The sequence below is a fragment of the Desmodus rotundus genome, chromosome 7 (assembly GCF_022682495.2).
Source record: "Desmodus rotundus isolate HL8 chromosome 7, HLdesRot8A.1, whole genome shotgun sequence".
Lineage (NCBI taxonomy): Eukaryota > Metazoa > Chordata > Mammalia > Chiroptera > Phyllostomidae > Desmodus > Desmodus rotundus.
In genome coordinates, this window is record NC_071393.1 from 77,856,174 (window position 1) to 77,974,728 (window position 118,555).

The 118,555-nt window shown below is 39.5% G+C and overlaps 4 protein-coding genes, 1 non-coding gene and 1 pseudogene across 6 annotated transcripts; 4 read left to right on the forward strand and 2 right to left on the reverse strand.

Annotated features, from left to right (window-relative positions):
• Positions 1–799: 799 nt before the first annotated feature.
• PATL2 (PAT1 homolog 2) lies at positions 800–17,775 on the reverse strand. Its single transcript, XM_045201710.3, has 18 exons — positions 17,669–17,775; positions 15,584–15,680; positions 11,344–11,573; positions 10,594–10,684; positions 9,760–9,974; positions 9,091–9,171; positions 8,165–8,307; positions 7,584–7,661; positions 7,227–7,368; positions 6,289–6,409; positions 6,093–6,190; positions 5,825–5,878; positions 5,589–5,722; positions 5,306–5,465; positions 4,672–4,812; positions 3,190–3,287; positions 2,383–2,532; positions 800–1,204 (listed from the first exon to the last, which is right to left on the reverse strand). Exons 4-18 carry the CDS (start codon positions 10,634–10,636, stop codon positions 1,186–1,188), a joined length of 1,677 nt encoding a protein of 558 aa, XP_045057645.2. The 5' UTR covers positions 10,637–10,684; positions 11,344–11,573; positions 15,584–15,680; positions 17,669–17,775; the 3' UTR covers positions 800–1,185.
• Positions 17,736–23,609, forward strand: B2M (beta-2-microglobulin). The gene is made up of 4 exons (XM_024568155.3): positions 17,736–17,892; positions 21,413–21,688; positions 22,249–22,276; positions 23,293–23,609. The coding sequence occupies exons 1-3, from the start codon at positions 17,826–17,828 to the stop codon at positions 22,260–22,262; spliced, it is 357 nt and encodes a 118-aa protein (XP_024423923.1). The 5' UTR covers positions 17,736–17,825; the 3' UTR covers positions 22,263–22,276; positions 23,293–23,609.
• An 8,146-nt stretch (positions 23,610–31,755) lies between these two features.
• LOC112311053 (uncharacterized) lies at positions 31,756–35,260 on the forward strand. The gene is made up of 2 exons (XR_011651440.1): positions 31,756–31,830; positions 33,977–35,260. It is a non-coding gene; the product is annotated as an uncharacterized protein (transcript).
• Positions 35,261–53,127: 17,867 nt separating this feature from the next.
• Positions 53,128–53,910, reverse strand: LOC112311494 (DNA damage-regulated autophagy modulator protein 2 pseudogene; annotated as a pseudogene).
• A 1,685-nt stretch (positions 53,911–55,595) lies between these two features.
• LOC128781426 (E3 ubiquitin-protein ligase TRIM69-like) lies at positions 55,596–58,174 on the forward strand. The gene is made up of 3 exons (XM_053928967.1): positions 55,596–55,601; positions 56,712–57,188; positions 58,007–58,174. The coding sequence occupies exons 1-3, from the start codon at positions 55,596–55,598 to the stop codon at positions 58,169–58,171; spliced, it is 648 nt and encodes a 215-aa protein (XP_053784942.1). The 3' UTR covers positions 58,172–58,174.
• A 2,257-nt stretch (positions 58,175–60,431) lies between these two features.
• TERB2 (telomere repeat binding bouquet formation protein 2) lies at positions 60,432–99,705 on the forward strand. 2 transcript variants are annotated; one of them, XM_053929158.1, is made up of 9 exons: positions 61,819–61,926; positions 81,664–81,843; positions 81,936–82,017; positions 82,748–82,887; positions 84,933–84,994; positions 89,959–90,087; positions 90,169–90,254; positions 96,532–96,620; positions 99,322–99,705. In XM_053929158.1, the coding sequence occupies exons 2-9, from the start codon at positions 81,780–81,782 to the stop codon at positions 99,462–99,464; spliced, it is 795 nt and encodes a 264-aa protein (XP_053785133.1). In that variant the 5' UTR covers positions 61,819–61,926; positions 81,664–81,779; the 3' UTR covers positions 99,465–99,705. The 2 variants fall into 2 exon arrangements, with proteins under 2 accessions (XP_024423638.2, XP_053785133.1); XM_024567870.3 differs by lacking the exons at positions 81,664–81,843; positions 81,936–82,017; positions 82,748–82,887; ... (3 more) ...; positions 96,532–96,620; positions 99,322–99,705 and adding exons at positions 60,432–60,927; positions 61,695–61,717; positions 73,106–73,699 and having other exon boundaries at positions 61,802–61,926.
• Positions 99,706–118,555: the final 18,850 nt, after the last annotated feature.

Genomic DNA, 118,555 nt, shown 5'->3' on the forward strand with positions numbered 1-118,555 from the left:
CCCCAAGTCAGGATGGAGTACTCTCCATTCACTCTACCTGGGAGTTATCTTTGATTCTTACTTAATGACCATTCTTATCCAGACCATCAGCAATGGCTATCAACTCTTACTTACTTCCAAGACTTATTCCAACCCTCTGCTCTTCTTTGTCACCACTGCTCAATTCTTGCCTGAGCTGTTGAAAAAAAAAAAAGCCTCTGAACATTTCCCTGCCTTCTATTATTCCCTAATAATTTATTAGTCAGAATAATCTAAAAATAAAATCATGTCACATTACTTTACTGTTTAAAATTCTGACTTCATTGCAATTAAAAATTTAAATTAAAAAAAATCACAGTTTACTGATCTATAGCCTCCCCACTTATCTGTGTACTTGAGCTACATTTTCTTTCCCTGAAACACACCAAGTTCATTCTCACTTTGGGGGCTTTGTGTTCAATAGGGCCTCTACGTGAAATACTTTTCATTTCAGCTTCAATGTAACCTCTATTGAAGTTACAGGCCTTCCTGGGCCATTCCACTCCAGTCACTCATCACCCAGTTTCATTTTCACCATGGTATTGATCCCCGCTTGACATTTTAGGTCAGCCCCTGTCCAAACAGAACATAAGTTTCAGAAGAGCAGGGACTTTTCCTTGCTCTACACTGTTACCCTAACACCTAAGATGGTTCCTGGTTCATAAAAGGCACTCCAGAATTTGCTGACAAATGAATAACCTTGTCTGTGAAATTAAACCAAACATTTCATATCCCAAAAGAGATATTTAAATTCAATTCTCTTTGCTCAGCTAGGGCTACTTTCTCTTTATTAAAAAAAAAAAAAAAAAGGCAACATTGAAGCAATACAAGGTCATAGTTTTGTTAGACATAACAAGGCCTTGTCCCTTATATTAACAATGTTCTTAGAGCATTCACATATAAGCAAATGGCTTTCATTATACATCCTAACTTACAAATAAGTTTCAACACATTATTATAATATCTCTAATTATACCTTACTATGTCATGCATTTTTAGGCATCAGGTTTTTGAAGAAAGCATAAGAAAATGTTTTGGGTGGGGTTCTCCAACATATCAAGGCATAAGAAATGTCTTCAGACTCTTGGGTCCCTGTAGACATAGCACATACAGCTGGTGTCTGATGATCAAACTGTTCCCACATGTCCACATTCCAAAACAGTGAGATCAGTAGATCCAGGCAAGCCTACAAAGAGAACAGGTGTTAAGTGCAAGCGATTCCATTTGCTTAAGTATTATTGTGATTTAATCAATATCTGGCCTTGAATGGTATGGTTCAGTGGGTTGTGTGACATCCCGCAAACTGAAAGTTCGCTGGTTCAATTCCCAGTCAGGTCACATGACTGGGTTACAGGCCAGGGCCCTGTTTGGGGGTGTGTGAGAGGCAACCAATCAATGTTTCTCTCCCTTTCTTTCTCCCTCCTTTCCCTTCTCTTTAACAATAAATAAAATCTTTAAAAAAATTAATATCTGATGCTTTCTAGCAGATGGTCAATTCTGAGGATAGAGATGACCTCCATATTGTTTATGTTTATATTTTGGAATAGTTGACCCCTTTTATATATATTTTGTTGTTGATGATTGCTTCTTGGCTACTCCACTGTAGGCTAGATGGCAGGAGGCACATGTGGTAGTCTTGGATGGAGGGGCTGTGCTTGATCCAGGCAGGACTTGTGATTCATCTCAGCATTGAATTTGGTGTTCACTGGCATTGCCTACTGATGTTATAGCTTTGTTTGCTGGAAAGAGGGATGTAGTAATGTTTCACCTCTCTTATACTAGGGCTGTTGTGTTCCTTAGTATCAGCTGTTTTCTGCATTGTCTTTGCTGCTCTCAGGGTCAATTCCCCTGTGGAAGTTTCTTCCACTGTTGCTTCTGCTCTTGGGACAATTAGGGATGATGCTTGGTTCATTGATTCCTGTACTTGTTTCAGTAGCAGTGCTGGAGGCCTGTTGGACACTGGAGCTGTCAGTGTGCCTGTGTGCCGTGGGTGTGCTGGTCAAGGGGACCTGTTTGACGACTAATGTTCGGGTTGCTCTGCATTAATTCATCTTGTGCTGCATTTGTTAATCTCAAATATTTCTTGAATGAACAATTCAGTTTCTCAAATTAAGTTTTGCCCTCAAATAGCTTAGCATGATAAATGACCAAAGTACCTGGGAATCAAATGGTTTAGCTATAAAGAAACAGGCCATAGGGCCCTAATTTGAGGTAGACGCGTTACTCAGTAAATGCCAGAGTGTTTGCAACTACTTCTAAAAGAAAGCTATCCTCTGTGCTCTTGGTTGAAAAGAAATAGAGAAGTGCCAGAACCTAGACTGGGCTTGAACAAGGGATTATGACCTTGTCTCTGCCACAACTTACTGCATTGTAGCCTCTAGCTGCTGTACCAATTGTTTGTCCACATGGCGACAGAACAGGGGAAGAAGGTTGCTGGGGAAGGATAAGGGTTCTGCCAGAGAGGCTGTAGGCATCTGAGCTATCTCCCACGCGATTAGAATCACTATGTCTGTCCTGGAGAGCAGAGAAGAAGAAATATATCAAAATATTTTGTATTTATACAGGAAAGAGGCTCAAGGCCAAGATCCTTATTATACTTTATCACCAATATCACTTTCTATGCATGTAGCAATTAAGAGAACACTTGCACTTTTGATATATGCCAGGGCACTGATTTAGTGCTTCATGCATCTTCTCTCTTAATGTTCAGAACTCTATGTGGTCAGTACTGCCATCCCTAGATTCCTCTTTTATAAATGAGGAAACAGGCTAAAGAGAACATACTAGAACAGGCTAAGTAACATACCCCAAAGTTACAGTACTAATAAGTGACAGAGGCAAAATTCAAACCTAGATCTGTTTGACTCCAAAGCTTGTCCCCTTCTCATTGTAATGGGAAAAAATACAATAATGTAAAAAAATTAAAAATATAAAAATAAAAATAAAGCTTGTCCCCTTAATCACTATGTTATACTGCCTCCCATGGAAAACAACACTCTAGGGGACGATAGGGGGAAAATAAAAGGCAGAGCAGCTACAACTCTGCTAGTATTCCCTTTGACCAACTTCTTGCCTGATGCTTGAGTACACCACTCAGGAAATAACTCATCTGGTCCAGCCTACACATCCCAGAGGTACTGAAATAATATTTACAGGCCATTATGATCTTACCAAGCTATATGGTCACTGTTGGATTCCACTAGGGATGGATCCAGGGATACCAGCTGCTCTCCATGACTCAGTAGGGCATAGAGCAAAGATATTCCAAACTGCAAGTGATAAAGCATCCGGGGAAAATGAGTTCACCCTAAGCATTTGGTGCTTCCCTGGCTCTGTCTTCCTAACTACAACAGCAAGTTTACATGTACAAATTGAGTGCAACACCCATAAAACTGTTAAATTTTACACTGGCTGGCCAAAGAACTCTCAGATCTTTCCAAGGGAATCACTGCTCTGAACTTTCCAAAAGATTCTTCTAGGGCAGGGGTCCCAAACCCTTGGGCCACAGACTGGTCTGTGGCCTTTTAGGAACCAGGCTGCACAGCAACAGGTGAGTGGCAGGCAAGCAAGGCTTCATCTGTATTTACAGCTGCTCCCCATCACTGGCATTACCACCTGAGCTCTGCCTCCTGTCAGATCAGCAGCAGCATTAGATTCTCATAGAAGTGCGAACCCTACTGTGAACTGAGCATGTGAGGGATCTAGGTTTGCGCTCCTTATGAGAATGTAATGCCTGATGATCTGAGGTGGGGTGGAGGCAGTGATGCTCGCACTGGGGAGCGGCTGCACATGCAGATTATCATTAGCATAGACATATGACTGCACAGAGACCGTAATAAACCAATTGCCTGCAGACTCATATCAAAACCCTATCAGTGAGTGGCAAGTGACAATTAAGCTGCATCTGGTAGCAGACTATAAAGCCACCCCCCTAACCTGGTCCATGGAAAAACTGTCTTTCATGAAAGTTGTCCCTGGTGCCAAAAAGGCTGGGAACCACTCTTCTAGGGAACTGACTAAATGCACACTCACGGGTCCTGCCCCCCGGAGTCAGGAGTCAGAGGATTAGGTCAGACATGGACCCAGGAATCTGATGCAGGAAGTCTGTGGACCGCACAGTAAGAAGCACTGTTGTAGGCAAAGGTCTTTGGAGAGGGGTTCATAAGACAATCCACTGGCATATTAGAAGATATCAGAACTTCGCCTCTAGAGTCTCATCCTTTAAAATGTTCTATTTTGTATTTATTTCATACCTAATATTAGTATCGTATTACATATAAATGACTTATAAACACACACGGGTGATGGGTGATATGTCAGGGTTTTTTTTACCGAAAGGGAAACAAAAATAAAAAAACTTCGGTGACCTCTGCTCTCCAGGGCACATGAGCACCATCATCAGAGAGCTTGTTAGAAAAGCAGGTGCTTGGGCCGCACCCTGGGTCCACTAAATGAGGCTCTCTGGCAGTGGGCCCAAGGAACGGGTGTTCGATAAGCTCTCCAGGTGATCCTAATTCTCACTAGAAGCTGATAAGCACTGCAGAGGATAAGCAGGGAAGATGAGGAGAGGAGAACATTCCCTCATTTATTCCATGTCAGTGATACCATCTGGAGGCCATCTATGGCAAGAGAAAAACCTCCCAGACATGTTACCTGATTCTGAAGCACCACAGTGACTGGCCGCTCTGAGGAGCCAGGTGGAAGCAGCATTAGTCCCTGAAGTCCTTGGAGGAGTTCATGGAAGGTCAAGTGACTGATATAATTGCCCAGAGGTTTGAATAACATTTGTAGGACCTGCAAGAAGGTCAGTGAGTGCCTCTCTCAGACTCCTCTGCAACTTCACCTCCTCCTATCTTGCACCCTCCCAACCCCGATCCCTTTTCTCGCTGACCTGCCTTTGTTACCTACCTGGTCGGGTTATTTACCACACCTATTACCACTAGTATCTCTCCATCCCTAATCCTGGCCCTTCAATTCCTACTAGTTCTAGGGTGCTTTCCCTAAGAAAAGTAGATATAGGGCTCAGCTCTTATCAGGAAGTTCTTATTTTCACACCCTCCACAGCACACTCACAACGGTGCAACCAAGGCCTGTGTGTTTTCTTTTGTTCATTACACCCACAGATGATCAACTGTTCCTACAGTTCATTCTATAACCCCTCACCTGAGGGTGGCAGGCTCTACACCCCTCACTGCCCAGTACCTTCTCTGGGTAGTGGGGACTGGAAGAGAAAATCTCCCTAACCCATCCATGAAACCATCGTCTTCTCCACTTAATGCCACAGTACCTGATCAGCTGCGTCCCTCTTGACGAGGAGAGGCAGATGGTGGGTGATAACCAGAAGAAGGCTAACAGCCTGATCCTGGGGCAGGAAGGGGAGCAGCCGGGCCACTAGGGCTTTCCCCTTACGCACAGAGAGCACCTGCAGGAAGCCATCTGCTGCCTCCCTGTGAGTGAGATAGGAGAATATTTTCAGGCTGTGCATAGAGGAGAGGACAACATGCCAGAAAGGAGAGGCTGAAGCAAAGCCCATGTCTTTGCTGGGCGGAGTGTGACCCTCCCATGCTCACTCCAGGTTGTTCTGCTCCTGGGTCTTTAAAGCCTGGAAGAGCTTCTCAACGTGGTTTCTCTGCTGCTCAGAGTAGCAGGGCTGTGGAGGCCCATTATTCTGGCCCTCCTCTATCTCTAGTAGCTGAAGAAACATCTGGGAATTTGAGGGTGGGAAAAGAAGAACAGGAAGTCAATTTGAGCAATATCCCATTTTCAAGGATAAGTTAGGAAATCATTCCTAAGGAGCTGATCTCACCTTCTCAATCCATGACAACACCCGAAGCCTCTGACTGCCGGCAGCCCCCATCTCCTACAAGAAAGAGTCCCCAGCCATCAGCTGCACTTCCACAACAGCAGCCCAGGTCTTTGGAGAGCTAGAAATTGAGCTGGAAAAGCTAACACAAAGTCTGATTGCACTTATTCCTTCCTTTTAGGTCACAAACTGAACTCAAGCATGAGGGTGCTCAAGACCTTGCTCCAAAACAGGGAGCAGAAAAAAGGTTCTGGGAAGACATCACTCCTACCGGCTCTGGAGTTCCATGGGGTACAGCATCAATAGCTCTTCGAGGGCTAAAACACGTCGACATGGCTACCTGGCCTAGGGAACCCTCAATTCGAACCACTGCACGAAAGAAGTCAGAATGGACATATTTCCCTCCACTTTCCACCCTCTGTCCACCCAGATGGCTAGCCCAACCCAGCAGGTCAGCCTGGTCCTACCTGACTCGTAAGTCTCTGCCTTCTGAATATAAGGTGTTACCAGCTTGAGGGACTCAACCTTGTTCCTCCGTCCAAGAAGCTCTTCATCTGCTTCCTTCTTTTCTAGTTTCTGATAATATTTCTGAGAGTCCATGGAATGGAAAAACATATACACATCTTCTGAACTTAGAATTAAGGTTCTCCAGTGAAACTTAATACACCCTGTCCTATAGCACGCATTCCAGAAACATTCCTGGCACCTTAGGCCCTATTGGCAATCATTCTAAAGTATTTTAAACACCTTGGGCCTTGTGCTATCTGTCCTGGGATTCCCATTCTAAGGCCTTCAAGAGCTAGGTACTATTACCAGGTCTGATAAAAAAAGGCAGAGAGAAAAATGGAGAGCCAAGAAGCAAACCTGATCCAGCATCTGCACCTTCCTGTATTCCTTGTTCCCAAGTATCATTGCACACCCCATATACTCTACCTCCCCATTTTGATTATGTGATTCTATCTGTGCTTCCCAAAGTCAGAGTTAGCTGGTGGCATGAAGACAGGAAGCAGGAGGAAATGAGTCAAAATGTCTGCCATAATTTGTTCAATTGAACAAATCGATTCCCACTATTTCTAAGATCCCTGTGGTTTTGATGTAAAAAAGTAAAGGTAAGTAGATGAATGTTTATAACAAGACATTTCTAAAGACTCACAAATGTGTACAAAGGTGGAAAAGTCCATATTCTCAGGCTGAATAGGGGAAATTCTTGGCAAAGAATGGAGACAAAACCTCAGAGTGTGTTTGGGGAATGAACCCCAGTGGGCTGAAGTGTAGGAGAACAGAGGGGTGAATGAGGTCAGAACGTCAACTTTAGCAATAAGGCCCCTATGAGCTAAAGAGAGGACCTGGAATCCAGGCTTTTTTGACCCAAGGTCAGAGGCTGGGAAGAGTATATGGGGCTCACCTGGTAGTAATAGTCTTCCAGGTAGGGGTTCTCACTCTGCAGCTGAACCATTTGCACTTTTATCACCCAGTCCTTCTCTTTTCGGGTCATGAGTTTAGCGTAGGGGTCTGGCTGCTGAGACCAAGGCTTCTTGGCTGGGGGACTTTAAGCCAGGAGGAGCATCCCTTTAGACCCACCCACCCCTGCCACAGTGAACTTCTCAAGGAGTGGTGAGCAGGGAATTGAGCTGTCTGGGAAGCATGGGAGAGAGTGCAGAGATGGGCAGCACTATAGGGCTCCAAATTGTGCAGGGACTTTGGGGAAATACCCAGCATGCAGATGAGCTGCCCTCAACCCTGCTCCAGGTTTAGTTTTTACCTTGGTGTTCGACAATGCTGTTGCAGCTGAAGGATCCGTTGGTGCTGGGGGTGGAGCTGGGTCAGATGACTTGGGAGACTTAGAAAGAAACTTAGCTGAAAGCAAGGTCTCAGCTCCTTACCTCCTCCACTCATTTAGCCTCTGGTAACCTCAGCTGGACATCTAAGGGAATTCTGTTTAGGTGCCTCTCCAAAGTCAGCCACGTGAAACATCACAATGTTAGCTCAACAGGGCTCACAGGCCCCTCCGAGATACACTTTTATGCAATTTGGCTGCAGGAAATCTTGACATAGTAGAAAATCATTTAGTTTGGTTGTCAGGAGTTCTGAGTCCTAATCTCAGTTCTGCATGCCAGCTAACCTTCAAGTAAGTTCTTTTAGTCTCCCTGGGCCTCCATTTCCTCATTTGTGAGGGAAAGTGGTTTGGACTCTACCTCAGACTTTCCTTATTAAGTTTCCATATTTTTCTATGGCAGCTGGTAGAGTGGCTCCCACCCCTCTGCAACCACTACCTCCTGAGACCTCCAAAGAAGAGCTCAGACTGTTGTGGATGCTGGGGTGCCTGGCACCCTGAACCAGTACCTGAACCTAGTGGGCCATGAGGTTGGTGAGCTGCAGAAGAGTGATGGGTCTGGTGAGAGCAGCCGAGGTCCAAAGTGCCGCACTGGAGAGCTGGTGCTGGGAAGGGTAGGTCGCAAATGAACTGGCGACAAGTAGTCCAGGGTCTAAGAGGAATAAGAGGTCTGCAAGGAGGGCATATCCACCAATTCAATGCTGCCCTTGCTGCTAAGTCTCTTTTCTGTCTCTATATCCTCACCTGCCTTTACCCTCAAGAATCTCACCGGATATTTTGCTGTCTTGGGGGAACTTCAAGCCAACTGTGAGGTCACCAGACTGTGGATCCTATCCTTGTTCCCAGCAGGGTTTCTCACCTCCTAGGGAGCAGCTCTTCAGTCCATGACAATGTAGAGACATGTGTTTTTCCTACTGTCTGGTGAGCCAACATCTCTTGCTCTCCTCTCTATGATAGTCTTCTCTCAGGCTCTTATGCCTTCAGACACTGGGACAATGCTTAGCTGTCTCTTCTCTGACTCACCTGAAGGCCTCCTGAGACCTGCAGTTTCCTACTCTTCTCCCTGCAGTATTTCCTGCAGTTCCTCTGTCCCAGACCATGTTCTCATTATGCAGTTAGTTGAAGGGCAAGTGCTCTTTCTATCCCTAAGCTCGGTGTTGCTTATTTGCTGAAAGGCAGGAAAGTAGAAGTAGGGATCTAGTTTGTCCTTTTTCATATGAATGGCCAGTTGTCCCAGTACCACCTCTGTCATTTACCAAGCTTCCCTACATGAAAGGGCATCTCCCACTTTTCATACCTACACCTTACTTTGGGTGCTTCATCTCCAAGAGCAAGGTTAAGAGCAGAATGAACATAGTGGAAATAAGGAACACTTGGCATGCTTCTTCTCAGCAACCAGTCACTTTCTCTCACTCTGGAGCCTGGAGCAACTCACCTGCCATAGAAACTGCAAGGAGGTAGGTGACATCCCCAGCATACCAGAAGCCTTGATTCCAGGAAAGCTGAGAAGACCTCTCTGGAATGGGAGGGAAGAAAACCCAGGCTCACATGAGCTTCTGTAGTGTCTTCTAAATTTATCTGTGTCCACGGGGGTGGGGGGCAGTAAGGCCAACCATTTCCAATACCCAGGACAGTGGCAGCCTGGTTCTACCTCATAATCAAAGTCAACTGGGCCAGGCCCCTCTCCTTCCCCAAGGGGAAGCAAGACTGGTATCTTAGGAGCAGGTTGATCTGAGGCACTTCATTCCACATGGGAATCCTTGTCTCTCTCCATTGGTTGTGAAAATCCAAGGGAATACATACCAGGAATGGACTGCTGAGACACAGGGGCCCAGGGTCAAAGCACCAGGAGCAGGGCTAGCCCCTATGGGTGATGCACAGCCCTGATAGGACCTGCTTTTCAAGGTGAAGACAGCATCAGAAACTAAGTGGGTGACAGGAGGAAAGAGGTAACGAAGAGTCCCTACTCATGTTCGAGCCTGAAAAGTGTTAACCCAGAACCCATTTTAGAAAGGGGTGGAGAAGAGGAGAGGGCTGTCTAGCCACACTGTGAACAGCAGACAATTCAGGACAACAGTCCCTCCAGCCCCTCCTGCCATGGTACCTGGGTGTTATGGACCACACTGAGGACAGCTGGATCCCCAAGATCTTCCTCCTCTTCATCTACTTCCTCCTCCAGGTTTGGGGCTAGATCTGGATCCAGGTCCTCTTCCTGTTCATTTTCTTCCTCCTCCTCCTCCAGCTGGGAGGCAGGCACCAGCTCCTCTTCAGGAGCCAAGCAGCCACAGGACTTGCCTGGGCCTTGGTTCGAGTGGGGGCCTGAAAAAGAAGAAGAAGGGGGCTCAGGTGTGAGGAGTCTCATCTAGAGAGGCAGCTTCTCAGTAGTACTTTTGTTCATGAGCTGTCTCCGTTACCACCTTCTAACAAGTCCTCCTTTTCTAAGGGTTTAATAGCCTCCCTACCCCAGAGAGCCCCTACCTGTCCTCCACTAGAGCAAACAGAACCTGGCTCGTGCCAGACACCTTTACTTTCTACATCCCCTCTTCAGTTACCTCATTAGATACCACCACAGGCTTCTCCATCTGCTCTCCTCCACCTAAAAGCCACTTCTGGGCCTCTTTAATCAACCAAGTTCCAGCTGTCCTTATTCACTGCAATTTAACCCTACTGTGTGCCAGATATTTCACGTGCATATGTTCATTTAACTCTCACAAAAATCATATAAGCCTGTTATTGATCATTTCACTATGAAGGTGAGAAATTGGGACCCAGAAAAGTGATTTCAGCCACCCAGCATAATATAGCTAGCAAGTAGAAGAGGTTAGAGTTATTCCCAGTGACTCTGGACATACAAGCCCATATCCATCACTGAACCAGAACAGCAAGTCTCCGCATCCCCAGACTTTTTATCCAGATTCTGTGGCCTTCATAGTGATACCTTCAAGACATTTCATCTTTGCAGGCTGGTGGACTTTCTCCATGGCTGTTTCTTCTGATGAAAGAGCACTGTCAACCTCTGGAAGGTAAACCTGGGACAGGGGAGAGACCCAGAGGCACCCTCCTCCTCAGTAAGGATGGCATGGCACCCTGAACCATGGTCATCCCCCAGCAAGGTTGTTGGGGGAGCACTGCCCTTGGCTCTCAGACTGCCCAAACCTCTGCCCTATGACCTCACCAGCCCAGCTCTAGACAGCTGTTCTGCAAAGGGACAGGAGTGAGGGACAGGGCTAGGAGTTGGAGAAACACTCCCACAAAAACACCACCAGCCTCCATCTGTGCACAGCGAGGGGCCTCACAGCTACCTCCTTGCTCCCCTTTCTGCTTACTTTTGCCATGGTAGCCTGAACCAGCGCCTGCTTGCTGCCCTGGCTTTAAGAGTCCCAGCCACTCCCCTACTCTCCTGTTAAAGGGCCAGCATCCCCCAAACATGGCTTCTTGATAGACATATGAGAACATAATCCTATGATAAAGAAAATCCTTGAAAGGGCAAGAGAAATAAACTGCATTTTTAACCATTCAAGTTTTGAGTACAGTTTATCGGAATCGATATTTGGGAGCAGATATTTTAAAAGGGTATCCCTGCGTTCTACACCCATCATAGGAACTTTGTAAGGTTATATTCCTTTCAATCCCTACTTTTGCTCCATGAGAATTGGATAGGAAAATTGGTGGATCCTGAGGAGATTACCTAGCAATCAAGATCTCAGCGCCTCAGGGCAGTGCATTTGTGGATCCCTGCAGTCCACCTGGTGATGCTTGCCCTTCATCGCGTCCTGTGAACTTAAGTCTGCTACCCAGTTCTAACTGATAAGGGAATCCTGTGAATTTAGAAGCCGGATCTTCAAGGTAAAAACACTTTTGCATGATTACACAATCTTGCATCTTCTTGGCTGCTGTAATGGAAAACCGGTTCAGAAGCTGAGGCACAAAAAGAAAATAAAGAATAACAATAAAAACAAGCATATAACTACTACTGGTAGGCAAAATCCAAGACCCCACCTGAGGTTCATCTAAGCCCCAAATGATCCTGGCTGGGTTCTGTGCCCACATCTGTGCTCAGCTGAACCTCACATGACTTTGTAGAACTTCTGACTAAAAATAAAAGCAAAGCAAATTTTTCTGCATCAGAAAGGCAAGTTAGGGCCCTATCATCCTGGTTATAGAACTATGACTCTTGATGCCTCTAAATAAAAATATTTGTTTCAAAAGTTTTGCTGTAGGTCAAAATTATATGGATGGGCAAAATTTTAAATGGCTTGAAAGTTACTGAAAAACTTTTCAAATAACTTAATTGGGTTCAGGCCTTTTGGTATCGTTTTTCAGCTGTTTCTCTCATGAACTTCCTAATAGTTCACTCTGGTACTATTAACAAAAGGGCCAAGTGGTGAATTTTAGTGTTCCAGAAATGAATTATTAGGTTGTTATAGAGACCATGTCTGAGGGACAGCCACCTGCTGCATACAGATTTTCATTCTGAAGGAACTGCTTGTACCAAATGGTACCAAGCAGGTGAAAACAGGGCTTAGTTTTCAAGATTATAGTCCTGCCTTGGATATTTGAAATTTTACTTGGGACCTAGTAGCTTTTGTGAAAGTCCCCTACCTTTTCCTGAAGTCTTAGGAAGTCTTAGATTGTCTAAACTTCTGCCATAGTTTAGCTGTTCTAAGTTTAAGCTAAACCTGTGCTAGGCTTGGTGTACAGCAATTGAATAAAGCAGGCGCCACCCAGGGCCTCTTACAGCTTCGGGACAAGTACAGACAAGTAAACAGAATTGTTAGATCAAAGACGTATTAGAATGTTTATGTTGGTGGGGGGGGGCATAAGGTGTCTAAATGGTAATGGAAAAAAATACAGTAAGGATAACATTTTTTAAAAAAGAAAGTTTACATTTGTTAAATAAAACACCCAAGGACTGTTCTTCTTGTATGGGAGATTTTTAATCCATAGTTTCAGTTTCTTTTAAGGGCTGTAGATCTATTCCAGTTTCAGTTTTTTTCTTGAGGTTGTGTTACTAAGTTATATAATCTCTAGGAATGTGTCCATTTCTTGTAAATTCAAATTTATTGGCATAAAGTTATTTATAGTACAAGTGTATTTTTTAAATTCATGCTTAAATCTGTACTTTGTCTCTCTTGTTATTTCTAACATTATTTATGTGTTATCCCTTCTTTTCTTCTTTCTCCCAGTTTGTCTATTTAATTGGTCTTTTTTAAAAAAGCCCAGGGATTCTGCAGGAAGTAGATAGTTCACTCAAATTGGATAATTTAAGTAGAATTTTATAAAGGCATATTTATAAAGGTATAGAAAGAATGTAGAGCCATCATAAAGAATAGTACAGTCTCCTAGGACTGGTAATGGTTGACGGTTACCATTTTAGGTCAAGGGCCAGAGGATGGAGCCATTACCAAAACCTGGAGATAGACAAGGCTGCCTGGTAGGCAGACAACGTCAACATCTATGTCATATGGGCTCCAATGTGGCAGCCCTCTCCTACACTATATCCATTCTCTCTGAGATCTGTATCTGCTCTCTTCTTGCTTTTTGAGGCCTAGGCATGGCAAAGGCTCACCACCCTTTCTAGAGCCAGGGGTGCTTCACTTTCCTTTATCAATTTCCCTTAATCCTGCTCACACTTTGGTAAACATGCCCATGACAAAACTCTCCTTGGTTACCAGACTCGAATGTGCTATTTGTTTCCTATCAGGACCCTGACTGATACCAGCCTCCTGAGCCATTCTTTGTCTTTCTTCAGCTTTCTGTCCCAACCCTCAATTATCAGCATCTAAAACATAATCATTGTCCTCAAGTCCTCTGCATGACTCTACTCTCTTTATTCTCAGCAGTCACCTCACCTCTTATGTTATAGAGAAATAGAGGCCTTTTGGGCCAATCTACTTCACTTTATAATTGGAGGAAACTGACATGCAGGCACAGGCCTCCTCTCTCATTCTTCCAGGTTGACCTCTGCTAGTCGAACCTCTTTCTCTGGATCCTATGCCCTCTGGCCACTTCAGTCATGCCTCTCTCCTCTGTGTCTTCAGCCTCTCTATCTTTCCTCCTTTCTTTTTCTTATGGTATAACATAGATCTATCAGGATGTGTTCATCATTACAGACAAAATCCCTGTCTTCTCTTTGTTTCTTATTTTAACTGCCCCCTATTTGTCTCCTGCCCAACAAACCAAGCTTCTCCATTTCCTCAACTCATATCAGTTCTTCAACTGCTGTTCCCTGGCTTTTGAATCCATCTTAATGGGACACCGGGGGACAGACTGACATCATCCCACAAGCCCCTCAATTCTTCCTATGGACACTGATAACTTTTCACCTTATGTTAGTACTCTGCAAATACACCACCATGACAAATCCCCTACTCTCATTTCTACTCAGATGTCACTACTGAACACTTCTTGGATTAAAAAAAAATCGAAACTACCATTACCCATCATTCCTCAGAAACTATTCTCAATTACCAGTAATTTTCTAACTGTAAGTGCAAAAGACATGTTTCAGTCCTTACCTTAAGGCTGTTGAAGTCTCTACAACCTTTGACAGTGCTGATCATACCCTCTGTACGTCTCTATTTCCTGTAGCTTCCTGACAGTTCAGTCTCCTGCTTCTTTCTGTACCTCTTGTGTCATCTTTCTCTGGCCCCTTTCCCGCTTTCCTCTTCCACTTGCCATGCTTCAAATATCCTATTGCTCATGCCTCTTCTCTTGCCCCTCCATACTGAATATTCTTAATCTAAGGGTCTCTTGAAATTGATATATGTTTGTGTGATTTTTAACAGGCACATTTTTCTGGAAAGACAGAATTTTCATCACATTCTCAAAGAGAACAAGAATCCCTCAAAAGGTTAAATCTGCAACTTGTTATTCCTAGGCAATCTCATCCACTCATACTTCCCTACCACCTACATGCTGATGACGTGCTTTTGTCAGGACGGACTCTTCCAGACTAAAAGCCTTTCAATGGTTTTCATTTCCTGTTCTTTACAAAAGGCACTGGACTTTTAAGGTCTAACCCTGACTGCCTCTCTACCTTCCTGTCTTAAAGTTCCCCTGCCTTCGAGTTTGGGTTTCAGAACTAGTGAACTGCTTTGAGCTGAATGGGGAGAGTAGGATTCCAATGGATCCCTCTCTCTGCCCTGGGGACCTCTTATCCTCGTCTGGGAGTTTTATTCAATTGTTGGTTAAAGTTGCTTCCTGTCCCAGTTCTTTTCTGTCTTTCATTTCAATGACATTAAACATATGTATCTTAGCAGAAAAATATGCTATTCGTTGTGTTACTCAAGCAAAATGAGTTTGCGAAGGAAGAGTTTATCTAATTGGAAGGTGGTTTCAGATGCCTTAATAAATTGCCTTATTCTATGCAGCAGAGAGAAAGAAGGAGCTTATACCCTTTGAACAGCATGGATGGAACTGGAGAGCATTATGCTAAGTGAAATAAGCCAGGTGGTGAGGGACAAATACCATATGATCTCACCTTTAACTGGAACATAATAAACAAAAGAAAAAAGCAAACAAAATATAACCAGAGACATTGAAGTTAAGAACAATCTAACAATAGCCAGAGGGGAGTGGGGAGGGGACAGTGGGGAAAACAGTTTTCAGGAACTACTCTAAAGGACACTTGGACAAAACCAAGGGGGAGGGTGGAAGCAAGGGAGGGAGGTGGGTTTGGCTGGGGTGGGGGGGAGGGGTGGGGAGAAAATGCAGACAATTGTAATTGAACAACAATCAAGTAATTAAAAAATAAATAAATTGCCTTACTCTAACAATCTAAACATTCAATTGGGAGGAAAACTCAGCTCAGGCTTTACCTTCTTCAGGAAGCCTTCTTAGACACATTTCTCCCTTCCAGGCTCCATGAGGTGCCCTTCTAATGTGCATTCGTTGATCCTTACATCTTTTTCTCATTATATACTTACCACATTGAGTTGCAATTCTGCTTCTGTATTTGTCACCCCCACTTGAGAACAGAGATGTTCTTATTCATCTTTGTGCCTCCAGCGGTTAACACAGTATCTGCATCAGAGTACAGTCTCGGTGAATATTAATTGAGCTGAACTGAAGTGAAAAATAATGATCTTTCCCCTCAGAGACTTCAGATGGGGCTTCTTGCCTGCCACCTGGCTGTGTCCTACTTCAGTGAACTCTCCACATTGCCCCCAATAAATGTCATTCTAAGAAACAAACCTATGATGCCTAAGTCAGAAATCATAAAAGATACATAGATTTGACTAAAAAAGTAAAACTTCTATACTGAAAACATTTATGCCAAACTAAATTCCTATGGAGCAAAGATTTAAATATTAAAAAAATTAAACCTACAAAATATTGAAAGAAAACGTGTGAGGCTTTTTTAAAAAAAAAATATGTGAAGTAGATGAGGCCCTTCCAATCATGAAGGGTGACCACCAAATTTACCTAATAAAAATGTAAGGCTTCTATATGGCAAATAAATAAATAAAGTCAGAAGAACTTAATTTTGATCTGGTAATCCTTTTCTTTTTTTAAATACTAAGTACTTTATTTGCACATTGTTGCCAATGTATATAAAATAATCCTTGTGAAATAGAAATTCATAAAAATGCAGACCGGAAGGTGTTCAGGACTGACAAAAGCAGAAGTCTGTATGGTGTGGCACACGTTACAGGGGTAAGCTTTTTGTACGGGCTTCAAATTTAGCTCTCTGAATATTCGCTAGTTCATGAACAGTAATTACAAGGTGTTTGTTAAATATCATACATGCTCACTATATGTTAGGACCTATGTGAGGCTCTCTGTGCTTGATCTCATTTCATCAGGTCTGTAGAGAATATTCTACTTCTTCTACAGCCATGGCCCCCACAATGGGGATTATTAACAGGTCTAAAAATCTGTGAAAGAAATCCTGAAGATATTTGTTGCACAATTCAACTCCCTTCAATTAAAAACAACGGGGATTTCCAAGATCTGTCCCTTTTTCGCCACACGGTTCACTTCCTCTTCTCACTGTTGCACTCAGAAAGCCCAAGGCCTGGACAGCATTGTCAGGGAAGCATCTTTTTTTAGGCGGCTGGGTGCAATTTAAATTCTCACTAAAATTGCCCTGCCCTTTATCTTCTACCAGTCACAAGCCTGAATAACAATGGAGTCAGGCCAGAATTTGAATCCCAGTCTCTTATCTTGTGTTTTCCCTGTCCATAAAAATTAATGAGGTAACCCCTACCTCCTAGAATTTATTAAGGTATTCTTCCCTTGTTTGCTAGTCGGTTCATTCATCCACCCCATCCATTTATTCATTCAGTTTACCGAATACCTATTTCTGCCAAGCACCATTCTAGTATGGTAGCTCTCAGGGAATGGAGCACTGACAGGGGTCTGTAATCTGTAAAGCTCAAAGCAGTTACTGCTTTTACTATCAGTGGTAGTTTTCCCCACAGGTCAACAAAACAAAGAAAATCACCTACACAACAACGGGAAGATACAAAGAAGAATTTCTTGGCACGGAGCTTTACAAAAAGAAACTTTCCCCTGAAGGAATTCCAGAAGCAAGAAGGTGCTCCTTCACTTCACTTAGTTCTCTGAGCTGTTCTCAGGAATCCTCGAGGTTCCTGGACTATTTTTCTTGCCCCGCAAATCCAGGAACCTACAGTGTATTCGGGTTGTAATTATTTATATTAGTTCTTGTTCTGCTCGACACCCTTCATCCTTTGTATACGCACTTAATTTTTCTGGGCTTCCATTTTTTCAAATGAAAACCACAGGTTCCAGGTTCCTGACTAGTTAAGGCACGGTAAACAAATGACTCAGCCATCTCTGGGGGCTGATTCGGAAATTGAGGGCACTGGACAAAAGTGCGTCCAGACTGAAGTTCTAGGATGGGCGGTCTGCGCCCCAAGCTTGGGGACGCACCCAAGATCAGAGGGCGCCCATTTACAAACAGCGAACCCACCCCGTCCAACCCATGCCTTAAGCATCACGAGGCCTTATACGAAAATGAAACTGAAATGGAAATGTCCTTTTCTAACCTGGTTCAGCACAGCCAGCTAGGAGACTGGTGACGGCCGGGGTTCTGATTGGTGATGCACGCGTGTAATATAAGCCCAGGCGCAGGCTCGGGAGACCGCAGTTGGAGGTGCAGCCTGGAGATCCGTTCCTCGCTCGTCGGGCGCTGCTCTAGTGGCGATGGCTCTCCCTGTGGCCTTGGTCCTGCTCGGAATGCTCTCTCTGTCTGGCCTGGACGCCCTCCAACGTGAGTGCCCCCTCCTCCCCGTTTCTCCACACACCCTTCCTCTCCCGCCCCCCCCCCCCCGCCCACCCTCTTTGGCACTCAGCTCTGTAAGACCCCGAGTTCCCCAAGTTCTCTTTCCCTGGCCAGGGGACTAGCAACGGGCTGGGTCGGAGAATGGGGGAGCGGTGTGGGTGCGAGCCCAGGACGAAAGCTTTTTTCTTCTTTCCCCGAGAGCCGGGCAAGGGGAAGACCGCTGGCGCGCCCTGGCTGAGTGGGTGCGGACAAAGTTTCGGGGTGTTGATAAGTTCCAGAGACACCCGGGAAGGTTTCTCTTCCACTCTTTCGTGGGACCTGTCACTCCGTGGACGCAGCTGAAGGGGGAAAAGGGTAGGCGGGTTCCAAAGGCGAGTGGCTGGGGACTGTGACTGGGTGGAGACAGACAGACACTTGGGCTTTGGGGAAGGCACCGCCGAGGTAAGTCACTCCACTGCAACTCTGCTGGGAACCGTAGGGCTTCGGGCTTCCTCCTAGCGCCCACCAGGTTCACCTGCCCTTTCGTATTTTCACATAAATACGGGATCAAACTTTGGCGGGGGATCAGCACGCAACGTGTGTAAATGCTTTGAGGTGTTACAGAGCGCTTTCACATCATTAATTCATTTGTTCCCATTACACGTCGCTTTTAATAATCAATAAAGCTGCCTGTTTTGACAACTCACAGTATGCCAGGGGCGCTGTGTACTTTGTTATTTTTTTTTATTTTTTAATTTTTATTGTTATTCAATTAAAAGCTGTGTACTTTAAAAAACAAAACAAAACACGTCCTTTTTGTGTCCAACCTTTTGGCGACTCTGGGCCACACTGGAAGAGGAAGAGTTGTCTTGGGCCACATATTAAATACACAAACAGTGACGAAAACAAAAAAATCTCATAGTGTTTTATGTAAATTTATGATTTCCTGTTGGGCCACATTCACAGCCATCCTGGGCCAAGGGTTGGACACCCCTGAATGTGACTACGATGCAAACATGAAGGTCATCATCAGTATCTCTCACAGATGAGGAAACTGGGGCACCAAGATTTTAAGTAATTGAATCACACAGGGAATATATGGCAGATGATGGCTCCTGACCAGAGCATTGTGCTGGGGTGTTAGCCTTTGGGCTGTGTGTAATCTGCACGTTTTTTTAGAACTGCCTCCTTTGGGTGTGAGATTGTCTGGAACAAACTGGGCAGCCATGGGCCCCTGTTGCCTTTTCTTTATAGAGGGCTTCCTCTTTGGCTCCTTGCCTGGTACTTTCCAAGATGAGTGGAGCCTCTTCTACTCTCAGTTTTGAGAAAGCCTGTGATATATCGGACTCTTTCATTTTTCCCCTCATAAAAGCTTCTGTGAAGCATGGTCTTCTGATCATGACAAAAAGGTATTTAATTTATAATTTATTTACAAAAATAAAGCATAATGTCTGTCATCACTATTGTTATTTGCTTCTGACTGTAGAAGCCTTTTGAAAAATAACAAGCTGACATTTAAAAAAAAAATCTTAATTTGAAAATTTCCAGAGTGATACATGCCCTACATAGATCATTTCTGGAAGAACCACAAGAAATAGGTTATGGTGGTTGCCCCTGGAGGTCAATTTTCTGCCCTATCCCATGTATGGATTTTGTTTGATTCATTGTGGGCGTAAATTAATTTTTCAGGTAAACTTTGGAAGCTAAAATAACTCTCCCAAAGTCACAGAGCCAATAAGTGGATGAGTCCAGATTCAAATCCAGGCCTAGCTGATATTGGTCCTCTTCTTAGAAGAGATTTTCATGATGTTTTCACAAAACCCCACCTGGTTCCCTCAGAGTAAGAATTCCAGGCCAGATGAACCTTGCTCTGACTCCTGTGGCATTTATTATATTCTAATTATCAGAAGCTCAAATACAAAGCACATTCTGATTTATCTTCACTTTTAACTTTATGAAAAAAATAAAATCAGGGCTTCATTGGGATCCCCAGTCCAGTTCTTGTGGACTTCTACTATTTCCTTTCCTGGTGACCTTTCCTTTGATGATGGAGTGTTTCTAGGCAGATGTGTATGGTCAGAGTGGCCTGGTACTCTTCCTCTTCCCCACTGCCTTCAGGAACTGGGGAGCAGCTGCCCTGTAGTAATCTTGTACCTTGAATGTGCATGTATTTTAAAATGAATTATATGTGTATATTAGTGTTAGCCTGTATATTTAGTAGCAATAAAACTTCTCTTTGTTTTGGGTGAAAAATACAGAAATAAAGTTTATATTTTCTTTCTGAAGCCCCTGGGATGCATGAAGTCTAGTCATGCACCCCCTTTTGGAAACCAGTGTTCTGTAGCATTATGCAATGTATTCCGAACATGGCTAGTTATAGGAATCATTTTAGGGTGCTGATTAAAATGCAAATCCCATTTTCATGCACTATTCTACTTGGTCATAAAGGAGAGTATGTTCTCTCGCATTTGCCTGAGTCCTCACCCTTGCCTTTTGTTCTGATCCAGCTCAACTCACTCATTTAAGATATTTGCCATTTAAATCTTGTAGCTCATGAAATCAGGTACAAAATCAGATAGGGTCCTGGTATATAAACTCTGAGCAAGATGAAGAGTTTGTGTTTTGTAGGAACATACTTTGGGGTGACTCTCAGGAACCTGACCAAGTAGGTAATAATAACATCTGCCAATTACAGAGCAACTGCTGTGTGCCAGACATTTTACCAGACACTTGATACTAAGAAGTCAGATGGGTGTCGATCTAGGCAGGAGCAGGAACCAAAAAGGAAAGATGTAAAAATAAGAAAAAAAATCGAAGGGGCTGAAACAGGGCGTGAAAACATGAGTTGTTTGATGTGGCTACAATGGGAGGATGTGTGAAGTGAAAAATGAAGTTTGAAAAGTAGGTTAGGGCCACATTATGTAGACTTTTAAAAAAATCGAATTTATTGGGTTGACATTGGTTTACAAAGCCAGACAGGTTTCAAGTGTACAGCTCTATAGGTGCTGTACACTTGAAAGCCATCAAAAATTCTTGAAAGCCTCCAAAGAGAGGTTCTTGAAGATTTGGCACAATCTCCAGTGACAGAAGGTACTACTAGAGGTCTGGTAGAAAAAGCCAAAAATGCATGTGTAGGGGAATTATGAGGTAGCCTTTTGGAAAAGTGGAAGCTTACTTGGAAAAGTGGAAGTGGAATTGGGAGAAATGGAAGATCAATTTTAAATACTGTATTTTTCAGACCACAAGATGCACCTAGGTTTTAGAGGAGGAAAATAGGAAAAAAAATTTTGAAGCAAAAAATGTGGTAAAATATTTAATAACATAAATCACATAATATTTCACCAAAGTAAAAATGTAAGCTACATTCAGACTATAAGATGCACCCCCATTTTCCTCCCAAAGTTGGGGGGAACAGTGTGTCTTATAGTCAGAAAAATACTGTAGTTGTTGCCTGGTCTAGCTTTAGACCAAAGTAGTCCCAAGTGAAATACTCTGTAATTTTCATTTGTCTTTCCCTGATGTTCCTCAGGTGCTCCGAAGATTCAAGTTTACTCGAGGCATCCAGCAGAGAATGGAAAGCCGAATTTCCTGAACTGCTATGTATCTGGGTTCCATCCACCCCAGATTGAAATTGATCTGCTCAGGAATGGAGAGAAGATGAAAACAGAGAGGACAGACCTGTCTTTCAGCAAGGACTGGTCTTTCTATCTTCTGGTGCATGCAAATTTCACTCCCAGTGCAAAAGATACGTACACCTGTGTTGTGAAGCACGTTGCCATGACTGAGCCCAAGACAGTTAAGTGGGGTAAGTTTTCAAGTTCTTTTCTTAGTAGCTGGCAGTTGTATCTGACATTAGCCACAGCACAAAGCTGCTTTGATATATTTTTTAAAAAGTATGCATACTGGGATTGTCAGAAAATGTTATTAAAGCTCTGATAAGTGGCACCTTCTGAGAGACCTCTGCACAGCATGGCCCTGGAAATGGTAGTTTTCCTGTGGCAAAAGCAAGGAGCAGCAATAGCACTTGCACAAATACACACTCATTACCAATAGTTCTTACCTACTGGCTTCCATAGGCTTTCCTGACAGCCTCACAGATACTTAGGACCGACATGCTTCTCAGGGAGGCACAGGCCTTTCCAAGTCTTGCTCTCCTAGCACCCTGCAATTCTGGACTCCTCCAGCACTCTCTGCTTGGGTTGAGGTCTGAGGCTGGTAGGCAGGTTTGGGTCCTACTAGTAGTTCTAAACAAGGTATTCATGGTTAAGGACAGCAGGCTATTCTGCTAGACATTTGTTAATATATAGTATTTTAAAATTAAAACTTACTGTTTTCTTTTTTCTTTTCCCATTTTCTTTTTCATAGATCCATATAACTAACCAGCATCATGGAGGTAATTTTCTAACTTTAAGAAAATGCTTTTTTGTTGTTGTTTCATTATCCTGGGAACTATTTCTAGGCAGCTCTAATATGATAACCCTCAGTATATGGAGGACATTAATCAGGGTAGCATTTCAGCAGGCAGAGAAAATTCCTACGAGGTCACATTCCCTTTCCTGTGGGGTGGCATGAGGAAGGTGTGTGGGCCCAGCTGTGGCTCTGCCAGCATCCCTGGCCCTCTAAAGGAAGTCAGAGGAGCTGCTGGTGTGGTGTGATAGGACAGAGGCAGCTGGTTACCCATTCCACCTGCAAGGGCTTGCTCTTTCTTCTGCCATTTCCACATGGGGCATCTCTGGGCCTTCAAAAATGAACCATTGTCTTCTGTTGCATAGCAGTTGCTGTATTATTCAGTCAGAAGACAGGAGTGACATGGTTCTGAAGATGTCCAATTCCTTCAATATCTCATGAAGCCTTAGCGTATGGGCACTGTGTTTGCCCTCTAGAGGCTCCCCGTCCAATAGAGGAAATAGAAACAGATTGTTGTAATGCAATATAAAGATACTAAAATAGATGTATCTGTAAGGAGCTCTAGCAGCATGAAAGAGGGAGGAATTGGACTTCTCTGCATCTTTGGATGGAATCTAGAGGTAGAAAATCCAGCTTTTCAATGCAATTCTCCACAGGGTGCCTTAGGTACTGAAAACGTATTCAGATCTCCTATTTTATTTTAGGGCATGGAAATTAATTCAAAAGAGCATCAGAGAAGCTGGGTGACCTGCCCAGAGTCACATAGAAACTAAAATGGTAGAGCCAGAATCTGAACTCTAATACCAGCATTCTTTTCTCTTAGGTTGTGGGAGAATCAGTGGGATAAACTAATGGGAAATGCTCTTTGTAACGGGTCTGGAAAATTGCCTGCAGCTACTTCTTTTACAAATGGTGATGTACACAGCAAAAGTTAGGCAAGTTAGGTGGTGTGACCTGTAATTCAAATAATATATTTACTAACAAGACTTTTTTTTTTTTCAGGTTTGAAGATGCTTCATTTGGACTGAACTAATTCCATATGGCGTTTTCTTTCCTTTTAATGCTTTTATGTTATTATGCTTTATGCAGACAAGTTAAGAAGCAATACTGATGTTAATACAAACACCATCTTTACAATTTTACTTGAGGGTCTCTGTCTCCTGGGTTGACCTATCTGGGCAGAGAGTTCTTGACAGCGTCAAGATAGAGAGGAGAGCAGGGAATTCAACATTAACCTTATGAAAAAAATTCCCCCCAATCTGTGTTGCACGTATTTTGATATTTTTTCCTTCAACAATTAAAACAATGGTAAAACTTGATGTGTTCAGTTTCTTATATATCTCTCCCTCTCTTACCCTTTTGTTTTCAAACAGGGAAATAGTCTTCAAGTGTCCCCTGAAGAAGAGTATAAACCCCTGGTATATATACCAGGTATATTCACAGTGGAAGGGGCCTCAGTGATCTGCATTTTGCAGATGAAGAACAGGATCAGAAAGAAGTTAAAAGAGTTAGTCAGGGTGACACAGCAGTCTGCTGGGAGACCAGGCTTCCATCTTTTAGCCAGAGTTCTGTTCCCTGGGTCAAGACATGAGGAATGTGCAGACTCAAAGAGGGAGCAGAAGTGTCTGGAAAATTTTATATTTTAGCAAGCAGTAAACTGTGAATGAAAAATACTAGATTTTCAAATTTTAAGGCATAGTTTGTACATGATGACCCACTTTGTGCATTTGTTTATTTGACCAAGAGATTCAGCGAGGTAGTGTTAGATACTGATGAGTAAAACATAACATTGCTCTCAAATTGCTCAGTTTAGTGGAGTGGCAGACATACTCAAATGATTAAAATTATCGTGATAAAGAGTATAGCACAGGTAAGCTCCAAGAACTAGGTGATAGGAAAATGTGTTCAGGGAACAACAAAAAACCTTTAGGTAGGTGTTAGGGAAGCCATTTGCTTGAGCTGAGACTTGGTGGATAGTAGTTCTCCCTATTGGTGAGTGGGGCCTGGAGTTTTCAGGCAGGGGGGCAAATTATGACAAGTATAGAGGTATGACAGGTGTGGGTAATTCCGAACAACAGAACCAAGGTACTTGGCGGGAAAGATTCATAGTAACTTAGCTGAGAAGATTGAAGGGTGACTTAGATCAGTAGTGTTACAGAACAGTACTTGGGGTTCTGCTGCCCACCACTGCCCTCAATAAGCAAAAATTCCAGAGGCAAAGGTTTGGTGATAAAGAACAGGAGTCTATTCAAAAGCAGTTACTTAAGCCTATCAAGTCACAGCTTTAATCACTTGAGCCTATCAATTAAACCTAAACTCAACCACCTGAGTTCTCCTAGCCTTCCCCCTATTTTTAGTTATTTTGTTTCTATAGGGTTAGTTTACAAACTAAAAACATAATATACAAAAACTACAAAATTTTGGAAGAATGGCAGGCTTCTGCCTCAGAGCTTGTTCCCTCTAGATCACCAAAAGGATAAACCTGCCTCCCTCTGCCAGGCCAGCCTGATCCTAGGCTGTGCCTGGAGTTCCTTCCCATCCAAAATACGGTCCGTGGGGAAATTCAGGGAGCTGCAGCACGATTATCCAGGCATCCTTGAGGAAGAAAAGCCTGAGAGAACCAGCTCAGAAGCCAGAGAGCCAGCTCTTTATTTCCATTGGCTCTAGAGGCATTCAGCTTCTCAGCCAATCCAGTCCTAGACTGCCCACAGTTGCCCCGGCAAACTCCCCCTATGGCCCCTCCCTACTTCTCCCCTCTGATCTGAATTCTTAATCAGATCTCTTTGTATCAATACCTCTTTATCCTGGATTCACATTAGAATCACCTGTGGAACTTATTAACAAATAGTAGCTCTAAAAGTTAAAGTCTATTTAAAAACTCCAGCTCTCAGCTCCAATCCAGAGTGCTAAATCAGTCTCTAAGTAGGGAACGCAGCCAGACAACAGTATTATTATTTTTTAAAATTAAGACCTTATGTTTTTAGAGATGTTTTAGGTTCACAGCAAAATTTAGAGGAAGATGCAGAGATTTCCCATATATTCCGTACCCCTACCTATCACAGCCTCCCCCATTATCAACATCCCCAACCAGAGTGGCACATTGTTACAACTGATGACATCATTATCACTGAAGTCATAGTTTATATTGTTTCACTCTTGGTGTGTTGTATGTTCTATGGGTTTGGACAAATGTATAATTACATGTATCCACCATTATGGTACTATACAGAGTATTTCACTGCCCTAAACAACCTTGGTGCTCCCAATGTTCATTCCTCCTACCTGCTCCCCACCCCCAACAACTTGTGGCAACCACCGATCTTGTTACCATCCTCATAGTTTTGCCTTATCCAGAATGTCATAATTGGACTCATATAGTATGTAGCCTTTTCAGATTGGCGTCTTTTACTTAGTAATATGTATTCATGGTTCATTCATGTCTTTTCATGACTTAATGGCACATTTCGTTTTAGCATTAAATAACATCCCATTGTCTGGATGTACCATAGTCTCTTTATCCATTCACTTAATGAAGAACATACTGGCTCCAAACTTTGGCAATTATGAATAAAGCTGATACAAATATCATGTGCATGTTTTTGTATGGACATAAGTTTTCACAGTATTTTTAAAGTATATTTTATTGATTATGCTATTACAGTTACCCATTTTTTTCTCCTTTTTATACCCCTTCACCATGACCCTCTCCCACGAGCATTCCCCCCACTTAGTTCATGTCCTTGGGTCAAACATGTTATACCAATTATGCTTCTTATCCCCTGTACCTTTTCCCTCATTCTCTCCACTACCCCACCCCACTGATAACTCCCCATGTGATCTCCATTTCTGTGATTCTGTTCCTGTTCTAGTTGCTTGCTTAGTTTTTGTTTAGGTTCAGTTGTTGGCAGTTGTGAGTTTGTTGTCATTTTACTGTTCATAGTTTTTATCTTCTTCTTTTTCTTAGGTAAGTCCCTTTAACATTTCATATAATAAGGGCTTCGTATGACGAACTCTTTTAACTTGACCTTATTTGGGAAGCATTTTATCTACCCTTCCATTCTAAATGATAGCTTTGCTGGATAGAGTAATCTTGGATATAGGTCCTTGCCTATATGACTTTGAATACTTCTTTCCAGCCCCTTCTTGCTTATAAGGTTTCTTTTGAGAAATTAGCTGATAGTCTCATGGGAACTCCTTTGTAGGTAACTGTCTCCTTATTTTTAATCTTGGGTAATTTAATTATGATGTGTCTTGGTGTGTTCCTCCTTGGGTCCAACTTCTTAAGGACTCTCTGAGCTTCCTGGACTTCCTGGAAGTCTATTTCCTTCACCAGATTGGAGAAGTTTTCCTTCATTATTTTTTCAAATAACTTTCAATTTCTTGCTCTTCCTCTCCTGCTTCTGGCACCCCTATGATTCAGATGTTTGAACATTTAAAGTTGTCCCAGATGTTCCTAAACTTCTCCATTCTTGTTACTTCATTCTGTTCTCATTGAATGTTTCTTTCTTCTGCTCCAAATCATTGATGTGAGTCCCAGTATCCTTCTCTTCACTGTTGGCTCCCTGTATATTTTCCTTTGGGATATATATATATATATATATATATATATATATATATATATATATATAGTCTCCTCCGCCTATTATGTAGTAAGGGGTGGAGCCTTAGGTATTCACCAGGATAGGGCAACCCACTCTGCTGCGTAGTGGCACTGTATGTGGGCGAGGAGTCTGAGAGGGAACAATGCTGCTTGCTTGGCTTTTGCCCTGCTTTCAGTCACTTCCTCTGTTACCCACAAGAAAGTTGGGCCCTCCTGGTGCTGATTCCCAGCATATTGACAGCATATGTTTTGATGCAGGTTCTAGACCTTTAAGGATAGCCTGAGAGGACCCCATATTTAAATGACCAAAGGAAGTGACAGTGAAAAAAAGCTGTAAGGTGGGAGTGATGGCTTAAGCCAGTTCACCAAGGTAAAGGGGAAAAAATTCATCAGGAAGAGAGAGTCAAAAAACAACAACAACAACCCAGAAATGTGAGTTAGAATTCAGCAGTTTTAACTTGAAACTGCTTCATTGTCCCAAGGACCTCCAAGGAAAACATGAAGAGATGAGACTGTGATTATAACTTAGTGGTCTGTGTATAATATTCCTCAAGAATGGTGCTCAACTCTTGGCAGCAGTGGCAGACTCCCGCTCATCCCCCCTTCAGAGCACTAGCACTTTCCTATCTCTGGCACTCCAAACTGAGGTGCTACTTCTGAACAAACTGTATTAGCCTTTTTAGTCCCTGCCCCCCAATCTCTCAGGAAAAGTTTCAGAAATACATACAACCTCTTAATAATGTTTACCTCGGCACAGGGGTTACGGTGGCAGGAGAAAGATAAAAGCAGACATTTAACAACATTATTCTGCATACTTCTATGATTTGAAGTATTATAACTTTTATGTTCATTATTTTTTAAAATAGGAAGTTTAGGCAGAAAGGAAAGCTTGGTGATCCCGCCACCCAGAGATGATCACTTATCATGTTCATTTGGGTGTGTTTAGCTCCTCAGATTTTTATTTATTCTGTGTAAAAATGGTTATCATGTTTATCTAAAATACTTTAAAATAATTTTTATATATCATTTTTTCACCATCTCTAATGAAAGCATGGCATAAATAGAAACAACACGAAGTACCAGCAAGTGTTTTTTCTAGCTTTTGTCAACAACCACTCTCCCAATCTTGTGGGCTGTTGCTTTTTACTTGCCTTTTATATATTGTAAATACTTGAGGTAAAACTCGTCTTTCTTTAATAAAATAAACATTTCATTTTTGATGCAGCCTTTAAGATTTTAGGGGCAAAAATTAACAATATCTCTCCATGGACTCTGGGCTTTTAAGGGAAAAAATGAAGACTAACATTTGGATCCTAGATATCTTAAAATAAATAAAGTATCTGTGACTACCTTGACTGGAAACTTTATGGATTAAAAATTATTCTGATACTTTGGAGAGCTACAACATTAGTATCAAGCACTTACTATGCACTAAATTCTATACATCTTCTCTCATTAGTTGGATGCAGTTATTTGTCTTCTTTGGTCTTCCACAACATAGATAATTACAAAGTCTATGAAACTGAAGAAATATTTATAGCTCTATAGCACACAAGCTCAACTGTAGGCTACAGTGATGTGGCAGGCTTCCCCTCCCCCATGGGCCACTTCCCCTTTACTGTTTTCACTTAGAAAAACACAGAGAGGACTCTTGCTGGTACACAAAACCATAGTGTTATTTGAAGTGGTTTTCTATGTACCGGTAGCTGCAGCTGACTTCAAGTGTGCATTTTCATTATTGGAAGAGTCAGTGAGTGTCGTAGGTCTACTTCTTACAAAAGCAGACCCTGAGCAAAGGGTTTGGATGCAAGTCACTTATCGAGAAAGGGCTTTCAGGAGAAACCAATGAGGAAGTAGGGGGTAAAGAGTAGGAAATGGGTAGAAGCTTAGTGAGGGTGTGATTTCAGAAGTAGTCCCACACTCAGCCTGTTCCCATGGGGAACTCTAGAACAAAGAACAAACTTCAGGTTTGTTCTGCCCCAAAGCAAAAGAGCTGGGTTTTCCTGTCTGAGGCTACAGGCTGCCCAGCAGTGTGAAGTGGTGTGAACCATAAAACTCCCGGATACTTCCAGTTTACTTCAGTGTCCAAAAGTAATCTGCAGGACTAGGGATAATGTGCAGGTGCTAGTTGTTGGAAGCAAAATATGAAAAAGCTGGGGATGGGCTCATAGAGTCAGGGTAGGGCATTGGTCTGCTACTGTGAGATTCCTGTTAACATCCTCTGCTAAGACTGCAACACATGCCATCCCAAACTTCCATTAAAAGTTCAGTTTCTAAGGAGCTAGCATTGAAGTGTAAATGCCATTGAACTCAGACCTGAATTTGAATTCTAATTTCCAAAAAGGAATAGGAAAAGTCATATATTCCTGGCTTGACTCTTCATCACTATATCCATAAAATGGTATGATTATTCCTACATCATAAAGTTCATTTATTTATTCACTTAATCATTTGTTCAATAAATATGGAATGTCTGTTCTGTGCCAGGCACAGTTCCAGTATGTTCTGACAAGGGCAAAGTGTTAAGAAGGGCACTGTAAAATGTAAAGCTGTAGGTAACTGCTTTCACTTCCAGTGGTTCTTCATTTTCACAGCTCTCTAGAACATAAAATTATCTAAAACCACAGCAAAGAGATATAAGGGGAAACTTCTTGACATTTAGCTGGTGAAAAAACAAATAAACAAAACCAACCAAACAAACAAAAAAAACTGTGGTGGATTTCCTTTCCCTAAGGGCTTTAGGTTGAAGATGGTCCTCACTCTGCACAGTTCTTCCAAAGTAAGTCTATAAGCAGAGCTCTCTAGCAGTCACAGGATTTCTGGAAATGTTTTTTTTTTTTCAAAGAATTCACCAAGTCTAATTGCATTTTCAGGAGCTTCTAGTGTTGCCTCAGTCACAGTTCATCCTTTTTCAAATCTTTTGACCTTTCCTGGACTCAGTTTCTTTATCTATAGAATGAAGAGTTCTTAACTACTAACTGCACAGTAAGCAAGTCACCTGTGTATTAGGGACTTACCTGTTATATGTCTAAAGATAGGGAGTCAGTACTCAAGGTCAGGCTTGGTAGAATGAGTTGGGCACACTCCCCAAGACTCCAGTGTAGATCAGAGGTTTCAGCTCCAATGAGATCCAACACCTATGCCTCCTTTCCCCCCCAACACCTCCTTTTTATAAAAACTGTCTCATGATGCCCCCTCTACTAATTTGATTATGAAGGCCAAGCAATTAAGTACCTGAGTGTTCTAGCCTGGCTGCACTGGCTGGTATAAAGAAGTGCCCAGATGCTTACACTGGCTCTGGATCTCTGTGAACTGATACTGGAAAAAATAAAATGGAATAAATAAATAAATAAATAAATAAAGCAACATTGTGTCCCAAAAAACTGTTTGCATGGATAACAAGGATAACAAGAAAGTAGATATTTATGACTATAGGACTGATGACTATAGGACTGAAAATTAAAAACATTTAAAACTAACATCACTGCATTAGCTACACCAATAGAAATGCCTTCCTTCTATTGATGTAATTGTTCCCCTTCCCTTTCTCATCAATAATCATTGCTGTTGTCTCTTAATCGGAACACTGTTTGGACTTCTGCCTGAATCAGTGGCTACTGATTATTCTCTTATTCTATTTATTTATTTTATCTGAAATAAATGCTTGTTGCCCCTCACTATGAAAAGCCTTTTATTTTTTAGGTTAGCAAGCCATAAATATACGGGAACAACTGCTACACAGACATACAGGGACTTTACCTCCTTTCTTGTAGTTTCTGCCTCTGTCATTTTCGTACTGGAACTAACCGATCATTGTTAAACTAGCCAGCAAGCCTCCATCTGCATTTTGTGTTTTTGCCTTTAGGGATCCTGCCTTTCTTTGTTCTCTTCAGAGTGCAGTTTGAGTTGCTACCTGAATCTGTGTCTCTTGTATTGCAATCCTTTGCTCAAATAAATGCTTTTTGTTTTTTGTTACAGCCTAAACCATGAAATTGAAGACTGGTTGTGGTGTGATTCTCTGAAATGGTGAAAATCTGTAAAATTTGAAAAACAAAAAAACTCAAAAATACATCTTCCTTTGAGTTGCCTTGTACTTGTATCCCTGGAAAATTCAGTGTGTATGGGCCTGGCATAGTAGATGGTCAATAAATATTCAAGAAATAAATTTAAATAATTGAATAATAAAACATGTTTTTGCAGGTGATTATAAAGCCCAGATTATAAGCAGGTTTTTCCACACATTTTGTGTGTGTGTGTGTGTGTGTGTAGGTTGGGATTCCTGTTCCTCAGCCCCTAAGTACCTGTAGTGACCCCATTATTGGGACAACCCAAAATAGCCCTATTAATTTACAAAACTTCTTTGACAGACATATGCCTTCATTGAGAACCACTTTGCTAGCGTGGGGAGTGGCCGATCTAATCACTAGAGCACATGGCTGGGTGGTTCTGTTGGTTGGAGGGAGCATCCTCCTGTGCACCAAAAGGTTGCAAGGTTCCATCCTGTAACTCATCTGTTTCTCTCTCCCTGCCCCACCTCCTACCCCCAGCTTTTTCTCTCTCTAAAAATCAATAAGCGTATCTTTGGGTGAGGATTAAAATAATAATAATGAATTTAATGACTAGGGTAAAAGAGGAAAAAAGAAAAAAAACCCAAACATAACAACCCCGCCCTTCCTGTTTCTCAGAAAGCATGCCACCTTGGACAAACAGGAAACAAAGGACAGGAAAATCCCCTTTTCTAGCCTAGAACAGAACTTTTTGCCCAGAGACCAGTGACGAACCACGCCGGCTAGGGCTTTGATTGGGCTGTTGAAAAACAAAACAGCGGTTAAAAAGGGGGAAAACCCCAGTGCCTTCTGCAACCCAGTTGGTGCGACTCCTCAGCTTGTCACTTGGACTGTTTTTCCCTGGGCACCACCACCAGCCTGGGTGCATTAGAGGTGTGTACCGCCCGCCGGGCTGCCCTCTCCCTCTGCTTCCTTCTATTTACAGGCTCTCCCTGGCTCTGTGACTCGGTGAGCCTTCCCTGCCTAGTGAAGCCAGGCACCCAGGTTCAGATGTCAGGCTGTTGGGACTGCACCGGGAAGCTGCGGAGATCCCTGAACACCCCTGAACACCGTGCAGTGCTTCCTGCTCCGTTATCTCCGGATAACTGGGCGTGGTGAAGCGCAGCAGGACAATGACAAGTAACTGGATGCGTGAGTCCGGTTCCGGGTGGGGGCACTGCTTTTCAGGCTGCCCAGCCTCATCCTGGAAGGTGCGCTTTCACTGGGCGCATCGGGAAGGGGGAGAGGCAGGCAGGTCGTGAAAGGCAAATTCACAGTTAAGGGTGGTGTGAGGATCCGATGCGAGGCAAGTGTATGTGGAATCTAAGAAAAGTATTGATTCCGTAAGTAGGTCAGCACATCTGGCGGAGGGCTGAGCAGTGAGCCCTCTTCTGGGCTCACCCCATTTTCCTCTCGAGTGCCAACCAGGTTCTAAGGCTCGTGTGTAAATCCAGATCCTGCCAGCCGTTTTATGTAACATTTCTATGACAGCTTATTTGTTTGTTTTGGCAAAAGCCTGATTGACATATAGTTCACAAACCATATAACTCACCTATTTAAAGTATATAATTCAGTGGGTTTTAATATATTCACAGTGTTGTATAATCATCACCTCAATTTTAGAACATTTACATCTCCCCCCAAAGAAACCCTGTACCCTTTAGCAGTCACTCCCATTTCTCCCCATGGGTTTGCCTATTATTGACATTTCATATAAATGTCACACAGTATGTGATCTTTGTGACTGGCTTGTCACAGTATGAAGTTTTCAAAAGTCATCCATACTATAGCAAGTATCAGCACTTTGTTCCTTTTTATTGCTAATTCTCCATTGCATGAATGTGCCACATTTTGTTTATCCATTCATTAGATAATGGGCATTTGGGTTGTTTCCACTTTTCATTATTATGAATAATTTGAATGCTGTTATCAATATTTATGTACAAGTTTTCCATGTGAACCTAAGTTTTCAATTCTGAGTATAAACATAGGAGTGGAATTTCTGGGTCATCTGGTAACTCTATGTTTAACCTTTTGAGGAACTGCCAAACAGTTTTCCAAAGCTGCCACATCATTTTACATTCCCACCAGTAGTGTATGAGAGTCCCAATTTTTCTATATCCTCCCTAACACTTACTATCATTTTTTAAAAGATTTTATTTATTTATTTTTAGAGAGAGGGAAAGGGAGGGAGAAAGAAAGGAGAGAAACACCAATATGTGATTGCCTTTCACATACACCCAACTGGGGACTTAGCCACAACCCAGGCATGTGCCCTGACTAGGAATCGAACCTGCAACCCTTTTGTTTTCAGGCTAGCACTCTATCCACTGAGCCACACCAGCCAGGGATATTACCTTTTTTATTATTGCTATCCTAGTAGTTGTGAAATGGTATCTCATTACAGCCTTGATTTGCATTTTCTTAATGACTAATGATACATTATTTTAAAATCACAAAATAATTTATAGAAGTTTTATAAAATTTTGAGAACTTTAACCATCTAGGTCACATACCCAAAAGTCACAGAGAGTTGACGCAAACTAAGTCTCTCTATGATTAATCCATCCCCTCTTTCCTAGAACAGAATCTGCGCTAAAACTCTTCAAAACTCCACTTGCTGTCTCTGTTAGAAAGCGAAGCCTGGGCAACATGAACCTTTACATGAACTAAATAATTCACTTCTTATTTGCTATTAGAAACTCAAACACACATAGAGCATTTTGGCCTCTCCATTTTTACTTGGTAAAAAAGTGTTTCCTGGAATCCCTCATAATGGATCTTGAATGAAGTTGTGAACCTTTCTTGGTGTTTAGGATTGTGTGCTTCTCTTCATGTAAGTGCCCCCCCTCCTTGGGCTCTCCTTCTCCCCCTACCATCAGGACATAGAATGAGGATGGACCCAAAGCTTAAGCTTTGTTTAAACGCATAACTATAAAAAAAATGACTATGCATTTTTCTTTATGTATCTAAATATTTTATACCACTGCCAATCTTATTTTAGATATTACTAAAGTTTAATTTTTCTCTTATTTTTCAGTTAAAAATTCAGATTGAGCTGTCTTGTAAGTGGTTCCAGAAGATTCACTCCCCTCACCCCTAAGGGAACACAGCAATTGTGGAGGTGGAAACAGGACTGGAACCAAAATCAGTGTTCAGATATACCCCAAAATCTGGATTCTAAATTCTTACATAAGTCAGAGAGTGACTGACCAACAGCTGTGAGACACTGAGGGCTTTAACAGTCACTGTGAACCTTGGCACAGGTCACTTATTGCTCTGAAGACTGGATCCAAAAAGCACAATGAATACAAGTACACGTGATAGTAGCACGGTGAATTCCAGAGAAGCTGGAGAATTTCGTATAGTTGGGGAAGAAGGCCCAACTCCTGAGATAATCTTGGGAGCAGAACTGATAGAACTTGGAGAAAGTGATGAAGTAGTCGACCTCACCTCTGAATCTGTAGAACCTGTGGTGATTGACTTAACTCACCATGACTCTGTTGTGATTACTGAGGAAAGGTGGAGGCCACGTAGAAACAGAAGGTTACTCCAAGGCCAAACTGGCATCTGTGTGGAGAGCAGTGAAAAGAAGGGGTTGATGAGGGACAGAGATGTAAATGTGACCAACAGTGCTCACCATAGTGCCCTGGAAAAAGAAGCTTTAAGTTGCACACTGCCTGGTCATATTCAGTGCCGCATTTGTATGGATGGGTACTTGGAGATTGAAATGAGTAGACAACACATTTACTCTACAGAATGTGGCCACATCTTCTGTAGTCGGTGCCTCTGCACTTTTCTTCAATATACTAAAAATTGCCCGGTTTGCTTGAAAAAAATTGACTGCCATCAGTACCATCGCATTTACATATGATGTGTGTTGTGCTGCTCAGGACAGACAAACCCCCTGACTGGATTTTTCCATGTCCTTGTGCAGAAACTATGGAGTTTTGGCATCCAATGTTCTGAGCTCAAAAAGCGTGATTTTAAAAATTGCTCTCTGTAAGAAAAACTTTTATTTTTCACAAACTATGAGGCTGCTTTTTGATTCCTTTGGTTTCATGCTGCAGGGCTGGACTTTTGTTGTTATAGTGAATCAGAGAATGGTAGGTGTCCTCAAAGCAATTTTTCCTTTTTTTCTCATAGTAATCAATTTTTAACTGGCCACATGTGGACATTCTGGATCATGTAAATAAGAGCAACATCCTAGTGATGGTGGAGCAAGTAGACAGAAGGCAGCCAGGAAACTGACAACTCTGCAAACCAGAGCCACAATACAAGTTTGGACTTTTATGTAAGATAAATAAACTTCATTCTTGTTTAAGCATCCGTTATACTGGGTCTTGTTTAGAGCAATGTAGCCTTTACTTTAATTAATGGACTAGGCAGGGTGCTATCTCTGGGTTTCTCTAGATTTTCTGATTCCATTGGAGTAAAAGTCAGTCCTTTCTGACCACCTGTCCAACCAACAGGATGGAGTGGGGCATTACCAAGGTAGGTACCATGTCCTGCTGGGACTAGAGGCTTTCAAGGCCAGTGTGGGGAGTTGCCTAGGCACATTGGAACCTAGAGTTGTGGTTCTGTGCTCTCTGACCTGCCAAGCCAGAGAGGAGTTGCCTTCACTCTGGTTTTACAGGTGTGCCTGCCTTCTACCACACTGGTCAGCTGATCAACAAATTGGCACGCTTCTCTGAACAAACACATCACTGTATCACTATTCCAGTTGCTCTGGTAGCCTGGCTGGATCACAGACCTTGAGAAGACCTCCTCCTCACCCCACCCCAAACACACATACTAGCTCTTTTTTCTTCTGCAGAGAATCACTTAGCACTGAATTCAGCTTGCACTTTAGAATTGGAGAGGGTATGATTTCCATGGTGCTCGCTCCTTTTCCTTCAGAGTGAAATGTGCAGTGCAGCTTGCTCCTTACTTACAATGGTTGTAGCAGTGTTGCTTTCTTCCATGGAGGCTGAGTCTTGCCAGTGGAGGAGTGCCCACCCCTGTGTCATGTCTGTCTACTCACTGCAGTCTCCGGAAAGTGCTATACTTCAAACCTCAGTTGCTTGACTAGGCACAGAATATGCAAGATAAATGTAGTATATTCCATACTGTGGGTTCTTTTGTATGTTCTAAAATGAAATGAGGAAGAAAAAAAACATGAATGTGAAAAATAATAGAAGAAAGTTCTAAGTATTATCTTCTTACATTTCAATAGATCATCTTGTGTATCCCACTTTGGAGAGTATTAATAGCTCTGTGACAGCACAGTGTATCACAAACTTGACTAATAATCAAAACACCTGAGGTGCCTACTAAATACAGATTCTGCTTGTGCATGTATTGTCCATGTGATCTGGAAAAACACCATACTCTCCAGTGTGCTAGCGTTCCTCAACTCTCCCTAGTGTGTTCTACCCAGCCCACTACATACTTACCTTACCTGATAAGCTCATGTATTCATTTGAGATTTTGATATCTGATTTAGGGGAATAAAATAGGATTCTGACTTTAAAAAATTAAGATAAATTTTACAGATAGCAAAATGCACTGATGTTAAGTGTATAACTAGATGAACTTGAACAAATATAAACATTCATATGACCAACACCCCAATCAAAATGGAGAACAATTCCATCATTCCAGAAGTTCCCTGATGCCGCCTTCATGTTAATTCCCATCCCCCAGAGGCAACCACTGTACTGATTACTATCACCATAGATATATTTGGGGACATTGACTTTTATTACTTCATGGTTTAGCTCAGCTTACCAGGGATGAAAATTTGATAGGGATTTGGAGTATAAGCATGAGGATCAAGGGTTTGTTTTAGTGGGAACATGACATATTCTCTTTTTTAAGAATTGGAGCAAGGAGATATTAATAATGATTCCTGCTATTTTTTTTTTAAGCAATAGCTATGTTCCAGGCACAGTACTAGGCACTTCACACATCATGGGTAGTCAAGGTATACACCTAGGCAAGAGAAGGAACCCAAGAAAATGTAAGAAAGGAGGGTCAAGGGAGCTGCCACAGGGCGCTTAACGTAAATAAATTGGCAACTAGTGTACATGGTTGTGGGAAGAAGTGAGAACTAAAGCTAGAAGAGAAGATTAAAGCACATCATGAGTACAGCACTGTGTGTTGTGTTATGGAATTTAGATTTTATTCTCTAAGTGCTAAGAAGTCATTAAAGGCTTGAGAGGAGAGCCCCCAGAGAAAGATAAGTGAAGGCTGAGATACTATTTGAAAGTTGGGGAAAAAATACAGAGATGGAATCAGGAAGGAAAGATTCTGGTGTTGATTTTCTTCTAAAAATAGAAGTGTATTTTATGAAGTGTATTGGAGTATGCTGGTATTCTCCTGCCTTGGGGTGTCTAACAGTTACATGTTAGCACAGCCAAGCTGTGCAAGCCTTCGAGCTGTGGTAACTCTTGAGAGACGGTCACTGGTCTGAGGTGGCAATGATAAGAGTCCTGGAGGACAGCTGTGGCAGTTTGGATTTAGCTTTCAAGTACCTTTTTAGAAAAGTGGAAGCTTCTTTGGTGACAGTAGAAATGAGATTAATAGAGATTAATAGAATGAAGTTAAAGACAACTAAGTGCTATTAGAGTCAGCTTATGGAAAAAACCAAATGAACTTTTTGGCCAACCCAATAGCTCTTACCGGTTATTGGGTTCTCACTATGTGCAAGGTACTGTTAAGTACTTCCTTAGGGCCTAGGTTTTTCTGGGCATTGGCTACTTTCTCAGATGTAAGAGTAAGGGCTGTTTTAATGGAATGTGAGCTCTGAGAAGTGGAATATCTCTCTATTAAAGCCACTTAACTGCGGCCTCAATGCTGTGATGGGATCATGAGGGATGAGGTGGTTATTTCTCATGTGATAGGCTTATGGACAAATGATGATGATTTCCTCTTTCATAGAGCCCCCTAGTTCAGAAATGGGGATATGTAAACCTTAAGATTAGACTGTCAAAAAAAAAAAAAGATTAGATTGCCACCTCAAATCTAAATAAGTTGCTTTCCCCTTCCCCTGTAAAAAAAAAAGGGTGGGCAGGTAGGCCATGCCACTCAGGGTTTCTCTTTCTCTTAAGCTAATGATGATCAAAGCAACTGACAAACTGTCACGGAATCTGCCAGACCTCACTCTGGCTTTGCCCATTCTTCCCAGCTCCTGAACTTTTCCTCCTTCTGTCATGCTCTGAGCCCATCCTTAGCAAGCTACCATGTCCTGGACTTCTGGTCTGCAGCCATCCCGAGCCTGTTGAGCTCTGGTTCAAGTGCCTGCTTCTGCCCTTGGTGGCCTGATGATAGAATTTAATGGAGGTGAGTTACTCTTTTTTTAACTCAGCTGGTTTTCTAGGTATAATTTGGAAAACCCAATCAGAAGGGGGGCATGCATTTTAGAGCATGAAAGGAAATTCAGGGAACTATTTAACTGTGACAGCTTATAGCTTCTATACTGTATCCAAGTCTTGGAAAAACCAAGAATTTAGAAGGAAATTGTAGAAAAGTAATGAAACCCACCATAACTTAGAAAAAATAAATTAAATGTTATAGAAATTTACTTTCCTTTTAATGTATCATTTTATTTTAGATTGAAAAAGATTATTGTGTCTAACTTGGTTTGTTCATAATACTATCACATTTGATATTTTATATTTAAATAAGAGTAGATTCTCAGAGTTTAAACATTTTTAATTGAGTTTCTTTAAGATTCATTCAGAGCTAAAATAAAGGAATATTCTGAACTAATAGTTCTCTTGATAGACAAGAGAAAATGTTTACTTAGTTCTCTTGATAGACAAGAGAAAATGTAAGAAAGCTAGAAAACTCACTAAAATTCATTAACAAGAAATTTTGACACAAGTCCTTATGTAATGAGGTATTTCCATCAGTTTCCACTTATTATAAAGTTTGATTTAAGTGTATATTAATCATTCAGATCAGGTTCTAATTTCCTTGTTTACAGGACCTTTAGATTTTTTCTTCTCTGTCCTTAACCATTGAAACACAGTTATAGGTATTTTAAAAATAATTTCTAGGAAAAGAGTAATCACTGTTGCCTATTCCTACTACACTTTTATTAAAGCAAAGTCAGTAAAAGTACACACATTTCCATAATAAAAAAAATGTTTGTGTAATGGTGAGCTTCCAATTATCTCACATCTTCAGGTAGAGTTTGGAAAGGAGTAAATTAAATGACATAAGATCTCTTTCAACTCTGAGAAGCTCCAATAAGTCAACAGACCATAATATTTCCTTCTCATGTGAAAATGGCAGGGCACGTGCAACATAGCTCTTGTATTTGAGCTGACTGTACCATGTGGCTTGTCCTCTATAAATGAATTGCATTTCTCTGCTCTTAAGATTAATTTTTCAGAAAATCTGGCCATCAGAGTTTTCAAAATATTACTTTGAAGGAATAAAAACTGAAAAGCAAAAAATGCCCTCAAATATGCAACAAATGTCCTTAAAAAGCAACAGATTCCCTTAAATATGTTAGTATCCATGATTTCAAAAGTTCACAATCTAAAACTTCTCAGAAAAAGAAAAACTCTGGGAAAAATTGTTTCTTTTGCAAGTTTCCATAGACTTAATTGCTCTCCTCCTTGCATTTGCTATGCCCTATGAGAATGCACTAGGTTGGTGGAAAGAAGTGGATATGCTTTTTTAGAAGGTAATTCCTGCCAGCCAGAGGCTTTATAAGGATGAGTATCAATCCTTGATTTGATATTCCCTCCCTATGCCATAAGGTCAAGCTTTCACCAAGGGGCTAGCAGTGGGTGTGATTTCCTAGGATTTCTAGGTAAAGAAATTTCAGAATCTCCTTTGGTTTCTGATTCTATTCTACCATCTAGAGCAGTGCAAGTTGTTCCAGCTATTTTGCCACACAAACGTAACCTATTTAATAAATTCAATTGCACAAAACATTGATTGGTTCTCTGATGACTCAATGATTAGGATAATGGGGTTTTGGGCCAGATAAATAGTTCAAATCCAGGCTCCACCACTTAATTACTGAGTGACCCTGGCAAGTTACTTAACGTCTTTAAGCTTTAATTTCCTTAAAAATGGCATACTACCCATCTCATAAGGGTGTTATTAAGGATTTCGGGGTAGTCCTTTGGATTTATTTCCTGTGATAAAAAAAGTATAGGCATAAATGTTTTTACATGGTCCTCTCAAAAATATCCTTTAAAATAACTTACAAAATGGCCTAATTCATGTCTCTTGATATCAGTATACATCAATGTCACTGTCACCCTTGATTAATGGGTTGAAAATTTCAGAGCAGAAAAAGTAACTTATGAATATTTCCCCAAACCCTGAGAATCATAATGCTCATAGAAATATTTTATCCCTTCATCATAAATCTCTGGAAAGTAGATATGTTCCTTCATTATTAATATGGCAAGGAACAGTGTCATAGAGGATTATCTATGTAAACTGACTTCCACCCCTAAAGAAATTTTCTGAAAATCACAGACATAAGTTAGGAATAAAACAAGAAGGAATATGACAGGCTTCTGGTCAAGATGGCAGCATAGGTAAATGCATAAGTACTTGCATCCTCCCACAACCACATCAAAATTGCAACTAAACTGCAGAACAACCATCATTTAGAAGTGTCTGAAATCTAACTAAAGTCCTACAACTAAGAATATAAAAAACAAGCCACATCAAGACTTGTAGGTGGGGAATAGATGTTGAATGGATTGGTCCCATACCCATGTGTGGTATATAAAAATCAGGAGGGACATCTTCGCTGCAAAGGTCCCCCAAACCTGCCCCAAGGAGTAAGGGATACCAGTCCCACACCAGGCAGCCCAGACCAGGGCTTTGGGGCCAGGAAGAGAAGTCCCCACAACTTCTGGCTGTAAAAACCAGCAGAGATTGTGATTGAGACAAAGAGCTTCGGGAGTCCCAGGTGTTCTTCTTAAAGGACCCACATACAGACTTATGGAACTCACTCCCTCTGAGCTCCAATGCTAGGGCAGAAGCTCAAAGGGCACCAGAGACATATGAGGAGGACCTGAATTGTCTGGCATCAGGGTGATACCTAAAGGGGTGGCTTCCTCCCAGACAGAAATGCTGGCAGAAGCTATTATTCCTTTTCTGAGCCCTTTCTTCACAAAGCTGGATGGTGGCTGCCATATGTGAGACTCCATCAACCTGGCTCACACTGTTAGCCCCACCTTGGTGATTCCCTGAGACACAGCCTCACCCAACCATCAGGTCCACCCAAGCTGTTTCCAGTGGCTTTTCCATAGAAATAGCCTGTCTCAGCTCATGCTTCAGACTTTCCTAAAAGCTCTTAAACAAGCAGTATTGGCCAGAAAAAGTAGAAATCATCTGCAGATTACTTTGTAGCTCAGGCTGGGAGGCTCCAGGCAGAACAAAGGTAGCAGCTGACTTTGGCCTGCACCTCTTGGGAGGCTCCAGAGCCTGTGCACTTGATTGAGAGCTTCAGACCATGTCAAAGCACCACCCAGTCACCTCCACAAGTGACATACTCAAGGGTCAGACTCATCAGGTACCAGAGCCCTGCTGAAGTAAGTCCTGCTCCATGGGGTGGGCCCTGGCACAGCTGATCCTCAGTCATGTCCACAGCCAGTCTTTGCAACTGAATGGCCTGGGGGTAAATTACTCCCACTGATCTGCCTGTTGTAATCAAGCAATCAAGGCTCGACTACAACAGGAGGTTATACACAGCCCACACTGGGTAGTGAAGAGGAATGTACCTGGAGTTCTCTGTTCAGGTGAACAGAGAAGCTATGTACTGGACCCTACAGGACACCTACTACATTAGGCCATTTGACCAAGCTGGGGAGATTTAGAAGCTCTACCTAATACATAGAGACAAATAATGGGGGGCTGCCAAAATGAGGAGACAAAGAAGTATGTCCCAAATGAAAGAAAAGAACAAACTCCAGAAAAAGAACTAAATAAAATGGAGATAAGTAATCTAGTAGATGCAGAGTTCAAAAACAGTGGCAATAAGGATGCTCAATGAAATTAGTGAGACCATTAATGGCATAAAAAAGGACATGGAAACCATAAAAAAGAACCAGTCAGAAATGAAAGAAACACTGAAATGGAAAATAATTTATGGGGAATCAACAGTAGAGTAGATGAAGCTAAGAATCAAATCAGCGATTTAGAGTATAAGGAATGAAGGATACACTAATTGAAATAAAGAACAATTTATAGGAAACCATCAGAAAAGTGAATGAAACTGATCATCAAATCAGTGATTTGGAATATAAGGAAGCAAAAAACATCCAGTCAGAAGAGCAAGAAGATAAAAGAATCCCCCAAATAAGTATAGTTTAAAGAGACTCTGGTACAACTTCAAACATACCAACATTCACATCATGGAGGTGCTGAAGAAGAGAGAGAACAAGAAATTGGAAACCTATTTGAAAAAATAATGACACATATGAACTTCTGATTAAGATGGAGGCATAACTAAACACACTTTGCCTCCTTGTACAACTACAGAAAAAATTATAACTAGACCACAAAACAAATTACCACCCAGAACTTTCAGAAAATCGAGCTGTATGGAAGTCTGACAACCAAGGATTTACAGAAACCACATTCACCCAGATGGATAGGAGGGGCAGAGACATGGAGGCAGGTGGAGAGGCACAGAGATATGGTATGGTATGGAGAGGCAGTGGAATGGGAGGCCCCACAGTCACGTGTGGTGGATAAAAATCAGGAAGGATACCTTGGGAGCAAGCGATCTGAGCCCCAGGCCGGATCACATAGCCCAGGTTTCCAGCACCAGAAAGATAAATCCCCATAACTTCCGGCTGTAAAAACCAGTAGGGGTTGGGGTGGCAGAAGAACCTGCCAGATTTTCAAAAGACTCCTCTTAATGGGCCCACACAGACTTAGGACTTATACAGACCCACCCCCTCTGGGATTCAGCACTGGAGCAACAGCTGGAAGGGCACTGGTGGCATACCGGGAGAAAGTGAAGTGACTGGAAACAGGGCGAGTGTTGGGAGACAACTTTCCCCAGGGCAAACCTCCAGAAGCCAGGCAGCAGCATTATCCCCTGTCTTAGTCATCCCCTCACACAGAGCCACAAAGTGGTGAAAAGGATTGCCCCACCCTGTCTATTACCTAAGGCTCCACCCTACAAAATTTATAGGTGCCTTTTCTACAGTAGGCCATGCTACTAAGACAGGAAGTCAAAGCAGCTCTACCTAATACACAGAAACAAACACAGGGAGGCTGCCAAATTGAGGAGACTAAAAAATATGGCCCAAATGAAAGAAAAGAACAAAACTCCAGAAAAAGAACTAAACAAAATGGAGATAACCAACCTATCAGATGCAGAGTTCAAAACACTGGTGATCATGATGCTCAAAGAACTCAGTAAGTATGGCAACAGCATAAAAAAGACCCAGGCAGAAAGAAAGGTTACATTAAGTGAAAAAAAGAAAAATCTACAGGGAACCAACAGTGGAAGGGATTAAGCCAAGAATCAAATCAATGATTTGGAACAAAAGGAAGAAAAAGCATTCAATCAGAACAGCAAGAAGAAAAAAGAATTAAAAAAAAAAGGATAGCCTATGGAGCCTCTGGGACATCTCCAAATGTACCAACATCCAAATCATAGGGATACCAGAAGGAGAATAGGAAGAGCTAGAAACCAAAAACTTATTTGAAAAAATAATGAAAGAAAACTTCCCTAACATGGTGAAGGAAACAAATACAAGTACAGGAAGCACAGAGAGTCCCGAACAAGTTGGACCCAAAGAGGACCACACCAAGGCACATCATAATTAAAATGCCTAAGTTAAAGATAAAAAATCTTAAAAGCAGCAAGAGAAAGCAGAGTTATCTACAAAGGAGTTCCCATAAGCCTGTCAGCTGATTTCTCAAAAGAAACTTTGCAGGCTAGAAGGGATTGGCAAGAAAAATTCAAAGTCATGAAAAGCAGGGACTTACAGCCAAGATTGCTCTACCCAGCAAAGCTATCATTTATAATAGAAGAGCATATATAAAGTGCTTCCCAGACAAGGTAAAGCTAAAGGAGTTGATCATCACCAAGCTATTATTATATGAAATGTTAAAGGGACTTATTTAAGAAAAAGAAAAAAATCAAAACTATGAACATTTAAATGGCAACAAATCCACAACTATCAACAGCTGAATCTAAAAAACAAAGTAAGCAAACAACCAGAACAGGAACAGAATCATAGATATGGAGATCATTTGGAGGGTTATCAGCTAGGAGAGGGAAGGGGAAGAATGGGGGAAAAGGTGCAGGGATTAAGAAGCATAAATTGGAGAACCAAGATGGCGGCGTAGGTAGACACTGCGCCTCCTCGCACAACCAGAACTGACAGAAAATCGAACGGCAACGAAGTCCGACACCAAGTAGATAAAAAAGAAACATTAATCCAGACCTGTAGAAGCGGCAGAGATGGGCAGCCGGGGCGGAGAGGACTCGCATTGCTGTGGCAGGACGGCAGGATCGAGACTGGCAGAGTGTGGGACGAACGGGGTGGGCAGTCTGACCACTAGCAGACCCTGCGGCCCTACATTTGCGCACAGATAAACCGAGAGGGCCGGACTCAGAGCAGCGGAGAATGGGGCAAGCAGAGCGGCGGGTAGCACCCCGCAGCCCCACATTCGCGCACAGATAAACCGGGGTGAACGACGGGGAGCGAAGCAGACCTCGTAACCCAGGGCTCCAGCGTGGGGAAATAAAGCCTCAAACCTCTGATTGAAAACACCCGTGGGGGTGGAGGCGGCTGCAGGAGAGACTCCCAGCCTCACAGGAGAGGTCGTTGGAGAGACCCACAGGGGCCTAGAGTGTGCACAAGCCCACCCACTCAGGAACCAGGACCTCAGGGGCCCAATTTGATTGTGGGTAGCAGAGGGAGTGACTGAAATCCAGCGGAGAGTAGAGCAAGCGCCATTCCTCCCTCTCGGCCCCTCCCCGACGTACAGCGTCACAGCACAGCGACCAGCGTTACCCCGCCCCGGGAACACCTAAAGCTCTGCCCCTTTAAGTAACAGACTCGCCAAGACAAAAAAAAATTTAAAAAATGGCCCAAATGACAGAACACTTCAAAGCTCCAGAAAAAATAAAACTAAGAGAGGAAGAGATAGCCAACCTATCAGATGCACAGTTCAAAACACTGGTAATCAAGAAGCTCACAGAATTGGTTGAATTTGGTCGAAAACCAGATGAAAAAGTGAAGCCTATGCTAAGAGAAACAAAGGAAAATGTACAGGGAACCAATAGTGATGCGAAGGAAACTGGGACTCAAATCAATGGTGTGGACCAGAAGGAAGAACGAAACATCCAACCAGAAAAGAATGAAGAAACAAGAATTCAGAAAAATGAGGAGAGGCTTAGGAACCTCCAGGACAGCTTGAAACGTTCCAACATCTGAATTATAGGGGTGCCAGAAGGAGAAGAGGACGAATAAACAATTGAAAACTTATTTGAACAAATAATGAAGGAGAACTTCCCCAGTCTGGCAGAGGAAATAGACTTCCAGGAAGTCCAGGAAGCTCAGAGAGTCCCAAAGAAGCTGGATCCAAGGAGGAACACACCAAGGCACATCATAATTACATTACCCAAGATTAAGCAGAAGGAGAGAATCTTAGAAGCAGCAAGAGAAAAGGACACAGTTACCTACAAAGGAGTTCCCATTTATAATGTCAACTGATTTCTCCAAAGAGACCTTACAGGCAAGAAGGGGCTAGAAAGAAGTACTCCAAGTCATGAAAGGCAAGGGCCTACATCCAAGATTACTGTATCCAGCAAAGCTATCATTTAGAATGGAAGGGAAGATAAAGTGCTTCTCAGATAAGGTCAAGTTAAAGGAGTTCACCATCACCAAGCCCTTATTATATGAAATGTTAAAGGGACTTACCTAAGAAAAAGAAGATAAAAAATATGAACGGTAAAAATGACAGCAAACTCACAATTAACAACCACACTTAAAACCAAAACAAAAGCAAACTAAGCAAACAACTAGAACAGAAACAGAACCACAGAAATGGAGATCACATGGAGGGTTGTCAATAGGGGATTGGGAGGGGGAGAGAGGGGGGAAAGGTACAGAGAATAAATAGCATAAATGATAGGTGGAAAATAAGACAGGGGGAGGATAAGAATAGTATAGGAAATGTAGAAGCCAAAGAACTTATAAGTATGACCCATGGACATGAACTATAGGGGGGGAATGTGGGCAGGATGGAGTTGAGTGAAGGGGGGAAATGGGACAACTGTAATAGTATAATCAATAAATATATTTTTTAAAAAAGAAGCATAAATTGGTAGGGACAAAATAGACAGGGGGCTGTGGCAGGTGTGGTTCAGTGGATTGAGTGCTGGCCTGAGAACTAAAAGGTTGCTGGTTTGATTTCCAGTCAGTTCACATGCCTGGGTTGCAGGCCAGGCCTTCAGTTAGGGGTGTGTGAGAGGCAACCAATCAGTGTATCTCTCACACATTGATGTTTTTTTCCCTTCCTTTCCCCCTCTCTAAAAATAAATAAATAAAATATTTTTAAAAAAAGACAAAATAGACAGGGGGATGTTAAGAATAGTATTAGAAAATGGAGAAGCCAAAGAACTATTATTCAGTACCCATGGACATGAACTAAGGGTGTGGGGGGGAAGGATTGCTGGAAAGAATGGGGGTACCAGGAGGAGGGTGGCAAATGGGGGAAAACTGGGACAACTGTAACAGCATAATCAATAAAATATATTTAAAAATAATTACAGAACACTTCCTTAACTTGGTGAAGAAGTAGATATACAAGTCCGGAAAGCACAAAAAGTCTCAAATAAAATGGGCCCAAAGAGGCCTACACTAAGACACATCATAATTAAAATGCCAAAGGTTAAAGACAAAGAGAGAATCTTTTTTTATTCTTGTTTATTCTATTATTCTATTATTCTTGTTTATTCTATCAGTTGTCCCAATTTACCCCCTTTTCCCTCCTCCACCTAGACCAACCCTGGTTACCACAGTCAAATCCCACACTGTGTCCATGTCCATGTGTCATTCACACATGTTCTTTGACTAGTCCCTTCCCCTTCTTTCCACCATTTCCCCACTCCCCTCTTTCTTACGGCAGCTGTCAGGCTGTTCCCCATTCCTATATCTCTGGTTCTGTTTTGCTTGTTAGTTTATTTCATTCATGAGATTCCTCCTATAAGTGAGAACATATGGTGTTTGTCTTTCATTGACTGGTTTATTTGCATAATAGTCTCCAGTTACATCCATACTGCCACAAAGGATAGGAATTTCTTCTTTTCGCTGCATAGTATTCCATTGTGTAAATGTACTGGTTTTTTAATCTACTCATCTACTGATGGGCACTTAGGCTTTTCGGGCCCTTGGCTATTGTTTATAGCACTGTTATGAACATAGGGGTGCGTAGGTTCTTTTGAACTAGTGTTTCATGATTCTTGGGGTATATTCCCAGCAATGTACTTGCTGAGTCAAAAGGCAGTTATGTTTTTATTTTGAGGAAATTCCATATTGTTTTGCACAGTGGCTGTACCAGTCAGTCTGCATTCCCACCAACAGTGCACTAGGGTTCCCTTTTCTCCACATCCTTGCCAGCACTTGTTTGTTGATTTATTAATGATAGACATTCTGACAGGTGTGAGGCGGTATCTTATTGTGGTTTTAATTTGCAGCTCTCTGATGGTTAGTGATGTTGACCATTTTTTCATATGTCTATGGGCCATCTGTATGTCCTCCTTGGAGAAGTGTCTATTTAGGTCCTTTGGCCATTTTTTTAATTGGATTGTTTGTCTTCCTGGTGTTGAGCCATATGAGTTCTTTATATACCTTGTAGATTAAACCCTTGTCCAACATATCATAGGCAAATACCTTCTCTCATACAGCTGGTTCCCTTTTCATTTTTATGATGGTTTCTATAGCCATGCAGAAGCTTTGTAATTTGATGAAGTCGCATTTGTTTATATTTTCCTTTATTTCCCTTGTCCTGGGAGATATATCAGCAAATATGTTGCTATGTGGGATATCTGAAATTTTACTGCTTGTGTTTTCTGCTATGACTTTTATGATATCACAACTTGTATTTAAGTCTTTCATCCACTTTGAGTTTATTCTGGTGCATGGTGTAAGTTGGTGGTCTAGTTTCATTTTTTTTGCATGTACTAGTCCAGTTCTCTCAACATCATTTATTGAAGAGGCTATTTTTATTCCATTGTATGCTATTGCCCCCTTTGTCAAATATTAATTGACCATAGAGACATGAGTTTATTTCTGGGCTCTCTATTCTGTCCATTGATCTATGGGTCTGTTCTTATGCCAGTACCAGACCGTTTTGATTACAGTGGCCTTGTAGTATAATTTGATATCAAGTATTGTGATCCCTCCAACTTTGTTCTTCTTTCTTAAGATTGCAGTGGCTATTCGGGGTACTTTTTTGTTCCATATAAATTTTTGTAGTATTTGTTCTAGCTCTGTGAAATACATCATTGGTATTTTAATAGGAATTGCATTGAATCTATAGATCATTTTGGGCAATATGGCCATTTTAATGATCTTAATTCTTGCAATACATGAACAAAATATTATGATAATATATGCTTCCATTTATTTGTATCTTCCTCAATTTCTGTCTTCAGTGTTCTGTAGTTTTCCAAGTACATGTCTTTTACCTCCTTGGTTAAATTTATTCCTACATACTTTATTGGGACTTTTTTCCTAGGTTCTGTTTCTGATATTTCATTGTTGGTATAGAAAAATGCCATCAATTTCTGAATATTGACTTTGTATCCCACTACTTTGCCAAATTCACTTATTAGGTCAAGTAGTTTTTTGGTGGAGCCTATAGGGTTTTCTATGTACACTATCATGTCATCTGCGAACAATGACATTTTACTTCCTCCATTCCAATTTGGATGGTTTTTATTTCCTCTTCTTGTCTGAACACTGTAGCAAGAACCTCCAGTACTATGTCATTAAGAGTGGTGGATGCGGACACCCTTGTGTTGTTCTTGAACGTAAGGGAAACACTTTTAGTTTCTGCCCATTGAGTATGATATTGGCAGTAGGTTTTTCATATATGGCCTTTATTATATTGAGGTATGCTCCCTCTATTCCCACTTTGCTGAGTGTTTTTATGATAAATCGGTGCTTGCTTTTATCAAATGCTTTTTCTGCATCTATTGATATGATCATGTGGTTTTTGTCTTTCATTCTGTTTATGTGATATAACCCATTTATTGACCTGCAAAAATGGTACCATCAGTGCATCTCTGGGACAAACCCCACTTGATTCTGGTGTATGGTCTTTTTAATGTATTCCTAGATCAGGAATGCCAATATTTTGTTGAGGATTTTAACATCTATGTTCATCAGACATATTGGCCTATAATTGTCTTTCTTTGTTATGTCTTTACCTGGTTTTGCGATTTGGATAATACTGGTCTCATAAAAAGAGTTTGGGAGTCTTCCCTCTTCTTGAATTTTTTGGAATAGTTTGGGAAGAATAGGAGTTAGTTCTTCTTTGAATGTTTGGTAAAATTAGCCTGTGAAGCCATTTGGTCCAGGGCTTTTGTGTGTCGGTAGTTTTTGATTACTGCTTCAATTTTGCTAGTTGTTGGCCTATTCAGGTTTTCTGCTTCTTCCTGATTCAGTTTTGGAAGATTGTATGTTTCTAGAAATTTATCCATTTCACCAAGGTTGTCCAATTTCTAGGCATATACCGTATTTTTTGGACTATAAAATGCACATTTCCCCCGCAAATTTGGGAGGAAAAGGGGGTGTGTCTTATAGTCCCAATGTAGCTTACCTGGTTCGCTGGGGGTGGAGGGGTGGGGGGTGGCGGTGGTGGAGCAGGGTCACAGGAGGCAGGAGCAGGACCACATTTTTTGCTTCAAAAATTTTTTTCCTATTTTCCTCCTCTAAAACCTAGGTGCATCTTATGGTCTGGTGCATCATGAAAAATGTCTGAAAAATACGGTAGTTGTTCATAGTAATTTCTTACAATCCTTTGTATTTCTGTGGTATCAGCTGTTACTTCTCCTCTTTCATTTCTAATTTTACTTATTTCTGTCCTCTCTTTTTTCTTGATGACTCTGGTTAATGGTTTGTCAATTTTGTTTATCTTTCAAAAAAACAGCTCCAGGATTCATTGATCCTTTGAATTGTTTTGTTTTTGTTTTTTGTCTCTATGTCATTTAATTCTTCTGATCTGATTATTTCCTTTCTTCTGCTTGCTCTGGGCTTTGTTTGTTGTTGTTCCTCTAGTTCTTGTAGATGTAGGATTAAGTTGTTTATTTGAGATTTTTCTATCTTATTTAGGTAGGCTTCTATTGCTATGAACTTTCCTTTCAGGACTGCCTTTGCTTGACCCATAGGCTTTGGGCTGTTGTGTGTTCATTTTCATTTGTTTCCAGCTCTTTTTAATTTCTTCTTTGATATCATTTTAACCCATTTATTATTTAATAACATGTTATTCAGCCTCCATGTATCAGAATTTGTTTGATTTTTTTCTTGAGATTTGTTTCTATTTTCAAGCCACTGTGATCTAAGAAGATGCTTGATATGATTTCAGTTTTCTTGAATTTGTTAAGGTTTGTTTTGTGTCCCACCATGGTCTGTCATTGAGAATGTTCCAAGTGTGTTTGAGAAGAATGTATATTTTGCTTCTTGGGGTGAAATGTTCTATAAATATAATTAAGTCTGTTTGATCTAGAGTGTCACTCAATGCTGCAGTATTTTTGTTGATTTTTTTGTTTGGAAAATCTATCCATTGTTGACAGTGGGGTGTTAAAATCCCCTGCAATGACTGTATTGCTATCTGTCTCTTTCTTAAAGTCCTCCAAGATTTTTTTTATATATTTAGGTGCACCTATTTGGGTGCATATATGTCTATAAGAGTTATATCTTCTTGCTGGACTCTACCTTAAATATTATGTAGTGACCTTCTTTGTCTCTTCTTATGGCCTTTGTTTTGAAGTCTACTTTGTCTGATATAAGTATTGCCATCCTAGCTTTTTTCCATGTCCATTTGCATGGAATATTTGTTTCCATTCCCTCACTTACAGCCTGTGTATATCTTTTGTTCTGACATGGGTTTCTTGTAGACAGCATATATGTGGGTCATGTTTTCTTATCCATTCAGCTATCCTGTGTCTTTTGATTGGGGCATTTAATCCATTTACATTCAAGGTTATTAATGATTGGTACTTATTCATTGCCATTTTTCCCCTTTGTACCTGTGTACTCCCCCTTTCTCTATTTCTTCTTCTTGTTAAAGCAGTCCCTCTAGCATCTCTTGCAATGCTGGCTTGGTGGAGATGTATTCTTTTAGCCTTCTTTTGTCTGGAAAGTGGACAAAGAATAATCTTAAAAGCAGCAAGAGAAAAGCAGTTGGTTACATACAAAGGAGCCCCCGTAAGACTGACAGCTGATTTATCAAAAGAAACTTTACAGGCTAGAAAGGATTGGCAAGAAATAGTCAAAGTGATGAAAAGCAAGAACCTACAACCAAGATTATTCTATCCAGCAAAGCTATCATTTAGAACTGAAGGAAGATAAACAGCTTCCCAGACAAAAAAAAAAAAAAAAAAAAAAAGCTGAAAGAATACAACATCACCAAACCAGCAATAAACAAAATGTTAAAGGGTCTTTTTAAGACAAAGAAGATCAAAAATACAAATAATAAAATGGCAAGAAATACATATGTATCAATTGAATCTAAAAACAAAATAAACAAGAAGAACAGGAAAAGAATCATATATACAGAGAATATTTTGATGATTGCCAGATGGGAGGGGCGTAGTGGCAAAGTGTGAAAAATGTGAAGTGAAGGAATTAAGAAGTACAAATTGGTAGTTACAGAATAGCCATGGAAATATAAAGTACAGCATAGGAAATAGAGTAGCCAAAGAACGGATATACATGACTCATGGATATGGGCCATGGTGTGAGGATTGCCTGAGGGAGCTGAGGGGAGAAGCTGAGTGGAGGGGGACAAAGGGGGAAATAATGGGACAACTGTAATAGCATAATCAATAAAACACAATTTAAGTGGAAAAAATTAAGAGAACGTGCAGCATTTTAGATAAATTCTTAGCCTCAAAGAACAGGGGTGAGAAAGGATAAACATAGAAATACTAAGTTAAACTATTGACTACCGCAATGCAAATTTGTAGTTTTTTATAGTACATTTTAATTACAGAGGGAAAAAAGTGTTCTTTGATTAACTATGAGTCAAATGTCCTTTGGCTATGAGGAAACAAAGATAATTTTCATGAAGTCATTAGCCATTTGCTGAAGTTAATGGTACTACTCATAAGTAGTAACTTATATTACTACTCATAAGAAATATGATTACTCATTACTGAAATAGAACTAGTTGAGAATGGTACTTGATTTCTGTGGTTTCTTTTGCAAAAGCCTATAACACCAGGATAACCATGAGGAAAACATCAGATGAACCCAACTTGAGAGACATTCTACAAATATCTGACTAGTACTCCTCAAAACTGTCAAGGTCATCAGAAACAAAGAATGTCTGAGAAACTGTTAGCTTAGAGGAGCTTAAGCAGACAAGACAACTGCAAAATGTAATATAAGAGCTTGGATGGGATTCTGAAACAGAAAAAGGATATTGTGGAAAAACTAAGGAAATCTAGCCAAGTACTGGAAGCAACCTAAGTGCCCATCAGCAAATGAGTGGATCAAAAAACTATGGTACATTTACACACTGGAATTCTATGCAGCAGAAAGAAAGAAAGAGCTTATACCCTTTGCAACAGCATGGATGGAACTGGAGAGCATTATGTAAGTGAAATAAGCCAGGCAGTAAGGGACAAATACCATATGATCTCACCTTTAACTGGAACATAATCAACAAAAGAAAAAAGCAAACAAAATATAACCAGAAACATTGAAGTTAAGAACAATCTAACAAGAGCCAGAGGGGAATGGGGAGAGGATACTGTGGAGAGAGGTTTTCAAAAACTACTGTAAAGGACACATGGATAAAACCAAAGGGGAGGGTGGAGGTGGGGGAGGGAGGTGGGTTTGGCTGGGGTGGGGTGGAGGGGTGGGGAGAAAATGCAGACAACTGTAATTGAACAACAATAAGAATAAAAAATAAAAGAAAAAAGAAAAAGAAAGAAAAACTAAGGAATTCTGAATAAAGTAAGGAGTTTAGTTAATTAAAAAAAAGAAAAGAAAATGACACAGGCCATTTTGCTGCAGTAGTGATCATGTGAAACACACAACCTTTGTCCTTGCAGTTCCAGTGGAGTTTCTGTGCTACATGTGACGAAACTGCCAATGTACAAAAGTGATGAGCAAGTCAGCGTGCTAAATGCCCTTACTCCACACCAAATAACCAACAGTAGTCTGATCCAGAAGACTTGTTTGCCATGAATTTTGGGCTTCATTCAGTAGGAAAGGATGGTCTGAAGAAACATATATAATAATCCGACACCAAAGGTGAGCACAGCTCCACATACGTGTACAGGGTGGGGCAAAAGTAGGTTTATAGTTGTGATTATGCAAGACAGAGTTTATTCTTATGTTGTTATCTATTAATTATTATATTACTTCCATATGAACAATTGTAAAGCTACTTTTTCCCCACCATATACAATAACAAAGGTTGTTTTCTGGAAGTTTGCCACCTAGAAAAATCCTAAACAACTCAGCAATCCAAGTACAAAGCCAGCTTTGTTTAATCTGATGATACAAATCCATTCAGGATTCAGAGGATGAACTTGCTTATAATAAACATAAATGATAGCATAAAACTGCGGCAAAATTTAACATTGACCCAAATAAGTATTTTTCTGGAGGTACCACTTATATAAGGCAAAGCAGGGTCAACACGGTGGAGAGTTATGACAGTAATGTATGAAAATCTGAAAGGAGCAGCCATCTAAATTACAAGGGTGGAAGGAAAGAAACCGAGGTCTTGCTGAAACCACTACATCTCAAATGGGTTTTTGTTACTTGTTAGTTTAATTTTATCTTCCTCAGTAAACTTTAAGTTTTGTGAGAGCAGGAAACAACTGTTTTGTTCACCATTATATTTCCAGCTCCTGTTTTAAAGTTTACAAAGTATTAGTCTTCAGATTTGTCTAAACCTGCACCTTTTGTAGACCCTATGTTCTCTGCTTTTTTTGATGATCATGAACCAGAACTGCAGTTATAATTTTTAAATTTCACAAATATTTAAATTTCACTGGTAATCTGATGAATTCCTTATGCTGTCATGTGTAAGTGGTGACTGCTTGCTAGGATGAGCCACCAGAGCTGGCTGCTGAGTCTGGAGGCTGCAGGCTGGACTGTTATGATGATAAAATAATGCACATAAACCATTTTTTGCACAGCGAATGCTGAATAAATCTTAGCTAATATGATTAAAACAATCTCTTATTCTTTTTCCTAAAGATTTTATTTATTTTCAGAGAGAGGGGAAGGGAGGGAGAAAAGGAGGGAAAGAAACATCGATGGGAGAGAGAAACATCAGTTGGCCTCTCACACGCCCCCAACCAGGGACCTGGCCCCCAACCCAGGCATGTGCCCTGACTGGGAATAGAACCAGCAACCTTTTGGTTCACAGGCCAGCAATCAATCCACTAAGCCACCCCAGCCAGGCCTAATCTCTTGTTTTAGAGCAGAAGACATATTCTTGAAAGTCAGGGCAGTTGGCAAAACCTCAAGCAGCAAGGTGAATTGACCAAATAATAATCAATAATCAATAACATTAAGTATATATTTTCATATCATAAAATTCACCCTTCTAAAGTGCACAGTTCAGTGATTTTTAGCATAGTCACAAAGTTGTACAACCATCACCACAATCTAATTCTAGATAATTTCCATCACCTTCAAAAGAAATTCCAGCAGGGCAGAGTGGAGCAGAGTGACCAGACCAAGACCAGAGCAGGTGGAGCAGAGCAGGAGAGGGCAGAGCAGAGCTGTCTAGCCAGAGGGGTCTGGCCTCAGGGCCTACTCACAGCCATGCTGTCTCACAGTGGTACTGCTTCAAAACTGAGCTGTAACACTATCGAGCTATTCCACAGCTGTGCTGTATCACAGTGGAGCTGTTTGTATTGAATAAAGTTTCTTTCCTCACTGCATATCCCCACCCCCCTCAAAAAAAACCCTCTATACCCATCAGTAATCACTCCTCATTTCCTCCTTGCCCCAGCCCTGGCAACCACTAATCTACTTTAAATGTATCAAAAAAAAAAATCAGTTCCAAAAAAAATAAAGTTCCTAAATTGCTTCCATTTCCAAACATTACTGAATGCACTAGGATTAAAAACTGGCTCTGCTAGGCAACTCTTCTCTTAAGTCACCCTCAATTGGCCAGGTTCTCCCACAAGTTTTATCTTATACAGAATACATATAATTTTAAAGTTTTTAAGACAGCCTGACAGGCTTAAAATACAACATATTTTGTACTTGAATATTCCCTGATGGGCATATTTTTCTGAGTTTGATCTTCTAAGTACATATTGAGAGGATGAAGAATAAACAGGTTTTTTTCTCTCTTCACTTCGACAGAATTGTCCATTCAACCTAGCACAAAAATGGAATAAATCTTTTAAAAAAATCTTTTGTTATATTTTGGTTAAATGGAACTTGAATGAACTGTTAATGTGTAAAATGATGGTAAATTAAAATTTTTCACTGTACAAAAAAATCATGGGAAATAAGACTATAATATGAGTTTGCAACATGTTGTAGAGAATTCTGAATTCTACAGCCCTTTAAAATAAACCCACAAAAAGTTTGGTAGACTATTCAAAGCAACAGAAGATTTTGGAGGCAGAGGAGGGTTAACAATCATTATTAACTGGACTTTATGACTGATTAGATGATGGAGAAAGAAGAAGAGAACCACCAAAAATAACTCAGATTTCACAACTGGGATATTGGTGGTGTGATAATAAGGAAGTTGGGAGAAGGAACTGATTTAGGGGGAAATATGAATTCTATTTCAGTATTGTTCCAGCTTGCAGGACCCAGTTGTGGGCTCAGAGATACAGATTTGGGAGTCACCCCTATAGAGATTGTACATGAAGTAATGGGAATGAATAGCTCACTTGGTAAGAAGAGAGAATAGAGCTAGAAGAGAGGTGAAGACAGATCACAGTGATTGTTTACACTTAAGAAAGTAATAAGAGGAAGAGAAACCAGCCAAGGCAGAGGAGTGGTCAGAGGTAGAAGAACTACAACAGTATAGCACCACAAGAGATAAAAGACTGACTCATTAAGTCAAAGAGAATGAGGATTGAGAGTAAGTCATTACATGAGTGTTTGCAAACTCCACAGCAAGGTTTAAGCAGTTTCTATCAAGTGGTGGGGTAGAGGATCTATTATAAGAGCAGAGATTCAGACAAGTTACCTTAAGCAAAAAGGTAACCTCACTTACTGTGAAGGCAAACATCCATTCTCCTAATTCATTTGTTGAGCCCCTAACTTTCAACTGATATACATGGGGAAAGGGAGTGAAGGGAGGGATGTACAACAAAATACATTTCTTTGGTTGAGTACTCTTTCTTCTTTTGTCTTGGCTCTCTATTAAAGTTTAAATATGGTTGAAAGCAGTAATAAATGATGATGTTACAAAACACTAAATTTATTGGGTCACTCTCATAGAAAAGATTAGGGTGCTTTTACTTTGGCTACACCAATTCTCAGCTTCTTTGGGAATGGAGTCCACTATCCTGGGGTGGACAGCTAGAAAGAGAACTCATTTTAGCTGTTTTTTCCCTAAAGGTATCTTCCAAACCCTCCTCCAACATTGAACCAGACAACTACACTGAAGTGAATGATTTGATCACCCAGATACCCTCTAAAGTACAGATACAAGATATTACTAAGGAGCTACACTGCCCACTGTGTAATGATTGGTTCCGGGATCCATTGATGCTAACCTGTGGCCACAACTTCTGCCAGGCCTGCATTCAAAACTTTTGGAAGCAGGAAGCAAAGGAAACATTCTGTCCTGAGTGTAAGACGATATGTCAATATAACAACTGTACATTCAACCTTGTACTGGATAAGCTGATAGATAAGATTAAGGAACTACACCTACTCAAGGGCTATCCACAGTGCCCAGACCATGGAGAGAACCTGAAACTGTTCAGTAAGCCAGGAGGGAAGCTGATCTGCTTTCAATGCAAAGATGCTCAGTTGTCTGTGGGGCAGTCTAAAGAGTACCTGCAGATCTCTGATGCTGTCCATTTTTTCATGGTGGGTGAGCCCTGGGCCCTGAACAATACCTTAGGAAAGCTGTGGGAAAAATCTTTTGTAGGGCTTCTTATCTCTTCCAGATGATTCATCTTTATTCAGATAATTATTAGAAAGCTCAGAATGCTCAGAAAATACAATATATCTTGCAGTATTCTTTCTCTAGAGGTGCTGATACAGGAAAGTAGTGGAAGAGCTGTGGCCTACTCTTTCAATCAATCAAATATTTACTTAACTCCTGACATGACAGTGCTCTACTAGACATCATGTAAAATATGAATGTAAAAGATATTGCTCTTGTTATGAGAGTTTTGAAATTCAGTCAAAATGAATAAAACAACAGAGGTAATACAATATAGTGTACTACTGACAGCTAAATTTCGTCACTTTAGTAATTCATAAATGCTTAGAATTTCAGAAAAGATTAGAGAAAACTGAAATATTCAGGGGATGTATGGTGAAAGAAAGCTTGAACTGGGAAATCATTTGGATTTGGATCGGCAGAAGGAAGAAATGAGTATTTGAAGTGAGAACAATGTAAATAAAGGTATAGTGAGAACAGCATAACTAGAGTAGAAAACATAGTAGTTACATTTCTCAAACCCCTGCAGTTACTAAGAAGGTAAAAAAAACCCTAAATTTTTCTGCTGCTTGTAATCTCCTTCCCAATTCTCCAAAGAGACAGAAACTATGACACAGGGGAAAGGAAAGACTTTTGCAGCAAGAGCTGGATTTTTTTTCTGACATACTTTGAGGGAGATGCCCCCCATGGTCCTTCATCTCTTGGGTTACTGTGGGTTAATTCTATGTGGTATTCTCAGGAGGAGATTATCATCTATAAAAGTCAACTGGAGGCAACCCTGAAGGAACTTCAGGACCTGAGGAACATGCAGAAAGACGCTATTGCTGATTACAAGGTGAGGAGCAGGGTAGCAGGTAATGAGATAGAACTAGAATATACCCTCCTTGTAACTTTAGTTATTTGAGTAGAAAGATGCCTATACATATATTTATCAATACACTGGGCTATTGAGATCTGGGCTATAGAATTAAAAATGGACACAATAGGGTAGAAAAAAGTATAGCAGTAGAGTAGGTTCCCAATAGTTGAGCAAAAGAGAGCACACTGGCCTTTCCCCTAATATGCTGATCCTTTGAATGGTTCAGTTGCTGGGTGATTGATTGTTGTGGGGTTGTGATTTGTCTGGTCCTTCCTCTTGTTTACTGGCAAAAAAAGAAATGTACCTATGGCAAATCACCTGAAGATAGCTATGTCCAAGGAAATACCTTTCTTGTCTTTGGGTTTACAATGAGTCTACCTCTGAAACAAGGTCTCTCAGATTGCTGGCTTTTACCTTCTGGTTTGATCTTGCCTAGCTTCTCCCTAACAAAATAACACTATTGCCTATACTTTCACAGGAGCTCTAGGACATTAGTGGTTAGAGATTTGGCAAATCAGTCTCTAGAGTGGGGGGCTGAATTGGGAGTTCTATTTTTTCATTAATTATTCTATGGAGGAGAATATTCTCTGGTGTTTGGCATCTGAAAGAAATATTTATACAGTGAGAGAAAGAAGAATTGATGGAAATAATGATGCCTCTAAAGAATCTTGTTCCTGTTGCAAGAGTTCCTAGTTCAGCTATTACACTTAAAATCCATTCATTCAAAAAGTATTTATTGAGTGGGTCAGGCATTAGGCTAGACACTATATTCCACTCAGTTGGGAGATGAATATTAATGAATAATCCCACCAATAGCAATAAAATAACAACTGTGATAATTACTATTAATTAAAATATAGGGTGCTATGAGAGCATATAAATGGAGAACCTAATCTAGACTGAGGTAGGGCTGTTTCCTGAAGAAGTCATCTATTAATAATTGAGAAATGAAGGGTAAGTAACTTAGCTAAGTGAACTAGTGAGGAGAATATGAAGGAAGTGTTTTGAAGAATGTTCTATAAAGAATAAAGAACATATAGAAAAGTCCTGAGAGAGGAAGTCAGTCATTATGTTAAACAGAGAGAAAGCCAATAAAACTGGATCCTGATGAGACTGAAGAGGCAGATGTGAGCCCAAAGATGCAGGCCCTTGTAGGTGATGCTAGAAATTTTGAACTTCATGCAGAGAACAATGACAAGCCATTAAAAGTTTTAAATAAGACATGGTTTAATCTCATTTTGAAAATTTCAGTCTGGTATCTGTGCAGAAAATGAATTGAGAGAGACAATGACAAGGATAATGGTTAGGAGGCCACTGCAGTGTTCCCGGGAATGATGATGGTGGCTTGGTCTAGAGAGGCAGTGAAAATGGAAAGAAATAAACAGCTTCAGTATATGCTTTGGAGATAAAAATACTCTTGATGGGGTGATTCATTAGATTTTAGGAGTGAGTGTAGATGTCAAATAGACAGTTGGATATAAGAATCTGGAGCTTAGAAGTTGGACTAAGCTAGAAATAAGAAGTCAACATATAGATGGTATTTAGGCTGTGGGAAAAGAGAATATTAGTTGGAGAAGAGTATAGAATGAGAATGGAAAAGAGCCCAAGACAGAATGTAAGTAACTCTAAAACCAACAAATAAGACTGAGAAATAGTGGTGAAACAGGTAAAAGGAAAACTGGAGAAGTGTGAGCTAGAGGAAAGAGAGTTAAGCTTATTTTAAAAGCAGTGACAATTGATGGACCATGGAATCGAAGCTGGCTAAAAAGGGGACATAAAGAGAGAAGCTGAAGGAATAGAAATGAAGGGGTGAATATACAGGTTTCAGTGAGACCCAATAATTGCAATAGGGGTACCTGAGTAAATGAGTATAAAAAGTTAATTTTGGAGATGGTGAAATTTCTGGGGATGATAAAATCCTCAGTGTAATTAAGAGAATGAGTAGATAAAGGTGGAGATAACTAAAAATGAGAATAAGGAACCAAGAAGCCAGAATATCAGATACCTCACCCATGAGGATGTTGAGATCACCTAAAAGCTGCAAGTGTATCAGTTATCAATTTCAATTCTTCAAACATTTCACATCTCTTCTTTTATATTGTTCTGGCAGCAGGTGTGGCATCCCCCCAGTTCTGATGCTGCAATTTCTCGATAAGGACATTTCTTTCCACCTCCTTATGGCCCTAGTCTAACAGCATCACTCGGTAGATATTGGTTTCCACTTTTGGGTAGGAGGGTATTATCATTCATTCTAGAATGTTTAATTAACCCTAAGGTCCCATTTAATATGGCATTGTTTACCACCTCAGTACTGTAATAACAACCTGGAGGTAACTTGACTATTTCAGCCTGAACTATTAAACTAGTTGAGAAGGATGGAGTTAAGTCTCCCCTTCCACCACAAAAGGGCTTCTTTTAGTACGGTTGAATGTGGATACTCAGCAGCCATTTTAATGCATTTTCCTGTTACGGTATTTCCCAAGTTGTGTGAGTATTGGTGGTGTGGGCCCCCATCCCCGAGAGCTAGTCTCAGTAATTACCATGGTGATGATCGTGGAGGTTTCCAGGAAAACAAGCTACATCTGCAACAACACATCTCCTCGGAGTTTTTTAAGCTGCATCAGTTTCTGCAATACAAAGAAAAGGACATTTTAAATGATCTCCGGGAAGAGGGGAAAGCTTTGAATGAGGAGATGGAGCTGAATGTCAACCTGCTTCAAGAACAGTATGTTCTAGTCAAGGACATGTTGTTGAGCATCCAGGCACGGATGGAGCAGCAGAACGCCTTCGACTTTCTCAAAGTAAGACTCCATATCAACATGACTATGGGTATACTACTAGGGGAAAGAGGGTTAGAAAGGAAGTAGAAGCAGCTTTTCCCCACAAGAAGCAGGGAAAACCTGCTGTAGTGCTTTGAAGATTCTCTGGGAGAAAAGCAGGAGGCTACTTTTTTGCCTTTCACTCAATATAAAGTTTTGCTTTTATCCTCCTAGAAAAGAAGATAATAAAATGCCATTAATGATATTTGTATTAACATTTTAATTTTTCTCAATAAAGAACTTTGAAGTTTTATTTCTCAAAAAAAATGCTGCAACCTAAACTGTATCCTTGACTCTCAGCAATTATAAATTGACCTGTTTAAAAAGCTGTTTGCCAATCTTTGCCAAATGAAGGTTCACTTCTAAAGTGGCTTTGGTTGCCACCTCAACACTCAGCAGCTTCATCAGCCAGACTAAGAAACAGGGGTCTTGGGGTGGGAATACCTACTGTGTTTTTCTCCTGAGACTATGGCAGTATAGGTAAATATAGCTTAATCTTAACTTCTTTCTTCTTCCATGTAAAAGAGAACTAGAAAATCAGAGCAAGATAAAGCCAATTTATCTTGGATTAGATGAAGGATGCAGATCAGAAAGACACATGAAGGGTGAGAGGTGACGATGGAATGGGACCATCTGCACAGGATTCCAGTATTGACAATCAAATTCTAGTGGGGGCCAGTATCACCAAAGAAATTTCTGCAGTTGACGAACAGGCTTCTAACTTTTCTATTTTTCCTTTCCTCTTCTAGGACATCACACCTTTCTTGGATAGGTAGGTGGTGTTTCCATACAATATTAGTACCCTACCTTCAGTCCCTGGAGGATGTCTAAAATAAATGATTTATGTCCCTTACAGCCTGGAGCAAGGAATAAGGATGCTGACACCCAGACAGCTTATCTCCAAAAAGCTGAACCCAGGCCTGTACAAAGGTCCCATCCAGTACATGATGTGGAGGGAAATGCAGTCCACTCTCTCTCCAGGTATTGGTGGATAGTAGCTATTGGTTCCTGAAGCTCCTAATGTATGTTTCATCTGTGGGACCACTTCTGTGCCCTTAATTAGTACTTCAGAGCCTGGGACGGGGGAAGGATAGAGTTTAGCAAAATAAGGCTAGTTGGTGTGACTGAATTTTTTCTGATAGTATGACCTAAGAATTACCGTATTTTTCGGACTGTGAGACACACTGGACCATAAGATGCACCTAGGTCTTAGAGGAGGAAAATAGGAAAAAAATTTTTGAAGCAAAACATGTGGTCCTGTTCCTGCCTCCTGTGACCCTGCTCCACTGCGACCCCCCCACCAAAGAGCCAGGTAAGCTACATTTGGACTATAAGATGTACCCACATTTTCCTCCCAAATTTGGGGGGGGTGCATCTTATAGTCCAAAAATATGGTGATGGCTTTTTGCTGGTAAATAGAGTCTGATGCCAGAATTACCTCTCAACCTATGATTTTGTTTTAATTGTTCTATACACTGTGACAATGAATATTTTATCCTGCTCTGCTAAATGAATTACATAAACCCTGGAGCTTTTCTGCCATGGAGGAGAAATTTATTGTACATACTCTTTGAATGTAATAGGGTATTTATAAGTCCTCTTGTGTTTGATATTCATAATATACAGTATAATAACTTAGAAAATTATTTAGAGATCTACAGTGCTTCAAAAGAAAACTAGTAATTTCAATAGGTGTGCCTAATATGAACACTAAGTTATTGTCATCCTCCAGATAGCAAAGAATTGAGTAGGACAAATACAAATGGCATTTCAAGAACTCCAAGTTCTAAATACAAATCTTTATAAAAATAAAAAAGTTCTAAGTATAGTTTTTTATAGAATTCATACAGACTCATTATTATTAGTAGTTACTGACTTAATGAAAATCACAAATCTATCCCTGTTAACAATCTTTCCAGGTAATTGACATTTAAAAAATCAGCTTTACTCTGGTGTAATTAACATAGAAGAAACTCATTTAAAAAAAATTTATTGAATTTACTGTTGTGACATTGGTTAATAAAATTATATAGGTTTCAAGTGTATAATTCTATAATACATTATCTGTATATTGTATTGTGTGTTCACTACCCAAAGTCAAGTCTCCTTCCATCACTATTTATTCCTACCTTTACTCTCTTCTGCCTCCCCACACCCTCCTTTCCCTCTTGTAATCATCATATTGTTGTCTGTTCCCGTCAGTAGATGAGTGGATAAAAATGCTGTGGTACATTTACAAAATGAAATACTATTTGGCCATAAAAAAGATGGATATCTTACCTTTGCAACAGCATGGAAGGTATTATGCTAAGTGAAATAGCGAGCCAGAGAAAAACAAATACTATATGATTTCTTAAATGTAGAATCTAATGAACAAAATAAACAAACAAAATAGAAACAGACTCATAGATACAGAGAACAGACTGACAGCTGTCGGAGGGGAGGGATGTAGGGTAACTGGGTGAAAAAGGTGAAGGGATTAAGTGAAAAAAAGAAACCTCATTGGCCTGGCTGGTGTGGCTCAGTGGACTGAGCACTGGCCTGCAAACCGAAAGGTTGCTAGTTCGATTTCTAGTCACGGCATATGCCTGGGTTGTGAGCCAGGTCCCCAGTTGGGGGTGAGCAAGAGGCAAATCAGATAGTTATGATAGGTGTTTTAATGTCTTTGCTAATGTCTTAGTTTTCCCTTTCACCTTCACTAGAGGCCTATTATCTCTACTTCTTTATTTTATTAAAAAAATTTTTTTACATGTTTGGGGTGGGCAGGATAGAGTGGAGTGAGGGGGGAAATGGGACAACTGTAATAGCATAATCAACAAATATATTAAAAAATATTTTTTACATGTTTGGTTGCTATAGGATTTTACAATATATAATTTACTTTCCCATACTATCTACCTGCGAGTAACAACCCTTTGCATGTAGTGTAAAAAGTTTACACCAGTATACTTTTATATTCTTCATCTTTTGTCATACACTTTATTTCTAGAAATTGTAAACTCCATATATTTTTAAACAGTCAATTATCATTTAAAGAAATTTCTTTAAATGAAGAAATATCTTTTACATTCACATACTTACCATTTCTGGCACTCTTTATTTTTTATGTAGATACAAATTTCCATCTGATATCATTTTTCTGTCTGCTTGAAGAGCTTCCTTTAAATTTTTTATGGTTCAAGTATGCTTGTGAGGAATTATCTCAGCCTTTGTCTGAAAAAATATTTATCTTACCTTATTTTTTGAAAGATTTTTTTCCCTGAATAGAACTCTGGGTTGATGGATTTTTTTTCAGTACTTTAAATACTACTCCATTGTTTTGTGGCTTGCCTAGTTTCCAATGAGATGTCTATTATCATTTTTATCTTTATTTTTCTGTGTGCATTGTTTTTTTTTCTTAGACTACTTTCAGGATTTACTTTTTGTTACTTCTTTCTACTAATTTGATTATGCTGGGTCTTGGTGTGATTTTCTTTATGTTCATTCTGCTTGTGGTTCATTGAATATCTTCTTTTTCCTTTAAGATTTTATTTATTTTATTTTTAGAGAAAGCGAGGGAGAAAGAGAGGAAGAGAAATATCAATGTGTGGTTGCCTCTCGCACTTCCCCAACTGGGGACCTGGCTTGCAACCCAGGCATGTGCCCTGATTGGGAATCAAACCAGCAACCGTTTGGTTTGCAGGTTGGCACTCAACCCACTGAGCCACACAAGCCAGGGTAAGCTTCTTAAATAGATGGATTTATAGTTGTCATCGCATTTGAAATAATGTTAGCTATTAGTTCTTCAAGTATTTTTCACCTATCCCCCTTTCTTCTCTCCTTCTGGGATTCTAATTTTTATATGTTAGACTGCCTGATATTGGTTCACCTGTCATTGATGCTCAGTAATTTTTGGCTTTTTTTACCCTCTGTACTTCATTTTGAATAGCTTATATTGCTATTCAAGTTCTCTCATCTTTTCTTCTGTACTGCTTAATCTTTTGTTAATTCTTTTCAAGATGTTTTTCATTTCAGATACATTTCACTTCTAAAAGTTTCATTTGGGTCTTTGTATATCTCCCATTTCTCTCCTCACCATGTCCATGCTTTCCTTTACATTCTCAAGCAAGTGGAAGATATAGGTGATAGCTGTTTTAATGTCTTTGCTAATTCCACCTTGTTATTTCTGTACATGTTTTTATTGCTTGATTTTTCTCCTGACTCTGGGTCATATTTTCCTGCTGCTTTGCATGGCTAGTAATATTTTTCTTTTCTTTTTAAAAATAAAATATTCTATTTATTTATTTTAGACAGAGGGTAAGAGGGAGAAAAACATCAATGTGTGGTTGCCTCTCGTGTACCGCCTACTGGGGACCTGACCTGGCCTGCAACATGGGCATGTGCCCTGACTGGGAATCAAACCAGCAACCCTTTGGTTCATGGGCCAGTCCTCCATCCAGTGAGCCACACCAGCCAGGGCATATTTTTTTTCTTTTTAACAAACTTATTTCTTAGAACATTTTTAGATTTACAGAAAAAATGAGAAGATAGTACATAAAGTTCTTACAGACCTCATCCCCAGCTTCTCCTATTACTAATGTCATTTTACATTTAGTGTGAGTTAGTTTTACAATTAATGAACCAATATTAATATATTATTATTTTTAATGTTATTATTAAATAACATCCATAGTTTCTTTAGGTTTCCTTTGTTTTTACCTAATGTCATTTTTCTGTTTCAGAGTTCCATCTAAGATGCCACATCACATTTAGTTGTCACATTTCTTCAAGTTCTTCTTGGTTGTGACAGTTTTTAGACTTCCCTTGTTTTTGATGACTTTGGCTTTTTTTTTGACCTCGACATTTTTAAGGAGCACTGGTCATGTACTTTGTAGAACACCACATTATTGCAATTTGTGTGATATTTTCTCACAAGATCAAGGTTATAAGTTATTAAAAAGAAGGCCACATAGTTAAAAGTACCATTTTCATCATATCATATCAAGCATACACACTGTCAACATGATTTATGACCACTGATGTTGGCTTTACTTACCTAGCTGAGGTAGTGTGTGCCAGGTTTCTCCACTGCAATGTTACTCTTTCCCTCCACTTTCCATACTGCTCTCTTTGGGCGGAAGTTACTATGCACAGCCCACAGTTAAAAAGTGGAGAGTTATACTCCTTCTCCTTGAAAGTGGAATATTTACATAAATTATTTGAAATTCTCTGCATGGGAGAGTTGTCTCTTCTGGCTGGTAATTTTTTATTGAATGTCAAACATGATCAATTTTGCAATGATGTTTGCTGGATTTTGTTGTAATTTTAAGCCCTATTGTATTTAACTTTGGTATGTAATTTATTTAAAATAACTTTGTTCCATTTGATACTTTCTTTAAGCTTTATTGCAGTTTTCAAGCTTTGTTAAAGTAGTTCAATAGCAGCCTTTAAACTAGGGCTAATTTAGCCCACTTCCTAAGGTAACACCTTTCTGAGTACTCTGCCTGACGTTCCATATATTATGACATTTTTCCATTCTGGCTGGCCAGTCTTGTGTGAGCTCTAGAAATTGTTCAGCCTACTGCTTTCTAGATATTCTTTCTCTGGTCCTAATGAATTTCACGAAGATTAAAACTCAGCCACAGTCTCGAGGGAAATGCTTTGTAGATGTTCAAAAGTCTGTGTGCAGCTCCCTCCTCTCTGTTACTCTACTCTAGCCATCTTGGGATAATATTGTGTTTTTCTTCTTGTACTCTTTGCCCTGTAAAATCGAACTTTACTTCTAGCAATCATTTAAACCACAAATTGATTTTCTTTATTTTTGACATAATTTCAAACCTAAGAAAATCAAATGAGATTTATTTTAATATATGGCCATTTTACTAATAATGTAACTGTGATCAAACCTTGGTAAAATATATTCATACTTCTTATTTCTAGGCCCTTGCTTATTCTGTATGTTCATATTCTCTCCTTCCCTGCGTTATAATAGAGACAGTTGCTTTAGGAAAGGAGCTGGTATTTTCTTTCTGTAAATGGTCAGAGAGTAAATATTTTGGGCTGTGTGGGCTGTATGGTCTTTGTCAAAACTACTTTACTCTCCCAATATAGTGAAAAAGCAACCACAGACAATATGTAAGTGAATGGCCTTTGATGTGTTCCAATAAAACTTTACTTACAAAACTGGCAGCCTGACCTGTTGATTGTAGTTTTACCAATTCTAATTTAAAATATTTTAACTTATTTCCTTTAGTTTTGTGTGTATCAGTAAAACACCACCAATGTTTACTCATTCATTCAATACACTCTTAAATAGGACCTACTACATGCTAAGCACTAAGTTGGGTTCCAAGTACAGAAAAATATAAGACAGTTTCTACTCCCAAAAGAATAGAAGGCAAACTTAAGAGTCTGCTGTAGCCATCTAGGTGAAAAATTATTAAGATCTAAGCTAACAGCATGGGAGGTACTGGAAAATGAAGAATAGATTCCAGAGAAGAATTCCAGGAGCTGAAATGTACTGGACAGTAATTAGTGGTAACAGATGAGAAACCTGATGCCAAGGATGGAAATATAGGAGATGCAGACTTTGGAGGGATTGTTGAGTTCAATTGTGGTCATGTTGTGTGGAAGAACCTACAGGATAACTAAGTGAATATATTCCAATAGGTACTATTCTAGCTTAAGCTTAAGAGAGAGGCCAGGGCTGGAATAAGTATACAGTCAGGTTGCTGAAGCTATTGATGTAAATGAGATTTCCAAAGGAAAGTGAGAACATACAGTCAAGGAGGGAGCACCTAACAGAGAATACCAACAAATAAAGGACAACGAAGCACCCAAAAGAGATTATGAATTCTGGCAAGAAAATTCCAAGAACTGAAATTGGCATGGAATCTAAGGAAAGAGACTGTCAGAGAAGGGAGTGGTCATTCATATCAAATGTGAAGATCAATTTAGAAAACTATTGGAAAAGATATGTTTAACAACAATTGGTGACTTTGGTAGGGCCATTTCAAAAGAGTGGAATGGGTAGAAGTTATATTGTGAAGGGTTCAGGAGTGATTTGGAATGAGGCAGTAGTGAAGTGGACAGGTCACTCATTTGAGAAATTTCACTAAGTAGAAGAGGTGTGAATGTGGGAGCAGAGTAAAAAGAGGACTTTTAAAAACATACTGAAAGGATGCAGCCTGTAGAAAAGCAGAAATCAATTCTGTAAGAAAGGGGATAATTGGTGGAAATAGGGAAAAGTGAGTGAGATCTAAAGAGAGGGTGAGCACTCTTTTTGTAAAATCTTTACTTTCTTGTTTCTGGACATTTTTATCAGACTGTTTTCCCTCTGTGTCGAATGCTTGACAAGGTCCATTTCGAGTATCATTCATTCAGTCATACAGTCATTCAGTCAATCACTTTTTCAACAAGTGACTTTCAAATATCTCCCATGTAAGATAGAGTAGTGATCAAGACAGATGTAGCCTGCACCTTCAGAGTGTACAGTCTGGAGCAGTGCTTCTTGAATGTTGGCTTCAGGACCCTGTAACACTCTAAAACTTATTTAGGACTCCAAACAGCTTTTGATTTGCGAGTTATCACTGTCAATATTTATTATGTGAGAAATTAAAACTAGGAAAAAATGTTAAAGATTTTATTTATTTATTTTTAGAGAGATGGAAAGGGAGAGAGAAAGAGGGGGAGAAATGTTGATGTGTGAGAGATACATTGACCGGTGGCCTCTTGCATGACCCCAACCGGGGACCTGGCCTGCAACCCAGGCATGTACCCTGACTGGGAATCAAATGAGCGACCCTGGGGTTTCTAGCCAGTGCTCAATCCACTGAGCCAGACTAGCCAGTACTAAAACTAAGAAAATTTAAAAATATTTATTCATTTAAAAATAACAACGAACCTACTGCATGTGAACATAATGTAAAACTATGAAAAGAGATCTATATTCTTCAAAGCAAAAAAAATTGAGTGGCATTGCTTTTTATAAATTTGCTAATCTCTTTATTGTGCAACTTAATAAATGATATCAGGATTCTAAAAGTAAAGAGAGAGCAAGGGGGAAGTGTGGAATAGAGGTTTGCAGAGGGAGTTGAAGGTTTGAAATTGTTGTGAGGAACTGGAGATGATTTGATTTGGTAAATACAGGAGTTCTGGGCAGTGCTGGTAGTCAAATATAAAGTGGAAATAATGGATCTGTTGTGGTACTTACATATGTAATTTTGTGATTTTTCTTCTTGAAGTGGTAACGAATTGGGATATGAATTTGAATAACTGGATAGATCCAGAGTTGGAGAGTTGCATGACAGGTGCTGCAGAAAATAAAATAAAAGTGTTGAAGTTACTGACAACAAAACTGCCAAATGCTAAGCTATTTGGGAAAGGATTTTAAGCCATGAAGTAGATAGCTTAGGATAAGAAAGAGAAATCAGGAACTAGATTAATGAAGTCAAGCAATGGTTGTAGGGAAAAATGAGAGTGAGGAAGCTCAAAAAATAAGACAATGGGATATCTGAGTTTAAGATTTTAGAGAACAAATAGTTCCCGATGATTATGAGGTCCAGAATGTGGTCATTGACATGGGCAGCTGAAAAGGAGTCAAAAGTCATTAACAGTGAAGTCAAGGATTCACAAGAATAGAAAAGTAGCTATATATTCAAGATAGTGAAATTATTTGGGACGATGAGCTGGAGTCTGGGTAGAGAAATAAAGCTAACCCAAATGCAGGGAGTATAACAGGAAGTTTGTACATTATAGTCTCAAACAGAGACAGAGAGTAATATGAAATTGAATGGCAAATGTCTTAAATGAAAAGTGATTTTTTACATAAGGATAAGGAGTAGAGTAGGGGTCTGGAAGTGGCAGTGGTGGCTATTGGATTTCTGGCATTTGAATTTAGAAAATAAATAGTCTTTTGAACTTTCAAGAACTGTGTTTCTGGAGGAAAAACCAGTCAGGTTTCTGTTAGAGGAAGGAGGTGATGAGAGAATTATGTAAACTGAGGATGCAGGAAAGTTAATTAGGAGGGTAGTTAGTTCCAAAGGTCAGAGTGGAATGGGTTGGGTGAGAGCGGTAGAATGCATGAAGGAAGAGGAATTAAAGAGCACAATAATGGGGACAAGAGCATGTTAGAGGATAAATCATTGGAGGGGTCTATATTCTGGGTTTGGGCTAAAGATATTAGGAATATGAGACATAGTAGAATTAGTTGGTACCACGGTTTCAATCAAAACTTTAATTGAAGTTCACTTATTTATTTAACAAATAGTTACTTGAACACCTAAGAACAGTTTCAAATTTTAAAGATATGTGAAAAAACAAAATGGATGAAGTTCTTGTTCACCCACCCAACTTTAAGCTATCCAACATTTGCATCACAGGGGTGCCAGAAGAAGAGAAAGACCAAGAAATTGGAAATCTATTTTAAAAAATAGTGAAAGAAAACTTCCCTAATTTGGTAAAGGAAATAGACGTACAAGTCCAGGAAGCAGAGAGAGTCCCAAACAAGATGATTGCCCACTCCAAGGCACATCACAATTAAAATGCCAAAGGTTAAAGATAAAGAGAGAATCTTAAAAGCAGCAAGAGGATAGAAGTTAGTTACCTACAGGGGAGTTCCCATAAGACTGTCAGCTGATTTCTCAAAAGAAACCTTGCAGGCAAAAAGGGATTGGCAAGAAATACTCAAATTCATGAAAAGCAAGGACCTACATTTAGCCCTACCCAGCAAAGCTATCATTTAGAATTGAAGAGCAGATAAAGAGCTTCCCAGATAAGAAATGATGATGAACAAAAGGAGTTCATCATCACCAAACCGTTATTATATGAAATATTAAAGGGACTTATTTAAGAAGATCAAGACTATGAACAGTAAAATGGCAAAAAGTACATATCTATAAACAATTGAATCTAAAAAACAAACTAAGCAAACAAGAAGAACAGAGATAGAATCATGGATATGGAGAACATTTTGATGGTTGCCAGATGGGAGGTGGCTGGGGGAGAATTAGTGAAGAGGTGAGGGGATTAAGAAGTACAAATAGGTAGTTACAGAATAGCCACAGGGATGTAAAGTACAGTATAGGAAATGCAGTAGCCAAAGAATTTATATGCATGACTCATGGACATGAACAATGGCCAGGGGATTTCCTGAGGGAGTGTGGGGGGTGCTGGGTGGAGGGGGCAAAGAGGGGGAAATTGGGATAACTGTAATAGCATAATTGACAAAATATAATTTAAAAAAGAAAAAGAAATAGCCAAAAGGCAAAGTGGTTGGATCAAAGTAAATGAGGGCAATGTGGTAGCAAATGAGGTCAGAGAGGTAGGTAAACCATGTAGGTCTTGTTTGCTCTGTAAGGAGTCTGGATTTTATCTTGGGTGATGAAAAGCATAAGAATGTGTTGAGTAGAAGAACTGGATAAGCTTATTCATGTTACAGGCAGAATGTTTTGCAGGTGGGCAAGAGTGGAAATAGAACAGTTAAAAAGTTATTGCAGTAGTTCCAGACCAGTGGTATTTTTGAAGTTATCTTTCTGTATATTCTGAGTAGGCTCAGAATATATTTTAAAGATGTAGCTGACAGGACTTACTGTTGGATTGAATATTGCATGAGAAGAAAAGAGAGGACACAATGCTGACTCCTAGGAAATACTCAGAGCCAGTGCAGACTGACCTAGCTGGTGGTGTCAGAAGCCTGACAATGAGAGCAGACTGGGGCTTTAAATAGATTGGTGAGAAGTCTTTTTAACTCCAGAGAAGTCCTAGTCCCCACATTGGAAAGAGTAACAACCCAAGGTGGATGGGGATATGTGAAGGAGAGAAGATTCAGCCTGTATGGAAAAATTCAGGATTCTTCAAAGTCTCTTGTTGGAAAAAGAAATCCTTGGGATAATGGAAAAGACTCAGGCTTTTCTGGGAAGAGAGAGCTGGACTGGACTGATCCAACAAGGATAAATAAATCTACTAACAACAAATGTATGTATATGTGCATCTCTGTCCATGATGTGAACATACATAGTTTTTGTTCCTTTTATCAAATTTTGTGCCAATGTTCAATTATGTCACACATAGAATTTGTGTCATCTTTTTGCTGGTCTGCTTCCAACCTCTATTCAGAAATTCTTTTTTATACTGCTGCCCATTTATTTGTCTAAACCAATGCTCATTAAATTACCTGTGATTAAACTTACACATTATTTTCAATTATAAATCAATAAAACTAGTGTAATGAAGGAGTAGTTTTTAAAATCTCAACATGGTGTGGATTGATATGATATGTTTGTAGAATACAATGTAAATTAATTACTTGAAGAAGTGGAACTAAAAAACAAACGCTACAAAGTACAAGCCCAGTTTTTTAAACTATTAGATTCAATGACATAAAGTTACTCTATCAGATTGCTAAGAATGTTTCTAAGAGTTAACTCTTGATTTCAGTACCATCTTGTCCCAGACTGGTAACCGAATAGTTAGTGGACCACATTTTAATTAGCAGTGGCATTAACCATTCTAGATCTCAAAAGTCTCATTATCTATTAAACCAAATATAAACTTCTCACCATTGTCCTCTGAACTTTGTATCAATTTTTTATGATTTTATTTATTTATTTTTAGAGAGGGGAGAAGGGAGGGAGAAAGAGAGAGAGAGAAACATCTATGTGTGGTTGCCTCTCATGTGCCCCCTACTGGGACCTGGCCCACAACCCAGGCATATGCCCTGACTGGGAATCAAACTGGCAACCCTTTGGTTTGCAGGCTGGTGCTCAATCCACTGAGCCACACCAGCCAGGGAGGCTATTGTTTTTAATCCATTCCTTTTTTGCCTCTGTTTACCTAAAGCATCCTGAATATATCTCAGAGATGTCATATCACAACTGAAATAGTTAGTCTTAAAGAGCTTTCCTAGGACAGACTTATCTAATCATTACCTCTTTAGCATTTATATATTATTTGTATTGTTTTCTTTATTAGAGAATTGCTTCAGAGTTCAGTCTGATTTTTACCACAAATATAAGAATGTCTAAAATATAGCTACAAAGGTACCAAAGTAATAAAGAGTATATATAAGTATATGTGAATGGGGAGATAAATTACTGGTGTTTATGTAAATACTACCTTTTACTATGGAAATTTGAATTCACACCTTTTCTCCCATGCCCTGCTTTCTTTTATTTTCTACTAGGCTTATCTCCATTAACTCTGGACCCTAAAACAGCACACCCAAATTTATTGCTCTCCAAAGACCGAACGAGTGTGTGGCATGATGACCTTAAGCAGGTAATGCCTGATGATCCAGAGAGATTTGACTCAAGTGTGGCTGTGCTGGGTTCAAAAGGCTTCACGTCTGGAAAATGGTACTGGGAAGTAGTAGTAGCAAAGAAGACAAAGTGGACAGTTGGAGTTGTCAGAGAATCCATCGTTAGGAAAGGTAGCTGTCCTCTAACTCCCGAGCAAGGATTCTGGCTTTTAAGACTAAGGAACCAAAATGATCTAAAGGCTCTGGATTTGCCTTCTTGCAGTATGAAACTGACTAACAACCTCAACAAGGTGGGCATATATCTAGATTATGAAGGAGGACAGGTGTCCTTCTACAATGCTAAAACCATGACACACATTTACACCTTCAGTAGCACTTTCATGGAGAAACTTTATCCCTACTTTTGCCCTTGCCTTAATGATGGTGGGCAGAATAAACAACCATTGCAAATCTTACATCCACGGTAATTGGTCACACTATTGTGTAAATTCAGAGCATTATTAAAGAGGTATTGAAATACTTTACCAATCTCACTGGTTTCTCTTCCCAATTTATGGGTGCCTGGAATAATGAAAAGAGGATTCACAAATTGAATTGCATTCCCAGTTTCCTAAGTGGATTTTACTGGAGTCTCTCTCTCTCTTTTTACTTACAGAAGAAAAATTAGTTTTTATTTAATTTATTTTTTGTTTTTTTAAGTATATTTTAATGATTATGCTATTACAGTTTTCCAATTTTTGTCCCCTTTGCACCCCTCTGCCCAGTACGCCCATTCCCTCTAGCAATCCCCCACCTCCCTTAGTTCATGTCTATGTGTCATGCATGTAAGTTCTTTGGCTTCTCCATTTCCTATACTATTCTTAACATCCCCCTGCCTATTTTGTACCTACCAATTATACTTCTTAATCCCTGTATCTTTTCCACCATGCAGTTGTCCCAGAGGCCACTTACACTCACTATTCTCATTTGTGTTTTTTTTTTTAATTCTTTTTTCTTCTTGTTCTGATTGGTTGTTTTTTGCTTTCTTATGTTCCAAATCATTGATTTGATTCTTGGCTTCATCCACTGTATTGTTGTTTCCCTGTAAGTTGTTCTTTATTTCAATTAGTGTGTCCTTTGTTTCTGACTGGATCTTTTTTATGGTGCTGAGGTCCTCACTAAGTTCCTTGAACATCCTGATAACCAATGTTTTGAACTCTGCATCTGATAGATTGTTTATCTCCATTTCGTTTAGCTTTTTCTGGAGCTTTGATCTGTTCTTTCATTTGGGCCATGTTTCTTTGTCTCCTTGTTCTGGCAGCCTCCCTGTGTTTGTTTCTGTGTGTTACGTAGAGCTGCTTTGACTCTGTGTCTTGGTAGTGTGGCCTAATGTAGTAGGTGTCCTATCGGGTCCAGTGGCAGAGCCTCCCCTACCACCCAAGCTGGGTTCTTGAGGTGCACCCTTCATGTGGGCTGAGTATACCCTCCTCTTATAGTTCAGATGTGGTTGCTGTTGGCATAAGCTATACAGGGGCAGAATGGTGGTGCTCAGACGTGGTAACTGCCCACTGGGTGCGCTGAGGTTTCCCAGGTGGTGCAGGTCAAGGCCAGCCCCCACCTGTGTTTTGCCCAGGGCCACCCTGCCAGAGCTATAAAGCAATCTGAGATGACTGATACTTATGCTGGGATTGGACACTACCAGGAAAGGCCAAGCTGTGAATCTAAGCAGGCTGCTGCTAGTGCTGGGCCTGGGGCTCACTGAAGCCAGCTGTTGGTCATTTGAGAGGATTTAGGAAGTTGTGCAGCATGAGCCAAGGCCAGCCATTCATATGGAAAAGCAGCCTGTAAGTTGGGTGGGGCAGAGTCTCTGGGGATCTCCAAGGTGGGCCAAACAATGTTAGCCAGGTTGATGGAGTCTCAGATATGGCACCAGCTTGTGGGCTCTGTGGCTTTGTGAGGGGAGGGTTTAGAAAAGGGACAATGGCCTCTGCTTTCCTTGATGCTAGTCACTTCAGTTTCTCCCCTATACCACTGGTGCCTTTTAAGCTGTTACCCTGGTGCTGGAGCTCAGAGGGAGTGAGTCTGAGTAGGTGAGTCCATGTGTGGGTTCTTTAAGAGGAACTGCTTGGGGCTCCTGCAGTTTCTTCCACTGACTCAATTCCTGCTGGTTTTTTCAGCCAAAAGTTGAGGGGACTTATCTTCCTGGCCCTGGAACCCTGGGCTTGGGGGCCTGCTTTGGGACTGGGACTCCTCATTCCTGAGATATCCCTCCTGAATTTTTATCCACCCACGTGGGTGAGGGACCAGCCCATTCCAAGTCTACGCCCCTCCTACCTGTCTGGACGGATGTGGTTTCTTTAATTCTGTGGTTGTCAGACTTCCATTCAACTCAATTTCTGGTGGTTCTGAGTGATGGTTGTTCTATATTTTAGTTGTAATTTTGATGTGGTTGTGACAAGAGGCCAGCCATGTCTGCTTATGCTGCTATCTAGACCAGAAATCACCTTCAGTGTTTTTCATCTTGTCCTCTCCAATATACTCATCCTCCAGTTTGTTTCTTCTTTCTAACTCTAAAGTACTTAGCATCATTGATCTCAGCAGTACCCTTGATGAACCATCCCTATTTTCTTTCCTTGAAAGTCCTATAAAACTGGGCTACATGCTCTATATTTGACAGTTTTTTGGTGGGGGAGATTGGGGTTGGGGATGAATGGGTATTTAGGACCTGCAGCACTGGCCATCTAAAATTACAATTATCACAGCTCTTTGGCAGAGTAAAAGCCCCTATCTGTCATAGTGGGAAGGATACACACATATTACAGGTAATAATCATGCATCATTGGCATATATAATATATATACATTATAGCTGCTGATTTGGGTAAACAGCCATGACATGATTAGGGCTCCATGTAAGAAATTACTTTTTTTTAATGAATTCACTTCAATCAAAATGTAACGAGGACTTGTTTTATGCCTGGAATGTTGCAAGATGTTTTAAAGGATGCAAAAGAAGCATAAAAAAAAAAAAAGATTCCTCTGGAAAGATTTAAAAGAAATTCAGATGCTTGGACCTCAGCCAAGTCCAATTAAAGCAAAATCTTCAGCAGGTAGAACCAAGCATTTGCAGTTTCTAAAAGCTCTTATGTGATTCTAATGTGCTACTAGGTCAGAGAACAACTGAACTAAAGGAACCTATTTTTAAAATTTTAAAAAATATATAAACATACAGGAAAACTGCACATTTTTATAATAAATGCCCATGTATTCTTCACCTAGATTTACCAATTATTAATGTTTTCCCACATTATCTTAGTTTCCCTCATATGTACCCCATATGATTTTGTGTGTATATATAATTATTACTAATGTTATTTTGCTGAACCACCTTAGAGTAACTTGTAAGCATTATAATTCTTATCCCTAAATACTTCAGCAAGTATCTCCTAAGAACCAAGATATTCTCTATATAATCACTCTCAAATTCAGAAAATTTAACATTGACACAATACTACTTACTAGCTAACATTCAGTCCATATTCAACAAGTAAATATTTCTAATGGTCGAGTTTTAGGAAATGTGGTAAAGAATTTCGAGTAGCATGACAAAGAGTTTGGAGGATAGAAGAGGGCTTAGTTGCTTCTTCTTAAGTGATATGCATAGTTCTAGCTAATTGATATCTAAAATCTGTCCTTGGGGACAGACAAGTGTTACAGAGATCAGAGAAAGGAGAGGTCAACATTCACCAGAATAAGAGAAGAAAAGGATAAAGTTATGACTAAGTTGGATAGTACAAAATAAGTAGAAATGAATAAAAATTCTAATCTGAATTTAGAAAATATGTTTCTTTAAAATGAGTTTTTGTGGTGATATTTGTATAGCTACATAAATATACTAGAAATTAGGGAACTGTACAGTTATAATAGGCAGATTTTACAGGTTGTGAATTATAGCACAATAAAGCTGTTTTTTAAAAAAGGAAAAGGAAAAAAAAAAGGTTTTATTCAGATCACCAGGAAAGAAAGGACAGACCACAAGTGTACACATATTTTCCACTATCTGTAGGTGTCTACCTTAATACTTTCTCTGATGTACTACCTCTGCTCTCCAGCACTTGCCTTAACATTTAGATGTCACAAATTTATTTTCCCAAGTAACTGGTTATTCTATACTGAAGAATTTAAAAAATCCTCTACTTAGAACTTCGATTATAATCAAAGGCAGGAATCCTTCTAATGAATATGAATCATAAAACACCAATATGGGACCTCCCTGCTAGATATAGGCTCTGAATGGTATTCACTAAGAAGCATGACTGGGGCTATCACACATCGTTTTTATCTCAGGCTGTGGGAGATGAGACTGATAGTAACAAAAACCTCCTTGTATGAAGTAGAAAATAAAAGAAGCCCTAGTGTGTTAGAATTCACTGAGGTGATAACCCTATAAGGAGAATGCCTTGCACTTTTTCCCAACTAACTGGATTTTTAGAGTAAGAGTTGTATAACATAGCTAAAATACAGGAGGAAAAAAATAGTAAAACTGAATTACTAGGTATTTTCAGGGAAAGAGATGCTTTTAATAAATTAGTTTTCAGATGAGAAAACATGGTTTATTTAAGGCCAAAAATTTGATTAATCACTTTAGAAAAAGTCCTCTTAAGTTGACATACTTTCTTGATTATTTTTACAACACTTTTATTTTTTAAAGATTTCTAACTATTTTTAGAGAGGGGAAAAGGGGAAAGGAGAGAGAAGGGAGGGAGAAAAATATCGATGTGTGGTGGCCTCTCATGTGCCCCCTACCAGGGACCTGGCCTGCAACTCAGGCATGTGCCCTAGACTGGGAATCGAACTGGTAACCCTTTGGTTCGCAGGCTGGCACTCAATCCACTGAGCCACACCAACCAGGGTTACTTTCTTGATTATTTTTTAAAATTAAATTAATATATACAGAAGAGTATATAGAATGTATATGTACAGTTTAGATTACACTACGAAAACAAGCACTCATTAATTGACCATCTAGCTTTTTAGAACAGTATCAAAACCATTGAAGGCCCCTGTGTACCTCTCTCAGCCCTGAGGTAATCACTAATCTACATTTTATATCTGGCTTTTTCCTTTTTGAAAATAATTCATAGATCTGCTTTTCCAACAAATGTATTGTTTAGTTTTTTTCTATAATACATATGTAAGTATAGTTTCACTACCTGTTTTTTGAACTTTAAATGAGTGGAATCACGCTGTATGTTTTCCTCAGTTTTTTAAAAATTTAAAATTAAGTTGTGTTCCATTGTATGAAAATAAAACAATTTAAATATCCAAACTGCTGGTTTTTACTTTTGTTATTTGGTTGTTGCTATTGCTTTAACAACAATGTTGCCATAAACATTATTATATATATGTATTGGTAAATGGGAGCAAGAGTTCCTCTGGGTATATATCTAATAAACGCTGGTACATATAGTGTGCAATCCTAAAAGTAAGTAATGCTGAATTGTTGGTCAAAGTGATCATGCCAATTTACATCCTCACAAGCAGTGGGAGTTCCCATTAATCTGTCTTTGCCAATTAAATTTTTACTAGTAAAGAGGGTACACAATACTATCTTATTGTAGGGTGTTTTGGTTTTGTTTTGTTTTGGGGTTTTTTGCATTTCCCTAATTATCACTGTGGTTGAGCATCTTTTCATAAAAGTTTATTAGCCATTTAAGTCCCCTCTTCTGTGGAATGCCTCTTCAGGTGTTTGGCCATTTTTCTGTTGGGTTTTTTGTCTTGTTCTGATTCATATGGTCATTTATAGGTTCTGGATACTGATCCTTTATGGGTTATTTGCTCTGCACATATCTTCTCCTACTGATTAATACTTGTGTCTCATTTAAAAGATCCTTCTCTACTCAGAGGCCAAAGAGATAGTCTCCTGTGTTTTATTCACGTTTTAAAGCTTTGCATTACATATTTAAATGCTTACTGGTTTAATCAACTAGAAAGTAGCAAGTATACATTTGCATGCACCTAACATCATAATTTCAATATATATAAAGCAAAAATTAACAAGAAATTGATAAAACCACAAGTAGTTTTAGCATGCCTCTCTCTCAGTAATTGATAGAAGAATCAGACAATATGATGAACACACTTGACCCAATGAACATATGTAGAAAACTGCGCCCAACACCTCAGAACAATCAGGAGAACATTCTTTAAACACACAACACTGACCATATACTTCAGTCATACAGAGAATTTCAACCAATTTTAAAGGATTATTGTCACACAGGCCATATTCTTTTACCTTAATCCATTTAAAAATCCAGAAATCAACCAAGGTAACTAAATAATACCACGTATTTGCAAATTTTAAAATATTTTAACCCATGGGTCAAATAACTTGCATTGGAAATCCAAAAATATTTTAAATTGAATAATAAAAAATGACATCTTGCCCTGGCCAGGTGGCTCAGTTGTTTGGAGTGCTGTCCCACACACCTAAATGATGAGGGTTCAATTCCTGGTCGGGGAACATACCTAGGTTGTGGGTTTGATCCCCAGTTGGGGTGCAAAAAGGAGGCAACTGATCGATGTTTCTCTCTCACATCGATATTTCTCTCTCTTCCTTCCTCTTTCTAAAATCAATAAGCATGTCCTTAGGTGAGGAGTAAATAAAAAAATGACATCTCAAAAACTCTGGCACACAGTTTAATAGAAATTTGTAGACTTATATGCACATTTTAGAAAACAAAGGATGGAAATCAGTTATCTCTTTCAAGACATTAGAAAATTAACAGCAACTTAAAACCAAGGAAATTTTAAGAGCAGAAATTAATGATATAGAAAAGAAATATAGGAGAGTATCTATGAAGCCAGAAGTTTCTTCTTCGAAAAAACCAATAAAGTTGACAGACTTTTGGCAAAACTAAGAAATAAAAAGAAGGAACAAATAACTAATATCAAAAATGAAAAAGGTGCCATTACTACAGAGCCTTGCAGACATTAAAAAAGTTTTTGTGAACAATTTTTATATCAGTATTTTTGAACTTTTAGATTAAATGGGTCCAACTCCAGGAAATATAATTTATCAAAACTGATCTAAGGAGGAGGGTAGATACTGTAAAAGAAAAATATAATTTTGACACAAATGGAAATTTGAACACATGATATTTGACTGTATTAAAAAATTATTTTTAAGAGTGATAATGGTATTATGGTTGTTTTTTTAAAAGTCCAATTAAGCCCTGGCCTGGTAGCTCAATTGGGTAGAACGTTGTCCCCATATGTCAAGGTTGCAGGTTTGATCCCTGGTCAGGGCACATACAAAAATTAACCAATGCCCTGGCTGGTGTGGCCCAGTGGATTGAGTGCCAGCCTGAAAACCAAAGGGTCATTGGTTAGGTCCCCGGTTAGGGCACATGCCTGGGTTGTGAGCCAGGTCCTCAGTAGGGAGTGCATGACAGGCAACCACATATTGATGTTTCTCTCCCTCTCTTCCCCCCTCCCTTCTCCTTTCTCTAAAAATAAATAAAATATTTTTAAAAAATGAATCAACCCTTGAACATATAAGAGGAACAACAAATCGATGTTTCTCTCCTTTCCTTTATATCTCTAAAATCAATTAAAAGTCCGATTAAAACATTTATAGGTGAAATGATAAAATGAGTTTTGCTTCAAAATAATAATTGATGCTACAATTCCACTTCTGGGTATTTAAGCAACTCGAAAAGACATATCCATCCCTATGTTCGTTGCAGCATTATCTCCAATAGCCAAGATAAGTGATTGTGGAAATTATGAATGGATAAAGATGTGGGTTATATAAATGATGGAATTTTATTACTGAGCCATAAAAAATACTGAAATCTTGTCATTTGAAACAACATGCATGGTCCTGGAGGGCATTATTCTAAGTAAATCAGACAAGACAAATATCATATGATTTTACTTATTGAAATAAAACACGAAACAAAACAAATGAACAAATCCAATAACACAAACAGGCTCATAGATACAGAGAGCAAACTGGAGGTTGCCAGAGGAAGGCAGGGGGTGGAGAGGTAGAGGGTTGGGGTGGGGGAAGTACAGGTGAAGGAGATTAATAAGTACCAATTTCCAGTTAAAAAAAATAAATCAAACACAGAGATTATAACGAACAGCATAGAGAATAGCCAATAGTTCTGTAATAACTTCGTATGGTGACAGAAGGTAACTAGACCTGCGGGGTAATCACACTGTAATGTACATAAGTATCGAATCACTATATGAAAGTAATATAATATCGTAAGTCAGTTATATTTCATTTAAAAATATTTGATGTTACAGAACCTGTGCCCATTCCTGTACAACACAGCACAATAATTTTGTTAATACTTAGGGTTTGAAACCCACAAGCATGACTGCTGACCCCTCCTCACCGTTGGACAGGAAGCCGAGTGCTCTCCACAATCCTAGGAGTTAGTTGATCAGCTCAGTCTGGTAGTGCTCGGACCCTTCTTCCTCTTCGCTCAGGTTTTTCCCGCCCATTACCCTGACAACCAATCATCGAGCTTGGCTTCGGACCTGAGACCAATCAGCGATCTCTGCTACAGCCCCTTCGCCCACGTCTGAGTCTGCCAGGCAGCGCCATGTTTCAAGGACAGCGGGCTTGGTTCTGCCGCAGCGTCAGCGAGGACCTGAGGCAATTCTGGGGTAGGAAGCTGGGTGAAAGGGGTGGGTGGATAGCACCCCCCCCACTCTTGTGCCTTGGCCCCAAGGTTCACGCATTGCTCTTGCCTCCACAGTGGCCGAAGGGGGGACGATCAGTGACGTGAGGGCCGCTGACTTCTTGTTCAGCTGTGATGCTTCCCACCCAGACACGCTGAGGTACCTGAAGGCCACCTGGCAGTGCCTCTCGCGACAGGAAGAGCCAGGAGCTGGAGGTGGAAATTGAAGGCCACTCATAAATAGGGATGATCAGAATAGACTGGAAACGAGCAAGTTTTCAGTCTCAGATGTGGGGATTAAAATAGATACCCTTTCTTCTCTCCTTTCTGCCACACTGGCATGGCCCCTACCTGGCCCCCGAGTCAGCTCTCGAGTTCCAGTGTTTTCAGCCGTCTCTTCCCCGTCTCGAAGGCCCCTCCCATTCTGTACGTTTAGACCAAACTCCTGATGGCCTCTCAGACCGGCACCAGGTCCCGTGTTCTCAAGCTTAAAAACCCTTCGTAGTTTCTTTTGAATAACAACCCCTACCTCCATTAACCAGTCGGTGACCAAACACCATGGATTGTACCCTGTAAATGTTCTTAGCACTCTCTGTCATTCCCTTAGTACACAGCCCAGTTACCTCTTGGCCGGACCACCACGACATTTTTCCGAGGGGTAGCTCAGCCTTCAATCTGTCCATCTGTGATGCTCCTTCATATTGCTGTCCGATTATGTCTACGAAGCAGAAGCCTCATCCCTGTCCTGCCGGTCCCGCTTCCCCACCCCTTACCCCCAGTCTCCTGGTTACCTACAGATAATTCTCCCTACTTCCATTCATTTGTTTTGGAAGGGTTGAATATAGTAGTGTTTATTTCATAACCTAAAGTATTTCCTTTCTTTCTCCTAGAGTATATCAGAGCCTCGACTACACAGACGATAACGCCACAGTTTTTCATGCCTACTATCTCTCTGCAGTAGCTAACGCTGAAGTTAAAAATTCGGTGGTTTTAGGTCATTTCCTTCTTCCTCCTGCATGCCTGCAAGAAGGTTAGCAAAGATCATTCACCCAATCCCTGTTAGACAGCCCAATCCAGCTAAGTCACCCAACTACACTGATGTAAGTGGAAAAGCATAGACTTTGGATCAGATTGTCTTGGGTCTATATTCTAGTTTTATTTGTTTATCCTTCATTTGCGCATTTAGTCACTGAAATCCTACTGTGTGCCAGGTTTCAACCCAGGTGCTGGGGATTCCATGGTGAATAACACACATGTAGATCTTGTCCTCATATTGTTCCCTGGCTGGGAGCCAACACTTCCTACTTGTGTGACCTTTAGCAACTTCTTTCTAGTTATTTTAAGGATAAAATGAGATAATCTAAGTAGTCTGATATGTGAGCATTCAATAGATGTTCCTTGCTAGTTTTGAATCTTTTCATTATATTTCTGAACAATTTTTTTCTGTTTTGTGATATTTAAAGATGTATGATGATAATAAATCCACGTATTACTATTGTTCTTTATACTTCTGAAAGTACTTTCACATTAATTATTTCAGCAATGTTGTGAACTAAAGGGCAAGAAAATAAACTGCTTTTGAAATTTGTTCTTTTAGTTTTCCCTGATTGGAACACACTTTCTTATCCCATTCTATTCAAATCCTACCTACCTTATGTGGGCTAACTCTAAATATCCCATTTTTATAGGTCTTGCATTATTACCCAATTCTTGATGTGTACGTCTCCATCCATAGCAAGACAGATGGAAGCTAGTACAAATGCCCTGTGAGCAAAGTGTTTAAAAAAAAAACCTAAAAAAGATTTCTATAGAAGAGTTTCAGAAACCCAAAGACTGGGTTCCTTTCATAGTTAATGTCCTGGCAGGATCTAGTTATAACAAGAAATTGCTCTAAGTGGTTATGTAAGTAAATAAATTAATGACTCCTGTCTTTGGGTTTAGCATCTTACATTAAAATGTATTTAAATTTTTAAAAACTGTCAGAAATGAAAACATGCTCCTTTTAAAAAATGAAAACTGTACATTATTATCCACCTAGACCAGTACTGTCTAGTAGAAATATGAAGATGCAAATGCGAGCTACATATTAATTTTAAATTTTCTGGTAGCCATATTAAAAAGAGTAAAAAATAAGTAAAATTAATTTTAAGAATATATTTTATTTAATCTAACACATCTAAAATATTCTGATATTTAAATAAATATAAAAATTATTGATATTTTACATTCTTTTACTTTTTACTAAGTCTTTGAAATTCAGTATTTATGCTTACAGCACATCTTGATTTGAACTAGTGACACATGTCAATAAGGTACCAACATGTAGCTAGTCTAGTGGCTACTACTAACTGGGGTGTCCAACATTTTGGCATCTCTGGGCCACACTGGAAGAAGAGTTGTTGGGCCACGCATTAAATTACACAAGCACTAATGAAAACTGATGAACAAAACAAAGGTTTTAAGTAAGTTTATGATTTTGTGTTGGGACACATTCATAGCCATCCTGGGCTACATGTGACCTGCAGGCCACAGGTTGGACATCCCTGAAGGAATGTTACCATTTTGTGCTTGAATGGGCTACTGTGAAAACTTTTGAGATCTTTGAGTTAGGATGATTACATAGTCCCTTGACATACTGAGCACTGTAGAATTTCTGCACTACCATGCCCAGTAGGCATGCTTCTTTCTACTCTTCTTTTAGCAGAGTAAATTATTGAATTCTTGAGGACCTCTATTCTAAATTCAGGAATTTTATAGCTCTTATTTTAATTGGACAATTGCCTTCTTTATTAATGGTTGGCCTAAAGACACTGATATGTAATGAAGATGTATATTGCAACAGGAAAAATTTACAACAATGATTCTCACAATGCATTGGAATCATCTGGAAAATTTGTTAGAAATGTAAATTCCTAAGCTCATTCAATAGGAATCTACATTTTAAACAAGTATCTTAGGTGATTTTAATACAAGCGGAATAATGCTGGCCTAGAAATTTCAAACTCCTAGTAAAATTTAGAAAATTTTACATTTACTTTTCTAAAAATAGTATTGGATTTGTTTTCCCTACCACAGAAATAAGAAGAAAAATTGGTAGCTTTATTTGGGAACAAGACCAACATTTTCTGACAGAAAAGGTAAGAGTAAAATAAGATACTTAATAATCTACAGTTTCAAAAATTTTTGAAAGCAATGTAATTTTGGGGGGGGTTCTTTTTTTTAAAATATATTTTATTGATTATGCTATTACAGTTGTCCCATTCCCCCCCCCCTTATTCTCCTCTGCCCTGCACACCCCCTCCCACCCACATTCCCTCCTACTATAGTTCACGTCCATGGGTCATACATATAAGTTCTTTGGCTTCTACATTTCCTATACTATTCTTACCCTCCCCCTGTCTATTTTCTACCTACCATTTATGCTACTTATTCTCTGTACCTTTTTCCTCTCTCCCCCTCCCATTCCCCTGCTGATAACCCTCCATGTGATCTCCATTTCTGTGATTCTGTTCCTGTTCTAGTTGTTTGCTTAGTTTGTTTTTGTTTTTATTTTAGTTGTGGTTGTTAATAACTGTTAGTTTGTTGTCATTTTACTGTTCATATTTTTTATCTTCTTTGTCTTAGATAAATTCCTTTAACATTTCATATAATAAGGGCTTGGTGAGGATGAACTCCTTTAACTTGACCTTATCTGAGAAGCACTTTATCTGCCCTTCCATTCTAAATGAAAGCTTTGCTGGATAGAGCAATCTTGGATGTAGGTCCTTGCCTTTCATGACTTGGAATACTTCTTTCTAGCCCCTTCTTGCCTGCAAGGTCTCTTTGGAGAAATCAGCTGACAGTCTTATGGGAATGCCTTTATAGGTAACTGTCTCCTTTTCTCTTGCTGCTTTTAAGATTCTCTCCTTCTCTTTAATCTTGGCTAAGGTAATTATGATGTGCCTTGGTGTGTGCTTCCTTGGGTCCAACTTCTTTGGGACTCTCTGAGCTTCCTGGACTTCGTAAAAGTCTATTTTCTTTGCCAGATTGGGGAAGTTCTCCTTCATTATGTTTTCAACTAAGTCTTCAATTTCTTGCTCTTCCTCTTCTTCTTCTGTCACCACTTCGATTCGGATGTTGGAACATTTAAAGTTGTACCAGAGGTTCCTAAGCCTCCCCTCATGTTTTTGAATTCTTGTTTCTTCCTTATGTTCTGGTTGAATGTTTATTTCTTCCTCCTGCTCCAAACCATTGATTGGAGTCCCAGTTTCCTTCCCTTCACTGTTGGTTCCCTTTATTTCACTTTTCATACCCTTCATTTTTTCTTCTGTTTTGTGACCATACTCAACCATATCTGTGATTGTCTTGATTACCAGTGTTTTGAACTCTGCATCTGATAGGTTGGCTATCTCTTCATCACTTACTTGTATTTTTTCTGGAGCTTTGATCTCTTCTTTCATTTGGGCCATTTTTTTTTGTCTCGGCACACCTATTACGTACGTGTAAGTAGCGGAGCCTTAGGTGTTCACCATGGCGGGGCAACCCACATTGCTGCATTGTGGTGCTGTATGTCAGGGAGGGGTCCAAGAGGGAACAATACCTCTTGCTCTGCTCTCTGCTGGTTTTCAGTCACTTCCCCCATTACCCACAATCAAATTGGGCCCTTCTGGTGCTGATTCCCAGGTGGGTGGGTTTGTGTATGTTCTAGGATCCTGTGAGTCTCTCCAACTAACTCTCCTTTGAGGATGGGAATTTCTCCTGCTGCCTCAACCCCCACCGGTATTTTCAAACAGAGGTTTGAGGCTTTATTTCCCTGAGCTGGAACCCTGGGTTTTGTGGTCTGTGTGGCTCCCCAGTTGTTCCTCCCAGTTTATTTGCACGCGAGTGTGAGACTGCCCATTCCACCAGCCGCTGTCTCACCGGGTCCACCAGCTGCTGCCTTGCCTGCCCCAGTCCTCTAGCCACTGCCTTGTTGGAAGTCCTGTCTGCCCGGTTGCCCATCTCTGCCCCTCCTACCAGCCTGGATGAATGTTTCTTCTTTAACTCCTTGGTTGTCGGACTTCCATACAGTTTGATTTTCTGTCAGTTGTGGTTGTTTTTTTGTTTTTAAATTGTTGTTGTCCTTCTTTTGGTTGTGCAAGGAGGCACAGCATGTTTACCTACGCCTCCATCTTGGCCAAAAGTCAAAAGCAATGTAATTTTAATAATGTTTACCTGTGACACATTAGCACCAATGATCCAGATTAAGGTATTTAAAGGCCATGTTTTTATTGTACAATATCTGATTTGACATTGTTTTTATACTGGTACATTAGTAATATTGAAATATTTTGTATGAATAAAATTATTCACATAACTTGAAAATTTGCTTCTCTCAGTAATACTAAGGGAGTAATAGTTGCACAGTATATATTAGTTCTTTACTGCCAGTGTAGATTCTGAATGATTAATTACTGTGTTGAGCCATTTGTTAAATGTTTTGAATAACACCCCTCAATAAATGTATATAATACTAAAAATTGACTTTTATGGATTTTGCCATCCTACCTCAAATTTGCCTGTGCTTTTTGACTTCAGAATCTTTATGCAGTAGCCAAATTTGTGTTACTTTGAACATCAAAAATAACAATGACAGTAATGGATTATAAAACATCTGTGATTCTATAGTGATACTTCAAAGCCTAAAGAAAAAAAAAAAGGAAGAACAGGGAAGGAAGAGAGGAAGGAAGAGAGAAAGGAAGGCAGGAAGGAATAACAGAAGGAAGGAAGAGGTGGGGTAAGAGAAATTTGCCTTACAAAATAGCAGCTAGTAAATACACAAAGAATGATGGGATAGAAAAATCTCCATTTTACCACTCCCAATAAAATAATTGATTTAGGCAAGTGTCATTAATGGATCTTAAAACTATGATCTCAAATGATCAGCCCACAGATTACTTATTATAAAGACAAGCAATGTACCTTTAGACTGGAGAGATCTATCAGACACCACCTTAACCAACTAATCAAATTTAGCATCACCAATACTGAAACAACTTCTTATTATGTTCAGCTTGATGTAATATAATGAAAAGTTCAGAATTTTATGTATGTAATGTTCTTGTTCAAAATGCTTAACCTGAATCTATTTATGAATAAACACTCAGGTGCTTCTAGAATATTGGAAATATCACAAAATAACTAGCTGGCTTAGGCTCTTTAAACCAATGTCATTTTTAAAAAAAACAGGAAGACTTTTAGATTAAGAGATATAACTAAATGTGATGTATAAACCTTGCTTGGATTCTGGATGTTTTTTTAAAGGATTAAAAAGCCCTGGCTGGTGTGGCTCAGTTGGTTTGAGCATCATGCCATAATTGAAAAGTTGCTGGTTTGATCCCTGGCCTGGGAGTGTATGATAACAGGTCCTGACCATATGGCAGACAACCAATCGATGCTTCTCTCTCATGTTGACATTTCTCTCTCCCTTCCTCTTTTTTGAGAAGGAATGAAAAAATGTCCTTGGGTGAGGAAAAAAAAAAACATTTTGAGAACAATTGGGAAATTTTAAATATGGACTGTATACTAAGTGATATTGAATTTATGTTAATTTTCTTAATTGTGATAGTGGTATTATAAAGATAAAAATATTTTTAAGAACACGCATGCTAAAGATTAAGGAGTAAAATGTCATAACATCTGCAAATACTTTCAAATGGTCCAGCAAAAATAAAAATTGATAAAGAGAAGGAATGCAGGGTGGTAAAAATGTTAACATTTTATGAATCGAAGTGAAAGGTATATAGTACTTATTGTATTATTTTTAACTTTTGGCAAGTTTAAAATTTTTCAAAATAAAAAGGGAGAAAATCTTTATAATATAATATATCAAAAGCCAAACAATTAACTTACACATTTTGTACTCCTTTTATTAATTTGTATTTTCTTTTCAAAATGTCATCATCTGAAAATACTAGTTCCTGTATTTTCATTGTCTATGTTGTACAAAGGACCAACATATTTAATCCTTGACTTGTCACAGTGCTTCCAGGGACACAAAGGGTGATAGAATGGTTATTATTTGGCAGTAATTATTGAGTATACCGGAACTCTAGAGCTAAAAAGTCCTTAAAGTTTGTTAATTTAATCATTCAGTTTTAGAAATGAGAAAACTGAGATAAAGAGAAGTAAAGATTTCTCTAGGTTCACATTGTCAGATATTATTAGCATAGTGAAACAAAATTTTCTCAGCTCCAACCCAGTCCAGTGTTTTTTTTCTACTAAAATTTAGTAGAACATGCCTGCTGTACTATTGACTGGAGACTATTAGCACTACAAATCCTATGATTATATAATAAAGGATTTTGTTAGTTCTTTCAAAATATTGATTGATATTGAATATCAGCCAATTATAATGTAATTATAGTATATCTAACTAGAAGGTACTTCATTGAATGGCAACAAGGGTAAATCTGGAAAGTAATTTGGAGGAACATTATTATTATTCAGAGTGGATTTGTGACCTAAATATAGAAATTTCCTAATGGCATACTAAATATAGAAATTTCCTAATGGCATACTAAATATAATATGTGATAGCTACCAGTATCTGAGTTACTTTCACATAATCTTTTGGAAAAGCTTAGTATGCATTTAGTCCTTTTGTAACTTTATAGCTAAATACTTCACTTTAATTTTGAAAGGGAAAATTTGTTCAGCTTAGTTCATATTTTTGATTTGTAGCTCACAGGCAGCCTAGGAATCTTCAATTCAAAAATTTTAAGACAGTTTAATAACATTTTTTTGTTTTCTTATTTTTAAAAAACTAAAAAGTAATATGACATTATAGAAAATTTAAAAAATTGAAAAAGAATAAAATCAGTCAAAAGTTTTACTATCTATTACAACCACAGCTGATATTTTTAAAATTCTGTTCTTTCTTTATGCATCTCTAAAAATAAAGAGTTTAATTATGTGTGTGTGTACAAAATTTTAAGTTTTTTTCCACCAAACTAGATTGAATGTATATAAGTATGTAAATATGTTTATGACTTAATATACATTTCCAACGTACTCTTTTATTAAGAAATTATTGATTGGATCATTGGTGTGATTTTTTAAAAAAGATTTTATTTATTTTCAGAGAGAGGGGGAGGCAGAGATAAAGAGAGGGAGAGAAACATCGACCAGTTCCCTCTCACACACCCCACACTGGGGCAACCCAGCCATGTGCCCTCACCGAGAATTGAACCCACAGCCTTTCAGTTCACAGGTGGGTGCTCAATCCACTTAGCCACACCAGCTAGGGCAGTGTGCTGATTTTTAAAAATGTGATTTCTCTTGCTATCCACAGCATGATGAAGTAACACCAAATGAAATAAATGCCCTTAAGAAAAGCAGTGAACTAGCCACAGATCACAAAAGGGAATTATCCAAAAGGTATTGAATTCATATACTTCACTGATATTCAATTTAATGTAGACATCTTTGAGCATTGACTGTGTGTTTATCTCATTTAATTTTCAGTCTTCTTATGAGATTGTATTATCATGATTACATCATCATTTTACAGAAAAAGAGATCTAGGATTACATAGATGGTAATTTGCCCAAAGTCTTCTATTAAGTGGGAGAGGCAGGATTTGAACTGGGTCAGTCAAATTCTAGAGCCCATGCATTTAACTACTCTGCTAGACTAACCATGCAGAAAAGAAACTAGATTTTTTCCTATCTTATGATTACTGTTAGATTATTTTAAAAATATTTTTAATAAGAAGAAAATATACTAAATATTAGCAATAATTTTATTAGGATTGGAAGTTCTGAGTGATTTACCCCTCTTCTTTCCAAATTGTTAGTAGTGTGATTACTTTGGTTTAAGAAATTGTGTTAGGGCCAGTCCATGAGAGTCCCCCTTGTTGCAGGCTTATTGGTTACCTAGTCCTAATTTCATATTTTCCAGGTCAGTGGTCTTAAAATATTCATAGGGAACATCGGTTATATGAAAGTCTGGTATTTGGCTACTGAAGTAAAAATGAGCAATAGTAGTTGTCTTTCTTTCTTCAATATAAATGTGATAGGTTTCATTTATATAGTTTTTTCCATTTTAAGTTTTTAATTTAATTTAATTTTATTTTTTTAATATATTTATTGATTATGCTATTACAGTTGTCCCATTTCCCCCCCACACTCCACTCCATCCTGCCCACCCCCCTCCCTCCCACATTCCCCCCCCATAGTTCATGTCCATGGGTCATACTTATAAGTTCTTTGGCTTCTACATTTCCTACACTATTTTTACCCTCCCCCTGTCTATTTTCCACCTATCATCTATGCTACTTATTCTCTGTACCTTTACCCCCCTCTCCCCCTCCCACTCCCTTAATGACAACCCTCATGTTCTAGTTGTTTGCCTAGTTTGCTCTCGTTTTTGTTTTATGTGTGGTCGTTAATAACTGTGAGTTTGCTGTCATTTTTACTGTTCCTATTTTTGATCTTCTTTTTCTTAGGTAACTCCCTTTAACATTTCATGTAATAAGGGCTTGGTGATGATGAGCTTCTTTAACTTGACCTTATCTGAGAAGCACTTTATCTTCCCTTCCATTCTAAGTGATAGCTTTGCTGGATACAGTAATCTTGGATGTAGGTCCTTGCGTTTAATCTTGGGTAATGTAATTATGATGTGCCTTGGTGTGTTCCTCCTTGGGTCCAGCTTCTTTGGGACTCTCTGAGCTTCCTGGACTTCCGGGAAGTCTATTTCCTTTGCCAGATTAGGGAAGTTCTCCTTCATTATTTGTTGAAATAAGTTTTCAATTTTTTGTTCTTCCTCTTCTCCTTCTGGCACCCCTATAATTCGGATGTTGGAACGTTTCAAGATGTCCTGGAGGTTCCTAAGCCTTTCCTCATTTTTCCGAATTCTTGTTTCTTCATTCTTTTCTGGTTGGATGTTTCTTTCTTCCTTCTGGTCCACACCATTGATTTTAGTCCCAGTTTCCTTCTCATCACTATTGGTTCCCTGTACATTTTCCTTTGTTTCTCTTAGCATAGGCTTCATTTTTTCATCTGGTTTTCGAACAGATTCAACCAAGTCTGTGAGCATCTTGATAACCAGTGTTTTGAACTGTGCATCTGATAGGTTGGCTATCTCTTCCTCGCTTAGTTGTATTTTTTCTGGAGCTTTGAAGTGTTCTGTCATTTGGGCCTTTTTTTTTTTTTTTTTTTTGTCTTGGCGCATCTGTGACTTCAAGGGGCAGAGCCTTAGGTGTTCACCGGGACGGGGTAACGCTGGTCGCTGTGCTGTGACTCTGTACGTGGGGGAGGGGCTGAGAGGGAGCAATGGCGCCCGCCTCACTCTCCTCTGGATTTCAATCTTTCACTCTGATACCCACAATCAAACTGGGCCCCTCTGGTGCTGGTTCCCGAGTGGGTGGGCCTGTGCACACTCTAGGCCCCTGTGGGTCTCTCCAACAACCTGTCCTGTGAGGCTGTGAGTCTCTCCTGCTGCTGCCCCAACGCCCACAGGCGTTTTCAATCAGAGGTTTGAGGCTTTATTTCCCCCAAGCTGGAGCCCTGGGTTGCGCGGTCTGCTTCGCTCCCCGCCGTTCGTCCGGTTTATCTGTGGGCGAATGTGGTGCCACGGGGTGCTACCCGCTGCTCTGCCTGCCCCATTCCCCGCCACTCTGAGTCCGGCCCTCTGGGTTTATCTGTGCAAATGTGGGGCCGCAGGGTCTGCTAGTGCTCGGACGCCTGCGCCATTTGTCCCACACTCCGCCAGTCTCAGTCCCGCCACAGCCACGAGAGTCCTCTCCACCCTGGTGCCCGTCTCCGCCCCTCCTACCAGTCTGGATGAATGTTTATTTTCTATTTCCTTGGTGTTGGTCCCCCTTGCCGTTCGATTCTCTGTCAGTTCTGGTTGTGCGAGGAGGCGCAGTGTGTCTACCTACGCCGCCATCTTGGTTCAACCCATTTTAAGTTTTTAGTCCATAATTTTTCTTATACTTTAATACCTGTTATTTTGGTTTGCTATTATTTGATGTAAGTTGTTATATGACTGAACACAAAGTTCTGTATTCAATTATATTAAGTTTCGTAAACCACTACTTCATGGTCCTGTGACTTCTAGATATTCTACAACTTAAGTTTGAGATTCCATATTTTAGGTCTTTTGGGTCTCTATGTGTAACATTCTTATGAATTTACTTGTTATGCATTTTGAGATAAGGAACTGGTAAGGAGAGGAAGAAAAATGAGAATATAAGAGATGAGATCATGAAGATGTTCTTAAGGGATGGATATAAGAGAGAACAAGTGACCTTAGGTGTAAGAGATGGGTGGGAAATAGAAATAAAAAATGACTCCCAGTGACTCACTTGACTAAGAAAGATATAAGATATATTAGTTCTTTAAGAAATGGTTGTCCTGCAAAGTACAGAAGCCATAAAAGAAAAGATTGGTAAATATGACTACAAAAAATATTTTAAACTTGTACATGGCAATAAAAATACTATAAACCAAGTCAAAAGAAAAAGATACACTGGGAAACCATTTGAAAAAGGCTAGTTTCTTTAATATACAAAGAGGGTTTACGGATCTGGGGAAATCTGTCCAATCCAATAGTAACAGAAGTAGACAAAGGATATGAATAGACACCTTCAGTAGGTGTCTTCCTAGAGCCTTTTCTTTGTGGAACCACCAGAGGGTGCAGTACAAACACAGATAAAATACAATTTGATCTTTTGGGGCATTTAATTTTGTTGGCCTACTACTAGCATTGAACACTAGCTGGTGAACTAGTTATTGAGTACTTGTTAAATACAAGACTCTTGAGCTCAGCAGTTCACAATAATTCATTTAATTCTCACAACCTTATAAAGATAGATAAATACTATTAGCCCCATTTTACAATTGAGTAAATGAGTTAGAGAGCTAAATAATTCATCCAACGTTATTTAAGTAGTGAAGCTGAATTTAAAACCAAGGCTAGCTAGCTGATTCAGTGTCCAAACACTTAAATCATTATGCTGTTTCCCTTCCCAATATGTTCCCAAAATCTTCAGAAAGTTGCATGGATTTTTGTTTATTTTTCTTATTTTTAATTACAGCAATTTTATTATTTTGAATATAATGCATGTAATTTGTCAAAATATAAAAATACAAAAAAGAATAAAGAAAATTTACTGTAAACAACCCCACCACTCAGAGATAATTACCATCAACATTAGTACATTTCTTGCTAGTTTTATACAAATACATGCATTAAATAGAGTTGATGTCGACTGCGTGTATAGTCTGTTTCTTGATTTCCCATTTAGTGTTTTATGGGCAGCTCCTCATTTTGAAAAGCCTTATTTGGTATTATGATTTGTAATGGTTGTATATGGTATTTTGGAGATTGTTATGCTAAGAGAAATAAGCCAGTCAGAGAAATACAAATACTATATGATCACACTTATATGTGTATTCTAATGAGGAAAATAAACTGATGAACAAAATAGAACCAGAGGCATGGATACATGGAACAGACTGACAGACCTCAGAAGGGAGGGATGTTGGGGGGTTGGGCTGGGTAAAAGAAGGTGAAGAGATTAACCAAAGAACGTATATGAACAGACAATGGTGTGGTGAAGGCCTGGGTAGGCAGGGGCTGGGTGCAGGTGGGCAAAGGGGTCAGGAGATATGGGAGGCATCTGTAATAGTGTCAATAATAAAAAAAAAGTTTTAAATTATTTACAAGTTTTTTCTCTTATGGCACCTTCATCAAAATCTTTTTGAAAGTAAATCTCTACTTTTTAAGATAATTTTCTTAATGTAGTAATTTATAGTATAACAAGATATAAATATTTTTAAAGGCCATGATGCCTACTGTTAGTTGCTTCCCATAAAAGTACAAATTTAAATTACCACCAGTGTTGGTCTCAGTACATCCTCATCATTATAATGTCTTAATAAGCCTCATGCTAATTTAATAGAGAAAGTGGCATCTTGTTTTAATTTGCATTTTTCTTTTATTACTAATAGGTTTGAACTTTTTTGAAATTTATTAGAATTTTACATTTCCTTTTTTGTGGCATTCTTGGGTTCTATTCTTTCTTCATGTTCTATTGGGGGGGGGTCTTATTGTTTTTCTTATCAACTTATCTGACATCTTTGTATAACTATCTTATCCTTTTGCCAGTTTGTCACATATCCTCAGTTTGTTGTCTGGTTTATACTTCTTCAGAGATACAAGTTTTAAATTTTTACATCATTAAATTAATCACTTCTCCTTTATAATTCTTTCTATTGCCTTTACCTTAAGGAAAGTCCTTTCCCATTCAGAGATCAAATAGGTTTTTTGTTATGTAGATATTTATTTTGGTATAAAATAATAGGTGAAGATCCAAATTTATTTTTGTTTTGCAAATAAGAAATTTCCACCAGTTTTTTGAAAAATAAATCTATTTCAACTGATGTGTGATTTCCCTTTGTTGTATGTTGTTTTTATGCATATGAAGATCTATTTTTAGACTATTTGTTTCATTCCAGTAATCTGTGAATCTATTTTTATATCGACACAATATTCGTTTAAGTTAGATAATTTTATTTCAGTATTTTAATACTTTAAAGATAAGTTCCAAACTCCTTTCCCTTAGCTCTTCATGCCTACTTGATATTTTTCTATTTTCAAATTTTAATTAGTTTTAATAGGTAACATATGCACTTGGTTCAAAATTCAAGGTATACAAAGGAGGTTACTATGAAAGTATAGTGGCCTCTAGCAAGCCACTTTCCTTCCAGAGGCAATCCATATTATCAGTTTCTTATATGCATATACTAGCAAATTTATATAAATATTCTTTAATTTCTCCTTTTTTATTTTCATACAATTGTTTATTTTTATATGTAATCTAAATATGGTAAGCATTGTTATTTGGCGCAGTTAGAAAATAGGATATTTTAATTGAAAAGTGCTTAGCTCTTTAAAAAGTATAATATAATTAATTATACTATACGACCACACTCAGAATAATTTAACATCTTTTCTTTTTAACTCAGAAGTCACTTCAGAATCATAGTGTAACTCTTGATTCTCCCAGACATCAGTTTTATTTTAAAATATAGAGGGACTAACTAAGTAATAGAGTTCCAATTGTTTGAACACTGAATAACAAAACATGCTGTGATTGCACTGGCCAAGTGGCTAAGTTGGTTGGAGTGTCATCTTGGACACCCAAAGGTTGTGGGTTCGATCCCTGGTCAGGACACATACCTAGGTTGCAGGTTCAATCCCTAGTCAGAGCATCTACCGGAGGATGTTTCTCTCTCCCCATTCCTCTTTCTCTCTAAAATCAAGATTAAAAATGCTGTGATTATTTAAAATAAAGCCTACTATGTTCTTCTTTTGGCACATTTAATATTATATATTTTATCTAATTTTAAAGTATTGTTGAATTATTGTGCATTCAAGAATACTGAGTAAAAGACTCAGGCATCTATATAACTCAATAAATACTTGTTTTGTGAAGTGGCCAAGAAAATAAAAAATATCTACATGGGCCCTTGTATTACTTAGAAGCCCAAAAGAGGTTGTTAACACTTAACATTTTTACCCAATTAAGGCTGAAATCTGATCAAAGAGCAATTAGATTACTATGTATATTGCCTGGAATAACTTCTCATTTGTAAAGCAATTCCAAAAATAAATATAAATGTGATTTTCTGTATGTTTCAATTTACAGCGCAAAAAAGGATTTTATAAGGACTCCAATTGTAGAAAAGCAGATGTATTTCCCTCTTCAGAATTATCCAGTGAACAACATGGTAACAGGTAATTTAAAATAAAATTTGGGGTAAACCTAGGTAGGGAAGAAACAAGGGAATATTTTATACAATAAAGCTGCTATTGTACTAGCCTAGCAGTAGAACCCCCTCTATTATACATGCCAATAGAGGAGATTTGCACATTAAATACATTAATTTACAGAACTGACCAAAAGAGAGCCCCATATTTTCTGTGTTAAAGTGCTAGTCTATGGGTAGAATGAAAACATGTCCCAGTTTACACAAGACAGTTCCCGTTTATGCCTGTTGTCCCGGTATTAGTTTTTCCTCTCAAGTGTCCCAGTTTGGAAGAAAAATTGTATGGACAACCCTCATCACAGTTTCCTCCGAGAATCTGATGAAACATAGTCCCTTTCCCTAGTATACACACACACACACACACACACACCAACTTTACATATAATTTAAAGAGGCTCACATATGCCTAGAAGATCATTCATGAATCACTCATGTGTCATGGACTCCATATTTGGGTTTCCTAGTGCCAGACAGAAAAGACAGCTAACTGAAGCTGCCATTGAGAGGATGGAACCAGAGAACCAGTTGAATAGTGGCCACTAGGATTTGGATAGTGCTAAATGAGGTGGATATTTGGATATTTGATCTGGGTAGTATTTAGTGGGCCATTGATAATTTTAAAAATAGGGGTTTTAAAAAATTGTTTTCAAAACAGCAATTTCAGAAGTGTAGGTTTTTGAAATTTTACTTGAAACATTTATATATTTATTTTTTCTCTTTATTTAGCAGTGTCAAAACTATCTCCACAATAATCTTCATAATTGCTACAAAAATCTGTTTCTGATGCATAAATGTTTTAGCCTTATACTTACAGGAATATTTTTATTATTGTAGTTGTTATTACTATAGCCATTATTTTTAAAATTGCTATCCTCACACACATCTTGAAAACTTCATATAATATATATATGCAATTAACTAGACATTAATATTTTCTGCACTAGTTTATTTTACACAGGAAATAGTCATTAGGCAAATATCATGGACCATAGGGTAATAGGTGATATCACTAATGTAGTAATAGTGCTTTGAGGGATTTTCTGAGGTAAATGACTATGATTAAAATATCTTTAAAGATATTAACCAATTTTATATGATTGAATTCATAGTTAATTTATTAACTGTATATTTATTATCTATTATTAGAAACAACCAGACTATATGCATAGATAACCTATTGATGGTGGTTGTGTCCTAAATTCAATAGTTCATCCTGGCTGGTGTGGCTCAGTGGATTGAGTGCTGGACTGCATACCAAAAGGTTGCCAGTTTGATTCCCAGTCAGGGCATATGCCTGGATTGCAGGCCAGGTCGCCAGTTGGGGGCGTGCAAGAGGCAACCTATCGATGTGCACAGCATTTCTGTCCCTTTATTTCTCCCTCCCACCTCTCTCTAAAAAATAAATAAATAAATAAATAGAAAATACTAAATTCAATTGTTCTTTTCGTACAGGATTTACTTTTAAATTAAGTTTCACTTTCAGTATCAACCACAAATACTTATGTTACGTATTAAATGTAATCATTGAGCCCTGGCTAGTGTGGCTCAGTGGATTGAGTGCCATCCTGCAAACCAAAAGTTTGCTGGTTCCATTCCCAGTCAGGGCACATGCCTGGGTTGTGGGCAGGTCCCTTGTAGGGGGCATGTGAGAGACAACACACATTGATGTTTCTTTCCCTCTCTTTCTCCCTTCCTTTCTCCTCTTTCTAAAAATAAATAAAAAAATAAAATCTTTAAAAAATAAATATTGTCATTCAGATCAAAAAATTGCTATGAAGTTATGTTGCTTAAAATGATTGAGTCCTTAAGTAAGTTCTCCCTATTCTAGGTGTTCTTTCTGCTACTCATCTCTATTTCAGATTATTCATGACATCAAAATTACTCATACCAATGACCCTTGTTGACTAAGCAATAATATCAATTTTCCCATTAATTTTTTATTAAGACTATTACCTCAGGCACTCTCCTTCCTGGGAGCGTACCCATTCCTTTCCCTGCCCCCTCTTCTTCCTCCACAGGCATGTATCTCCTAAACTCTAAGGGTGGCCCTGAGACTTGCAACAAGGAGAGGAATGGGCAGTGGCAGCTTGTCCTGAACCTGTCTCCAAGATCTTGTTTTCTCTGACTTTTTAGAGAGCCAAAGCAGCCCAGCCCAGGCTCTCTCCTGTTGCTTCTTTCCTAAGCCTTTCCTAAGCATTTCCCCACCTTTAATAAATATACTCTCAAAATTAAAAAAATATTATCTCAATGTTAGCAGTGTGAGAAAATGTTTCTTGCTCTATTAGGAAAGATGAAGTGTTTGTGCCATTAGTAGCTACTTGTATAGTTCTAGGTGATTATACTCTAAGCCAGATGTACATTTTCCATTTATTTTGGTCTAGGTACTTTAATGTTCCATCCCAAACTTGACAACAAACTCTCAAAAGTCAAAATGGTTAATTAAGTACCTATATTTTAAAAGGAGTTAGGAGGTGGGGGGGAGCAGGTAAGGGGTAAGAAGGGTGTTCCTTGATAATTATCAAGTGTCTTGGAGAATCTTCTCACTGGTATTATTTCTTCTTTTCTAAGAAACTTCTTAAGAAATCTTAGCTCTAATAAACCAAATACACTGAAAATCAGACAGTATGATGTGATTTCAAATATATGCTTTTTTTTTTTTTATTTTGTAGACTATATATCTATTGATGCCATGAAGAAATTCCTTGGGGAGCTACATGACTTTATTCCTGGAAGTTCAGGATATTTGGCATACCATGTTCAAAATGAAATTAATTTGTCTTCTATAAAAAACAAGTTGAAGAGGAAATGTTAAGTTAAATTGTCCTTATATTTGGGCATTTGTTTTTTATAAAATATTATCAAAGATGTGCATAATTTTAAATTCTCCCATTGGGACACAGTTGTGGGGAAATGGGGATGATTTCTTCTTGTTCTTCCTCAAAATGTGTCTTCAGGAAATTCAGAATCATTTTGTCTCTGCATTTTGACATTAGGGCTGGACTTTTCCCCAGCTTGTAACACATGTCCACAAATTCTGAGTGTACAGCTGTTATGAAGTAATTGTCATTGAAACATGTGATAAGAAGTCTCAATCTCTCTCTCCCCCTCTTTCTCTCATCCTCTTTTGGCTTTAATATTCTATTATAGATATTTTTTCTAGGTTCAGTGATATGAATGTAAAATGTATGATTCTGGTCATCTTACTTTGATTAAAACTTAGAATGGTATAGTTGAATTCTGGATTACTGTTTTTGACTTGAAAATACAAAGTAAAATGTTTTAACAACTCAGACTTCGTGTATGGACAGTTTCTGATAATGTAGCAGAAGTTATTTAATACAAAAAGTGTTATGTCATCTGAAATGAACCCTCGTTGTGTCCTAGAAGCATAGTACTACAAAGGATCTGAGAGAACATAGAGTCAGAGAATGTGAAGTCCAACCCATTTATTTATTTGTTTTTAATCCTCACGCTAGGAAATGTTTTTATTGATGAGAGAAAGTGAGAGGGTGGGGGTAGGGGTTTGGGGGGTGAGGAGACAGACAGAGAGAGAGAGAGAGAGAGAGAAATGGATGGGTTGCCTCCTGTATGTGCCCCAACTAGGAATTGAACCTGCATCCTTTTGGTGTATGGGGCAATGCTCCAACCAACTGAGCCACCCAGCCAGGGCCCATTTATTATTTTTAATGAGGAAATGAGGGCCTTGAACAGGTGTCTTGTGTACGTGACTAATTGGGGGCTGAACCAGGACTGGAACTCAATGCTCTTGATTTTCCAGGCCAGTGCTTCCCTACTCTCCCACATGACATATGCTCTAGCCTGTGTCAGATATAATGTGCCCTGAGATGTAGTGATTTCAAGAAGGCAACTTCTTTATTCATATGGTTATGCTTTATAGAACCTGGTGGGTTTATTACATTTTGGAGATTTATAAATGATGTATTATTTGTGATGCTATCATCTTCTTAAAACTACCCTCTCTCCTAGGAAGTACATACCAGCCATAGAATTTACTAAAGAAAATGCCCCTTTTTTAGTATTTGGATTATATGAATACATGTGGGCTCTGGCTTTTTTTCTCATGACTCAAATTTCATAATACAAAATTTTAACAATAATCTCAATATCAGCACTTGAACACTCTATTTTTTCCATATAGTAACTTTTCCTTATTTATATTCATTATTTTGGTTTAACTCTTCTGAATTTAAAAACTTTAAAAGCTCTAAATAATGATCTTTTCCTGAAACATAATACATATTGTTTTTCTTGAACACTTTATCTTAGTCACATTCAGTTGATTATGTTTCTTATATAGAAACTAAGCCTGTCTGTGGATCTTTAATTGTTAAAAGGATTAAAAGTAAATTTACCCCAAGCTGTGTACATTGGGATTGTGTATATTGGGAGTGTTCAAGTATTTTTTGATCTCTGTATTATGCATGTGTTGACATAATAAATCAAAAACTCTAGCAGAACATTCCCTGGCTGGTGTAGCTCAGTGGATCGAGCATGTGCCAACAAACCAAAGGGTTGCTGGTTTAATCAGTCAAGGCACATGCCTGGGTTGCAGGCTAGGTTCCCAGTTGGGGGCGCAGGGAGGCAACCATGCATTGATGTCTCTCTTTCTCTCTTTCTCCCTCCCCTTCCCTCTGTCTAAAAATAAATAAATAAAATCTTGAAAAGAAACTACAGCAAAACAAAAGTGATTCCCAAAGTGATTGTATCATTAGGTGTATATAGAAAAGATCAGAAGCAATATATATCCTTGAAACACTACCAGAAGCAATAAAAATCAGTTGATAAACTTTTCAGGAATTCAAAGCATATGAATAAAATAGGTAAAGATAAACTTTGTTCTGTTAAAATTTTATTACCTTAACAGGAAATAAAAAGCAGTATGATTTTACCTACTGCTCATTTGAACTCTTTATTTGCCATAGCCTATCTGATGGATATTGTCCCTGGCTCTCATCTTTTAAAAATGCTCCCCCCTTGTCCTGGCTGGTGTGGCTCTGTTGGTTGGAGCGTCATCCCATAACCCAACAGGTTGCAGGTTCGATCTCTGGTCATGGCATATACCTAGGTTGTGGGTTCTGTCTCAGTCGACGTATGTACGAGAGTTAACCAATCAATGTTTCTCTGTCGCATTGACGTCTCTCTCTGTCTCTCTCTGTCTCTGTCTCTCTCTCTCTTCCTTCTTCTTTGCCCCCCTTCCTCTCTTTCTAAAAGCAATGAAAAAAATGTCCTCGGGTGAGGATAAAAACAATTAAAAATAAAATAAAATAAAAATATTCCCCCCAATTTTGGTATTTATCTACCCTTTTGTGAACATGTCTCCTCTGATGCTTTTCACTATTATACATAGTCATTCCTTATACTGTTTAATTTAGTGTGTAGTTCTTAGTTCATTTTATCTTTTTATATTTTTTTAAAATAAACTGATTAGTGTGACATTGATTAATAAGATTATATAGGTTTCAAGTGTACAATTCTATCATCTTATTTCTTTCACCCTTTGTGACCAGATTATTTTTCTTTCTATCTTTTGGTAGAGTTTTGTGTCTTAGATAAGCGATGGGTCATTGGCAGTCTGCTAGTTATTTCTGAATGTCTATTTCCCTTTCTGCCATGATGATAGAACCCCTAATTTCTATCTGGGCACATGCTACCTGGAATAAAGACCATATTCTCAGTCTCACTTAAAATTAAGTATGACTTAATTTTGTATGTCACAATGTTTTGGTCAATGATGCATAGTGGAAATGGCATCTGGGAACCTTTCTTAAAGACATCTGACAGGTACGTCTTGTCTGCCTTTCCTTTCACTCTCATTTTTTCTGCTTCTTTCATCCTGTGGCTTAGAGTGAGAATGTGATAGCTATCCTGTGAACCATAAGAGCATACCGTAGGGTTGGCAAAGCAAGAGACTGGAAGGATCCTTGGGTCCTGAGGGCATTGTGGAGATACCGGCCATCTCAGTCCTGGGTCACCTACCCCTAGACTTTTATGTGACAGAGAAATAAACTTTTGTATAAGGCACTATATTTTGTGTCTCTTCCAAACTAATCATAAATGAGGCCTTGGTGATGAACAAGCTGCTGCCTTCACTCTATGGGAAAGAATTGCATGGAAGATACTAGTTCTTTATAAAGTATTTGTCTTTTTGTCTGTAAAGTATTGACTGAAAATAACCTTTAGTAATAATGAATGGCATCTTAAATCATATTGCATCAATTTCAGGAAATTGCCATTTTCTTCTTGACAGCTTTATTAAGATATAACCACATACCATACAATTTACCCATTTAATGGGTGTGGTTCAATGGTTTTTAGTGTAATGACAGGGTTGTGCAACCATCATCACAATCTGATTTAGAATATTTTCATTACCCTAAAAACATATCCTTTGTTCATTAGCAGTCATTGCCCATGTCCCTCTCCCACATCCAGTCCCCCAACCCTAGGCAGCCACTGATCTCTCTATGTCTATAGATTGGCCCATTCAGGACATTTGATATGAATGGAATCATATAAAACATGCTCTTTGTGATAGTCTATTTCACTTAGCATAATGTATTCCGTTTATGCATGTGTTAGTACTTCATTCCTTTTTATTGCCAAGTACAATGGTATTCCACTGTATGATATGTCACATTCAAACATTTTTTAAATTTATTGAAGTAACATTCTTTAGTAAAATTATATAAGTTTCAAGTATATAACTTTATATTACATCATCTATATACATATTTTATTTCTTCATCAACTGATGGACACTTGGGTTGTTTTCCCTTTTCAGCTATTATGAATACTGATGCTGCTGTGAACATTATGTGTACAAATTTTGTGTGGATGTATATTTTGTTTTGTCTTGGATCTGTATCTACAAGTGGAATTGCTGAATCACATGGTAACTGTTTTATTATTTTGAGGAACTACCAAGCTGTTTTCAAAAGTAACTGCATCATTTTGCAAATCTATCAGCCATGTATGAGAGTTTCAATTTCTCTACATCCTCATCAACACTTGTTATTATCTGTCTTTTTGAATATAGCCAGCCTAGTGGATGTGAAGTGGTATCTCATTGAGGTTTTGATTTGTATTTCCCATATGGACAATGATATTGAACATTTTCACATGCTTATTGGCCATTTTTTTTTATATCTTCTTTGGAGGAATGTCTATTGTTGGAGGAGGTCATCAAGAAGATGTGACACTGGTTGACCCATGAGATGGACCTGGGCAATCCAAGGTTCCTTATGCTTCCCCATCCTTGGAATGTACATTCTGTCCATGGTTCCCATGGTGGGAGCCACTTTCAAGGACTCAGCCTTGAGGGCATGTGTTTTTGAGACCATGTGGTTGGTATATGGGACTGAACCAAGTTAAGGCCTCTATATAAACTATTAAGATTCGGGTGGACAGCTGTGAAGATCTGCTTGTCTCGTGGCTGCCCAAGATAAGACTCATATGTAATAAGTTCCCTTGCTTATTAAGCCTGCCACCTACCATTCCAATCTGGAATGGTCTCCCTCTTTCTTCAGTCTCTCCTTGCCCTTCACATATGGAGGACAGTTACAGATCTCAGCTGGGAAGTTCCTGAGTTTGCAAACCAACATCTTCTCAAGTCATTTGCCTATTTTAAATTTGGGTTGTCATCTTATTAGTGAGTTTTAAGACTTTTTATATGTTCTGGGTACATATACCAGTCATATACGTGATTTGTAAATTTGATATTTTCTCCCATTCTCTGAGTTGTCTTTCACTTTCTCGATGGCATTGTTTATAGCACAAAGTTTTTAATTTTGATGAAGTCCCATTTTTCTATTTTTCATTTGTTGGTTGTGCTTTTGGTTTTATATCTAAGAAGTCCTTGACTAAACCAAGCTCATAAAGATTTAATGCTGTTTTCTTCTAAGATCTTTATAGTTTTAATTTCTACATTTAGGTCTGTGATTTGAGTTAATTTTTGTATATGATATGATGCAGGAGTACAGATTCATTCTTTTGTGTGTGGATATGAAGCAGGGTGCAGCCAAGAGGAGGGCCCCAAGAAGGGATTTGTAATGGGGTCCAGAGCTCGGGGTGTCCAGGAAATATTAGAAAAATGTGTGTAGGATGTACTCACCCCCACAGGCCTGAGCCAGGGGGGATGGGACACATGGAACAGGGCCATTCAGAGCTGTTTTGGGTAGCAACAGCTTTGCAGCTAACCCCTGGCAGTCATTTAACATATCAATAACCTTTAACTGGTTTCATAGATATGTTAAATAGCTGTGGCCCTGCTTTGAGCCAGGGAGATGGGAGTGACTTCCACCCAAGATGGGTCTGGGAAGCAACTCCCCCTGGTTACAGGGCCAGCGTGAGAGCGTGGAGATGATTGGCTCCATGCCATGGGGCCACACCTGCCCAGACTTACAATGGCAGCCCAGTAAAGCTGGAAGAATACGGGGATGCTGGCAGGTGTAGCTGACTGTAGGAGGAGTTGGAAATGGGGCTGCAGAGGAAGATGGGTGCTGGGATTTAAACCTAAGTGCGGCAGCCATAGAAGGGGGAGGACCACAAGGTTTTGGGGGAGAAAGAAGTAGACCACGCGGCTCCAAAGTAAATAGGGAGCAGACCTTGCGGCTCTGAAGTAAATAGGGGGCCACATGGTTCTGGAGTGAATAGGAGGGAACCACGAGGCTCTGAGGAAAAAGAGAGAGGGCCACGCGGTTCTGAAATGGGGAAAAGGACCACACGGTTCTGAAGGAGAGTAGAGAGGACCATGTGGTTTTGGAGTGCTTCTTTTTGCCACGCGGCTTAGGCAGCAGGAGAGACTTTGCCGGGAAGAAAAGGGGAGAGAGGACTCTTGCTGGTGGGCCATGAGAAGGTGCCACACGGCTTTGGATTAACTGGAGATTGCAGCAGCCACACAGCTGATGGTGCCGGGAGCCTGAATCACGGACTTCTACTTCCTTTCCCGAGACACGGTACCCCAGACTGGGCACAGGGAGAGGGAAGGACTGTGCATCTGTGGGTATTCTAGAGGACTTCAGTATCTTATTGAAGACATTAAGCCATTACTCTAAGTCTGTGTAACTTTTAAATAAACAATTCATTTCCTTTTCACCAGTCTCTGGCATTGAGAGATGTCTTTCCTCTGGCGGCGGGCATTTCGAACCTAGCAGGTGGGCGTGGGGGAAGGAACCTCCAGAGACAGAAAGGGGGAATCCTTTCTGTAATAATTTATCGTGAACCACCCCCTGCCCTGCTCTGTAACAGATATCCAGTTGTTCCAGCACCATTTGTTGAAAAGACTCTTCTTTCCTCCAGTAAATTGTCTCAGCAGAAATAACCACCTTATTTTTGTGATTATGTGTGATGTGTTTTTATAAAAACTTAAACAACATATAAATAACTAATATAAAAAGTAAAAGGCCTTTAGAATGCCACCTTTGAGAGATAATAGCTACTAATACTATAAATGCATTGTGTGGAAAAATTGTTCCCTAAGGGACCTTCCAGACCTATGAGTATATAAATTTTTACTAGGTACAAATCACTCCCAGAAATACTATTTAGCATAAATTTCTATCTAACATGAGTGATTCCCTGAAGTACTCAAATGAAAGGCCTAGTGACCTAGTGATATTTCTATCATCCTGTTACTACTGCATACCAGGAGAACCCACTTGAAGCTATTTATATTTTATTAAATATACCGACTGTTCCTGGAGTACTTACCTGTTTTCTCTGTTTACTTTGCATTCTGCATTATGCCAAAGCAAACATTCTCATAAATGCTACTTGGACTCATACCCTCTGCACCAAAGAGCACAGCACATCTCAGTAGTGATATAAAGGAACGGCTAAGAGCACAGAATCAGACTGTCTTGTTTTAAATTCCAACTATAGTGGTGTGGTATTAGAACAGTTACTTAACCTACCTGTGGTAAGTGGGGATCATAATGCAAAAATTATAAGCAAATTGTGCAGATTAAGGAGGTAATACATGTAAGGTGCTTAGGACAACACCTAGCACTTAGAAAGTACTCAATAATAAAGCTGTAGAGTTTATTATTATTACTAGCATGTTCTGGTTTCTGTCACAAAATAGATGATGCATGATCATCAAATTAATACTTTCTGAACTCAATTTTGGATTACTGTGTATGGAGGCTTTAGGTCTCCCATAAGACACAAAAAGTTCATGGCAGCCCCATTTTTTTTTTAAAGGAAGACACAAGAGTAACTGAAGGTAAAAAATATATTTATCCAAGACATACATAGTTGAGACCTTGAACAAAAGCTTGTAAAAAATCGTAGTTGACAGAGACAATGTATTTGGAATAGGTTTTTAAAAACATTTTTAAATTTATTTTTAGAGAGGGTGAAGGGAGGAAGTGTCAGGGTGGGGCACTGCTTCCCGCCCCACATCCACCATGGATGAGAATAATTCTACCAAGACATGATCTGTTTGGGGAGGAAAGATAACCCATCTCTCAAAGGAGAAGGGCCTTGGGCCTGTTCCTCAGTGGGCTTTTATTTGGTTTAATTTGCATAGGAATACAGGGCATATAAGTAAAGCTCAATCATTGTCAGGCAGTAATGATCAAACAATAGATAACATTCAAAGAACTATGAGGGCTTATTCTGAGTCAGGGTCAGATAGTTAAAGGGCCATAAAACTTTGGGAAACAAATTCATTTTATGCTTGGACCCTTATCATTTAGATTGAGGGTATTAGCAAAGCAGGTTTCACAGAATTTTATGCATTCTTTGTTAAACTGGATCGCCCTGGGGAACCGGCGCATTCTAGCACAGGGCCGCACCCACCTCTGGCATTGTTTCAGGCTTAAGTCAGTCGGGGGAAGTAAGGCAGCCAAGAGATTAGGAGACTTCTTACAGATAGAATAAAGACTCAGGCTATGTCAAAGCTGAAGGGTGAGGGTCCATCACCCCCTTTTTCTATAGCCCCCCAGTCCTTCCCTGAGGGACCCTTTGTGACCATGCTTGTCTTAGGTCCTCCCTCCCTGGAGGAATCTTACCCGTCATTGGTTAACCAGTCATCTGCCCGGGGCCAAGCAAGGTGAAGTAAAGGGGGCAGAGGCTGTGCCCCTGCTGGGAGGATAAGTTTTGTCTCTTTAGTGGCTTATGGTCCCAAGGCCTTTTTACTCAGCCTTAGCTATGGGGGGGTTAGAGCTTCTGAAACCAGGCAGGGCAGTTCCCAAGAAGGGAAAAAGAGAGGGAGAGAATTATCTATGTTAGAGAGAAACATCAATCAGTTGTTTCTCATATGCAACCCACTCAGGGACCAAACCCATAGCTCAGGCATGTGCCCTGACCAGGAATCAAATTGGTGACCTTTCTCCTTGAGAAACAATGCCCAACCAACTGAGCCACACTGGTTGGGGCTGGAGTAGTTTTTAAGTGAACAGCATCAATGTAATAACCTTCATTTTTTTCTGAGAAAAATATTTTCCCTTTTTAGAGAAGGATATATAGTAGAAATGTTAATTATTTACTGTATTTTTCAGACTATAAGATGCACTGGACCATAAGATGTACCTAGGTTTTAGAGGAGGAAAATAGGAAAAAAAACCCCGCTCCACCGCCACCCCCCCCTTCCCCCCAGCGAGCCAGGTAAGCTACATTTGGACTATAAGATGCACCCCCATTTTCCTCCCAAATTTGCCGGGAGTAAATCTTATAGTCCAAAAAATACAGTACTTAAATATAGGCTCCAGCAAGTAACGCCTGCTTGAGTGTGGTTGGTAGGTTATGTGAATGTCTCACACGAGATTGACAACAATTTGAACATTTCACCTAAAATGTCATATGGTGTGCTTGAGTGTGATATTGTTATGTTACAGAATTACATGCTTATGATTTTGTAATAAAAGATTTTGTAATAAAAAAGGGGTGTTATTTGTGCTGGACCTTGTATATCAATATTTAAAAATAAAATTGAAAGTAAAGTCCTCTCGTCCTACAATCAGATTCTCTCTGCTTTCCTTTTGTACACCTGCCCCAATGCATTTTTGAATTTTTCCTACTGCTGTGTGTGTAACTATTGTATGTGTACAGAACTACCTACACACCTCCAGGCATGAATCCTGATTTTAGTAGCTTGGAAAAGACTATCATGACTTGTAAGGTAGACTCCAACCCAGTCCATTGCTATCTCCATTCTCCTTCCACCTCTCTACCCAGGGTTAATTTCCTAGACTGGTGTCTGATTCCCTGTTGTAACTGCTCCTGTGATCTCTGGGGCATGCAGTACAGGCCAGCCACAGTATCACCCACATCTCCCGTGAAATGTAAAGTTCTTTCTGGCTTACCTAATCTCTTATTATCCTTTCTCTCTCACCCTGGGGCTTTGCTCAAATCTGGTTGCATAACATTCTTTGGGAGATTTCTTCTTCCTTGACCCAAGGGCTTCTCATTCCTCTAGCCCCTGCCTCTGCTGCTATGAATGTGACACAGACCTACCTCACCCCCTCCTGAGATTCCCAACTTTGCTCTGGCAAGCTCTTCTTTGTGGCACTGCCTTCTTAAACAAGAGTACCCGCCAGCTGTGGAGCCCTCACCCTTTTAATGGGTTTTGTTCCTCTGTTACCCTGTTGTGATTTCTTCCACCCTGCTCTCATCTTTGGAGTCAGTTTCATTTCCTTTCCTTAGTTGGTCTCTTCACCACACCCCCTCTGTATTGTGTTTCTTCCTCATTTGTCATATTTTTTAAAGCTATTTCTTTCCCTCCCTCCATTTCCACTTGTCCCGCCTGCAATTATCATCTTAAAGGATAGTCTGAATGAAGCTTCTTTTGCAAGCCCCCTCTCTTATTCCTCTTCCCACAGGACTCTATTCCATTTATAGCACTCAACTTACTCAACTCAAAATTATACTTACTTATGCCATAACCAAGTGACTCGGCTGTACATTGTCCTGTACACCAAAAGGTTGTGGGTTTGATTCCCTGTCAGGGCACATACCTAGGTCATGGGTTTGATTCCCAGTCAGATTTATACAGGAGGCAATTGATTGATGTTTCTCTCTCACATTGATGTTTCTCTCTCACACTGATGTTTCTCTTTCTCTCTCTCTTTTTCCCTCTCCCTCTCTCTCTAAAATCAATAAAAAACATATCCTTGGATAAGGATTAAAATTTTTAAAAAATATAATTACTTGTGTATACTTATCAAAGGCCCTTACTAGATATCTGGGGACTTGGAAGCTAGGATATTTCTTATTCATCTTTGCAGCTCCCACAGTACCCAGTACAGTACCTGGAACATGGCAGTTGTTCAGAACTATTTGTTGAATTCATGAGTATGAGATTCCAGAGGATAAAGGCAAGTATTTCCCTCAGTTTCTAGGCAGGGACCAACAGATTGGCTTCACCTTTTATCAGGAAATGAGTTGTATGGACCTAGAGGTGCCAGATAAAACAAAGGTTTCCATAATACATGTTCATCAACCCTGTAAGTGTTGTCTCCATTCATTTATTCATTCAACAAACATTTATTGATGACTAAGTGCTAAACCTGCTGCAAAGAGAGATGACAGGGAGTGGGACAGAAACCATTAAGGCATTAATAATCTAGTTTGAGAGTTTGAAACACAAACGACTGACTGGATAGCAAAGAGAAATAGATGTTATAATTCAGTACAGACCAAATTCTCTGAAAGCACTAGTCCTTGGTTTCAGGAGGGGAAAGAAGGGGGATATTAGAATAGACAAGGAGGGTTCAGAAGAAGAGAAACTTTGTTTTTTTTTTTCCAGTGACTCATCAGCATGACAACAAGGCCCCTGAACTTCTCTGGCCCACCACTCAAATCCCTGCACCTGGTAGAAGTGGGAGATAGAGTGGGAAGGAAGAGGCAAGTCAACTTACTCCAGACCCATGCTGTCTAATGTAACCACCAGCCAGATTTAGCTACAGGTGCTTGAAATATGGCTGGTCTGAACTGAGATGCACATAAGGATAAAATATGTGCTGGATCTTGAAGACTTAGTACACAACAATTGTTTTTATATAGATACTTGTTAAAATATTATTTTGGATATATTGGGTTGAATAAAATATATTATTAAAATTAATTTCACCTGCTTCTTTTCATTTTTAATCTATTTGACAATTTAAAATTAGATATAGGGCTTGCATCACATATATTTCTAGTAGACAGCTGTGTTTTAAAGGCTGTTCCCCAGGTTGAGGGAGCCTAGAAAATTTGGAAAATATTTGAGAGAAACAGAAAGACTTTATACTGAACCAGAGCCCTGGCCAAGGTTTTCCAGCCTTGACCTGTATTCAAACTCCCAGGGACTTCAGTCATTCCTTGGGTCTGGGCTGGGGCAAAGTCAAGCCACAGATAGAAATCTTGGTTATTTCCTTTCTACATTTCCCTGTGACTCTGGCCACAGGGACAAATGTGACAGGGAGTTGGTTTGTTTTCTGTGTTGCTTTCAAGCAACTTCCTTGAAGACACAAACACCTTCTGAATGGCAAAGACAGGGGCTGGTTGAGTCTTTCATAGTAACAACTAGGCTTTTGATCATTAATCAGTTTACTGCTTGGGGTGGGGGGAGGACTTATTATATTCAATTTTTGACTGATCTTTAAAACTGTTAAAGATGATATGTATTAGTAAAATAAAACCTGGAGGGCCTGAGAATAACAAAGCTTCATCCCCTGATAACACAGTATAGCTGTCCATTTTGGGTGCTGGGTTCCTAACTACCCTACTCTAACCACTGCCCTTACCCTTTGGCTATAATCTCTCACAACACTGTCTAATGCTCTCAGAATCTGCCCATTCATCAAAGCCTTTAACATTCACCTCCAGGCCTTGACTCCTGATATTCCCTTTGCCAGGAATATTCTCCTGCATCCCTTATGTTCCACTGTTTCATGATCCATTTAAAAATGAAACAAGACCACCGCGTGGATTCTTTTTCTTTTAATGATCCCATGATCAAGTGGGATTTATTACTGGGTGCAAGGATGGTTCAACACATGCAAATCAATAAATGTGATACACCCCATTAATAGTCAAGAAAAAGCATTTGGCAAAATTCAACATTCTTTTATGATAAAAAAATACTCAATAAATTGGGTATAGAAGACAGGTATGTTACTCAGCCATGAGAAAGAAGAGAATCCTGTCATTTGCAACAACTCGGACCTTGAGGGCATTACTCTAAACGCGATAAGTCAAACAGAAAAGGACAAACCGTGTATGACGTCACTTATATGTGAAATCTAAAAACATTGAAGTCATAGAACAGAGTGGTTGCCAGGCGCTGAGGGGTGGGAGAAACGGGAAGATAACAGCAGAGGGTACAAACTTTCAGTTATAAAATGAATAAGTTCTGCGGATCTAATGTACAGCATGTTGTCCATAGATAACAATATTGTATTGCATATTTGAAGGTTGCTATGAGAGTAGAGCTTTAATGTTCTCCCATAAAAACAACAAAATGGTAATTATGTGAGCTGGGGGATGTGTTAACTAACCTTATTGTGGTAAACATCTTAGAATATATACGTGTATCAATCACATTGTACACCTTAAACATACACAATGTTATATGTCAATTATATCTCACTGAAGCTAGAAACAACACACATTTATTCTCTTATGGTTCTGGAGGTCAGATATCTGAAATCTGTTTCAGTGGGCTAAAATTAAGGTGTCTGCAAGGCCATACTCCCTCCCAAGGGTATACAGAAGAATATGTTTCCTTGTGTTTTTCAGCATCTAGACCTGCGTTCTTTGGTGGCACCTTTTTCTATCTTGAAAGCCAGCAGTGTACCGTATTTTTCAGACTATATAATGCATCGGACCATAAGATGCACCTAGGTTTTAGAGGAGGAAAATAGGGAAAAAAATTTTGAAGCAAAAAATGTGGTCCTGCTCCTGCCTCCTGTGACCCCGCTCCACTATCGCCCCCCACCCCTCAGGGAGCCAGGTAAGCTACATTTGGACTATAAGACGCACCCCCATTTCCTCCCAAATTTGGGGGTTGTGTCTTATAGTCTGAAAAATACGGTAGCATCTTGCTTCAGTCATCACATTGCCTTGTTCTGTAGTAAAATTTCTACCTGTCTCCTGCTTATAAGGACCCTTATTATTACATTTACAATCCACCAAATTATTCTAGAATAATTTCCCCATCTCAAGATCCTTAACTTAATTACATCTGCAAAGTCCCTTTGGTAAAATTCATAGGTTGCAGGGATTAGCACCTGGATACCTTTGGGGCCATTATTTAGGCTGTCATGTTGGCTAAAGTAAATGCTTAAGAAACATTAATTATTATTATTACTGTGCTCAGCACTTCATATGTATTATCTCATGTAATCCTCACTACAGCCCTATGAGGCAGAAAGTGTATTTATCCCTGTCTTACAGAGAAGAGGTGTGAGAGCTTAAGTAGTTGTCTAAAATCAGATGGTAGATAGAAGTCCATCTCAATACACTAACTCCAGAGCCCATGCTCTTAGCCTCTATCACAGGCTGGCTTTGGGGAGCACGCCTATTATTCTCCTTGCAGTAACAGGAAGCTCCATTTTACTTTTCTGTTTGAGTCATTTGAGTTGATGCATGTTTTCTTGGGGAGAGGAGGTCCTTCTCCACAGTGTTACCTCTTTCAGGATGGGGCATATGTCATGCCTTTTCCCTTAGAGTTTGGTGCTCAGTACATCCTGACGACAAATCAATGTTGTTGATTTAACTGTCAAAGCTAGAAACCATAAAGATAATTAAGTGCAAACAACATTGATCAAACAACAAAATCTACTTACTCCCTTATTTCGCTAACACTTAGAGGCTGACATGGTGAGAGAAGTGAATTGAGTGAAGAAAAATAAAGGTGATGAAAGTGTGCAATCTTGGTACTGCCTTACAAGGAAATAATGATGCATGACAAAAGTGAAGAAAGAAAGAAAGAAAGAAAGAAAGAAAGAAAGAAAGAAAGAAAGAAAGAAAGAAAGAAAGAAAGAAAGAAAGAAAGGAAGAAAGAAAGAAAAGAGAAAGAAAGGAGGGAAGAAGGGAAGGAAGGAAGAGGGAGGGAGGGAGGAAGGAAGGGGGCTTAAAACTAGGCAAGGATAAGGAGTTTGATTAATATAAGATTTTCTTTAAAATATGAGAGACAGAACAAGAAGTGGCCATGTAAATATTAATATATCACCTAATGAGCCTGTTTTTCTTCAGAATGGGTAAGTGCTAGTATTTGGTAAGTCTGAGAAATCATCATCACATCCTTGTCTTTGTTGAATTATGTAGCAGCTACTCCAAAATCCTGAATCACCAAAGCCTCATTTTCTCTCCTTATTGCCACATAACCTGACTTCATTGGGATGAGAGGAAAAAATGGAAACTATAATAAGTAACCAAATATCCTCACTAGCATCTCCAAAGCACTAGGAGAAGTGAGGTGGCCACGGTCCTGGGCTGAGGGCTTTTAGATTTTCACCCATACTGCACTGAGGGAACTGAACGAACCCACTATTAGTTCATCAGTGCCTCCCCTTCCTGTGAGCAAATCTCACAGGAAGCCAAAATGTCACTAGAAGGTTGCCCAATGAGCAGGAAACCAGAGGGTAAAGGAAGGGGGTTCAGGATGGTTCCAACAGCTTATGACACCCTGCTTTGATGGCCTGATGCCTCCGCATTTGGTATGGGGATGTCCCCATTGTGGGGACTAGCTCCTCATGTCCTTGATCAAAGAACTGTCTTCCCAGGATGATTTTGGAGACTAGATATCCCTTCTGCTAGCATATTTTTAATTTCCACATTATTATGCAGTTGATTAGGGTTAAACCTAATCTAATTTAGTCCTGTCCAGTGTATATTTTCTTGAGATATACCCATGCCACTTTAATTTGATCTGGGTTCTCCTGAGATGCGTCTATTTCACATTCACAATAATCCCTTTGGCTGTGCCATTTCTACTGGTGTATCTGATATCATCCCTTTTATTTAGGTCTTATTGATTTTATTCTGTGAGAATACTTTGGGATGTCAGCCTAATATATTGCCTGTATAAACACAGTCTCATTAATTCCACAAATGAACATGAAAGAGTAGCTAGTGTTATTCTTATTTTAAAGCTGAAACATTGACACTAATGCTTGTGTGGACTTCTTCCCAGTCATATAGCTGCTAAATTATAGAATCGTGATTTCATAATTTCTAAGTTCCTCTTCTTCCTACATGATAGTATGAAAAATGAAACTTTCACATTGACATTTCAATTGGGAAATTACTATTATGATTCCTGGTGATGACATCTTATGCCATGTATAACACAGGCTCAAACCTGACTGTATAACAGATCGCATTGCTGACCTTTTTAAAACCACACGTTTCTAATGTGTTACTACAATTAGATTTGCTAACATTTTGTTTAGGATTTTTGCATCTGTATTGATGAAAGAGATTAGCTTGCGATTTTCCTTTTTCTTTTTTTCCATGATTTTCCTTTCTTGTAACATCCTTGTCTGCTTTGGGTATTATGGTTATGCTGACCTCATAAAATAGGTTAGCAAGTGTTCCTTTTTTTTTTTTTAATTACTTTGCATTTAGAAGAATCTGTACTGTCTGTGCCATTTGTTCCTTATTTTTCACTTTATTTATTTATTTTAGAGAGGGGAAGGGAGGGAGAAAGAGAGGGAGAGAAATATCAGTGTGTGGTTGCCTCTCATGTGCCCCTTGTTGGGGACCTGGTCCACAACCGAGGCTTGTGCCCTGACTGGGAATCAAACCGGCGACCTTTGGTTCACAGGCTTATGCTCAATTCACTGAGCCAAGCCAGTCAGGGCTGCATTTGTTCTTTACAGAGGTTTTCTTTTTGGCCTGATAGATGGTCAATTTTTGTGAATTATTCATGGATACTTAAAAGAAAGTTTATTCTCTTTTTAGAATGTCAAGTTTTATCTATGTTATTAATATGCAATTTAGAACTTCTGTGTCGTTAAGGCTCCTACTACAATAGTCTCTCCCTATCTGCAGTTTCACTTTCTGAGGTTTTAGTTATCTGTAGTCAACTGTGTTCCAAAAATATTAAAAGAAAAACTCCAGAAATGAGCAACTCATAAGTGTTACATTTTTCACCATTCTTTATTTTTTTTAAATGATTTTATTGTTATTCAATTACAGTTGTCTGCATTTTCTCCCTGCCCCTCCTCGCCACCCCATCCAGACCCACCTCCCTCCCTTGCTTCCACCCTCCTGCTTGGTTTTGTCCATGTGTCCTTTTTGTTTGTTTTTTTGTTTTCATAGAGTTTTATTGTCTTAGCTCATACATTCTGAGTAGCATGATAAAATCTCCTGCTGTCCCACCTGGGACAGCATCCTCTTGCTCAGCATATCCATGCTGTATATGATACCTGACCATTGCGTAGTAGCTGTCTCAGTTATCACATCGACTGTCCCAGTCTGCAGTGCTTGTGTTCAGCTAGCCCTTAGGCTAGTCTAACGCTATGTCACAATGCTAGTGTCATTCACCTCACCTCATTTCGTCACATAGGCACTGTGTCATCTCACATCAGTACCAGAACAAGGATGAGTAGAGTACAGTACTTTGAGAGAGAGAAACCACATTCACATAACTTTCATTTAGTGTATTGTTATAATTGTTCTATTTTATTATTGGTTATTGTTGTTCATCTCTTACTGAGCCTAGTTTATAAATTAAACTTTATCATAAGCATGTATGTGTGTATAAGCCATAGTATATACAGGGTTTGGTACTATCTGTGCTCTCAGGCATCCACTGGGGATCTTGGAACTTATTCCCCATGCATTAGGAGGGACTACTGTACTGTGTTTCTATTTTTTGAATATATTGTGGTTTTATATTTTAATAAATATTCGTGTTGATGCTATGTTGTTTGGTGCATAGATATTCATAACTTGGTAAATTCATTGTAAACTGCATTCTTTGTCACTATGAATGACTATTCTTTGTCACCTTCAACACTTGTTTGTCCTGGTGTTAACCTTGCCTGATGTTGAAATTATACCCCCTGATTTCTTCTTGTTTGCAATTGTGAAGATTTCTGAATTATTTTGTTTTGGGTCCCTTGTATACAGCATCTGGTTGAATTTTACTTTATGATTCAAATTGAATTATTTTAATAGATAAGTTTTGTCCATTTATATTTATCAAATTGACATATATTTGGTCTTAGTTCTTTTAGATTATTTTATATGATGCTGAGTACTGTGATTTATAAAAAATATATATTTGGTCTTCCATCAACAAAACCCTTGGAAGTGCTTAATGTCATGTCAAGAGTGAAAAAAAGATGTCTGTTGTTATGCTAACGAGGTGACATTTAGAAAGCCCCTAAGGAGGAGGGTTGGTTGCCACAACTAACCATGTGTTACAGGGTTGGAATTTTTAGTCCCTCTCCTCTACCTCCTCACCTATGGTCTCTGGACAGGGGAGAGTGCCTGGAGGGTGAATCAATTGCCAATAGTCAGGGATTTAATCGACCATGCCTATGTAATGAAGCCTTCATAAAACCCCGGAATGATGGTTCAGAGAGCTTTTGGATTGGTGAACACGTGGAGGTTCTGGGTAAGGGGGTGCCCAGACAGGGCATGGAAGCTCCACATGCCTTTCCACATACCTTGCCCTGTGCGTCTCTTCCATCTAGGTGTTCCTCAGTATTATCCTCTTACAATAAATTGGTGATCTAGTAAGTAACACGTTTCTCTGAGTTCTGTGAGCTGGTCTAGCAAATTAGTTGAACCTAAGACAGGGGTTGTGGGAACTTCTGATTTACAGCCTGAAGGTCAAAAGTACAGATAACAACCGTGACTTGCGATTGGCATTCTGACTTGGAGAGGGTCGTTGGAACTTCTGATCTACAGCCAGTTGGTCAGAAGCACAAGTAAGAGCTTGGGTTTGTGGCTGGCATTTTAATGTGTGTGTGTGTGTGGTGGGGGGTTGGGGGGGGGTTGCAGTCTTATAGGAATGAACTCTTAACCTGTGTAATCTGCTACAATATCTGGGTATAGTGGCAGAACTGAGCTGAATACCCTACTGGTGTGTGAGAATTATTTGTTAGTGTGTGGGGAGCCACCCTTTAAGGCCTGGCTGGAATTGGGTAGGGAAACTAATTTAGATGACTTTTATTTCCTCATAGATTCTTTTAAAACTTTGAAAATGCGGTACTGTTACAGAACCCCACCAATGCTGCTCTGGAACAGCTGTGGGGTTTGATTGTCTGCTGCCAAGAAGTGTGCCTCCCAATGCAAGAGTTTGGTGAAAAAGGAAAGTGGTTGTTTATTTATTTAAAGGTTATACAGATTTAGAATGATGGCAGATTTCTGCTGTTAAGTCCTGCTCCCTTTAAAAACACCCAAAAGCACACAGTCCTGCCTCCCTTTGCCAAACCAGGTCAGTTTCAGAATACAGCACTCAGAGGCACCATCTTTCAGAAAAGCAAAAGTGTGCAGCTCAGCATTCTCCCTCACGGTCTAGCTCCAAGCATCTCTCATGAATCCACGTGGCTGCGCAGGTCCCCCACGGCTCCCTCAGCTCTGCTGCTGTCTTCTCCAGGCAGACTTCCAGGCTGACCTCAAGTCAGACTTACTGACTTTCAGACCTCCTGGAGGACCTCCTCTCTTACTGAAGACCTCCTGGCTCTCTCTTCCAAAGATTCAGTCTGCCCTCATTTAAATGCTCAGCCAGGAACTTCCTTATGTCTGGCCCTTCCTATGGTGTGTTAGTGTCCACCATTTTTGCCAGTTCCCCAGTGTCTTTTACCCTCTTTTGGCTGCCATCTTTAGTCAATGCAAAAGTTCCCAGTGACACAAGGGCATCCACCCCTGCCTCTAGTGCAGGCACTATGTGAGCTCTGACACCGCTCCCCCCTCTGCCCCCTGCGTCATGAGTCACTG

Coding starts and splice junctions, on each gene's coding strand:
- B2M (XM_024568155.3), top strand. CDS start 17,826: ATGGCTCTCCCTGTGGCCTTGGTCCTGCTCGGAATGCTCTCTCTGTCT. Junction 17,893..21,412: donor TGGCCTGGACGCCCTCCAAC/GTGAGTGCCCCC, acceptor GATGTTCCTCAG/GTGCTCCGAAGATTCAAGTT.
- LOC128781426 (XM_053928967.1), top strand. Junction 57,189..58,006: donor ATGCTGTCCATTTTTTCATG/GTGGGTGAGCCC, acceptor TGGTATTCTCAG/GAGGAGATTATCATCTATAA.
- PATL2 (XM_045201710.3), bottom strand. CDS start 10,636: ATGGAGAAAGTCCACCAGCCTGCAAAGATGAAATGTCTTGAAG. Junction 5,879..6,092: donor CCCATGGAACTCCAGAGCCG/GTAGGAGTGATG, acceptor TCTTTCTTGTAG/GAGATGGGGGCTGCCGGCAG. Junction 4,813..5,305: donor AGAGGGACGCAGCTGATCAG/GTACTGTGGCAT, acceptor ACCTTCTTGCAG/GTCCTACAAATGTTATTCAA.
- TERB2 (XM_024567870.3), top strand. CDS start 60,502: ATGGAGTTAAGTCTCCCCTTCCACCACAAAAGGGCTTCTTTTAGTACG. Junction 60,928..61,694: donor ACGCCTTCGACTTTCTCAAA/GTAAGACTCCAT, acceptor TTCCTCTTCTAG/GACATCACACCTTTCTTGGA. Junction 61,927..73,105: donor GCAGTCCACTCTCTCTCCAG/GTATTGGTGGAT, acceptor ATTTTCTACTAG/GCTTATCTCCATTAACTCTG.